General features: G+C 42.7%; 2 protein-coding genes and 1 long non-coding RNA gene across 12 annotated transcripts in view; all 3 read left to right on the top strand.

Annotated features, from left to right (window-relative positions):
* The window catches only part of LOC102950067 (ATP-binding cassette sub-family C member 11), a 36946-nt gene extending 14904 nt beyond the window's left edge, over positions 1–22042 (top strand). Inside the window, exons 8-18 of the mRNA XM_042970102.1 lie at positions 495–692; positions 2948–3174; positions 3295–3432; positions 4896–5082; positions 9560–9649; positions 13116–13305; positions 14686–14845; positions 17649–17727; positions 18400–18513; positions 21405–21569; positions 21697–22042. Of these exons, the coding sequence (XP_042826036.1) occupies positions 495–692; positions 2948–3174; positions 3295–3432; positions 4896–5082; positions 9560–9649; positions 13116–13305; positions 14686–14845; positions 17649–17727; positions 18400–18513; positions 21405–21569; positions 21697–21789 (1641 nt within the window). The 3' untranslated portion in view covers positions 21790–22042. The remainder of the gene's footprint in view (positions 1–494; positions 693–2947; positions 3175–3294; positions 3433–4895; positions 5083–9559; positions 9650–13115; positions 13306–14685; positions 14846–17648; positions 17728–18399; positions 18514–21404; positions 21570–21696) is intronic.
* Positions 22043–30754: 8712 nt separating this feature from the next.
* Positions 30755–126289, top strand: LOC102959837 (ATP-binding cassette sub-family C member 12). Of its 10 annotated transcripts, none has more exons than XM_042969681.1 (31): positions 30755–30918; positions 49779–49947; positions 59793–59948; positions 63912–64059; positions 64349–64582; positions 65843–66016; positions 66472–66619; positions 69807–69955; positions 72373–72480; positions 74484–74759; positions 78895–78966; positions 81402–81526; positions 93370–93442; positions 95156–95359; positions 98788–98922; positions 99032–99107; positions 99191–99262; positions 102063–102152; positions 102561–102674; positions 102855–102958; positions 104909–105106; positions 105882–106108; positions 109918–110055; positions 114215–114401; positions 118705–118794; positions 120660–120849; positions 121284–121443; positions 122469–122547; positions 123547–123660; positions 125246–125410; positions 125515–126289. In XM_042969681.1, exons 2-31 carry the CDS (start codon positions 49829–49831, stop codon positions 125605–125607), a joined length of 4218 nt encoding a protein of 1405 aa, XP_042825615.1. In that variant the 5' UTR covers positions 30755–30918; positions 49779–49828; the 3' UTR covers positions 125608–126289. The 10 variants fall into 10 exon arrangements, with proteins under 10 accessions (XP_042825615.1, XP_042825614.1, XP_042825618.1 ...); XM_042969680.1 differs by having other exon boundaries at positions 123547–123732; XM_042969684.1 differs by lacking the exon at positions 59793–59948 and having other exon boundaries at positions 123547–123732.
* Positions 126290–135844: 9555 nt separating this feature from the next.
* Positions 135845–144179, top strand: part of LOC122234336 — a 14613-nt gene continuing 6278 nt past the window's right edge. The window contains exon 1 of the long non-coding RNA XR_006212103.1: positions 135845–135922. This is a non-coding gene — a long non-coding RNA (uncharacterized LOC122234336). The remainder of the gene's footprint in view (positions 135923–144179) is intronic.

Raw genomic sequence — 144179 nt, 5'->3', positions numbered from 1 at the left:
ACAACCCTCATGTCATGTGAATGTATTCACCAACCCAGAAGCTCTCTAGACCCTGTACTTTAGGGATTTTTATGGTGGCTTCATCTTATAGGCATGATCAATTATTAATTCAACCTCCAGCTCCTCTCCCCAGCCAGACGGAGGGTGGGGTGGGGTGGGGTTGAAAGTTCTAAACTTCTAGTAATGGCTTGGTCTTTCTGGTGACCAGTTCTCCATCCTGACGCTATCTAGCCCCCTCCTCACACCAGACATCTCACTGGCTACGAAAAGACACACTAGCTACAAAAAGCAATTAGAGATTGCTCCAGAGACTCCAAGGGTCTTAGAAGATTTTATGTCAGGAATCAGAGTCAACGTCCAAATATTAGAACAAAGGATGCTCCCAGCACCCCTATCACTTAGGGAATTACAGGGATTTTAGGAGCTCTGTGCCAGGAACTGGGCACAAGACCAACTATATGTCTTATCAAACCACACTCTGTTCTCTCTTGAAGACCAATAGCAGCCAAGAGAGCAATGGAACAACAGCAGACCCAGGTGACATACTGGACAACCCTCAGCTGCCAATTTACCAACTGGTGTATGGCCTCAGTGTGCTGTTGCTAATCTGCATGGGCCTCTGCTTCTCGAAGGCCTTCACCAAACTCACGAGGAAAGCATCCACCGCCCTGCACAGCAAACTCCTTAGCAAGGTATGGGCTTGGGTATTGGCTGCTGTTGCAGGCTGAGCCCTAGCCTTTCCTGCTTTTCTTTCTTTTTTTAATTACTAGACTTCATTTTTTGGAGCAGCTTTTGGTTTAAGAAAAATTAAGTGGAAAGTACAGAGTTCTCATATGCTCCTTACTAATCTCCCAGTTTCTTCTGTTATTAACATCTTGCATTAGAGCGGAATGTTTGTTACAATTGATGAGCTACTATCAATACATCATCATCATCATCGTCATCATCATCAGTCCATGGTTTATCTAAAGTCTTCTTTATTCTGTACATTCTATGGACTTGGACAAATATATACTGACATGTATCTGCCATGAAGTATCATACAGAACAGTTTCATGCTGTAAAAATCTTCTGTGCTGTACCACTCATCCCTCCTTTCCCCTCAAATCCTAACAACCACTGATCTTTTTTACTGTCTCCATAGTTTTTCCCTTTGCAGAATATAGTTGCAAGTGCACGCTGGGCCACTGGGTGGGTGGGAGCAAGCCACAGAATGAGCTGGGTGCCTGGAAACTATCCTGCTGTCAGCAGTGTGATTCTAAAAGCTTAGTGTCCCTTGCTGGAGGGCCGGGCACACCAATGTGGGCCTCTGTTGGCCGAATACTGTCACATATAGTGTTGCTTATAATTGTCCCAAGTTCCTTTTCAAGTGGTACTATTATCCTTATTTTACATACAAGAAGTCTGATATCCTTGTGTGTCCTGATGAGAATGTATTATGGTTAAAATACCAAACTGCCTAACCAAACTGCCTCTTGGAAATATCATTGCTCTCCCCCTCACCAGATGTTACTATGTGCAGGTTCTATGGTGGGCATTGGGCTTACAGTGGTGAATGAACAATTCAGGTATGGTTCAGACCATCATGGCCTTATAGTCTACTGAGGGAGACTGATGAGAAAATAGGCTTGTTGTAACATAGTATGTAAAATTACCTACTGGGTGGGAGCCCATGGAATCATAAGAACCTAACCTCAGCATGTAGGTGATGGAGGGAAGGATGGAGTCCAAGCAGCCTTCTTGGAGGAAGGGACCTCTCTGCTGTGACCTGAAGGGTGAGTCACATTCAGCCAGCTTAAATTAGGGGTTGAAGAGAAGCAGAGCATTTCTGGGAAATTTTATGATGCAAATAATTATTATTTATTAATAGTCAAAATGCACTTTCCTTCTCCCTCCCTCCTCCTTTTATTCCTTCCTTAACTTTTGGCCTTAATAGATAGGATTAACTTCTATTTATGTTTTGTTCTTGTGTTACAGCTTGAGAAATACATGGGGAAATGAAGTGGTCAGTTGGTCAGTTGCTCAGTGCCACAAACCTTTAAGAAATGCCTTCTGTAAAGAGTGTGGCTGTGCTGGGGCAGGGTGGTTGGGGAGCCTTGGGAGGTCTGGTCATGGTTTTGCCATTAACTACTTGGGTGACCTTGAGCAAATTGCTGTGCAACCTTCCCTTCTCTGGGCTTCAGTTTTCTCATCCGTAAAATGAGGACATGAACTAGACGCTTTTGCTAGAGCCCTTCCAGTACGAAATGTTCTTTGATCTCCAAAGGCCCTCATGTCCACTGCTTTTAGAGACCAAGTTAGGACACCATCTTCAAGAAAGGGCAGTCACGCTTAAATTCTACCCAAGACACCAAGTCATGTGCAATCGCAGTAGTATTGCTGCTACTAATCTCCGGTAATCCTGATGAAAATGGTCCCATTTGTAGAAAATAATAAGTGCTGGTATTAATGGAATTCTAATTAGGATGCAGGAACTGTTCTGAGACTTTCAGTGTGTTACTTCTTCCTCCCTCTCCCTCCCTCCTCCCTTCCTTCAATCCTATCCTTCCTTTCATAACAGGTTTATTAATATATAATTCATGTAATCATAAAGCTCACCCTTTTAAGCTGCATATCTCAGAGGTTTTTAGTCTATTTGCAGACTTGTGCAATCTTCACCATAACTCAATAAAGTGTTGTTATCATCCCCATTTTACAAATGAGGACATTGAGACTCAGAGGGGTTAAGTAACTTGCCCAAAGTCACACAGCAGTAGGTGGAGGAGTTTGCTAACACTGGAACCCAGGAAGATTGACTATGGAGCTTATGCTTTTAGCCATTGCTCTAAACTGCCTCCCTTGCACACCCTTTAGGCTGTATCCTGCATCTCTTCAGGGCTGAGTGTAACTGACATCTTCATCAAGTTCCAGAACTATCTCTTGATCTGGGTTGTTTTTGTCACTACAGGTTTTCTGCTGCCCCATGAGCTTCTTTGACACAACCCCAACAGGCCAACTCCTGAACTGCTTTGCAGGGGACTTGGATCAGCTGGACCAGTTATTGCCCGTTGTTGCTGAAGAATTCTTAGTCCTGTTTTTGATGGTGGTCGCCATCTTGTTGGTTATCAGTGTGCTGTCTCCATATATCCTGCTGATGGGAATCATATTAGTTACTGTTTGCCTTATTTATTATATGTAAGTGGGTTCTTTGTGCTTGTGAGCTGGGTCTGTGACTTGGGATACCAGGCTGGTATGTAGAACTGGTTGGTCCCTGAGGAGGACTGCCCAGGTCACTCACTCTCATTCTTGATGTAGGAAGTTTAAGATGGCCATCAACGTGTTCAAGAGACTGGAGAACTATAGCCGTTCCCCTCTGCTCTCCCATATCCTCACTGCTCTGCAGGGCCTGAGCTCCATCCATGTCTATGGAAAAACTGAAGACTTCATCAGCAAGTGAGTCCTGTGCTGTCATCTGAGGATGATGGGGCAGTGGGGACTGTGGGAAGCAGGAAGGTGGCGAACAGAGGATCTGGAAATAGTGTTCTCTTCACATTATTTTATTCATTTATTTCTGAGCTTCCAGGACCTCATCTATAAGATGATGCATATAGGAATAAGAAATATAAGTGATGCAGGAAATATTTGTAAACCTTAAAGACCTGTAGATATTGCATACACATATTAATATAATTAATAGTAAGAAGTGTTGCTGGGTCAGCACTTCTTGCATTGTTCTTTTTCTTTGACTTCCAAACAGGTATCTAATTTTAATTAAATACACGAAGCAATAGCTTTCTAAATAACAGAATTTCCTTCACTATTCATAACTATAGGTTTGTATTCTAAATGCTTGTTGATACAAACAAAAACACCCTATGATTGATGTTGAGCCTTAATTGTATCATATGAACTTACCCATTTGTAAAGATCAATCACACATGATCTGCCTTGAACTATAAGAGGCTCACGGTCTGGTGGAAGACAGGAGACACATACACACATTTTTGTAATAATACAGGGTTAAAAATGACTAATAACATAGGAGAAAAGCAGATAAAAGGCCATAAGGGTTCAGGGGGAACTTTAAAAAAAGGGGGAATGTCTGGGTGGTTCAGTCGGTTAAGCTTCTGACTCTTGATCTCAACTCAGGTCATGATCTCATGTCTGTGGGACTGAGCCCCACGTCAGTCTCTGCACTGACAGTGTGGAGCCTGCTTGGGATTCTCTCTCTCCCTCTCTCTCTCTCTGCCTCTCTCTCTCAAAATAAATAAATAAACTTAGAAAAAAAAAAGAGTTCAAGGGGGAAAGAGGTGGCATTGAGCCATCTGAAATGGGTTTGAAGCCTGGTAAGATTTGAGTGTGGGAGACAGTGTATATCTGGTTAATTGGAATAATGGATGAACCATGGAACCAAGTCTCTCAGTGGGACTAGAGAGCACTCAAGGACTGTGCAGGTGCTGGGATTGAGGGCATCTTCAAATGATGCATTCATTCACCTACTGGGTGCTCAGAGCCACAGGGAAGATGGTAGTGAATAAGACAGACACAGCCCCTTCTCCAAGGTGGATAGATACTTGGAAGGATAGATACTTGGAAGGATAGATACTTCCCCTCACTCATGAGTTGATCCTGACATTTATTCACTCTTATTGGCCTGGGTAGGGAACTTCCCCTAACTGATGATCAAGGCCTAGGGAAGAGCCTGGGCTGATAAGTCAGTCAGAGCTTACTCCTAGATCTGGGGTCAGGTCAACTCCATGACCAAGAAAGGGGCAGGGAGAAGGCCCCCAAAGATAATTCAGGTTCCTTGGGTGGAGTGGGGAGCCGGATGCTGGAGGAAGCAACCAGTGTCCACTCCCAGGAAACTTTGGGTTAGACAAACACATGTTGTTTTCAGGTTGTCCTTTCTTTCTCAGGTTTAAGAGGCTGAGTGATATACAGAATAACTACATGCTGATGTTCCTGTCTTCCTCGAGATGGATAGCACTGAGGCTGGAGACCATGACCAACCTGCTGACCTTGACTGTGGCCTTGTTTGTGGCTTTTGGCATTTCCTCTGCCCCATATTCCTATAAAGCTATGGCTATCAGCCTCATCCTGCAGGTGAGGGAGGGACTCTCAGACAGTGGGGTTTTGGCTTGTGGCCTGTGGACAGACTTAGGGGTTCATGGGACTTTGATAACACCTTGGGTTTTGGCCATTTGTGGCTTTATGAGTTGTGTGCTTGGCCTTCTGAGTCGTCTGCTTTCCTGTTTTCCTGTCACCTCTGAACTGGGAAGTCTATATTTAAAGCTATTTAATAGAATCTTAGAGTATTGGGATTGAATGGAGCCCGCAGGCAGTCCAGTCCAACCCTCTTATTGTGCAGATGGGGACATTGAAGCCCAGAAAGGGAAATATTTGTCTGAATGTATAGAGCACTAGAAGTAGAGCCAGAATGGGGCACCTGGATGGCTCAGGGAGTTGAACATCTGACTTTGGCTCAGTTCATGATCTCATGGTTCCTGTGTTCAAGCCCTGCGTCGGGCTCTGTGCTGACAGCTCAAAGCCTGGAGCCTGCTTCAGATTCTGTGTCTCCCTCTCTCTCTTTCTGCCCCTCCCCTGCTTGTGTTCTGTCTCTGTCTCTCTGTCTCTCTGTTTCTCTTTCTCTCTCTCAAAAATAAATAAACATTAAAAAATAAAGAAGTAGAGCCAGGGTAAGAACCAAGACCTGTTATTTGCTGTCTGGTATGTTTTCACTTTACTGTCATTTGTTGAGTCAGCTATCAGGCTTCCTTGAGTTATCTAAGGAGTCATCCAGTCCCTCCCCTGAAACAGATCTTCTCAGACTTTAAAGTGCACAGGACTTGAAGCAGAACACTTTGTCCCAGCCTTGCAGGAATGTTCGGCCTGGGCACTGGTACAACTGACAGGAGGACCATGCTCTAGAGCACAGCCTTGGGTTTTCAGAGTCAGGTCCTGGGTGGGTGGGGTCTCGGAATCTAATTTTAAAAGCAGATTCTCTAGGGGATTCTGATGTAGCATCCTGCAAAGCTCCTGGCCTGAGTTCCTCCACGTCCACTACACTGGGGCATGAGAGGGTCTAGCTGGCCAAGTTCATGTCTGCAGGGTCAGTCCAGTGGAAGGGCTAGCCACAAGGGCTGTGAGGCCAGAGGCTGGCTTTGCAGCCGCCTGGGGGAACACTGGTTACACAGTTCCAGCTCCCTGAGGGGAGCTCATTAACTGCCTTCTCTATGGTCATGTGGCTTTCTTTCTAACTGGCTTTGGGTCTCATGTGTCCCAATGGTGAGGCATCTTTTGAGTATGCCAAGGGGCTCCATCTTGCTCCTTGTTGAGCCCCTGCAGCAGGTATATATTTGCATAAATATGCAGTCCTGTACATGCACAGCCATGCCTGTGTGTGTGGAGCCTTCTGCAGGCACCCAGGCCATGCAGGTGGCTGTGCTGTGCTCACACTTGCAGACAGCTTACCAGTGCAACAACATGGAATGTACTGGACACTTGCACTGAGCTAGCACTTTGCTAGGTGCTTGTTGTACTTTCTTGCATTGAATTCTTACTACATTCCACGAGCTATAGCAAAATGGTTAAGATTGTGTGCTTTGGAATGTGGGTTCAAGCCAGGCTCTGCCCATTATTAGCTGTGTGACTTTGGGGAAGCCTCTTGCCCTCCTTGTACCTGGGGTTCTTCATTTTGTAAAAAGGAGATAATACAAGTTCCAAAATTACAGATTTGTGAGACATGTATAAACATGAGGATTAATGCATGTTGAACACCTAGAACAGTGCTTGGCCCAGAATAAATGCTCAGTAAATGTTAGCTGTTATTGTTCCTCACTTACAGGTAGGAAGTCAGAACTTCAGAGTTCTGTAACTTGCCCTGGTTCCCACAGCTGGTGAGAGATAGGTTTGTCCCTAGTGGGTCACACTCCTCTCCTCTCTGTCTTCCTCTCTCTGACAAACATACATATGCGCATGTGCACACACACACACACACACACACACATGCATGTGCCAGTGCAGAGTTGCCCCCAAACCTTCCAAAACTTAGGGAGAGGTACCACACTGGTGTCAAAGGGGATCTGGAGTCACCAAGGCCAGATATCCCTCCTGGTTCCTATATGACATGGGCCAGGGGGGCAAAGCTTGGGGCAATGTTATCGTGTGCTGGCCCAGGCAAGAGGGGCAGGGTCTCATCTCTCCCAGGGTGCACTGTGCACATGAGGCACCTCTCAAAGGTCTCCCCAGCTTGTTCCATCACAGGAAACTAGTTAGGAGTTCTGCTGGAGGCCTGACTGCTTCAAAATGGCCCTGGATTTATTTTTTCTTCTCCATGTCTGCTGTCCTGTTCAAGTGTCTCATCTCTATCCTAGGTAGCAACCTCGAAGCCTCCTCTCCTCCCCTTGAAGCCCCTCCTGTCTACCTCCTACATCTCACCAGAGTGACCTTTAGTTACAGTTTTCCTGATGTCACTGTCTTGTTTAGAGCCCTCAGAGATTCCCCGTCTCCTTATGCTAACCCTAAGCTATGGGCCGTGCCCTCAGGCCCCTCAAATCTGGCCCTGTGACCCCAGCATACATCTTTCCTCTGGCCACACTGGTGCCTTGCTGACATCTGCATGTACTCTCGATGAAATTATGTTCAAGCTTTGGGTAGCAGGAATCACACACCATGTTGCTTTGCAACCTTAAGAACTGTAAATAATTGAGATGCTCCTGGCCTCCAGCCAGCAAATGCTAGAACCAGTTCAAAATGGCCTTGGCAGTTTGGAGGCTTATTATGTGATGTATCCAGAAGGCTGGGGTAAGCTCTTCTTTGTTAATTTAGTGACCTAGCATGAATCCATGAGCATTCTATCTTTTTGCCCTGGCATCCACATCCTGGCTTCATCCTCAGGATTGTCTATTCAAGGTCACAAAATGGCTGCTGCAGCCCCAAGCAACATATCCTCACCAAATAACCACCAAAAGTTAGAAAGGAGAGAACTTTTTTCATGTGCTCTGTTTTAAGAACAAGGAGCAGCTTCCCAGAATACTCCCATCTGACTCTTCCTCATGCTTCATTGGCCAGAATTGTAGCATGGCTCACACCTTAAACCTATCAATGACAAGAGGAATGGAGTTAACCAAGTCTCCCTGGAGCACCAGGGTGCCAGATGCCTGAGCATAATGGAGGTTGTGCTAGCAAGAAAGAAAAAAGCGACCGGCTACTAACAAGGCAACCAGCCATGTCTGATACACTGACTGGAGGAAAGGCAGTCTCCTTGGGCTCCTTTCCAACTGTCAGTGTCATTTCATTATGGCATCCACCTTCTCTGACTTCTAAAGGGCTTTCCTTCCCCTTCCCATACTCTTTGTTCCAGTCATAGCTGAATGGCATGCAAGGCCTTGAATATATCCTGCTACTTACTATTTTCAGGGCTTTGTCCCCTCTCTATGGAGTGCCCTTCTCCACCCATTTTTAACCTGCTAAATCCCACCTCTCCTTAAAATGAAACTCCTGTGCCAACTGCTGCAGGAAGACTTCCCTGTGGCCCTTGTCTGGGGGCACCTTGTCTGGGGGGTCCTTAATGGCTCTCCATAGTGCCTCCCAGGGTGAAGTACATCCCCTTGTGCTGGCATTCTCTGTTGACCTATCTGTCTCCCCACCTGACTGGGAGCTCCTTGAGGGCAAGGCCTGGGTCTGTTGCAGTTTAGGGCACAGATCCTGGCTTGGCACATGGCATAGAGCCCTCAGGGAGTGTGCTGAATGAATTCATAGTGAACTTATTGTCCAGAACTTTCTTCATGGCCTGTTAGCCCACATCTTGGACCAGGGGGATGGGGAGTATGAAGATTGGGTTCCCCATCTCAGCTCTACCTCCAGGTTCCAGGTGATTCTGTGTATGTTATTTCCCCTTTTGGGCCTCAGTTGTCCTCATCTCTGGTGCCTCCAATTCCTGAGAATCCCTGAGACTCCTTAAAGGCAAGGCCAGAAACAAGGACTTGGGTGTAGGCAGATTATTTGAGATGTGCTCCTAAGAAACATGACTGAGGGAGCAGGAGAGAGAGAGGCAGGGAAGGAGAAACTCTGTTATGGGCAAGTGTCATTGAGATTGCTGTTTCTGGGTCACCACCTCTCAACTCTACTGGCACCTTCTGAGAAGCATATAGGATGCTCCCTGGATTGTCCCCAGAGACTGAGGGACAGGAGCCTTCATTTACTGGCTCCTTTCCCCATTAGTTGAGGGTTTGCCCACAGCACTTTCACTCCCCTGTGTTTTGGGGCTGCAACTGTGCATGGACAGAAGGGGCTCCTGTGGTGTGAGTGAAGGTTTTGAGCAGAAAGCAGAAATACACACAAAGGGTACTTGAGGTGGGATAGTGTCAGTGGTGTCTTGCCCAGAACTGCATGCCATCACGCAGCTAACCTCAGAAGTGGGCTTGGGGGGCACCAAAGGTATCTGCTCCACTCTTGTAAGGAAATTGTCTTAGTTTGAGAAGTCACTCAGGAGGGGTGGTGATGAGTGTTTTTTAGGGGCATTGAAATCCTAAGCACACCCCTGTCAGTCTCTTGATCTGATGCTTCTCCTTCACTCCAGCTGGCATCCAACTTCCAGGCCACTGCCCGGGTTGGTTCAGAGACAGAGGCGTACTTCACTTCCGCAGAGAGGATGCTGCAGTACATGAAGGTGGGATGCAGGTCTGGGTTCGGTGTGGGGAGCTCAGGAAGTTTTCACACCCATGTCTGGGGCTCAGCTTCCATGGCCTCTGCAAGCTCCAGCACCCCAGGGGTCCTAAGATTTTTTCAAGAGGCAATTGCAGCCCCTCCCCATCTTCCCTGGACCTGTGGATGTCATTTCTTAGAAACCCTTCCATACTCTATGGCCCATTTTCATCACATCCCCCACAGCTTTCCTGGATGTAGAGAGAATAATCTGCCCTTTTTAGAAATGAGAGTTTTGCCCAAGTATAAAAACAATAATAATGTCAATAATAATAGGTATTATTAATATTATTGCTTCTATTTGTGTTAGAGTAGTTAAGAACACAGGTTTTAGAAGTTCTAGCATCAGCAATCAGACAACAAAAGGAAATCAAAGGCATCCAAATTGGCAAAGATGAAGTCAAGCTTTCGCTTTTTGCAGATGACATGATATTATACATGGAAAATCCGATAGACTCCACCAAAAGTCTGCTAGAACTGATACATGAATTCAGCAAAGTTGCAGGATACAAAATCAATGTACAGAAATCAGTTGCATTCTTATACACTAACAATGAAGCAACAGAAAGACAAATAAAGAAACTGATCCCATTCACAATTGCACCAAGAAGCATAAAATACCTAGGGATAAATCTAACCAAAGATGTAAAAGATCTGTATGCTGAAAACTATAGAAAGCTTATGAAGGTAATTGAAGAAGATATAAAGAAATGGAAAGACATTCCCTGCTCATGGATTGGACGAATAAATATTGTCAAAATGTCAATACTACCCAAAGCTATCTACCCATTCAATGCAATCCCAATCAAAATTGCACCAGCATTCTTCTCAAAACTAGAACAAGCAATTCTAAAATTCATATGGAACCACAAAAGGCCCAAATAGCCAAAGTAATTTTGAAGAAGAAGACCAAAGCAGGAGGCATCACAATCCCAGACTTTAGCCTCTACTACAAAGCTGTCATCATCAAGACAGCATGGTATTGGCACAAAAACAGACACATAGACCAATGGAATAGAATAGAAACCCCAGAACTAGACCCACAAACGTATGGCCAACTCATCTTTGACAAAGCAGGAAAGAACATCCAATGGAAAAAAGACAGTCTCTTTAACAAATGGTGCTGGGAGAACTGGACAGCAACATGCAGAAGGTTGAAACTAGACCACTTTCTCACACTATTCACAAAAATAAACTCAAAATGGATAAAGGACCTGAATGTGAGACAGGAAACCATCAAAACCCTAGAGGAGAAAGCAGGAAAAGACCTCTCTGACCTCAGCCGTAGCAATCTCTTACTTGACACATCCCCAAAGGCAAGGGAATTAAAAGCAAAAATGAATTACTGGGACCTTATGAAGATAAAAAGCTTCTGCACAGCAAAGAAAACAACCAACAAAACTAACAGGCAACCAACGGAATGGGAAAAGATATTTGCAAATGACATATCGGACAAAGGGCTAGTATCCAAAATCTATAAAGAGCTCACCAAACTCCACACCCAAAAAACAAATAACCCAGTGAAGAAATGGGCAGAAAACATGAATAGACACTTCTCTAAAGAAGACATCCGGATGGCCAACAGGCACATGAAAAGATGCTCAACGTCGCTCCTCATCAGGGAAATACAAATCAAAACCACACTCAGATATCACCTCACGCCAGTCAGAGTGGCCAAAATGAACAAATCAGGAGACTATAGATGCTGGCGAGGATGTGGAGAAACGGGAACCCTCTTGCACTGTTGGTGGGAATGCAAATTGGTGCAGCCGCTCTGGAAAGCAGTGTGGAGGTTCCTCAGAAAATTAAAAATAGACCTACTCTATGACCCAGCAATAGCACTGCTAGGAATTTACCCAAGGGATACAGGAGTACTGATGCATAGGAGCACTTGTACCCCAATGTTTATAGCAGCACTCTCAACAATAGCCAAATTATGGAAAGAGCCTAAATGTCCATCAACTGATGAATGGATAAAGACAGTGTGGTTTATATACACAATGGAGTACTACATGGCAATGAGAAAGAACGAAATATGGCCCTTTGTAGCAATGTGGATGGAACTGGAGAGTGTGATGCTAAGTGAAATAAGCCATACAGAGAAAGACAGATACCATATGTTTTCACTCTTATGTGGATCCTGAGAAACTTAACAGAAACCCATGGAGGAGGGGAAGGAAAAAAAAAAAAAGAGGTTAGAGTGGGAGAGAACCAAAGCATAAGAGACTGTTAAAAACTGAGAACAAACTGAGGGTTGATGGGGGGTGGGAGGGAGGGGAGGGTGGGTGATGGGTATTGAGGAGGACACCTTTTAGGATGAGCACTGGGTGTTGTATGGAAACCAATTTGACAATAAATTTCATATATTGAAAAAAAATAATAAAACCTAAAATGTTACATAAAAAAAAAAAGAACACAGGTTTTAGAGCCAGATCACCTGGGTTCAAGTCCAAGCTTTGCCACTTGAGTCAGCCGTGTAAACTGGGACAGGTCACTGTATCTACTTCATTGGGTTATTACAAAGATTAAATAACACAATATGTAAAGCACTTAGTACAGTGCCTGGCTCACAGTAAAGGCTCAATATTTTTATATATAGATTATCTCATGGAACCACAAAACACTTTTATAAGGTTGATTGAATTATCATCCCCCTGGAAGAGGAAACTGAGGCTTGGCCAGGCTCAGCATCTTGCTTAAGATTGCACAGCCGGGGACTGGCAGAGCCTTTAAAACCAGTTTTCCAGCCCCTGTTAATAGGAGCATAATTTGTGAATCATAGAACTTTGATTTAACATGAAGGGATGCTATTGTACATAGCACCTGTGGTGAAGGGCTGTGAATTGTGGATTGTGCTTCTTTTCCATCATTCAGGCCTCAGGACATACCCAGCTGTGCTTGATTCAGTTATGAGCTTGAAGTCAGGCAGTCCTGGTCTGAGTTCATAAGCTCTATGATCTTAAATAAGTCATTTAACCCATTTGAGCCTCTATTTCCTTGTGTGTGAAATGCATTTAAAATTACCTACCTCATTGATAAGGATAGAGGGAGCATAAGTCTGCACAAGGCCGCTGTGCTATAAAACATGCCCCAAAGGGGTCAGTTAGCTCTGCTGCCTTTATTGTCACTGTTCTGGATTCTATTTCTTTAGAGCCTCACATAATAAATTAGAAGAAGTTCTCTATGTTAATAACAGGGGGCTAGCCAAATAATCTCTCACTCTTTGGGGATAAAATTATGTGCACATCAGGTAAGTGGAGCAGGATGTTCCTCTTGGGGTGCTCCTGCGATTACACAGCTGGTGGCTTGAGCCCAGTGTGAGACAGGCTGGGGTGGGTTATACACCCAACAGCTGGAAGCCAGTGGGTCAGCAGGAGATAGGCAGAGATTAATGATAACTATTTATTTCTTTTTCTTTCTTCAAAAATGAGATGTGTGTCCCTGAGGCTCCTTTGCACATAGAAGGCATGAGCTGTCCCCCTGGGTGGCCACAGCATGGAGAAATCACATTCCAGGATTATCAGATGAAATACAGAGACAACACACCCATTATCCTTAATGGCATCAACCTGACAATTCATGGCCAAGAAGTGGTGGGCATCGTGGGAAGGACAGGCTCTGGTGAGTGGCATGTCCTGGGGCACCCCCTGTCCTCAACTTTGACCTGTGGGTGTTGGACCTATTTCCAGGCATGTGTTTACTCAGTGACCCCACAGATGTTTATTGGGCCCTCACTTTATACTGTGCACTAGTAAACAGAACCCAGGGTCCTGCTATCATGGAAAAAGTCCTGCTTTTCCACTGGAAAAGATAGGTGTTAAGTCATCAAATTAGGAAATAAATAAGGTAATTACAGATTGTGACGAATGTCATGGAGGAAGTAAAAGGGTGCCATTAACAGAGTAATGGGGCTGAGCTCTGGCGAGCTACAGTGGCCTGGGCTCTGAGGCCAGCATTTGAGCTGAGCCAGGAAGGATGGATAGGGTGCAGGGGAGGAGTGTTTCAAGCAAGGGGCATTATAGGGCTCTGCTAGGGTGAAGAGCAGGTCCAGGAGTGAAGTCCGGGTCCTGCTTCTCCTTCCTTCTTACCATTCCTAGACCTCTCTTATCAGCCTCCTTCTTTGTCCTCTCCGTTATGACTTCTTTCCCTCCCTTCCTCTCTTATTACTTTTGGGAGGTCTGGTCTAAGTGTAGCTCCCTCCTTTTTTACATTGTTCAAAGACGATCCTCAGACTTGATTCTTGCCCCATCTTGTGTGCCTAGGAGCTGCTTCCTCCAGGTAGACCTCTAGGAAGACAAGAACCTTCATGGGTCTCCACTTCCTCAGGCCCCCTGCAGGCCTTGCACTCCTGCTAGGTGAAGAGTTTCTACCTGTGTTCTTTAGTGTGTCCTTCCCTTTCTACTTCTTGCCTGCAATTGGCCTGAGAGGGCTACAGTCTGACGTAGAGAAGCTACTATGGGTCTAGGATGTGATGAAGAAAGGTGAGGAGGGCAGAATGTTGAACTGGAGAGCACTGTTCTCTCTCAAGGAAGCAGCCGCACTCAGCTCCTGCTGCTTGTTATGTGGGAGGATGTGGGACTAGTGTTGCCAGTTCTAGGATTCAAGAAAAGCATGCTATTTGAAATTTTGTATATAGGAAAAAAAAAAAAGAAATTTTGTACATAGGATCTTTGGATTTTTTAAATGCTGGCAAAAATTTAGAAAATAACAGTAGCACTGTGTGTGTGAAATATATGTGAAACAGAAATATATGAATGGCCGGATATACCCAGGGGCTCCAGTTGTGCCCTCTGATCTAGGCTGTAAGAAATCTGCTCATGGTTTGGGGCACTAGTTGGAGCAGAGACTCCACTCCTCTTCTGCTCTCTCAGGGCTCAGGATGACAAAGGATGGACCACGGAGGGAAGCAGGTCAGGTGTGAACTCCAGGTGTGGCCTGTGCTGCTTCTAGTGCAGATCAGGAAACTGCCTTTAGTGCCCCTGCATATTTCTTGCCCAACAGGGAAGTCCTCCTTGGGAGTGGCTCTCTTCCGCCTGGTGGAGCCTGCAGCAGGCCGGATTCTCATAGATGGTGTGGACATCAGCAGTATTGCCCTGGAGGACCTGCGGTCCAGGTTCTCAGTTGTCCCTCAAGATCCTGTCCTGCTTTCAGGAACCATCAGGTAAAGCAGAGGATGGGGTCCTGGGAGGGGTGGCAGGACCAGGATGCCAGGGCTGGGCTGTCTTTGGTTAGCTGGTGCCCAGGGCTCCAGTTTTGGGGCCTCTGATCTCTTGGCAAGCTGGGCCACTCACTGGGACTCACTGAAATGTCCCTGAAGATTGAATGAAGCCCTGATATACACAAGAGCACTTTGTAAACTATAATGTGGTAAACAAAAGAAAGGCATAATTTTTAGTTTTTTAAAACCTGATGGGATTGGTCAGATTTTAGTTCACCCTTAAGCATTTGCATTTTGGCTGCCACTTTATTCTTTTATGTCTAGATGTGGTTTATTCTCTTCTCTCCTCCCACTGGATAAAGCTGAAGGAGGCATTTAGGCTAGATGTTAGGGAACATTTCTTCACAGGATGCACATTCCAGGCAGAGGAGAAGTGAACAAGAATCCAGGCAGTTCAGTCAGCAAAGCAGATGGAACTGGATCTTTCAGCCTCTTCACCTTTCTATTTCCTCAGATGTCAACTCTGGGACTAAACTTTATCCAGATTCATACTCCTACTTAACAGTGCACATTAAAGCTATGTTGGAACATTAAGGCATGGAGATTGAGGAAGTCTAATGCATTAAAAATGAAGCTAGATTCCTCATGTTTTAGGGATGTTTAAGGGGCATTATCGGAGGCAAGAGGATAAACTGACCCCTAGAGCTCCGTTCAATCGTTTATTCATTTACTCATTATTACTTCCTCCCTTCCTTCCCCTGCTTGCTTTCTTCCTCCCTTCTGCCTCCTTCCTTCTCTCCCTCCCTTTCATTTCTTCCTTCTCTCCCTCCCTCCCCTTCCTTCCTCTGTCCCCTTCCTTCCTTCCTTCCTTCCTTCCTTCCTTCCTTCCTCCCTCCCATTCCTTTCTTTCTTCCCTCTCCTTCCTTTCCTCCCTCCCTTTCCTGCTTCCTTCCTTCCTCTCTCCCTCTCTCCCCCCTCCCTTCTTTCATTCATTTAATTTACCTTTTCTGAGGCTTTCCTAGGTCCAGACATTGTACTAAGGCCTGAGGACACTTGGATGAATGATCACTGCCTGTACTCCTCCTGAGAAGTTCAGAATGTAGTCATGGGGTGGGTGGGTGGGTATAGAGACATAAGAACCAACAGATTATAATACAAGGGGATATTTACCAGATCAGAGATATGAACAAAGTGTGAAAGGAGCCCAGAAGTAGGTCAAATAGCCATACTTGGGTGAATCCAGAAAGGCTCCATAGAGGAAAAGATATTTGAGCAGAGCCTTGAAGGATAAGTAGGAGCTTGTCTGGAAGAAAAAGGGGAGAAAGACTTTTTAGGAAGAGTGCATAGTATGTGCACAAACAGGGGACTTTAAAATGGTTGTGTTAGGGGAATGAGATAATATTTTAGTGATAGATCTCTGTGTTAAGCTAGAACCAAGGACAAATGCCTTGGTATAGGCATAATAAAAATATGAATTAACATTTTTTGAGCATTTATGTGTGCTAGCCCATGCTTTAATGTTCTGTCTCATTTAACTGTCACCCCAACCCTATGAGGTAGGCACTACTGTTACCTTACTTTATAGGGGAAGACACTGAACTTAGACAGGAAAAGTGACTTGTTTCAGGAAACACACAAGTAAATGGTAAAGATGAGGTATAACTCCAGGTAGTCTCATGCCTTAGCCAGTGCTATTCCCCCCTTGCAGCAGGGAGAAGTGTGAACTAGAATACAGGAGACCTGGGTTCTCTATTCATTGCAGTTTCATCTATCTCTGAGTGTCTCTGATTCTAGCCTATCTCTCAGACTGACTTGTGGTGTGACCTTGAACAAGCATTTAACACTGATAAGCCATAATTTCCCCATCAACCAAAGGGGTATACCCATCCCTTGAGGGGAAAGGGTGTCAATGAGTCTGTCTATGAAAATGTTTTGGAGACTATCAAATATCATGCAGATAAGACATTCTACCTCCTGCTTTAATACAATCTAGCCCTACACACAAAATGTGTGTGTCTGCCAAAACTGGGGACAGATAAAGCAGAGATTAAGAATAGGTTTTAATCAGAGGTGCCTGGCTGGCTCAGTTGGTAAGCATCTGACTTCAGCTCATGTCATGATCTTGCAGTTTGAGAGTTTATGAGTTTGAACCCTGCATCAGGCTGACAGTTCAGAGCCTGGAGCCTGCTTCAGATTCTCTCTCTGTCTCTCTCTCTCTCCCTCTCTCTGCCCCTCACCTACTTGTGCTCTCTCTCTCTCTCAAAAATAAATAAAACATTAAAAAATATTTTGGAGAAAAAGAATAGGTTTTAATCAGGACTGAGTGGTTGCATAACGCAGGAGAATTAATAATGTTGCCTATGCCAAATGAAAGTGAGAACCTTAATGGGTATAAAGTCCAGATAGATCCCAACCTGATGTTGCTTGGATGATCGATTAGGATTTTTTTCACTGCAAACGACAGAAAAATCAACCCCACCACAGTGAGATACCACTTCACTCCTACTGGGATGGCTATAATGAAAAAAGAAAAAGGAACATAATGAGTGTTGGCAAGGATGTTGAGAAACTGGAACTCACGTTCACTGCTTGTGGGAATATAAAATGGTATAGCCTCTGTGGAAAACAATTTGGCATTTCCTCAAAAGTTAAAAATAAAATTACCATATGATCCAGCAATTCTTCTTCTAGGTAGATACTTAAAAGAGGTAAAAGTGGTACTTGAGCAAATATTTGTATATCAGTGTTATACAGACTGTTCAATGGTTGCATGTGGTTATGGAACACTTCTCTTCTTATATGGCAGATTCAACCTAGACCCCTTTGACCGCTACACAGATGAGCAGATCTGGGATGTCTTGGAGAAGACATTCCTGAGCATGACAGTAAGTAGCTCCAAGACCCGATTTTTAGTTTTAGCCTGCCTCTTCAACAGCGGTGCCTGTTGGTCCTTTGGGGCTCATCTCACATGATATTCCAGATGCTGCCATTTTGGGGCATAGATAAAATAATCTCATGGAGATGAGATGATTTTGGATTCCTAAATAAAGTCTGATGGCACTCAGACACTAACAGTGAACCAGGCATGTTCTAGGCTCAGGGAACACAGCAAAGGGAAGGTAGGTAAGGTGTTTGCCCTCCTGGTGCTTACATTCAATGGGAGATAAATGCAACAAATAAATGGACACATGAGATACTTTCAGGTAGTAACAATAGTTACTTCAGTCAGGGAGCAGCTCTTTTATGTGGAATGGCCAAGCTAGGCCCCTTTAAAGATGGGGCATTTGACCTGAGATCAAATGTTGAGGGGGCAGTAGGATGCAGATCTTCAAGAGAACATTCCAGCACAGGAACTAGCATATACAAAGATCCTGAGATGGGAGTGAGAGAAGCACAGATAAGGAAGAGAAATATCAGTGATTGGAGTATAGAGAGATGAGGAGTGTTACAAAGTGTGATAGGGGAGGTCTGATGGGGTCAAGTTAGGTCTCACCCCACAGTGGCCTGCATGCCCACATGCCTATGTAGTCTATATCTCATTTTCCCTGATATTACAGATCTCAAAGTTACCCCAAGGACTGCAAGCAGAAGTTGTGGAAAGTGGCAGAAACTTCTCTGTGGGGGAGAGGCAGCTGCTCTGCATTGCAAGAGCACTCCTTCGCAACTCCAAGGTGAGACCACAGATGGCGCCCAGTTTGGGTAACCACACTGGCTATTTCTCCCTCCATCTCCATGGGACAGTGGGTGCTATGCTATACATTTTCCCACAAATACACAACAGGCTTCTTCATGTCACCGATTGCTAATCTGCCCATATCTTGAGTGTGGGGGGCACTCACGCTGGGCTCTCTCAAAACTCTGATACCCTGCAGCTAAGCTGAATGATCCACCACTGGAACTAAATCATGATGCATTTCCCTTAAAAAAGTTAAAGTTGAGAAGCTTATTAACTTAACAGTTTTCTATCATATATTCTTTTTAAAACTGGGGTATAAGACATTCCCTTGTCTTTTTTTTTTTTTTTTTTTGAGAGAGAGAGAGGGCACAAGTAAGCAAGGGGCAGAGAGAGAGAGAGAGAGAGAGAGAGAGAGAGAGAGAAGTGGGGCCCACACTCACCTAAAGTGGGGCTTGAGCTCACTTGATGCAGACTTGAACTCATGAACCGTGAGATCATGACCTGAGTCAAAGATGCTTAACCAACAGAGCCACCCAGACGCCCTCCCTTGTCTTTATTAGAGCTGGAAATCAGATGATAGCTGTTCCAGAGTTAATTAATTAATTAAAGTTTCAGATGTAGAATTTAGTGATTCGTCACTTACATACAACACCCAGTTCTCACCACAAGTGACAAGTGCCCTCCTTAATACCCATCACCCATTTAACCCATCCTCTTACCAACGTCCCCTCCAGCAACCCTCAAGTTTGCTCTCTATAGTTGAGATTCTATTTTCTGGTTTGCCTCTCTTTCTTTTTTTCTCCCTATGTTCACCTGTTTCTTAAATTCCACATATGAATGAAATTATATGGTATTTGTCTTTTTCTGATTGATTTATTTCACTTAGCATAATACTCTGTAGCTCCATCCATATCACTATAAATGCAAGATTTCATTCTTTTTGATGACTAATATTTATGTAAATATAAATATATATAAATATATAATATAAATATATATATATATATATATATATATATATATATACACATATATATATATGCCAAATCTTTTTTTATCCATTCATTGGTTGATGGATATCTGAGCTCTTTCCATAGTTTGGCTATTGATGATAGCACTGCTATAAACATTGGGGTACATGTGCCCCTTCAAATCAGCACTTCTGTATCCTTTGGATAAATACCTAGTAGTGCAATTGCTGGATCATAAGGTAGTTCTATTTTTAACTTTTTGAGGAACCTACCTGTGCTAGTCAGGAGCAAATTTTCTCAAATTATGTCACACACAGGTACTCATATGTACACATATATCCAAAGGATACAAAAATATAGATTTGAAAGCGTAAATGTATCCCATGTTTATAGCAGCTTTATCAACACTAGCCACACTATGAAAAGAGCCCAGACATCCATCAACTGATGAATGGATAAAGATTTGGTATATATATATATATATATATATATATATATATATATATATATACACATACATACACACACACATTGGAGTATTACTCAGCAATCGAAAAGAATGAAATCTTGCTATTTATAATGATGTAGATGGAGCTAGAGTGTATTACGCTAAGCGAAGTAAGTCAGTCAGAGAAATACAAATACCACATGACCTCACTCATGTGGAATTTAAGAAACAAAACAGATGAACACATGGGAAGGGGAGGGGTAAAGAGAGAGGGAAACAAACAATAAGAGACTCTTAATGATGGAGAACAAACTGAGGGCTGATGGAGGGATGTGGATGGGGGATGGGCTAGATGGGGCATAAGGTATTAAGGAGGGCACTTGTGATGAGCATTGAGTGTTGTATGTAAGTGATGAATCACTAAATTCTCCTGAAATCAATATTGCACTTTATGTTAACTAACTAGAACTTAAATAACAATTAAGAAGAAAAGCAGGCAGAGCTCAGTGGGGTTGGAAGCTTGGGGGAAGGTTTCACAGGAAGAACTATTCCCCTCTTTCTAGCAGAGATGAGAGACAGAATTTGCAATATGCATGTAGCAATTTCTTAACCACTTAGTTTCTAATTTTATGGTTACTAGGCTACTGGTGCCAAAGTTGCTTTCTCTATATTGTTTCCCAAATTTGAGTCATCACTTTATGACTTTTGTCATATCTACATACAGTCTCTCCTTTGACTTATCTGCGATGCTTCCCCCCCCCATTTTTTTTTAAAACAGCCTTATTCTAGGGGCTCCTGGGTGGCTCAATCAGTTGTGTCCCAACTCTTGATTTAAACTCAGGTCATGATCTGAGGGTTGTGAGATCAAGCCCTGTGTCCAGCTCTGTGATGAGTGGGAGCCTGCTTAGGATTCTCTCTTTCTGTCTCTCTCTCTGCCTCTCTTGCCCACTTGCATGTGCTCTCTCTCTAAAAAAAATAATAAAACCAAAAAAGCCTCATTCTATACAGTAACAGTTGTTAAATCATATTTCTGTGCTAGTTATATTTTTCTAATGCATATGGTTAATAAAATAAAATAAAAATGTTACAGTAAAGAGAATGTTTATCCATATACTAGCCACACCATCTCATGTGCCATCCAAGGATGTGCATATGGCTCACATTGGGAAATGCTGGTCTGTGTTAATTCAGGCAAATAGGAAGGCAGTTCATAAAACAAGAAGTTGTGACTGGGACATTTTCATTTTCAAGAACTTAATTCTCTGGTTACAAAAAAAAAAAAAGCTCTTGGTCAAGACCTAACATTCTCTTCAACATAATGGACAGAGCTCAGAGTAGGTTTTAAACTCAATCCAAATCTCTCCATCTTTCAGCTAAGGAACTCAGTGGATTAGTGGTAGACCCAGGTCTAGATCCAGGGCTCAGGGCCAGAGGAAGCTGCCTTCACCCCTGTTTTGTGTCTACCAGATCATCCTTATTGATGAAGCCACAGCCTCCATTGATGTGGAAACCGATACCCTGATCCAGCACACAATCCGGGAAGCCTTCCAGGGCTGCACAGTGCTGGTCATTGCACACCGCATCACCACTGTGCTCAATTGTGACCGCATCCTGGTCATGAGCAACGGGAAGGTGAGACTTGAGTCCCTGGGGCAGTGGGAGGATGGGTGCTCAGGCTAGCACCCCAAGGAGGCCTTTGGATCCTTCAAGGCTGAGCTCAGTGGTGTCCCTCCCCTCTCCTCCTTTCTCACTCTCCCAGGTTGTAGAGTTTGACAGGCCTGAGGTCCTGCAGCAGAAGCCTGGGTCTGTGTTTGCTTCCCTGTTGGCAACAGCCAATTCTTCACTGAGCTAAAGGGGACCGGTGACTGCATGGAGGCTGATGGCACAGCCAAGTGCAGCTGTGAGGCCTGCTGTCTATGACCTTCTTGTGTAGAGATGGCTACTTCTCTTGAAAGCAGGGCTGAAACATGCTCAGGGGTGCTGGTAATGGGACAGAAAAGAAGATTGAGGGGAGCAAAACCTGGAATAGGCCACTCTGTGGCTCCCCAGACCTGAGAACCCCCATACACCATTTGAGACCATGTGGACAAATCATCATGTGCCTCTTTTTAACTGATATGTTGAGTAATTTCATAGTAATGTGAAACTTTATTATGGTTTCTGGATCTGTGTGAAAAGTATTGCAAATGCTGTATTGATTTTGTAAAAAAAAAAAAGAAAAAAAAAGAAAAAGTTACATTGTCTATTCTGCTTTTTTGTTAAGCTAGTACTCCATTCAGCTGCAGGGAAGAGAGATTCCCTCAAACTGACTTCTGGAAAAGGGACTTCATTGGTTAATGTAATGGAAAGGTCCAGAGAAAGTTCTAGGTTGGGAGCCAGTACCTAAAAGACATCTGCCCTGTGAACTCTGCCTCTTCTTCTCTCAGCGATACTCTCCTTTTATGGCCTTACTCTTTGACCTTCTCTCTCCTCACGGTGGTAGCAAGGCTGCCAACAGCGCTAGCCTCACGTCCTACCAGCTTAGCACCCTGGAAAGAAGTTTCCCCAGATGATACCAGGAAAAGTTTCACGGCTAAATTTCATTGGGCCGACTTGGGCCATGTGCTCATCCTGAACAAGTCACATGCTAGGCTGCTAGATACAGTGACTGCTCAGGCCCAAGTCACATGTCCACACCTGGACCTGGGGATGGGGTCAGCTGCCCTGAATCATATGGACTGAGAATGGAGGGGGTTATTTCTCCAAAATAAATTTGGGGTGTTCTTACTACATGAAGGAGAAATGGATATAGAAGCTGGGCAGGCCCCAAATAGTATTTGTCTACCATGTTTATTTACTGATTAGAGCATAAATGGGTGGAAAAAGGGTTAGTTTATAATATGTGCCAACTGGAAAAAAGATTACTTATCTCCCCACTCCTCCAATAGCAAAGGTAATTATTTTCAACTTACCTCTAAGAGGAGCTCATTGGTGGGAGCAAAATGTTTCAAAGTATTTCCTTTTTGTTTTCAGATTATAGTGTTTGATTTTGTCAAAAGAAAAATTGACTCAGTAGGGGCACCTGGGTGGCTCAGTAGGTTAAATGTCCAACTTTGGCTCAGGTCATCATCTTGCAGTTCATGGGTTTGAGCACCGCATTGGGCTCTGTGTTGACAACTTAGAGCCTGGAGCCTGCTTCAGATTCTGTGTCTACCTCTCTCTCTCTGCCCCTCCCCTGCTCACACTCTGTCTCTCTATCAAAAATAAATAAACATTAAAAAAGAAAAAGAAAGGTTGACTCAGTAAGCAATTATATCCTGCTCTGTTTCTTGCCCTGGGGTAGGTAGTGCGGGTGTAATGATGTCCCTTTGCTCATGGAATTTGGAATCTTATGAGAGTGAACAGTAAACAGATGGTTCCAGAACTGAGTGGCAGGAGGCGAGGACAAGGTTCAGGAGATGTGCAGAATTAGAGCAGGCTTTCGGGTAGAAGCAAGATTGTGGTTTGCTGAGACCTGAAAACTGAACAAACATTTGCTGGGGCAAGAAACAGTGTTCTAGGCGGAGAGGACAGCAAACAAATCCCCATGAGAAAGAACTGTGACAAGGTGATGCAATCTTTGGACCAGAGGACAAAGCTTGAGTCCCAGAGTTAGTGACACATACGCATCACCTTCTATTCCCTTCCTGGGGTTTTTAGGTAGCCCCTGCTTCTCTTTTTAAGGCCATTCCCAGGTGAGTGTCTTTTCTCTCTTAAAAATCCCTTTGCCCAGTTTATCCCTTTCGTCTCTGCCCTTGCCTTTATCTTCTTAGGCTCTGAAGAGTGCCTGGGAGCCCCTCCTGTTCCCCTCCATTGCAGTGCTGGGGTCACAGAGCTGCTCATCTGCAAGTTGAAAGTGACTCTATTCACCCTGCTCTGCCCCCTCCCAGAACTGCTATGGGACAACTGCATGCACCACTTGTGAGAGGGAACTCCATAACCTGAGTGCCACTCTGCCATGCTACTTCCCTAACGCCAGATTTAGCAACCATATTTTCCTCAAGTTGGCCAGCAGATGGCAGACTCTTCCCAAAAATGAGAGGAGAGACTGCAGGTTTCAGATCTAGATCTACTGAAGTCCACCAGGGGAAGTGTGGACCCCTGAGGTAGAGCACAGAAGCAAGAGCCCATTTCCACTCTGTCTTCAGGGCCCCATCTTACCTTCCCCTGAAACAGCCTCTCTTCCTGGAATGGTTCTCAACCTTGGCTGAACATTGGAATGACCTAAGGAATCTTTAAAACACATGGGGCACCTGGGTGGCTCAGTCGGTTAAGCGTCCGACTTCAGCTCAGGTCACGATCTCGCGGTCCGTGAGTTCAAGCCCGGCGTCGGGCTCTGGGCTGATGGCTTAGAGCCTGGAGCCTGCTTCCGATTCTGTGTCTCCCTCTCTCTCTGCCCCTCCCCCGTTCATGCTCTGTTTCTCTCTGTCTCAAAAATAAATAAACATTAAAAAAAAATTTTAAAACACTGATGTCCACTTGAGGTTTTGATTCATTGATTTAGAATGGAGACTGAGACTGGGGATTTGTAAAGCTTTAGGAATTTAACGTGCCACAAAACTTGAGAACCACTGGCTCAAAGCAGCAGTAAAACAGAGCTTTTTGAAAAATTATATGTGTATTTTAACAATATTGGTAATATTTTATTTTCTAAGCTGAGTGGTTAAGTATATGACTTTGTTACTGCTAGAACTGATACATGAATTCAGCAAAGTCAGGGTACAAAATCAATGTACAGAAATTCGTTGCATTTTTATACACCAATAATGATGCAACAGAAAGAGAAATGAAGAAACTGATCCCATTTACAATTGCACCAAGAACCATAAAATACCTAAGAACAAACCTAACCAAAGATGTAAAAGATCTGTATGCTGAAAATTATAGAAAACTTATGAAGGAAATTGTAGAAGACACAAAGAAATGGAAAAACATTCCATGCTTATGGATTGGAAGAATAAATATTGTCAAAATGTCAATACTACCCAAAGCAATCTACACATTCAATGCAATCCCAATCAAAATTGTACTGGCATTCTTCTCAAAACTAGAACAAACAATCCTAAAATTTGTATGGAACCACAAAGACCCCAAAAAGCCAAAGAAATATTGAAGAAGAAAACCAAAGCAGGAGACATCATAATCCCAGACATTAGCCTCTACTGCAAAGCTGTAATCATTAAGACAGTATGGTACTGGCACAAAACAGACACATAGACCAATGGAATAGTATAGAGAACTCAGAATTGGACCCACAAATGTATGGCTAACTAATCTTTGACAAAACAGGAAAGAGTATCCAATGGAAAAAAGTCTCTTTAGCAAATAGTGCTGGGAGAACTGGACAGCAATATGCAGAAGAATGAAACTAGACCACTTCCTTACACCATACACAACAATAAACTCAAAATAGTTGAAAGACCTAAATGTGAGATGGGAAACCATCAAAACCCTAGAGGAGAAATTGGGCAACAACCTGTTTGACCTCAGCTGCAGCAATTTCTTGCTCAACACATCTCCAAAGGCAAGGTAATTAAAAGCAAAAATGAACTATTGGGACCTCATCAAGATAAAAACTTCTGTACTGCAAAGGAAACAATCAACAAGACTGAAAGGCAACCAACAGAATGGGGACAGATATTTGCAAATGACATATTGGATAAAGTGTTAGTATCCAACATTTATAAAGAACTTACTAACCTCAACATCCAAAACACAAATAATCCAGTGAAGAAATAGGCAAAATACATGAATAGACCCTTTTCCAAAGAAGACATCCAGACAGCTAAAAGACACATGAAAAGATGCCCAACGTCACTCATCATCAGGGAAGTACAAATCAAAGCCACACTGAGATACCACCTCACACTGGTCAGAGTGGCTAAAATGAACAACTCAGGAAACTACAGATGCTGGCAAGGATGTGGAGAAACGGGAACCCTCCTCCACTGTTGGTGGGAATGCAAACTGGTGCAGCTGCTGTGAAAAACAGTGTGGAGCTCCCCCAAAAATTAAAAATAGAACTATCTTACAACCCAGCAATAGCGCTACTAGGAATTTACCCAAGGGATACAGGAGTGCTGATGCATAGGGGCACATGTACCCCAATGTTTATAGCAGCCAAATCATGGAGAGAGCCTAAATGCCCATCGACTCATGAATGGGTAAAGAAGATGCGGCTTATATATACAGTGGAATAGTACTTGGCAATGAGAAAGAATGAAATCCTGCCATTTGCAACAACATAGATGGAACTGGAAGGTATTATGCTCAGTGAAATAAGTCAACCAGAGAAAGACAGATATCATATGTTTTCACTCATATGTGGATCTTGAGAAACTTAGCAGAAGTCCATGGGGGAAGGGAGGGGGAAAAATAGATACAAACAGAGAGGGAGGGAAGCAAACCACAAGAGATTCTTAAAAACAGAGAACAAACTGAAGGTGGATGGGGGTGGGGGAGAGGGAAAATAGGTGATGGGCATTGAGGAGGGCACTTGTTGGGATGAGCACTGGGTAAGCCAATTTGATAATAAATTATATTTAAAAAAGTATATGACTTTGTTTTCTTTAATTCTTAAATACATATTTTTGGGCATCTGAGCTATTTTGTAATAAAATTTTAATAAATTTTATAAATATATATTTATTTATATATATATATAAATTTAATAAAATTTTAGAAATTGCTATTTGATATTTCAGAAACAATGCAAAAATAATTGTCATGAGAGAATGTAGAACTTGGTTCCACTTCCTTATATTTATTTAATGGTTTGCTGTTATATGTATTTTCAATTACATCCCGGTGGAGAGGAGACCAGAGTATTTTTGGTGCCCAGGTTTTTTTTTCTTTAAATTTGAGTCCCTAATTAAATTAATTTATTGTTGTTGTTTTAAGTTTTTATTTTAATTCCAGTTAGCATACAGTGTAATATTAGTTTTAGGTGTATAATATAGTGATGCAACACTCTCATACATTACCCCGTGTTCATCATGACAAGTGTACTCCTTGATCCCCATCACCTATTTCCCCCGTACCCTCACCCACCTCCCCTTTGGTAACCATCAGTTTGTTCTCTGTAGTTAAGAGATAATAGCGTGGGCAGAGGATGGATGCACTGGTCCCTTTGCAGAAGTCCTAGTTCTGATAGCTGGTCTACCCTTGCCGAGTTCTGGCCACCATTGCAGCAAGTGTGTGCAGTATCATGGCAAAACCATTTCTCATTACAGAGAAGAAAAGTACAATTTTCTGTTTCAAATGTTTATTTATTTTTGAGAGAGAGACAGAGCATGAGTAGGGGAGGGGCAGAGAGTGAGGGAGACACGGAATCTGAAGCAGGCTCCAGGCTCTGAGCTGTCAGCACAGAGCCTGACGCGGGGCTTGAACTCACAGACTGTGAGATCATGACCTGAGCGGAAGTCAGATGCTCAACTGACTGAGCCACCCAGGCGCCCCAATTTTCTGTCTTAATAATGATATTTCTTGCCAGATCCTTGGTTCCTGAGAGCTTTGTAATCTGAGCTGAATTCTAGCAATGATTGTACCGATCCAGAAGCTTCTGTTCCAATATGAGGGCCCCAGTCCCATTTGGCACTCATTGAAATGCTCCCCACCTCTTCACCTCATGATCCTGGGGTTGTGCCTGGTTCATGATTTAGAGGTTACAGAGCATTACAGAGCATTCCACGGACATCATTTCCCACTAATGCATGCCATAAAGCTGTATACCATTAGAGATAGCTGAAAGTTTTCACTCTGATCTCCTTAATGGTTAGTGAGAGGAAGGAAAGATGTAGTACAAGATCTTCACAATTCAATCATTTAAAGAAAAAAAATTAAGTTGTTCACAATAAAGCCAAGTTTTCCTGGTCCGGAGAAGGAAGGGCCACCTTTCCCGTGTGTGGGCTTTTGTGTTCACAGGCTCAGCTCTGAGCCAAGGGGCTTGCTCAGGGCTTTAAGATCTAAGTGATGAAGCGGAGGCCAGAACTCCCGTTTTCTGCCCAAGAGCATGTTTCATCCTTTCTTGGGGAGCCTGTTCATGAGTTTCTGCTTCACTAACCTATGTTTGTTTGAAATGTCCATTCAAATTCTAAATTACTTCCCAGATTCATTTGACATCAACCTTGTCTGGTCTTCCTCCTATAACTCTTTCCTTAGTTCATAAGGCAAACAAACAAAAATAAAAAACCCAAACCCCTTCCTTTGTTGTGTACTTCCACTGGACAGATTCCAACAGTGACCCAGAAGATAGGATGCTTATTTCTCCTGAGATCCTGCTAACTAAAAAAAATTATTATTCACAAATAATAGTTACCATGTATTGAGTGTTTACAATGGGTAAGACACTGTATTCAGCACTTTCCTTACATTACCTAATCCTCAATTAACTTACAATGCTTTGAAGTTAGTGTTCTCATTTTGTAGTTGGAGAAATTGAAATTTAGAGGTTTGAACTCAGATCTGATTCCAGAGTTTCTATTCTTAACCACTCTACTGACTATATAACACTATAACACTATACTGACTCTGTAACACCATGCATTGATTTCTGTGTGTATATCTATCAATCTATCAATCATCTATCATCTATCTATTATCTACCTATATCTGTATATACACCTATATGTATGTATATATTGTAAAAAATTATTTACAAAAATGTTTTTGAGGTTGATTGAGCTTATGTCTTTTATTGTTTATTGAAGACATGTTGATAAAGGTAGAATAGGGAGAATTTCAGACAGAGATTTGCTTTGGAATAAAGAGCTGCGGAAATTCTCAAGAGGAGTGTTTCTGAAGTTTTCCATCCAGCACCACCATTGGTATTTGGGCACACAGACTCCTGATACATGCATATACATTTATTTATAAATGATGTGCAGCATATGCGTGTATATCACTGTCCCATTATATTCATACACAAAAGTACCATTTTAATAATGACGCAGGGAGCCACCTGGGTAGCTCAGTAGGTTAAGCATCTGACTTCAGCTCAGGTCATGATTTCACGGCTTATGGGTTCAAGCCCCACTGAGCTGTCAGCACAGAGCCTGGAAACTGCTTCAGATTCTGTGTCTCCCTCTTTCTCTGCCCCTCCCCTCCCCTGGTCTCTCTCTCTAAGATGAATAAACACTAAAAATAAAAATGTATAATGATGCAGAAAAATATAGAAAGGATTTCTAATATTTCCTTCCTGTACTTCAAAGGGTTCTCCTGCCCCCCTCATCCCTGGGCGGGGGTGTCTATGCCCTGCTCAGTGGCTGGCCTTCTAGGGTGTATGCACTGCCTGGCACAGGGGCTTGTCTGTTCGTTTCTTCAGGCCCCCTTGGGCAGAGACTGCACACCCCCCTCCATCATTTCACTCTGTTGCCTGACAGGCCAAACAATCGTCTTTATGTAGTACCAAAATGCTGTGTCCCAGTAGAGATCCATCTCTGCCAGACCTTCTACGAACTTGGAGAAAAACCACTCATCAATCTGCAATGAACTTGACAGCATTCAAATCTGTTTGGAAATTGTGAAAGTAAGTCTAGGCTGTGTTTCGGAGACCTCCCGGGGTGGTTGTGAAGATCAAGTGATAAAAAGGAAGAAGAACTTCATGACACACAAAGGGCTCTACAAATGTCAAGTGATATTATTAGCAGTGATTTGCATTTATGGAGGAAGGAATGGAGACAAACAAAAGGGAACATAGACCTGCACAAAGGGAGCCTCTGCAAGGCAGCCCAACCCCGAGGCCAGGGAACCTTCCTTGGGGATCTATTTTTCTACAGGGCAACCTGTGTACAGACCCTCCCCACCTCCCACCTCCCTTTTGGGCACGAAGTGAAGTACCCTGTTGGGGGGCGGCAGCCTCCTCTGAGAACTATATCCCAGGAGGTGGAGGAGCCAGAAACAGCCAGCAGGGGGAGGGATTGACCAGGATAAGAGTAGGAAGAGGCTTCTGGCAGGGTTGGAATACTATAGTAGAATGTGACATAAAATCCGTGGGAGTTAGGTGGAGGAAGTCTTCTAAGGTGTCTAAATGATTCTTAAAAACGAATCAAGATTTGTTATTTCTGAATTCAGAGATTTGCCTGCTCCCAGCCATTCCCTGGCCACCATGGAATCCTTCAGCCAGCTCTGAGCAAGGCCCCATGGCCAGGCACTTGAAGGATCTCAAGATGCTGGAAAAGACCTGCACTCCAGAGTTTGCAAAGCCACGAGTGAGATAAACAGGAAATTTCATATGTAAGAATCAGCAGTCAGTGTCAGTTTCTGACTTACTTTTCTTGTAATTCAAGAAAAAAAAAAAGAGGTAAAAACACCTTTTATGTTTGGTTAACTGAATGGAGAATACATGAATGAGATTTTCTTTGTTTTGAAGGTCAGATCCACGCCCCCCGCACCCCCCCATCTCTTGACCTCAGAGTTGCTTCACCTTTGCAGGAGCTCAGAGAGGGAAATGCATGCCTTTTGGGAGAGAGGTCCTGACTAGGAGTCAGGAGACTTGGTCTCTGGTCTCATCCTTGCTCTAGGCCAGTCATGGAAGGCCTCTATTCCTTATTCTCCTCACTTGTAGAATGGGGCTGGTGGGGGGCATTTTTTCTTTTATTGATACAAAGCTGTGATATGACAGGCTTGGAAGGGTGGCCTTGCAAGCACACTGCATGAACTTGGCCATCAGTGAAAGAGTAGGATGGGGCTACAAGTCCATCTGGGGAGGGGGCAGTGTCCTTTAACGTGACAGAGGGAATGTTGGCCCCTCAGAGTTCCCTCCATAGGCATGGTGGGAGCGACAGTTGAATGGGGCAGTTGGAGAGGAGGGCTCCAGACAGGTGGGACAGGGAAGCCAAATCTAAAGTCTGTGGAAAGAAGAAGACTCAGACAACAGGCAGCAGGCAGTACCTGCTGAGCCTCATGACTTTGGACCCTTCCTCCTCATCCATTCCTCCTCAGGACGCTAGTGTTTCCTGCCCAGGTAAAACTTCTCTCTCTAGCAATCAGCCCTGGGTGCCCTTGTCTCCATCCCCAGGACTGGCTGTGGTGAGTGACACCACATCAAACTGTGGCTGCCCACGCAAGAATAAGCAGGGACCGAGGGCATCCCAGAGCAGAGGGGAGGCCAAGCCAGGGTATCCAAATCTGTGATACACAAGAGCCTACACTGAATAAATGAAGTCTTTTAACACACCCATATACACACTGTATAGTGTGTAGTATTCACAATTTTATTACAGAATTTATTGTTTTAAGGAAACTTAAATTCATGGTGCATTCCTGTGTGGTTCAAACAGATCCAAAATGGGAGTTATCATTGCCCTTCCATGTTGTCAGAATATCTCTGTGACTGAATGGGAGACCTCACTTGGAAACATCATCACAGGCCACTGTATGGGGCTTTCTGGAAATGAGAAGCCTTGGGCAAAGCCCCTGCCCTCATTTCTGCACCCCAGGCTTTGCATCCTCTCACCCTTGTGTGCTTTCTTCTGCTCCCTCTCAATTTCCTTCCTCCTTCTCCCAATAGCGGTCCCTTCTCGGGGGTTTGGCTACCCACTTGGGTGCTGGGACAACTGGACAGAGTTTCTCCTCTGAGCTGGAGGCTGGTCAGGGCCTGGAGGAAGGGGCTATGGGAGCTGGGGAGAGGGCATGGGACCATTGGATCTTGGTAATTTTGGTGGCTTGAAATTAAGAATGGATTTATCAAGAAAGCCACAGGGGGCACAATCTCTTATCTTGGAAGGATTTTATGATTAACAGGGTATCTGCATTTGATTGATGCAGGGAGTCCTAAGGAAAGACTTCCATTATGGGCACCAAGGAAAACAGAATCCAGTTCTCAAACAAGAATAATTACTTGTTAATTTTCTGGGTTAGAGAGGCAGAAATGGAATTTAATTGAGCAAAGTGAGTAGGTGTGGAAAATATTGCTACTTGAAATGCCCTGTAGCTATCTTTCGCTCTCCCCCTTTGGAGAGCAAGGATAAGGAAAAATGAATCCACTATAAGGAAATTGCAGTGCCAATGTGAGGATAAAGGCAAAGTTCCCCAGATCCCTGGAGTCAGGGAGGCAATAAGGAGAGGTAGGGATTGCAGCAAACTAGAGCATGTCTGCCCTGCCAGAAAATGGTTGCTGCTGCTCAGTGTGAGGTGATTGTGGCCACACAAGCATACAGAGCTCTCTGATATTTTGTCAAAAGCCAGGGCCTTTTTTTTTTTTATAATGGTACCTGCTAATTCAAATTCAGAAAAATTAAACTGTGCAGACCAAATAAAGCGGACCTGAAGTCGTATGTGGTCCATAACCCACCAGTTTGTGTCCCCTGCTCTAAATGGAGACCTCCCTGCTTCTGCCTTGTCAGGCCCATTGAGGTCAGGTTGGGGATGTCCTGCCAGAAAGCAGAGGGATGCACCAGGGACCTTTTCCCATCCCCTGCCAACCCTCAGATGCTCTGAGTGGAGAAAAGCTGCCAGGAACAGAGTCATGGTGGCTGCAGGGGCCCTGGCTCGGCCCGGTCTCTGCTCCTGTCAGCTCCTATCAGGGCCCACCCCCACCTTCTGGCTGCCAGCAAGCAGATTTGCCACTCCAGGCAGCTCCTCGCTCCTGGCAGAGGATAGCATGACAGACGGGGATAGAGACGTTAGCCAAAGCAGACTTCCTGATTTAAAAAGTCTCATTTTCCCTCTGGGGCTGCCAAATTTAGCAAGGTGCCATTCTTGCTGCAATGCTTCCAAGCCGTCTTAGGTAATCATAACTCCACATTCCCTGTGGAGTGCTCAAGGAAATTACCTCCCAGCACCAGTTTCCTACGCACTCTGATTACTTGAACAAGGCCAGGGAGGCCTGGTCTCCTGTGTTCGGCATCTTGGAGTCCGGAACCCTTAAGACAAGCTGATGACAGCTTGCTGTCAGGATTCTTTGCCTTTAGGAAAGTGAGAAAAATTATAAAGGTCATAGTAAGCATTCTCCATGGATGGTGAAGCCCACACTCTTAGGGAGAGGATCCTGATCATAGGGACTGGGGCCATTTAGTTTGGACAAGAGAGAAATTGCAGATGGGTTTCTGGGGGTGAGCAGAGAGAAACAGTGATTGTCCTCACGCATCTGAGGGCGCATAAAGAGACATAAATGTAGCCTGTGCGGCACCTGAGTGCAGAGCGACTGTTGGCAGGAAAATCACGTTCAGTTCCACAGAAAGAAAACAATTCATTCCCTTTAGGGCTATTTCTTTAAAAAAGGTTTAACTTTTTGTTTTGAAATGATTTTAAACTACATAAAAATAACAATAATAACACTAAGAAATTCTAAATACCCTTCACTCCGAATTGCAAATTAACATTTTGCCACATTTGCTTTAACATTCTCTGTGCATAATTATTATTTTTCTGACACATTTGAGAGTAAATTGCAGACATTTTGCTCCATTATCTCTAAGTGCTTTAGTATATACTTCCTAAGAATAAGGATGTTCTCTTGCATAACCATAATTATCACAATTATTAATTGTCAAATTGTACAATTATCAACATCAGAAAATTTTACTTTGATATAATACTGCTATGTACCCTACAGTCCATATTCTACTTTCCCAAATTGTCCCAAAATAGTGTCCTTAATTTTTTCTTTTTGGTCCAGGATCCAATGCAGGGTTGTGTATTGCTTTTAGCTGTCATGTCTCTTCAGTTGCCATTAGTCTGGAATGTTTCCTCGCCTGTCTTTGTCTTTGATAATATGAACAGTTTTAAAGAGTGCAGGCCAGGGGTTTTGTAGAATGTTCCTTTGGGTTTGTCTGATAATTTCCTCATGACTAGATTCAGGCTGTTTGCTGAACTACACACGAGGGCCTTCTTGAGAAGTGAGTAGGGTCTGTTGCCAAAGCTTGCTGAGTCATGGTCTGGTTGGCTGGAAGGAAATTCTCACTCAAGACACTGAGTTTTCTACAGCTAATGTCTTCTCGGATTCTTTTAATTCTTGGATTCTATGATTCTCTCTCCCCCAAATAATTTCAATTGGGTTTCAGAACTTGTAGTGGGCTCTTTCTTCTCTATCAGCTACTCTGCTTTCTACCTCTGCTTTGCTCAGACTAACCTTCTGTGCAGCCCTCAGGGGACTACAGGCAGGGGAAGTGGCCCAGAGGCAGTGGGAAGCCACATACAACTGGTCAGTGACCCAGCTTAGCTGTCATGCCCATATTGTGACAGCAACAGGAAGGATAGGAAGGCGCTAGAAAGACTCTGCATGCAAGACTATGCCCATGACCAGATTTCCCTCCTCCTGTCTCTCTGGCCAGAGCTGGATTACATTTATTCAAGGAGCCAAGGGCCTATCCAAGGATGAGAGGCCAGTTTTCTTTACTTTTCTCAGTTTGATCATCCCTGAGCATCCCCTTCCATTGTCTTCCTGAAGCAAATCTGGAAAAGCTGAGGGGTGGGGGCGGGGCATGATGCTTTGGGTAGAGGAAGCTGTGAAAGACTTTCCAGTACACTGACAAAGGGAAGGCCCTTAGGGTGGGAGGGGGGACTTTGCCCTGGGTTGGGTCTATGCAGGGGCCAGGAGACTGATGTCTAGGAAGAGATCTAGAGCACTTCACTGCTGTTCCCACCCTTGTCTCTCTTGACTCTTGCCAGAGCCCTTGCCCAATGGTGCCCTTAAGAGCCCTACTGTGCAGGTGCCACACACCCCATATCAGCTGGATGCCTCACCTGGGCTTTCTCTCAAACTCTCTTCCTTGCCTCTCCTCTCTTGTCTAGCCACCAAGCTCCAGTGTCACCTCCTGTAAGAGGTTCTCCCTAACTTCAGCCTCCTCCCACACTGTACTGATCTCTCCTTCCTCAGAACTTGGGTAGCACAGGTGGTCTGCATTACTCAGTGACACTGAACACAGCCTGATTCCAGGGTTTACATTCTTTTTTTAATAATGTTTATTTATTTATTTTGAGAGACAGAGAAAGAGAGCATGGGGGAGGGGCTGGGGGAGAGAGAGAGAGAGAGAGAATCCCAAGCTGAGTGTAGAGCTTGATGTGGGGATCAATCTCATGACTGTGAGATCATGACCTGAAACAAAATCAAGAGTTGGGCCTCTTAATCAACTGAGTCACCCAGGTGACCCTCCAGGGTTTACACTCTTAAATATACAATTAAATATTACAATGTCATAGGGCAATCCCTGTATAACTTCCAGATCTCATTGCCACCAGATGTAGCCAACATCTTGAAATTGGTGTATATTTTCTCACTAATTTTAAAAAAGTAAACTATTTTTTAAGGACAACTTTAGGTTACAGAAAAGTTGTGGAAATAATATGGAGCATTCCCCTGTTTTTGCATCTTACATTAATGTTAATACCTTACATATGTGTTAAGATTAATGAACAAATATTGACATACCATTATTGACTAATATCCATACTTTATGTAGCTTTCCTTAGTTTTTTCCTAACGTTCCTTCCCCCCCCCCCCCATGATCCTAGTTATCACATTTTCTTAGGCTCTTGGCTATGACATTGTCTCAGGTTTTCCTTGTTTTTTGATGAGCTTGACCGTTTTAAGTAGTACTGGTCAGGTATTTTGTAAAATGTCCCTCAGTTAGGATTTGTCTAATATTTTTCCTATGATTAGACTGGAATTATGGGTTTTGGGGAGGAAGACAACAGAGGTAAAGTGCCCTCCTCATCCCATCATATCAACATCCCAGTAGCAAAGAATACACCTAGTACCTGTATCTGAGTTTCTAATACTATTCTCCAATAAATGCAATCAGAGTTACTTGGAAGAGTGGAATTTTCCTACATATATAATTATCAGTAAATGAATATATTGTTTTGCAAGTATGTGAACTTTTCACAAATGGTTATCAGAAGTATGTATTTTATTGCAATGCTTTTTCCCCTTTCAATTTATCACATGGAATATTCACATGGACTGATGTGTGGATTGACATTCATTTTTATTTTTTAATAGTAATATACAGTATTCATATTAAACAACACACCCATTTTCCTATTGATGAATATTCAAAATACTACAGAGATGCTACAAATATTTCTATAGAGGGGCCACTGAGATATTTTTGCATGAGGTTCTGTCTTCTGTGGATTGTTTGCTTGTGTTTTTCTAGATTGAAATTCAATGTTGACATTAGTGAATATGACTGAAAAGAGGCTAGCAGAGGTAGGAGAATTTGTAAGTACAATAAAAAGAAGCATACAAAGTTTGTGGCTACTCTGTATGGGATTCCTTGAATAGACAGAATTGGTTCTGACCATTTATATACCTAAGGAGGAGAATTGCTGGCTGTGTTAGTAAAATAATCTTGAACTTGATCAGATAATGCCAAATTGCTCTGCAAATTAATTATACAGTTTATACTCCTGTCAGCAGGGTTTAAGAGCTACTGTGATCCATATATATGCCAAGAGTTAAAATTTTCAGACTTTTAAATATTACTTATCTGAAGAATGAGAAGTAGCTTTTATTGTGATTGTGGCTTCAATACATACCTCCCTGATACTCAGAGATTGAGCATTTCTGTGCCTGTTTATTTGGCTCATTTGTGAATTGCTTATTTATGTCTTTATACTTAAAAACCATCTCTTGTAGGGAGCATATCATTGGGTCTTGCTTTTACCTCCAGTTTGACAATCTCTAGTTTTTAACTGAAGTGTTTACTCCATTTATATTTAATGTAAATATTGATGTGATTGGATTTAAGTCTATCAGCTTGCTATTTGTCTTCCACTTATCCCTCTGTTTTATATTCTTCCGTTTCTCTTTGCCTATCTTTTTGGGTTAATCTACTATTCAATGCTCCATTTTATTTCTTTGATTGAATTCTTAGCTTTAAGTCTTGGTTTTCTTTTTGTGTGTGTATGTTTTTCCCTATGGCTGACACTATGCTGTGGTTTACATTTTATGTGTGTTATTGTGTGCTTATTTCTCCCTTTCTGGGGAGAGGAGTTGTACCTCAGGCTTCTTTCATTCTTATCATTATTCATGCATTTATTCATTTCATTTTTCATTCCATAAATTTGTGTTAAACACCTACTATATACCAGGGACTGTCTAAGTGTTAGAAATGCAGCTGTAAACAAGACAAATGTGAAGCCCACAGTCTATTTGGGGAAATAGATAAGTAAGTAGGGGAGTTTTCCCAGAGGAGAAAATATCTGAATTGAGCCTTGAAGGCTGAGCAGGAATTGGTCAAGTTAAGGAAGGGATATTAGATTGTTCCAGGTTGTGGCAGTGGTGTATGCAAAGACCCAGAGGCAAAAGTAATTGGCAATTTGTTCAGACAGCAGTAAGACATGCAACATTGCTGGAATGTAGTGTTAGGTGGTGCAAATGGAAGGTGGACTGTGGAGTACAGTGCAGATTGACAAACATTCAGGGAGTTCCTATTTGAATTAGGAATTTAGAGTTGGATACATTGTTTTCATGTCATCAATATTCATTAATTGAATGATAGAAGAGATTTTGAGCAGAATTACTGGCTCCAAGACATCTACCCCCTCCGGTTGTTTATAATTCTTGTTTCCACTTTGGAAGATTGTCTTCTTGAGGTGAAGGCACTTTAATTTTCAAATTCTATTGTAAGAAAGAATATATTATTCCAGAGGAGGGATTTTTGTAATATAAGCAAGGGTTTTCTAGGCTTATTGGAAAAAAAAAGGCGTGTTAGTTTCTCTGTATCCAGAGTGCCCCAGATGAGACAGTGCCACTCATTTTAACCTTACTTTCCCCATGGCTTTGTTGAGATATAACTGACATATAATACTACTTGCTGTATTATACATGTAGATGTGTACAACACGTGGATTTGATAGACTTTATTGTGAAATGACCACCACAGTAGCATTAGTTAACACCTCCATCACATCACATACTTACCATTTCTCTTTTGAAGTGAAAATGTTTAAAATGTACTCTCTTAGCAATTTTCAAGTATATAATACAGTATTGTTAACTATAATCACCATGCTGTACATTATATCCCCAGAATTTACTCATAACTAGAAATTTTTACCCTTTGAATGACATGTCTCTATTTCCTCTACCACCCAACCCCTAGCAACCACCATTCTACTCTCTATTACTATGAGTTCATCTTTTCTAGATTCTTCATATAAGTGGATATCATACAGTATTTTTCTTTCTCTGTCTGACTTCCTTCACTTAGCGTAATTCCTTCCAGGTCCATCTTTGTTGTCCCAGTTGGCAGGATGTCCTTCTTCCTCAAAGCTGAATAATGTTCCACTGTATATGTACACTACATCTTCTTAATCCATTCATCCATAAATGGACACTTGGGTTGTTTCCATATCTTGACTATTGAGAATGATGTTGCAATGGATGTGAAGGTACAGATATCTTTTCAGGATCTTGATTTCATTTCCTTTGGATATCTACTCAGAAGTGGGATTGCTGAATCATATGTCAATTTTATTGTACATTTTTTTTTGAGGAGCCTCCATACTGTATTCCACAGTGGCTATACCAATTTACATTCTCACCAACAGTGTGGAAGAATTTTCTTTTCTCTATGTTTTTGCCAATACTTGTTATCTCTCGTCTTTTTCTTTTCTCTATGTTTTTGCCAACACTTGTTATCTCTAGTCTTTTTGTTTTTTTATTTTTATTTTTATTTTATTTTTATTTTTTTTCAGTATATGAAGTTTATTGTCAAATTGGTTTCCATACAACACCCAGTGCTCATCCTAAAAGGTGCCCTCCTCAATACCCATCACCCACCCTCCCCTCCCTCTCACCCCCCATCAACCCTCAGTTTGTTCTCAGTTTTTAAGAGTCTCTTATGCTTTGGTTCTCTTCCACTCTAACCTCTTTTTTTTTTCCTTCCCCTCCCCCATGGGTTTCTGTTAAGTTTCTCAGGATCCACATAAGAGTGAAACCATATGGTATCTGTCTTTCTCTGTATGGCTTATTTCACTTAGCATCACACTCTCCAGTTCCATCCATGTTGCTACAAAGGGCCATATTTCATTCTTTCTCATTGCCATGTAGTATTCCATTGTGAATATAAACCACAATTTCTTTATCCATTCATCAGTTGATGGACATTTAGGCTCTTTCCATAATTTGGCTATTGTTGAGAGTGCTGCTATAAACATTGGAGTACAAGTGCTCCTATGCATCAGTACTCCTGTATCCCTTGGGTAAATTCTTAGCAGTGCTATTGCTGGGTCATAGGGTAGGTCTATTTTTAATTTTTTGAGGAACCTCCACACTGTTTTCCAGAGTGGCTGCACCAATTTGCATTCCCACCAACAGTGCAAGAGGGTTCCCGTTTCTCCACATCCTCTCCAGCATCTATAGTCTCCTGATTTGTTCATTTTGGCCACTCTGACTGGCGTGAGGTGATATCTGAGTGTGGTTTTGATTTGTATTTCCCTGATGAGGAGCGACGTTGAGCATCTTTTCATGTGCCTGTTGGCCATCCGGATGTCTTCTTTAGAGAAGTGTCTATTCATGTTTTCTGCCCATTTCTTCACTGGGTTATTTGTTTTTTGGGTGTGGAGTTTGGTGAGCTCTTTATAGATTTTGGATACTAGCCCTTTGTCCGATATGTCATTTGCAAATATCTTTTCCCATTCCGTTGGTTGCCTTTTAGTTTTGTTGGTTGTTTCCTTTGCTGTGCAGAAGCTTTTTATCTTCATAAAGTCCCAGTAGTTCATTTTTGCTTTTAATTCCCTTGCCTTTGGGGATGTGTCAAGTAAGAAATTGCTACGGCTGAGGTCAGAGAGGTCTTTTCCTGCTTTCTCCTCTAGGGTTTTGATGGTTTCCTGTCTCATATTTAGGTCCTTTATCCATTTTGAGTTTATTTTTGTGAATGGTGTGAGAAAGTGGTCTAGTTTCAACCTTCTGCATGTTGCTGTCCAGTTCTCCCAGCACCATTTGTTAAAGAGACTATCTGTTTTCCATTGGATGTTCTTTCCTGCTTTGTCAAAGATGAGTTGGCCATACGTTTGTGGGTCTAGTTCTGGGGTTTCTATTCTTTTCCATTGGTCTATGTGTCTGTTTTTGTGCCAATACCATGCTGTCTTGATGATGACAGCTTTGTAGTAGAGGCTAAAGTCTGGGATTGTGATGCCTCCTGCTTTGGTCTTCTTCTTCAAAATTACTTTGGCTATTTGGGCCTTTTGTGGTTCCATATGAATTTTAAGACTGCTTGTTCTAGTTTCGAGAAGAATGCTGGTGCAATTTTGATTGGGATTGCATTGAATGGGTAGATAGCTTTGGGTAGTATTGACATTTTGACAATATTTATTCTTCCAATCCATGAGCAGGGAATGTTTTTCCATTTCTTTATATCTTCTTCAATTACCTTCATAAGCTTTCTATAGTTTTCAGCATACAGATCTTTTACATCTTTGGTTAGGTTTATTCCTAGGTATTTTATGCTTCTTGGTGCAATTGTGAATGGGATCAGTTTCTTTATTGGTCTTTCTGTTGCTTCATTGTTAGTGTATAAGAATGCAACTGATTTCTGTACATTGATTTTGTATCCTGCAACTTTGCTAAATACATGTATCAGTTCTAGCAGACTTCTGGTGGAGTCTATCGGATTTTCCATGTATAATATCATGTCATTTGCAAAAAGCGAAAGCTTAACTTCATCTTTGCCAATTTTGATGCCTTTGATTTCCTTTTGTTGTCTGATTGCTGATGCTAGAACTTCCAACACTATGTTAAACAACAGCTGTGAGAGTGGACATCCCTGTCATGTTCCTGATCTCAGGGAGAAAGCTCTCAGTTTTTCCCCATTGAGGATGATGTTAGCTGTGGGCTTTTAATAAATGGCTTTTATGATGTTTAAGTATGTTCCTTCTATCCCAACTTTCTCGAGGGTGTTTATTAAGAAAGGATGCTGAATTTTGTCAAAGACCTTTTCTGCATCGATTGACAGGGTCATATGGTTCTTATCTTTTCTTTTATTAATGTGATGTATCACGTTGATAGATTTGTGAATGTTGAACCAGCCCTGCATCCCAGGAATGAATCCCACTTGATCATGGTGAATAATTCTTTTTATATGAAAAACTGTTGAATTCGATTTGCTAGTATCTTATTGAGAATTTTTGCATCCATATTCATCAGGGATATTGGCTTGTAGTTCTCTTTTTTTAATGGGTCTCTGTTTGGATTAGGAATCAAAGTAATACTGGCTTCATAGAATGAGTCTGGAACTTTTCCTTCCCTTTCTATTTTTTGGAATAGCTTGAGAAGGATAGGTATTATCTCTGCTTTAAACGTCTGGTAGAACTCCCCTGGGAAGCCATCTGGTCCTGGACTCTTATTTGTCGGGAGATTTTTGATGACTGATTCAATTTCTTCGCTGGTTATGGGTCTGTTCAAGCTTTCTATTTCCTCCTGATTGAGTTTTGGAAGCTTGTGGGTGTTTAGGAATTTGTCCATTTCTTCCAGGTTGTCCCGTTTGTTGGCATATAATTTTTCATAGTATTCCCTGATAATTGCTTGTATCTCTGAGGGATTGGTTGTAATAATTCCATTGTCATTCATAATTTTATCTATTTGGGTCATCTCCCTTTTCTTTTTGAGAAGCCTGGCTAGAGGTTTGTCAATTTTGTTTATTTTTTCAAGATACCAACTCTTGGTTTCGTTGATCTGCTCTACAGGTTTTTAGATTCTGTATTATTTATTTCTGCTCTGATCTTTATTATTTCTCTTCTTCTGCTGGGTTTAGGCTGTCTTTCTGTTCTGCTTCTATTTCCTTTAGGTGTGCTGTTAGATTTTGTATTTGGGATTTTTCTTGTTTCTTGAGATAGGCCTGGATTGCAATGTGTTTTCCTCTCAGGACTGCCTTCGCTGCATCCCAAAGGGTTTGGATTGTTGTATTTTCATTTTCATTTGTTTCCATATATTTTTCAATTTCTTCTCTAATTGCCTGGTTGACCCATTCATTCTTTAGTAGGGTGTTCTTTAACCTCCATGCTTTTGGAGGCTTTCCAGACTTTTTCCTGTGGTTGATTTCAAGCTTCATAGCATTGTGGTCTGAAAGTATGCATGGTATGATTTCAATTCTTGTATACTTATGAAGGGCTGTTTTGTGACCCAGTATGTGATCTATCTTGGAGAATATTCCATGTGCACTCGAGAAGAAAGTATATTCTGTTGCTTTGGGATGCAGAGTTCTAAATATATCTGTCAGGTCCATCTGATCCAATGTATCATTCAGAGCCCTTGTTTCTTTATTGACCATGTGTCTAGATGATCTATCCATTTCTGCAAGTTGAGTGCTAAAGTCCTCATCTTTTTGTTTTAAAAAAATTTTTTTTGACATTTATTCATTTTTGAAAAGCAGAGAGAGACAGAGTGTGTATGGGAAAGGGGCCCAGAGAGAGGGAGACACAGAAACACAAGCAGGCTCCAGGCTATCAGTACAGAGCCAGATGCGGGGCTCGAACTCACAGACCGTGAGATCATGACCTGAGCCAAAGGCAGCCGCTTAACCGACTGAGCCACCCAGTCATCTTTTTTATAATAGCCGTTCTAACAGGTATGAAGTAATATCTTTTTGTGGTTTTGACCTGCATTTCCCTAATGATTAGTGATATTGAGCACCTTTTCATGTACTTTTAGGCCATTTGTATATCTTCTTTGCAGAAGTTTCTATTCAGTTCCTTTTCTCATTTTTAATCAGATTTTTCTGTTTGGGTTATTTTGATTTTGAGTTGTATGACTTCCTTATATGTTTTGTATATTAACTCTTTATCAAGGGGTGCCTGGCTGGCTCAGTCAGAAGAGAATGAGAGTCTTGATCTTGGGGTTGTGAGTTCAAGCCTCACATTAGATGTAGAGATTACTGAAAAAAAAATAAACTTAAAAAAAGGGACTGAAGTTAACCCTTTATCAGATATGATTTGCAAATATTTTTCCCATTCTGTAGGTTGTATTTTCATTTTGTTGATTGTTTATTTTGCTGTATAGAATATTTTTAGTTTTATGTAGTTCCACTTATTTTTGCTTTTTATTTTGCTTGTGCTTCTGGTGTCACATCCAAAAGATAATTGCCAAGAGAAGGAAATTATCCCCCTGTTTACTTATAGGGACTTTATATTTTTAGTTCTTATGTTAAAGTCTTTAATCCATTTCAGGTTAATTTTTGTGAGTGGCATTAAGACAGGAGTCCAATTTTATTCTTTTGCATGTGATTATCCAGTTTTCCCAACACCATTTATTAAAGAGAATATCCTTTTCCCGTTGAGTATTCTTGGATCCATTGTCAAATATTAGTTGACTGTATTTTCAAGGGTTTATTTGTAATCTCTCAATTTTGTTCTATTGGTTTATGTGTCTATTTTTATGCCAGCACCATTGATTACTGTAGCTTTGTAGTATAGTTTGAAATCAGGAACTGTCATGCCACCAGCTCTGTTCTTCTTTCTTAGGATTGCTTTGACTATTCAAGGTCTTTTGTGATTTCATACAAATTTTAGAATTGTTTTTTCTATTTCTGTAAAATAATATCATTAGAATTTTGATGGGAATTGTGCCAAATCTATAGATAGCTTTAAGTAGTATGGACATTTTAATGATATTAATTTTTCTGATCCATGAACACAGGGTATCTTTCCATTTGTTTTTCTCTTCAATTTCTTTCCTCAAAGTGTTGTAGTTTTCAGTGTACAGTTCTTTCACTTCCTTTGTTAAGTTTAGCCATGAGTATTTTATTTTTTTTTGAAGCTGTTGTGAATGAGATTGTTTTCTTTATTTCTTTTCAGGTATTTTATTTTAGTATATAGAAACACAATTGATTTCTATATATTGATTTTGTATCCTGAAACTTTACTGAATTTGTTTAGTTCTAAGTTTTCCATTTAGTCTTTAGGATTTTCTATATATAAGATAATACCATCTGCAAGCAAAGACAGTTTTACACCTTTCTTTCCAATTTGTATATCCTTTATTTCCTTTTCTTACCTAATTGCTACGGCTAGGACTTGCAGTACTATGTTGAATAAAAGTGGTAAGAGTGAACATCTTTGTTTTGGTCCTGATTCTAGATGAAAACTTTTCAAACTTTCATCATTGAGTATGTTAGGTGTAGGCTTGTCATATATGCCCTTTATTATGTGACAGTATATTCTTTCTATATCCAATTGGTTGAGAGTGTTTTTTAATCATGAACACATGTTGTATTTTATCAACTGATTTTTCTGTATCTCTTAAGATGTATCTTAATGTATTAGATGCATTATTTCTCTGTATTTATTGAGATGATCATATGATTTTTATCTTTTATTCTATTAATGAAGTGTATCATATTTGTTGATTTGCATATGTTGAAGCATCCTTGCATCTCAGGGATAAATTCTACTTGATCATGGTATATGATTTCTTAATGTGTTGTTGGATTTAGTTTGCTAATATTTTGTTGACAATACTTGCATCTATATTCATTAGGGTATTGGCCTGTAGTTTTCTTGTTATGTCTTTATCTGGCTTTGCTATCAGGATTATGCTTGTCTCATAAAATGAGTTTGGGGATGTTTCTTCCTCTTCAATTTTTTTGGAAGAGTTTGAGAAGCTTTGGCATTAATTCTTCTGTAAATGTTTTGTAGAATTCGCTGGGGAAACAATTTGGTCTGGGATTTTCTTTTTTGGGGATAGTTTTGATTACTAGTTCAATCTTCTTATTGTATTGGTCTGTTCAGATTTTCTATTTCTTCATTATTAAGTCTTGGTAAGTTGTGTGTTTCTAGGAATTTATCAATTTCTTCTAGGTTATCCAATTTGTCGATGTACATTTGTTCTAATAGTCTCTTATGATCATTTATATCTCTGTGGTATCCGTTGCAATGTCTACTCTTTCTAATTTTATGAGTCTTCTCTTTTTTCTCTTAGTCTAGCTAAAGATTTGCCAGTTGTTTATTTTTTCAAAAAAAACCAGTTGTAGTTTCATTGATCTTTTCTACTGTTTTTCTAGTCTCTAGTTCATTTATTTCTGTTCTTTGTTTTATTTCCCTCTGCTAACTTTGGGCTTAGTTTGTTCTTCATTTTTTGGTTCACTGAAGTGTAAATTTAGGTTATTTATTTGAAACCTTTTATTTTTCTTAATGTAGGCATTTATCATTATAAACTTCCATTTGAGGACTACTTTTACTGCATCCCACAAATTTGGTATGTCATGTTTCCACTTTTATTTATTTCAAGATATTTTTAAAATTTTCCTTTTGATTTCTTCTTTGACTCATTGTCTGGTCAGAAATATGTTGTGTAATACACACATATTTGTGAACTTTCCATCTTTTTTTGTTATTGATTTCTAGTTTCATACCATTGTGGTCAGAAAAAATACTTGGTATGATTTCAATATTCTTAAATTTGCTAAGATTTGTTTTGTAACTTATCATGGTCTATCCTGGGGAATGTTGCACGTGTTCTTGAGAAGAAGAACACATGTTCTACTGTTGCTGGATAGAATTTTCTGTATATTTTTGTTAGGCCCACTTGGTCTAAAGTGTAGCTCAACTCTAGTGTTTCCTTATTGATTTTATGCCTGGATGATATAGCTAATGTTGAAAATGGAGTATTAAAGTCACCTACTAATATTTTATTATTAGTGTTTATTTAATATATTTAGGTTCTCCACCATTAAAAGATGTCTATAATTTATCAATCTATTTATCTATCATCTATGATTGTTATATATTCTTGATTACTTGATCCTTTTATCATTGTGTAGTGATTTTGTCTCTTGTTATGGTTTCTTTTTCTTAGAATCCATTTTGTTTGATATAAGTATAGCTACCCCTGCTGTCTTTTGGTTTCCACTTGCATGTTTCCATCCCTTCACTTTGAGCCTATGTGTATCTTTAAAGCTGAAGTGAGTCTGTTGTAGGCAGCATGTAGTTGGGTCTTATTTTTTTCATTCAGCCAGCCACTCTATGCCTTTTTATTGAAGGATTTAATCCCTTTGCATTTCACATGTTTATTGATACTTAAGGATTTATTAATGCCATCTTATTGTTTTCTGGCTGTTTTGTAGGTCCCCCATTCCTTTCTTCTTCTTTTGCTGCTTTCCATTGTGAATTGACGATTTTCATAGTGGTATGCTTTGATTCCCTTCTCTTTATTGAATCTGCTGTAGGTTTTGTGGTTACCTTAAGGCTTACATAAAGAAATTTATAGATATGATGGTCTATTTTAGGTTGGCAACAACTTAATTTTGATTGCATACAAAAACTCTACCCTTTTACTCTCCCCCTTTTATGCTTCTGGTGTTACAACTTGTCTTTTTATATTGTTTACTTATTAAAAATTATTGTCTTTTAACCTTTATATTAGAATTGTTAACACACTACCATAATACAGTATTAGAGTATTCTGAATTTGACTGTATACTTACATTGTTGCATATTTTCATGTTACTAATTAGTGTCAGTGTGTTACATATTTTAATGTTACTAATTAGTGTCCTTTAACTTCAGCTTGAAGAATTTCTTTCAGTATTTCTTGTTAAGGCAGGTCTAGTGGTGATAAACTCCCTCAGCTTTTGTTTGCCTGGGAAAGTCTTTATCTCACTTTCATTTCTGAATGATAGTTTGCTGGTTAGAATATTCTTAGTTGGTAGTTTTATGTTTTTGTTTTTGTTTTTTTTCCCCCGGAACTTTGAATACATCATCCCACTCTCTTGGCCTGTAAGGTTTCTGCTGAGAAATCACTAATAGCCTTCATGGGATTCCCTCGTAAGTTAGAAGTTTCTTTTCTCTTGCTGCTGTTTGATCTGTGAAAATTTTATTCTAATGTGTGTTAGAAATTATCTTTTTGAGTTTGAGTTTCTTTGGTGACCTATGAGCTTCATGAACTTGGCTATTCAAATCTCTACCTAGATTTGGGAAGTTCTAAGCCATTATTTCTTTAAATAAGTCTTCTGCCTCATTCTCCCTCTTTTTTTCCTGAAACTCCAACAACTTGAAATTATTTCTTTCGATGGTATTCCATAGATCACATAAGCTTTCTTCACTCTTTTTAAATTCTTCTTTCTTTGTTCTCCTCTGACTGGAAAATTTCAAAGTTCTTGTCTTCTAACTTATAGATTCTTTCTGTTGTTGATACTCTCTATTACACTTTTCATTTTATTTACTGTATTCACTTTCATAATTTCTGTTTGGTTCTTTTAATAATTTCTGTCTCTTTTTGGGGTGCCTTTGTGGCTCAGTCAGTTAAGCATCTGACTTTGGCTCAGGTCATGATCTCAGGGTTTGTGAGTTTGAGCCCCATGTCAGACTCTGTGCTGACAGCTTGGAGCCTGGAGCCTGCTTCAGATTCTGTGTCTCCCTCTCTCTGTCCCTCCCCAGCTTGCACTCCGTCTGTCTCTCTTTCAAAAATAAACATGAAAAAAATAATTTCCCTCTTTTTTTTAAACTTCCCATTTTGTTCATGTATTGTTTTCCTGATTCATCTCAATTGTTTTTCTGTGTTTTCTTATAACTCATTGAAATTCCTTAAAACAGCTGTTGTCAATTCTTTATTGGGTTAATTGCAGATATACATCTCTTTGGGATCAGTTACTGAAAGATTATTGTTGTCCTTTAGTGGTGTCATGTTTCCGTGATTTTTTTATGTTCCTTGAAGTTTTGCATTGCTGTTTTCACATTTGAAATATCAATTACCTCCTCCAATCTTTACTTACTGCCGTTGGGAGATAATTACCTTCCATGATCCTTGCTAGGGAATCTAGGGCTTTCTCAGACCTTCTGTGGGCACACCTGATCCATCTTCTTGCTCTTTCTTGTGGCAGAATTCTTAAGCCTATATGCTTTCTTTCAATCTTGCAAAGCATCAGGTTGGGTGCTGACAGCCTCCCCTTTTGTTTTCCCAAAAGCGCAAGTTTGTGGTCTCTCCCTAGCCCATAAATTTGGTGTGGTTTTCTGTGCATGCTCACTAGTTGTCTGTCAAAGCTTCCTTTCACTGCTGCCATTGGCAGCATGCACAGGGACCTGGCCACAGGATGGGTGTGTGTGTAGGTGAGGCATGTAGAATGCTGAGGGTGCCTGTGAACCAGTTGGAGGCATGTGTGAGTGATGTATCCCCAGCAACTCATGACAGGCTTCTTAATTTAGTCTCTAATGCAGTTAATAGGATACATGTTCCTTTAATTCCCTCCAAGAGTCCTACTTGCCTCTCTCCTAGCCTTTTCTTGCCCTTATCATGTAGATCAAAATTTAGTCCTCTGAATGCGGTCAGAGAGAAATGGGGTTCTTTGTCAGTATCCTGCACAGCTGGATGCCAGCTTTGGAAGCCAGCTCTCACTTTACCATGCGAGAGAAATCATGGGCTGAAAAGATGTCTTTTGGCCCTAAGCTGTGCTGCCTTGGGGATGGGTGATGTGAATAAAGTCAAACTATTCCTCTTCCCCTCTCCAATTCATCCAAACTATTTGCTCCGATAGTATGTTGGAAATTCTCCACTGGGAACCTGAACTTCCCCAAAGGTTCTCTTGTCAATAGTGATTGTCTCAAGTGATATCTTCCAGGGACTCCTGGACCATGGCCAAGAGGGTTTGGAGCCAGGTCAGGGGACACTTCAGAGCACACAGCCAGGACCAAGGTCTGTACTTCCATTATCTGATACATGGCAGGGCAAGACTCCTGTGTTTCTTGGCATATGGTGCTGGATCCCACAGCTCCCAGAAGGGCACTTTTGCTTGTAGATAGACACCAAATTGTTGTTAGGAGCAGGGGAGACACGAACAAAGGATATCTTATTCAGCCATGATACTAGTGTCACTACTACATATACTCCTGAGGAAGTCCCTTCCCTTCTTTGGGCCTCTGTTTCTTCTTCTGTACAATGAAAAGTTTGTAAAAGATTGAATCCAAGAACACTTCCAACTTTGTCATTGGTTTATCAGCCATTAAAACCTTGATGGGAATTGGTTTATTTGATGTTTCTAGCGATGAAAACTTCCCGAGAAAGTTCATGGGACTAGGACCCCCATGTATATATAATAGTGAGGCCTCTGGTTGCAAGTGACAGAAACCAACTCAAGATAGTTTGGGTAAAAAGGGAGAATTCATCCCCAACATATAGGGAGGGAGAAGTTATGGAACCCTAGGGAAAGAATAGAGCTGGGTCTCAGGAAAGAACTGAAACTAGGAATAGGAAAACCTTCAGGGATTGTTCTCTACCCATTAGGTTTAGGTGATTGGTAAATAGGGTGGTTGGTTTATGGCCTGGGCAGACACTCCAAAAGGTGTTCTCTCCACCTACATTGTTGGGTTTTTTAGAGGCAGTGTTTCCAGAAGTGGGGGGAATGTGGGCTTATCCAGATGTGCCTGGTCCTGAGGGGTGATCTCATTGAAAGTCTCTAGCCCTTGGGTATGCGGCAATGTGGATACATAAGCTCCTAGGTATCTGAGAGAAGCAGGAAGAAAAAGAGGTGTGTGTGACAAACTTTAGTTTGTGTGAAACAAAATTTGTGTGACAGCAAAACCACCTTCCTGGAGCTTTTTTGCTGGTCTGGGATTCAAGGTTGGCCACAGACTGGCTCCCAACAGACAATCCACAATAGGCTTTCTGCTCCCAGTCAATCTAAAATGGGAAAGAAGAGGCAATGAATGTCCTTGCTAATAAGGAAATCTCAGAGTGGAGTTGAGGGATGTGGCAGGGTTTCTGGCCACACGTTAATACCCCCCACCCTCATCTACCCCATAAATATAGAAATCTAACTGGTGAAAATAAGTCTGAGGGTTTAGAGCAAAGAAGCTTTTCTGGGTAGAGTATGAGTGGCACAGGGACTGCCTAGTCCCATTCCAAAGTGTTCTCATTTCTCAGTGACTTTCCTCATCTCTTTGTTGCAGAGTGAAAGTGTCCCTAGGCCAACATCTCAGGGCTCCAGGCTTCCATCAGGATGGTGGGTGAAGGCCCCTACTTTATCTCAGATCTGGATCGGCGAGGCCAGCGAAGATCCTTTATAGAAAGATATGATCCCAGCCTAAAGACCATGATCCCAGTGAGACCCTATGCAAGGTAAGCCAGGAGAAGGTTTGGAGGGAGGGCCAGGGTATTTTCTAGCCCATCAGGAAAGTAGGCACTGGTCCTGTTCCCCCATGCTGCTGCTCTATATGCTTGTCCTTTTGTTATCCATCCACGCATCCACGCATCCACGCATCCATGCATCCATGCATCCATGTATCCATGCATCCATGCATCCATCCATCCATCCACTACTTCTTTACTCCTTTTGTCCTTTGATGAGAGGGAGACAATAGCCAATGTTTAAGGAGAGCTTTCAATGTGCTGGGACATGTTCAAGTACTTTATAAACATGGCCTCTTTCACTCTTCAAAACCACCATGGACGTATTATTTTATCTGATTGGTGAAAAGTGAGGCACAGAGAAGTTAAGTAATTTGCAGAAAGTTCATCAGTTAGCTTTTTCTTTGTAACACACAAACTTTCTGACTGCTAACACTTAGAAGTCTAAAACAATTGCCATTTAATTAGCTTACAATTTTATGGGTGGGCCAGCAACCTAGGCTGAGCTTGGCTGGGTGATTCATCTTGTTTTGATTAAACTTACTTATAAATATCCTGAACTGCAAGGTGGGTGTGCTTCACAGGGTCAGTTGGCTGACAATGGGGCAATTGGGGCAAGTGGGTCACATGGGCTATCAACCCCCAGCAGGGTAACCTGGGCTTGATCACTTAATAGTACAGTAGCCTGCCAAAAGGATGAGTTGAAAAGTATAGGATTTCTTGGGACTCAGGCTCAGAATTGGCATACCATTTTTTTCATAGCATTCTATTGGCCAAATTAAGTCACAAGTCGCTCAGATTCAAGGTGTGGATAAATAGACTAAACTTACTGGTGGAAGCAGCTGCAAGTTCACATTACAAGGGGCTGTTATACAGATGGGGAGAGAGAATTGGGTCCATTTTGAACTGCAGGATAGTAACATATGCAGGCTGACTTTTAAGCTCACACTCATAACTATAACATTATATGATATGATATGCTATTATTATATTAATCATAATATTTTAAATGCTGCCTCTTCTACATAGAAAGGGCCCCGTGTCCTGTTCTCTGAACAGTAGAAGGCCAAGTGGCATCTCTATAGTGAGGTGACACAGCACTGCTCTCTCCTAGAATCTCTGGACCAAGGAATCACCTAGAGCCATCTAAAAGGAGAGGTAAATGTTGAAAGCTGAGGGAATAGGTTACCATAATTAGTCCCAGGCAGGAAAGTGCTAACTACCCACTGTTCTGGTTAAGTTTATAATTGCTTTGTGAACAGGCAATGTGGGCTGCTGCTTAAGAGAGTGATAGGACCTTGGAGTTAGCAAGCAGTGGGTTTGAATTCATGCTGTACCATTGTAAAAGTTTGGATGAGCACTTTAACTTTTTTTTAATTTTATTTTTTTTAATTTGCATCCAAATTCGTTAATATAGTGCAACAATGATTTCAGGAGTAGATTCCCTAATGTCCCCTACCCATTTAGCCCATCCCCCCTCCCACATCCCCTCCAGCAACCCTCTGTTTGTTCTCCATATTTAAGGGTCTCTTATGTTTTGTCTCCCTCCCTGTTTTTATATTATTTTTGCTTCCCTTCCCTTATGTTCATCTGTTCTGTGTCTTAAAGTCATCATGTGAGTGAAGACTTTCTCTTGTCTGACTAATTTTGCTTAGCATAATACCCTGTAGTTCCATTTACGTAGTTGTAAATGGCAAGGTTTCATTCTTTTTGATTGCTGAGTAATACTCCATTGTATATATGTACCACATCTTCTTTATCCATTAATCCATCGATGGACATTTGGGCTCTTTCCATACTTTGGCTATTGTTGATAGTGCTGCTATAAACATTGGGGTGCATGGGCCCCTTCAAAACAGCACACCTGTATCCCTTGGATAAATACCTAGTAGTGCAATTGCTGGGTCATAGGGTAGTTCTATTTTTAACTTTTTGAGGAACACTCCATACTGTTTTCCAGAATGGCTACACCAGCTTGCATTCCCACCAGCAATGCAAAAGAGATCCTCTTTCTCTGCATCCTCGCCAACATCTGTTGTTGCCTGAGTTGTTAATGTTAGCCATTCTGATAGGTGTAAGGTGGTATCTCATTGTGGTTTGGATTTGTATTTCCCTGATGATGAGTGATGTGGAGCATTTTTTCATGTGTCGGTTGGTCATCTGGATGTCTTCTTTGGAGAAGTGTCTATTCATGTCTTTTGCCCATTGCTTCACTGGATTATTTTTTTTGGGGGGGGTGTTGAGTTTGGCAAGTTCTTTATAGATTTTGGATACTAACCCTTTATCTGATATGTCATTTGCAAATATCTTCTCTCATTCCATCAGTTGCCTTTTAGTTTTGCTGATTGTTTCCTTCCGTGTGGAAGCTTTTTATTTTGATGAGGTCCCAATAGTTCATTTTTGCTTTTGTTTCCCTTGCCCCCAGAGATGTGTTGAGTAAGAAGTTGCTGCGGCCAAGATCGAAGAGGTTTTAGCCTGCTTTCTCCTCGAGAATTTTGATGGCTTCCTGTCTTACATTGAGGTCTTTCATCCATTTGAGTTTATTTCTGTGTATGGTGTAAGAAAGTGGTCCAGGTTTGTTCTTCTGCATGTCACTGTTCAGTTTTCCCAGCACCACTTGCTGAAGAGATTGTGTTTATTCCATTGGATATTTCCTGCTTTGTCAAAGATTAGTTGGCCATATGTTTGTGGGTCCATTTCTGGGTTCTCTATTCTGTTCTATTGATCTGAGTGTCTGTTCTTGTGCCAGTACCATACTGTCTTGATGATTACAGCTTTGTAGTATAGCCTGAAGTCCAGGATTGTGATGCCTCCTGCTTTGGTTTTCTTTTTCAAGATTGCTTTGGCTATTCAGGGTCTTTTCTGGTTCCATACAAATTTTAGGATTATTTGTTCTAGCTCCGTGAAGAAGGCTGGTGTTATTTTGATAGGGATTGCATTGAATATGTAGATTGCTTTGGGTAGTGTCAACATTTTAACAATATTTGCTCTTCCTATCCAGGAACATGGAATCTTTTTCCATTTTTGTGTGTCTTCTTCAATTTCTTTCATAACCTTGTATAGTTTTCAGTGTACAGATTTTTCACCTCTTTGGTTAGATTTATCCCTAGGTATTTCATGGTTTTTGGTGCCATTGTAAATGGGATTGATTCCTTTATTTTTCTTTCTGTTGCTTCTTTGTTGGTGTATAGGAATGCAACCGATTTCTGTGCATTGATTTTATATCCTGCCACCTTGCTGAATTCATGAATCAGTTCTTGCAGTTTTTTGGTGGAATCTTTTGGGTTTTCTATGTAGATTATCATGTCATCTATGAAGAGTGAAAGTTTGACCTCCTCCTGGCCGATCTGGATCCCTTTTATTTCTTTGTGTTGACTGATTGCAGAGGCTAAGACTTCCAATAATATGTTGAATAACAGTGGTGAGAGTGGACATCTCTGTCTTTTCCTGACCTTAAGGGGAAAGCTGTCAGTTTTTCCCCTTTGAGGATGATATTAGCGGTGGGTCTTTCATATATGGCTTTTATGATCTTGAAGTATGCTCCTTCTATCCCTACATTCTTGAGGGTTTTTATCAAGGAAGGATGTTATATTTTGTCAAATGCTTTCTCTGCATCTATTGAGAGGATCATATGGTTCTTGTCCTTTCTTTTATTGATGTGATGAATCACATTGGTTGTTTTGTGGATATTGAACAAGCCCTGCATCCCAGGTATAAATCCTACTTGGTCGTGGTGAATAATTTTTTTAATGTAATGTTAGATCTGGTTGGCTAATATCTTGTTGAGGATTTTTGCATCCATGTTCATCAGGGAAATTGGTCTATAGTTCTCCCTTTTAGTGGGGTCTGTGTCTGGTTTTGGAATCAAGGTAATGCTGGCTTCATAGAAAGTTTGGAAGTTTCCTTCCATTTCTATTTTAGGAACAGCTTCAAGAGAATAGGTGTTAACTCTTCCTTAAATGTTTGGTAGAATTCCCCTGGAAAGCCATCTGGCCCTGGACTCTTGTTTTGGGGGAGATTGTTTATTACTAATTCGATTTCTTTACTGGTTATGGGACTGTTCAAAATTTCTATTTCTTCCTGTTTCAGTTTTAGTAGGGTATATGTTTCTAGGAATTTGTCCATTTCTTCCAGATTGCCCATTTTATTGGTGTATAATTGCTCATAATATTCTCTTATTATTGTTTTTATTTCTGCTGTGTTGGTTGTGATCTCTCCTGTTTCATTCTTGATTTTATTTATTTGGGTCCTTTTCTTTTTCTTTTTGATAAAACTGGCTAGTAGTTTATCAATTTTGTTAATTCTTTCAAAGAACAAGCTTCTGGTTTCATTGATCTGTTTTACCGTTTTTTTTGGTTTTGATAGCATAAATTTCTTCTCTAATCTTTATTATTTCCTGTCTTTTTCTGGTTTTGGGTTTTATTTGCTGCTGTTTCCAGCTCCTTAAGGCATAAGGTTAGGTTGTGTATCTGAGACCTTTCTTCCTTCTTTAGGAAGGCCTGGATTGCTATATACTTTCCTCTTACGACTGCCTTTGCTGCATCCCAGAGGTTTTGGCTTGTGGTGTTATCATTTTCATTGGCTTCCATGTACTTTATAATTTCCTCTTTAGCTTCTTGGTTAGCCCATTCATTCTTGAGTAGGATGTTCTTTAGTCTCCCAAGTATTTGTTATCTTTCTAAACTTTTTCTTGTGGTTGATTTTGCGTTTTATAGCATTGTGGTCTGAAAATATGCATGGTATGATCTCGATCTTTTTGTACTTGAGGGCTATTTATGTCCCAGTATGTGGTCTATTCTGAAGAATGTTCCATGTGCACTGGAGAAGAATGTATATTCTGCTGCTTTAGGATGAAATGTTCTGAATGTATCTGTTAAGTCCATTTGGTCCAGTGTGTCATTCAAAGCCATTGTTTCCTTGTTGATTTTTTGATTAGATGATCTGTCCATTGCTGTGAGTGGGGTGTTGAAGTCCTCTACTATTATGGTGTTACTATCAATGAGTTTCTTTATGTTTGTGATTAATTGATTTATATATTTGGGTGCTTTCACATTTGGTGCATAAATGTTTACAGCTGTTAGGTCTTCTTGGTGGATAGACCCCTTAATTATGATATAATGCCCTTCTTCATCTCTTGATGCAGTCTTTATTTTAATGTCTAGATTGTCTGATATAAGTATGGCTACTCCAGCTTTCTTTTGTTGACCATTAGCATGATAGATGGTTCTCCATCTCCTTACTGTCAATCTGAAGGTGACTTTAGGTCTAAAGTGGGTCTCTTGCAAACAGCATATAGATGGATCTTGTTTTCTTATCCATTCCGTTACCCTATGTCTTTTGCTTGGAGCATTTAATCCATTGACATTTAGAGTGAGTACTGAAAGATATGAATTTATTGCCATTATGTTGCTTGTAGAGTTGGAGTTTCTGGCAGTGTTCTCTGGTCCTTGCTAGTCTTTGTTGCTTTTGGTCTTTATTTACTTGTTGTATTTTTTTTCTACTTTTCTCCTTTCAGAGAGTCCCCCTTAAAATTTCTTGCAGGGCTGGTTAAGTGGTCACAAACTCCTTTAATTTTTGTTTGGGAAATTTTATCTCTCCTTCTATTTTGAATGACAGCCTTTCTGGATAAAGAATTCTTGGCTGCATATTTTTCTGAGTCAGCACATTGAATATATCCTGCCACTCCTTTCTGGCCTGCCAGGTTTCTGTGGATAGGTCTGCTGCAAACCTGATCTGTCTTCCCTTGTAGGTTAAGGACTTTTTGTCCCTTGATGCTTTCATGATTCTCTCCTTGCCTGAGTATTTTGTGAATTTGACTATGATATGGCTTGTTCATGGTCGGCTTTTGTTGAATCTAATGGAAGTCCTCTGTGCTTCCTGGATTTTGATGTCTGTGTCTTTTCCCAGGTTAGGAAAATTTTCTGCCATGATTTTTCTCACACAACCCTTCTACCCCTGTTTCTCTCTCTTCTTCTTCTGGGGCCTCTATGATTCTGATGTTCCTTTTTAATGAGTCACTGATTTCTCTAACTCTTAAATCATGCTCTTGCCTTAATCTCTCTCTTTTTTCCTGCTTTATTATTCTCCATAAGTTTGTCTTCTATATCGCTGATTCTCTGTTCTGCCTCATCCATCCTTGCCATCGTGGCATCCATTTGAGATTGTAGCTCAGTTATAGCATTTTTAATTTAATTCTGGCTATTTTTTACTTCTTTTATCTCTGCAGAAAGGGATTCTAATCTACTTTTGACTCCAGCTAGTATTCTTATTATCATGATTCTAAATTCTGGTTCAGACATCTTGCTTGTATCTGTGTTGGTTAAGTCCCTAGGTGTCATTTCTTTGTGCTCTTTCTTTTGGGGTGAATACCTTCGTTTCATCATTTTGAAGGGACAAAAGGAATTAATGAGGTAAAAAAATTAAAATTTAAAAAATATTAAAATTAAAAAAATTAAAAACAAATAAACAAACTCACACACACACAAATCGAATAAATGATGCTAGATACTAGGTGTGTTTTGGTCTGAGTGTTCAAAGTGGCTTGATAGATTAGAGAAAAAAGGGGAAAGATAGAACAAAAAGGAAATCATTTGAAAATCTGAAAAAAATGAATACACGGAAGTAGACTAAAATGAAATGATGGAAGTAAAATAGAATTTGAAAAAAATCACACAAAAGTAAAAAAATAGTAAAAAAGTTGAAAAGTATTTTTAATAAAAATTGAAAATAAAAATGAGTTTTTCTCTCTCTGTATTCAAGAAAAAGAAAAGAGACAAAAAAAGAGAAAAAAGGAAAAAAAAAGAAAGAAAATTGAATAGATGTACCAGTGAACAAACTGAAATGTGACTGAAATTACTTCATTTTCCCCTGGAAGTCAAACTATGAAGCGCTTTATAGTCCATAAACTAAGCGTGTGGAGAGACTTGTGTTCCTGAAGAGCAAGGTTGGCCCAGTTGGGCGGGGCTTGGTGTAACGGCTCCATTCTCCACCAGACAGTGCTGTTTAGCTTACTGGGGTGGATTGTTGTGGCACTTGTAGGTGTGTATGCACATGCACGGGAGTGGTGAAAATGGCATCACCCAGCTACCCAGTCTCTCGTATCAGAACTCTGTTCTCCCCGATCAGCAATCATGCACCTGTCCTTTGTCTTTGGCTTCCATCCACTCCCTGCTTTTACACAGTCTGTGACCAAGCCCCAGGAAGTACCTCCCTCCTGAGTTTTGTCTCAGATGTGGCTGTTTTTCCAGACCCCTTACTTCTGAGGGACTGCAGATTTGACCCGTTCTGCCCCTCTGTGGAAGGGTCTCACCGAGCAATGGCCAGGTGCTGGCCACACCCAGGAATGTTTGTGGGACCGTGCTGCTGCTGATGCCCAGAGACTGTGGCCGGTTGCCAGACTGCCCCAGAAAATCACGAGATAGTTTAGCAGCAGCGTTTCAGGGATTATGGAAAATCACAACACACATCTGGCACCAGCCTTCACCCTTAACGACCTTGTTCCAGCACCAGCAAATGTGGTTGTTCTCCCAGGTTCACTGGGACCTTGCCTTTGGGGGACCAACACAGCCTCTACCAGGTGTCCTCTCAGCAGGGGAACCAACTATCCCCGTGTGGCCCTAAGACCTCTGGACTCCACTCTGTTCCTGGAGATTCACCCTTCCCACCAGAGCACTGCCAGTTATTGAGCTGTGGAGTTTCAGACTCTGTGCTCCCCCTGTTTATAGAGTCTTAATGGAATTTAAACCCTCTCCTTTCTCCTTTCTCCCTTTTTGGTTCAGTCCCTGCGGATGTTTACACTTTTTCACTTTCTCTCCAGCTGCTTTGGGGGGGGGGTTGCTTTTCCTATACTCTCCCCCATCTCCATCCTCTCTCTGCATGCAAAAGTGGCTCCCTGCCCTCCACAGCTTCTCTCTCCCCTAGTTTACCTCTCTGCATGAGTACCTACTGAGTTCTGTGGTTCAGGTTGCGCAGATTGTTGTGTTAATCTTCAGATCAGTTTTCTAGGTGTGCAGGAGGTTTAGTGTTGGTTTGGCTGTATTTCATGGATGCAAGATGCACAAAAAACTTCCAGCTGTTCTGCCATCTTGACTCCTCTCCTCCAAGCACTTTAACTTCTTTATGCCATGATGTTCTTGTCTATGAAATGGGATCGTTATACTAACCTTCTGCACTCCCACTTATTTGTTGTAAAATTATACAAGGTAATGCAAGACTAAAAGCCATATTTTAGGAAATTTAACTACATGCTGGGTACATATTACCTTGTTAATAATATCTTAGCTTGGGTTCTCCAAAAGCAGAGCCTGAGTCAAGAATTTGGATGCAGGTAGCTCATTTAGGAGGTGATCCTGGGAACAGGAGGGAATATTTAGGGGAAGTGAGGCAGGGAATGACAACAGGTGTCATCAGTATCACTGCTGTAGGAATGGAGACTGGATTCTACTACGTCCTCCTGAGAAAGTGCACAATTTTCCACCCGAAGGATGAGGGAGTGCATTTATCCAGGGGTTCCTATACTCCATTAGTTAAGATTTGTCCCTGGGGGCATCAACCCCTGCAATTTTGAGCTGCACGTATGCTTCTGAGAAGGCACTGAAACAGGTGGTGAAAAGAGACACAGCTTGCATTTGAGATGGGACACTGTCAGCTTGAGCCTTAGCTTGCATGACATTGTCCCCTATAGCTGAGATCAGGGGTACATGTGACAAGAGGCTGTGACCCAGGGCATCCTGACAGCATCTGCTACAAATATAAAGCTGTTGCAAGGTCCAGAATATACTAAACATTCAGTAACCAGTAGATATTACTCTATGTCTCTGACTTTGTTCTGTCTTAGATGGCTAACTTCTCAAGGGCAAACACGAGTTTTTTCCTCCTTTATTTCCTCTTCCTCTTCTTTCTTTTCTTTTCTTTTCCTCTAATGTTTGCTCTTTCTCCTCCTTCTCTTTCTTTTTCTTTGCTCTCCTTTTCCTCCTGTTCCTTTCCATTTCTTTTTTCTCCTCCTCTCTTTCCTCTCTCTCATCCTTTTTTACCTACTAGCTAATATTTATGTAGCCATAACATTTTAAATGTATTAATTCATTCCATCATCACAATAAATCATGAGTTTGCATCCAGCATTTTCCTGTTTAGGTAGCCTCCCCCCGACATGGTGGCATGTCCTGCTCTGCACCTTCCCCATCTTCCTGAGAGCACAAGACATGCACCTGACTTCTAATAATCAGCTTATAGGCCTTAATTTCCTCATGACAAATGGATCAGGTACCCTCTTTCCCATGGTCATGAGGCTCTTGAAAATTGGTAAATGTTCAACACTGGCTCACTAAAAAAATTCCCTGGGTTTGTAGCATTTATTGATTTTTATGGTGTGAATACTCCTACCATTGGCAATTTCAAGCCAATGTGATGCCACTGAATGCAAAGTTGGAAAGGGATGTGCAGTATCACCCTGTTATATGGTGTTTCTACCATACAGATAAAATAGATTTACATGATCTAAACAGCATAGATACTAGTAAAATCTAATAAAATAATTAGGAAATTATGAGTTTCAAATAGTTATTACCTTTGTCCTTAAGATAATTTATTTAAAATTATGTGATTTTTAATATTGGCTGTGTTTAGCAACTAACTTGCAAAACTCCTGGAAGTCTTACAATCAACTCTCACAGGTGCTATGAGCTGGTTCCAGTATATACCACTGCTCAAAGGGATAATGGGTGGTAATCATGGATTCTAAGTGTGGCTGTGGTTATTACTATAGTTAAGAACTCAAGTCAGGGACTCGGGAAAATGGCAACTATGTCCTGGAATGCAGAGTGTCTCATTTGTCTTAGGCTGGCACCCAACCCTGTGGATGATGCAGGACTGCTCTCCTTCGCTACATTTTCCTGGCTTACACCAGTGATGGTTAGGGGCTATAAGCATACACTGACTGTGGACACCCTGCCCCCGATGTCACCATATGACTCATCGGACACCAATGCCAAAAGGTATGAGGATTCACTTGGGTCACCTCAGGAGAGGAGCTCACCCTATGAAGAGCCCTTTGTGTGCACCCATTTCCTGGGTGTGGAAATGGACACCTCCAGGTCACTGGTGGCCCTCCTTAGTGGCTGCTCTGTAAAGCAGGATTGGGCTGACTCAACTTATTTGGGGAGGCAAGAATTGGGGAGATTTGGTGTGTAAAAAGGATTGATTGAGAGTTACAGCCTGAGGCTCAGGACCATGCTGGCTGGGTTGTTGATGAATTGTAGGAGCACTACATCAGGATGAGGGTGACCAGAATTTCACTTCACACTAGGCTGGCCAGACCCACCTGGGCTGCTGCTGCAGGCAGCTCTAGGCATTGCATTTTGCTTTAAAAATCATTTTTGGGATTTTGGGGCACTTGGGTGTCTCAGTCAGTTGAGCGTCCAATTTCAGCTCAGGTCATGATCTCACAGTTTGTGAGTTCAAGCCCTACATCAGGCTCTGTGCTGACATTGTAGCCTGGAGCCTGCTTTGGAGTCTGTCTCCCTCACTCTTTGCTCCTCCCCTGCTCATGCTCTGTCTCTCTCTATCTCAAAAATAAATAAACATTAAAAAATCATTATTGAGCTTTTATATTGCAAAATATGTTTAGGTTGAACCAAATGAAGCCACCAATATTTGACAGTTTTGACTTGCAAAAAATGTAACTTTCACTGATTCTACCTAATTAATATTCATTCTAAAAATGTTAAAGCAACAAACTTTTAAGAAGTGGGAGTATCCTCACCATATTCCAACTCTGCTCCCCAGAGGTCAGCATTGTTAAATGTTGGTGTTGATGTATCCAGAATTTTTTCTACTCTGATTAAACACACTCTGTGCGCTGATCTGCTGATCAGTACCTCTTCTTATTCCCCCTACTTACATGTCATGGGTTTTTTCTTTAAACACAGTGAAGCACACTATATAATATTTAACAGTTTTGCTGTTTTTAGTAAGCATTTACAAACACTTTTCTATGTCAGCATAAGTATAAAGACATTAATTCTTTCTACCATCTGCATTGACCTTTAATGTTGCTATGAATCATAATGTCTTAGTGGAAAAATTCTCAAAGCCTTCTTCTGCACTTGTTTCTTCTGGGAGTCTTCTTATCTTTGGCCACATGGGGTGAAGTGCAAGGCATTGCCTGAAGTGTGTGCTCAAAGGGATAGGAGCTTTAATCATGGTCTTGCAATTGTTTCTACAATTGTGCTTTCCCTCATCTGTGTGCTGTATACATTTAATTCAATGGAAGTTTCCCAAAATCTACAGTCCAGAGCAAGTTGCTAGTGAGCTCAGAGAGAAGGGGCTGGACTGGACCAGTGCCTGTGTAGTATTGGATTTTCCTTCTATTTCTCTGGCCAGTACTTCCTGTCTGTTTTTAATGTTTCCTTCCATCTACCCAGCATCAGTTTGGATCCTCTTCTCTTCCATTCTATGCCTGTTCCTAGGTGAACTTACCCACTTCAAAGACAACACCATATGCAACCTTAACAACAGGCTACTTCAATCCATGCATCGCTTCCAGACTCTGAATTCATATGCCCTGCATCCAATTGGACAGCTGCACTTGGATGACTCACAAGCATCTTATATCTAAAGCTGTGTTCTTTTTTAAAATTTATTTTTATTTTTTTTAATTTTGTTTTTTAATTTACATCCAAATTCGTTAGCATATAGTGCAACAATGATTTCAGGAGTAGATTTCTTAATGCTCTTACCCATTTAGCCCATCGCCCCTCCCATCTCCCCCCCCAATAACCCTCAGCTTGTTCTCCATATTTAAGGGTCTCTTATGTTTTGTCCCCCTCCCTGTTTTTATATTATTTTTGCTTCCCTTCCCTTATGTTCATCTGTTCTGTGTCTTAAAGTCATCATGTGAGTGAAGTCTTTCTCTTGTCTGACTAATTTTGCTTAGCATAATACCCTGTAGTTCCATTTATGTAGTTGTAAATGGCAAGGTTTCATTCTTTTTGATTGCTGAGTAATACTCCATTGTATATATGTACCACATCTTCTTTATCCATTAATCCATCGATGGACATTTGGGCTCTTTCCATACTTTGGCTATTGTTGATAGTGCTGCTATAAACATTGGGGTGCATGGGCCCCTTCAAAACAGCACACCTGTATCCCTTGGATAAATACCTAGTAGTGCAATTGCTGGGTCATAGGGTAGTTCTATTTTTAACTTTTTGAGGAACACTCCATACTGTTTTCCAGAATGGCTACACCAGCTTGCATTCCCACCAGCAATGCAAAAGAGATCCTCTTTCTCTGCATCCTCGCCAACATCTGTTGTTGCCTGAGTTGTTAATGTTAGCCATTCTGATAGGTGTAAGGTGGTATCTCATTGTGGTTTGGATTTGTATTTCCCTGATGATGAGTGATGTGGAGCATTTTTTCATGTGTCGGTTGGTCATCTGGATGTCTTCTTTGGAGAAGTGTCTATTCATGTCTTTTGCCCATTGCTTCACTGGATTATTTTTTTTGGGGGGGGTGTTGAGTTTGGCAAGTTCTTTATAGATTTTGGATACTAACCCTTTATCTGATATGTCATTTGCAAATATCTTCTCTCATTCCATCAGTTGCCTTTTAGTTTTGCTGATTGTTTCCTTCCGTGTGGAAGCTTTTTATTTTGATGAGGTCCCAATAGTTCATTTTTGCTTTTGTTTCCCTTGCCCCCAGAGATGTGTTGAGTAAGAAGTTGCTGCGGCCAAGATCGAAGAGGTTTTAGCCTGCTTTCTCCTCGAGAATTTTGATGGCTTCCTGTCTTACATTGAGGTCTTTCATCCATTTGAGTTTATTTCTGTGTATGGTGTAAGAAAGTGGTCCAGGTTTGTTCTTCTGCATGTCGCTGTTCAGTTTTCCCAGCACCACTTGCTGAAGAGATTGTGTTTATTCCATTGGATATTTCCTGCTTTGTCAAAGATTAGTTGGCCATATGTTTGTGGGTCCATTTCTGGGTTCTCTATTCTGTTCTATTGATCTGAGTGTCTGTTCTTGTGCCAGTACCATACTGTCTTGATGATTACAGTCTAAAGCTGTGTTCTTGATCCAGGGCCCCAACCTGATGATGCTCTTCTCTTCTTCCTCTTTTCCTCTTCTCAACAAACTCCATTCACACAGTTGATCAAGTCAGAAAGTTGGGATCCTTAATCCTCCTTCCCTTTTCTTCCACATCTGGTTCATCAGTGCATTATGTTGTCTCTGTTCATCTTTCCCAAAATTCACTTTCTTAAATCCAGGCCACTTCTCCCAGATGTCACAGTCTCCTGCTGTGGTCCCCTGCTTTAGCCTTTGTTCCTCCCTATAATAATCCACTAGTCTCACAGCTACCAGAATGCTCTTTTAGATATGTAAAATATCTTATCACTAGGGCTTAAAAACCTGCAAAGCCTTCCTTTGCTCTTGAAAAGAAACCTAAACTCCTTTCTCAGAACTACGGGTCCCATGGGGTTTTGTTCTGCCTCACCTCCCAGTATCATGTCAGTCCTTCTCCTTCAGCACACTCCTGTCTCATTGCCCTTCTTTCAGATCTCTGAGATGGACAAACTCCTCCCTGTCCTAGGGAAGATTATTCTGGTCCTTCCTCTGTGCCTCTTTCTTTCTTTCTTTCTTTCTTTCTTTCTTTCTTTCTTTCTTTTATTGGAACTGGTGTTGTGCCAGAGATGGGCACTAGGAGCAGGAAATGAAGGTCTGGAAAGTGCCCAAGTGTTAGATACCAGCCTGTGCTTGTGCCAAGGCTTTGCCCCCTGCCCCTCCTGTATCCCATCTGCCCTGGAAAAGAAGAAAGGAGAGTCACTGTTGCTTGTGTGGAGCCACCACTGCCAGGGATGAGGGTTGTGCTGAGCACCTTTGCGAGGTTTGTCCATTGAAGTAGCTTCAAACAGCAAGTGGAAATGTAAGTCCCTTTCCTTCTTCCTGTTCTTTCATCACAGATTTCGAATCCTTTGGGATGAAGAGGTGGAAAGGGTGGGTCCTGAGAAAGCCTCTCTGGGCCGAGTGGTCTGGAAATTCCAGAGGACGCGTGTTTTGATGGATATTGTGGCCAACATCCTGTGCATTATCATGGCAGCCATAGGGCCGGTGAGTGAGGGTGGCCCTTCTTCTGCCTTGTCAAACAGGTCCCCAGACTGACAAAGAATGTCATTAGCTACTTTCTCTACGAGCTGGTGGGTTTAGCACATTGTCATTATCTTTGAGCTCCTTGGGGGCAAATTTTCATAAAGCTAATCCTTGTCAAGCACAGCAGCAACCACTGAAATTAATTAAAAAGTTTGCCTCATAAAATCAGTTTGCTGACATTATCTGAGGCTTCCTATACCAACCTCAACCTCCAGCGGCCCTCTCCTCTCTCCATTGTGCTGTTTTACAGACGGTTCTCATTCACCAAATCCTCCAACAGACTGAGAGCATTTCTAGGAATGTCTGGGTTGGCATTGGCCTGTGCATAGCCCTTTTTGCTACTGAGTTTACCAAAGTGCTCTTTTGGGCCCTTGCCTGGGCCATAAATTACCGCACAGCAATCCGGTTGAAGGTGGCCGTCTCCACCCTGGTTTTTGAAAACCTGGTGTCCTTCAAGACGCTGGCACACATCTCTGTTGGAGAGGTAAGCTGGTCCAGAGTTTAATTTTAGAAAACGAAATCCTAAATCCTGACTCTGAGTGAGATGTACTTCCTGGATAATGCATATGACTTCCTTCTATTTTTCCAATGTCCTGCCCATTATATCCCATCTCCCTGCTAAGTGAAGTGAGGAAGACTCAAAACATGAGAGGAATTCAATGAAGGGAGGGCTCTATTCAAGCTGGAGAATTTGGAAATTTTTCCCTGTTCGAGTTGAGGTAGGGTTTTGGGATGACCTTATCCAATCCCTTTGATTGTTAGTGAGGACACTGAGGCAGTAAGGAACACATCACAGGCATTTAAAGAAAATGAATGAACAATGGATCCAATAATTCTGATTTTATAGTATTTAGGGTGCCAAAGCCATAATAAAGACTACACTTACTGGATTTCAGAACTTATATATTCTTAAGCCCTTGAATCTTAGTAATAAGATTCTTAGCATTTACACAATAAAATTTTCTTAGTCAAGGGAATCCCAGGTGGCATGAGGTAAGGGACTTGCTTCTTTCTTACAGTTGCTCTTTCAGTATGCCTAAAGCATCTTATGATGAACTCAGCTGCATAGAAAAAGAAATTCCAAAATAACAGTAGATTAAGCAAGATGAATTTATTTCACTCTCAAAAGGAGTCTGGACCAGACCAATTCAGGGCTGGTATGGGGACTTCTGTATCTTCCTATCTTTCTTTGTCACTATTCTAGCACATGGCTCTCATAATGGTTCAGGATGGATTTTGGAGATCCAGTCATCCCAACCATGTTTCAGACAGCTGGTAAGAGGAGGGAGAGAAGAGCAAAGATATATGTCCTCTAAGTTGAATTGCTTCCCTTTAAGAATTAATTCCCAAACTCCCGTTTGACATGTGTTACACAGTCACATGGCCACATTCTTTCCACAAAAGAAGCTGAAAAATGTAGTCTTTTAGCTGGGCATGCTACAGCTCTGAATAAAGCAGGAAGAAGGAGAGATAGATAAAGGTTAGGCAGGTAGCCATCTCTCCAGTATGCTTTTAGAAGGCAATATTACTCTTCACTGGGACTCTCTGTCCTAAAGATCAGCCTCTCCAAGATCAGATCAGAATGGAACCACAAAACTTATCATGTTGGTCCCCAGGCCGCACCCCTCTCCATTTAAGGCAGTTTTTCTTCTCTACTCAGACCCCTCAACCATTCTGAAAGCCTTCAGTTGAGGAAATGTTTGGGTGACACTTCCAAAGCTGAACCTTTGTGCTTTCTTTCCAGGTGCTCAATATACTATCAAGTGATAGTTATTCCTTGTTTGAAGCTGCCTTCTTTTGTCCCTTGCCAGCCACCATCCCGATCCTAATGGCTGTTTGTGCAGTGTATGCCTTTTTCATTCTGGGGCCCACAGCTCTCATCGGGATATCTGTGTACATCATATTCATCCCCATCCAGGTAATGGCAGGTCTTTGCAACTATAAACTGTTGTATGCTTGTATTGTGCACACATGTTCTCACTCAATTGGATAGAAGGCTTTATTTCCAGGGTGTGGACCTGAAGCCTGTGTCCCCACTTTGTGCCTACAGATGTGCTTTCTTTTGTTGGCATATTGTATTTTTTTTAAGAACTTGAATTTGAATGTGCTGGGGGAGGGAGGCATGGCTTTCAGTTTGTCACAGTCTCCAGCACTCTCTTTGCATACTAGCAATTCCTGTGTTTATATCACTTTCCTGATCCCCAGTGGTGTCCCCTGGTCCATATCAGCTACCACAATTCAAGGCAAGGATGACTGAGAATCTCAGTCCAGTTTCCCTTAGAACTTTCCCTGGCACTTATACTCCAATCTCTGGATTTTTAGGCCAACTGCAACTCAGCAATTCTCTCTGAACACTTTGTACCTTGGTTTCAGATGTTTATGGCTAAGCTCAATTCAGCTTTTCGAAGATCAGCAATTTCAGTGACAGACAAGCGAGTTCAGACAATGAATGAATTTCTGACTTGCATCAAGCTGATTAAAATGTATGCCTGGGAGAAATCTTTTACCAATACCATTCAAGGTAGGATGCACAGGTCTTGAAGAACCACTTACCCTGTAGAATGTACTCTTCTAAGGGGTTCTTAAGGTTCTGGGGGCCAGGAATTCCAGAAGGGGGGATGTGGGGCCCCTCTAAGCTCCTTTTCAGGCTTTTTAAGGGATTACAAAGATTTTAATAGACCCAGGCATCTGTTCTGGTGAGCCCAAGGACGTAGCAGGTGAATGACATATGGTTTAGCCTTTAAAAAGGCATGTGGATGCTGATACTGACCCGTTACCTTTTACAAAAATAATACACTAAAACATTATGAAGAGAGGAAGAGCTGCCTCAAGCTATTTCCTCAACTTAGAAGATGTCTACACACACACACACATATACTCACACTTACATATATAGCTCCTTGCTTGCAGCAACTTCATCATGATTGAATGACCTCCTGACTCGATATTCTTTGCACAGATAAGAGGATACATATATAGCTTTTTTTAAAAAGATGATATTAAAACCATTTCAATCAACTATAAATGCAAATCTAATTGCAGGGACATTTACATAATTGCTGACATAGACTCAGGTGGTTGGCCGGTTAATGATCTGAACCACTGTTACAATTGACTCTCTGGATCTACAATTACACTTTTAGACCAGCATGTAATTGGGCCTGAAGCTGTATATCCGTGTTTTAAGGAGTGGCTTTAGAAAACTTGCTTCTGAGCTTGCCAAAGGAAGTGTCGCAGGTTGGGATGCTGGCAGCCCTATGCGACCTTCCTTGAAGACCCAGACACACTTCCTCACACATTAAACTCACTTTAGTACAATGATTTGATTCCATTTGATTCCATTTGACTTCGTTCAATTTAATTTGACTCAATTTAACCTGAGTCCGTTTAATTCAATAAATATTCACGAACTTCCTACTATGTACAAGGTCATGGGAGATGCACAAAAGGATTAGAAAGAGTCCCTGCTTTTAAGATTATGGGAGTTTGAGCTAACTAAGCTCAATAATAGCTATAAGTTTGTTGGCTCTACCTTTAGACTATATCTGGAATCTGTCTGCTTCTCTTCATTCCACTGTCACTCTAGTGCAAACCAATATTCTCTCCCTTCTGGACTATGGACAGAAGTTTTAGATGCAACACTTTCTTTTCTCCTTCCCCCTGAAATCCATTATGTTCTCAGAAGCCAGTGTGACCTTTTAAAAATGTCAATCAGATCCTGCCCTTCCCTGCTAAAAATATTTAGTGGCTTCTTATTACACTTAGATTATTCCAATTTAGGACTTTTGATTTAAATCAAATTCCTTTAAATGGCCTATTAGATCCAATGTGATCTGGCCCCTGATGACCTCTATGAGCTCATCACATCTTATCCTAACCCTTGATAACTCGTGTGAGCCCTGTGAACCTCCTGTCTATCTTCATTCATGCCTCATGATCTTTGCAGTTACTGTTTCCTCTGCCTGAAATGCTCTCTTGATGGATGTTCATGTTGACTTTGTCCCTTCTCTCGATGTAACTGATCAAAGATACCTTCTTGACCACAGTCCTAAGCAAGTCCATTCCCTACCAGTTCCTTTAATTCACTTTACCCTGTTCATTTATTTCATATCACCCAACAAATTTGTAATGATAGAATTTGTTTATTTCTTTATTGTCTGTCTCCCTACTGAAAGAGAGCTAAAACCCTGTTTACTCCTATACTTTCCAACACCAAGCACAGCACCTGTCCTACAGTAGACATCAGGTTAAAATTTGTTGAATTAGCATGGATTAACTATAGGTTAAAATCGGGAAAATGCCATAAGGGAAATGGAGAGAAGCTCCAGGGGGTGAAGGGGTGAGCATATCAGGTTGGAGAGATCAGGAAAAGTGTCATGGTGGAAGTGGCATTTTAGAAAGGCCTTGAAGAATAGCAAGGATTCAGACACAAACAGAGCTGGGGAAGACCCCCAGTAGGAGCAAAGGCCTAGAGAAGGATATGCAAGGGTGTGCTTGGGGAAAAGGAGGTGGCTGTGTATTCTAGAGGCAAAGGGCATATGGACACCAGAGTTTTGGATTGCAGTAGAACTGGTTTCCAACTCTGCCTTGACTACTTAAAAGGCAAGTTACTTAACCTGCTATGACTTTCCTGTCCTGCCAGAGAGCATAATAATAGCCTCTTTTTTTCACATGGTGATGAGCGTGATCTATGAGAACACTGTGCAGTGTTCAGAAGAGCACTCAGCAAGAATGGCAATGGTGCCATGTTGCTAGTGTGAAAGGGTTTTTGCAGAAGAGTCTGGAATTAGAGTAAAGAACTTTAAACACCAGGAGAAGGAGGCTCGAATTTAATTTGTGAGCAGTGCAGAGGCATGGACCCCAACTGGACTTCTGAAAGGGAGAAATGCTCTTGGGCTTTTGTAGATGTTCCTGGGATACAGGACAGGAGCCCCAATCTGGCAGCCTTCAGGCTGGCACATGTGCTTTTTATTTAAAACTTTCAATTAGTTCCCAACATTTATAGGTGGAAACGTGTCCCACAAAATTCCAGATCCCAGACTTGAGAACAGTTGAAGATCTGGTGACCCTGGATGCTCTGCACTGAGAGGTGGCTGCCCCTTTCACTGAGGCATGTGGTCCCCATTTTGCCACATTCCACACCCTCCTTCTGGTCTTTCTGTCCACTCCCTTCATTTACATTACTTGCCTGGCATCTGTAGGCATCCAAGTGTATGAATCCTGACACAGATTCAGGACTGCAAGAGACCTCAGAAACCATCCAATATGGCAGCTGACAGACACTAAGCTTCCAGTTTGTTCCCAGAGCTTTCTGTGCTTACTCTAATTAACTTCACTACCAGAGTCCTTAACACTCACTTGCAGGAGGATCAGGCAAAGGTAAATACATTTCTTCTCCTTCTTTTTTTTAAAGTTTATTTATTTATTTGAGAGAGAGAGAGAGAGAGAGAGAGAAGAGAGAAGGAGAAGAGAAAGAGATAGCACTAGTAGGGAGGGGCAAAGAGAGAAGGAGAGAGAGAATCCCAAGCAGGCTCCACGCTGTCAGCAGAGTTTGACATAGGACTCAAGCCCACAAACCGTGAGATCATGTTTTGAGCCCAAATCAAGAGTCGGATGCTTAACTGACTGAGCCACCCAGGTGCCCCAAGGATAGATGCATTTCTTAGTGCCGCAAAATAAGTCCATCATGGACCATTTTCTATTTACAGATATAAGGAAGAGGGAAAGGAAATTACTGGAAAAAGCTGGATTTGTTCAAAGTGGAAACTCAGCCCTGGCCTCCATTGCATCTACCATAGCCATTGTATTGACATTCACCTGCCACATCCTCTTGAGACGCAGGCTCACCGCCCCAGTGGTAAGAACCATTTCTAGAGCTGGCCTCCTTCACATTCCAACACTGGACAGTGCCAGCTGGGAAGCTCCTCCTTGCCTTTGTCCAGCACTGGCATCAGAATACTCAATCACAGAAGGGCCAGAATTCTACCATGACTTTTAAAAACAAGTGCTTGGACTGACAAGGAGCCCAGGAGAGCCTAACAGTGACTCTCATCCAGTCTAAGTGCAGGGGCAGTAGTTAATATTGGAACACAATTTTACATTTGGAAAACAAAACTGAAATCAAATGATCACTGGGCTATTTTATTCATAATTATTCATACATATTACAATAAGGAAACTTTGTGGGAATTTTCTGGGTGGGAGCAGTCATAGGTACTGGGAGACATAGTGTGGTGTTAGGGTCAGAATTCCCCTTGTTTAAATCCCAACTCTGCTACTATGACAGAGGGCAATTCATTCAACCTCTCTTGCTTGGTTTTATTATCTGTAAATGGGGTTATAATAGTCCCTGTGGTTGTGAGGACTGAAGGAGCTCTTTTATGTAAGGCACGTGGAACAGCGCCTGGTACATTGTAAATGCCATGTAAGTGTTTGTTGTTCTTATTAGCCTGATGCTCACCCAGCCCAGGATAATTTGGGCTGAAAGCCTCAGAGGGAGAGTTAGGATAAATGTGAGATACTCAGGTTTTTTATAAGGGGGTCTGTGCATTCAAAGGTAAAGAAACTGGGCTAGATGGGAAACAGCCCCTGGCTGAAATAAACAAACAGCTGAGATATTAAATCCAGTGTCTGAAGGGTAAGTGAATGGATGAAAGTCAATAAAAACAAGACAAAAAAAGAACAAAACCCAGAGAGAATGAAATAAGCAAGTGTGCTCACAGAGCAATAGTTGCACCAAAAATCATGGATCTTGAGGGGAAGGGGGATGTTTGAGAAGGCAAATGCTTTTGCTAGGGCATCTGTTGTGAGGCTGTCAGTCCTGTTACTGCCCTGTTTTTCTTTGTGAGGTGCTTTTATTTTTTCAGGTTCTTTACACAGAGTTTAATCACACACTCCGGGGCTTGAATTCAGTCATGAACCCAAAGCTAGAATAAATGGCAATGACATAACAAAGTCTCAACAGAATGCTTCTCAATTATTGTGACTATGTTCTATGATCCCAAACAGAAACAATTCTTTCCTCAGGAATGCACCGAAGAAAATTTAAAACCAAACTGATTGCACATGGTTAATATTTTCAAAAATTATGATTTAGAAGAAATCTAGAGGAGGAACAAGATTCCCCTGAATGCAAGGCTCATACTTCTTCAAATTCAGAATCCCTCACCTCCTCTGTCAGGGCCACATCAGTAGGAGGTCAGCCCCCCAGGTGCTGGCTCACATCAGGCAACCTGAGTGTTCTGTCGACCAAGGCCTGGGTTTTCTGAGCCAAGATAGTACTCTGGGACTTGGGGGAGCTGAGTTCTCTTTGGGGATGGGTTTGGGACCAGATGTGATGAAGGGAGCATTATTCATTGTCCCCTTACAGAACTAATGAGGATTAGTTGAAGCCCAGGGCTCTGTCCATGGGGCCCATTCAGCAGCAGGCAGGATCACTCTGTATTTGTTGATGGAAGTTGTGTTATTAATTTCTTAAATGGGTGGTTAGGGAGAAGCTGCTAATTATAAGTCAGGCAGATGAGAAGATGAAATCTTGGAGATGAGATCATGCACCCCTGGGGCACCAATGGAGCGAGGAAACTTGTCTTCATTGAGGCTGTATGATGTTAACCACCTACCAGGCAGGACTCAGTGAGAAAGGCCCCAGTGAAGAGGGAAGATGGTTTTTGGGAATACCAGTTGAACAGAGATTTTTACACTTGTCCCAAGTGTGTGGGGAAGCAGGGTGTTGAGGCCAGACCTCGGGGGTGGGAGAGTCAGAGGTCACTCTCCAGTAGCTAGCATGGACCAAGCAGGTCCTTCCAAGAAATTTCTTCCTTCATTCCTGGGGCTAAATATGGTATGGAAAAGGAGGCTCTAGCTCTGAAGGGTCAGAGGACCCTGAAGCAACTGGGGAAAGAGGATAATTTAGAACAATCCATGGGGTTTTGAGTGAAAAGTCTAGGCCAAGTAAGGACGTGGATGGAAAATTCTAGACATTCAGTTAGAGACCTTACTCAGACATTATCACGTTATATTCTCTGGACTTACAGAGGCAAGGGTATAAATCTCCCACCGTTTTGATGAAATTCCAAAGCAAAATAGATTAAGATGTTGCTATCCCTACTTTTCTAGACCATGATTTGGGAGTCATGAAATGAAAAAAATGTTCCAGTCAGAATTCCAATTATGCCACCGTTTCTCATCTCAGCAATTATAATTCCCATGGATAGAATGGTTCAGAGCCAAGGCAACACCTCATCCTAAACCTTCTACCTCTCTTTTGTTCTTTAGGCATTTAGTGTGATTGCCATGTTTAATGTAATGAAGTTTTCAATTGCAATCTTGCCTTTCTCGGTCAAAGCAATGGCCGAAGCCAATGTCTCTCTGAGGAGAATGAAGGTATAACTAATGCTGGGTGAGTAGGGAAGAGAGATCTTGTTTTTTGGGTGGGAAAATTCTCAGATATGGGAAAGCTGTGTCAACCCTTTGGAGGGCTGGGTCATTGGTTTGGAGAACATTGGGATAAGGCCCTGCATTCAGAGTTGGATCAATAAATGTGCATCAAGGAGGTACAAGCAAAACTTTATAAGGTGGTCTGCTCTTTTATTAAAAATGAAACAGAGTCTCCATGCATGGAGATGATGTTCCTGATCCCCTACTCTTTTTCCAAGTCATAAATCTTAAGTTGTTCCAGGAGTAGGGTTGAGTTTGCAATGAGCTATTCCCCACCCCTTTACCTACCTGGTTTGCCCTATGATGCATGTGGTGATGGTAATGATGAAGAGGGTAGTGGGACACCACAGTTATGCACTCAGTTGCTTTATTCATTCATTCATCAGAGATGTACTGTGTGCTTCCTATATTTAAGGTATTGTAGGAAATGCAAATAAAAGGAAGAGAGAGTTTTTACTCTCAAGAGCCTCCAGTCTCGTGTAGGACCAGGTATCCCAGTCATTGCTATACACAGTAAGGAAATGTAACATGCAAGAAGGCATAAAGTGGTTTTGAAGTTCAGGCAAGGGAAGGAAAAGGAGGAGGGTGTTTCAGAGAAGAGAACAGCATGTTTAGACATGTGTGAATTAATTGAATGATTTTATTCACTCAGGCCAGCATCCTGGAAGTCACCTTAGGCATCAGAGATGCTTGTATCCCTTACTATTCACATTCAACTAATCAAGGGCCCTTTTGAGTCACCTCCTGCTCACTGTGTTTCCTCAATTTTAAGAGGCACTGTTTGTAAGATTGAGTTGTAAAGTGGTATTATCAAGTCATCACTTTCTGAACAAAACACAAGAATGAACACCATCATATTAGCTGTATATATTATGATATCAGAAAACTTAGACTAGAGAAACAATGCTATTTCTTGACTCCTCAACTTCTTTGTCCCTGCTGCCATCACTGAATTATCACGGTGACTTATGAACCAATTTCCCTTTTCTGTTGTTGTTCTTCTTAAATCCTCATTGCACTCAGCCCCCAGAGAGCTGTTGAAATTTTGGCCTGACCACTGATATTCACCTGCTTGAAACCCTTGAGTCCTTGTTCCCTCCAGGACTGAACCTGAGCCTTCCATCAGCAGGTCCTCAGTTATGTCTCCACCTGATTTCCTATCCCCTTCCTACCTTGAGCTCTATGGTAATCCTGAATTGCTTGTTTCATGTCCTCACCCTAATAAACCATGCTGTTGAATGTTTCCTTGCCTTTGCTAATGCCATACCTTTTGTTATAAGGCTCTCATCTCCTCTTCTTTTCCTCATTTTTTCCTGTCAGCACCTGTACAGACTCAGCTCAGGCACCAATACATAGACTTCAGGATGGGGAGCCAAGTGTCCCTTCTTTGGCAGTTACAGTGTTTTGTTCTTGTCACATTTCACTGAAATTATTGTGTATGTTCCCATCTTCCCCTAGGCTGTAATGTATTTAAGGACAAGAATCATGCCTTATTCATAATTTCATTTCTTATGTTTACCACAGAATTTGGCACAGGGTAGACACTTGGCAAATGTTTTGTTGAACTGAGCTGAGTGGTTACTAAGAAGAAGGCATGGCAGAGGATGAGCATGTGACCTTGGTTTAATAAGCATTAATGCCAGGCAATGAAGCCACCACCCAAAGACTAGAAAAAGCTGATTACCTTGGGCATGAGGAAAAAATGTAGCTGAGATCAGCATTCTCCAATGTGGGTGACCCACATAGACTTTGTGGATAAAGAGGCATCTGTCCTAGATAGCATGAGCTAGTACACTATTTCTGCTGCAGCTTATCCTAGGGGAATATCTTCCCTAAATATCCTAAGTAGAATTGCCAAGATTATGGTTTTGGGTCATTAGAAGATATATTGGGATGATTCTTGTAAATGCATAATGTCTGCCCAGTTAATTTTGTCTCTTTAATCTTAGAAAATTCTCATAGATAAAAACCCCCCATCTTACATCACCCAACCAGAAGACCCAGATACTGTCTTGCTTTTAGCAAATGCCACCTTGACATGGGATCAAGAAACCAGCAGAAAAAGTGATCCAAAGAAAGTGCAGAACCAGAAAAAGTGTTTTCTTAAGAAACAGAGGCTAGAGACATACAGTGTGAGATCATCAGCCCAGGAAGTTGCTGGCCCAGAGGAGCAAAGTGGTAGCCCCACATCGGTTCTGCACAATATAAGCTTTGTGGTGAGAAAGGTGGGTATGTGTTCTATAGGTATGCCTTCTATCTTTCCTCCTTGTATCACACAACTATACTTTATCAAGACCTAACATGATTTGTTTGAGCTGGAGGTGGTGTGGGGATGTCTCTAGACTGTTTTCTTTCCCCAATTTTAAACTTAAAAATTTTTTTAAATGTTTATTTATATTTGAGAGAGAGAGCGAGCAGGGGAGGGGCAGAGAGAGATGGAGACAGAATCTGAAGCAGGCTTCAGTCTCTGAGCTGTCAGCACATAGCCCAGTGCAGAGCTCAAATTCATAAGCTGTGAGATCATGACCTGAGCCAAAGTTGGATGCGTAACCAACTGAGCCTCCCAGGCACCCCTCCCAATTTTAAAACTATGTACATGGGTAATGGAGACATTCTCTTCAAGCTGACAAAACATGGTAGTTGTAACAGTACTGATATTTAAACTCCAAAGGAGCCAGTTGCAATTTTGAATGGACAATCTATTTCAGGTGGCTAGGCTCAAATTGACTATCTTTTGTAAATCTTTTTGGATTTGTTCTTAATTTCACATTGGAGTACTATGATAGATAATAACTGACAATTATGAATACTTATTATTTACCAGGTATACAACTAACTCATTTAACCACCCCAATAACCCTAAGAGGTAGGTACTATATCTATTCCCACTTTATGATTGAGAAAACTGACACAAAGGGAGGTTAAATAAATCACCCAAGTTCATACTGCTAGCAAGTGGCAGAAGACAGCTTCACATTCAGGGCACCTGGCCCCAGAGTCTGTGCTCTTAAGCACCATGCTTGTTAAAAGCAAATAAGATCAACAAGCAACCCAGCAAAGGAAGCCAGCCAGAGTCCGTTGGCTGCTCCCCTCAAGAATGGGGAATAGAGTCTTTAGACAAAGCTCTACATTTAGGGAATGTTTGGCTTCTCCTGCATGTGATTCTCTTGCACTGGGAACTCAGCAGCAGTGCTCCTGGGATGGCAGTGTTTGCCGATTTTGCTGCCGAGGGCTCAGCATTAATTCTGTGCCTAGTATTTTAATTTCCCATCTTGTTGACTCACCCTTTCTGGTGTGAGCACTATGGAAGGAGAGGTTCCTACTTATGCAACGCTAAGCTCAATAGCTGGTGTAGAGTAGTATTCAGTTGGCTAGGTGTAATTGATCTAGGTTCTCTGTTAAGTCCTACTGGGTGCAGCCCACTTTGCTTTCTCATGCCCTTCCCCCTGCTTATGATGTGCAGCACCTGGATTGTTCCAACCAGGCCTTTGGAATTGCTCCAGAGTGGCTTCAGTGAACTACTCTTGTGTTTTAAAGAAGCTGCCTTTTAGCCCCCTAGTGGCATTCCTTCTCATTATGTCAATGACTCTTGCTTGGGCTTGTGCATCAAGGACATGGTCAATGTTTTCTGAAACAAGTTGAAGACAGTGGGAGCAACACAGTGTTGTGTGGATTAAGGTTATGCCTCCAGAACCTGATGTACCTGGGGTCCAGTCCCAGCCACTTGCCAGCTGTGTGACCTTGAGTATATTGCCTAACCTCTTGGAGCCTCTCTTCCTTTATGGGCTCAATGGATATTTTAAAAATAGCACCACTTCACAAGGTCAGTGTGAGGACTGAAAGAGATACTGTACAAAAATGCTAAGCCCATAGTAAGTCTCAACTTATGTTAGCTATTGTTGCCTTTTTCCTCTCACAGCCAAAAATCCAGCTTAAGTGTTGCCCTTAAATATTCTAAATTCAGAGCACCCATGTTTTTTCCAAATTTAGTTCTAGGATTCCATTGGGCTATAGCCTCCTTGAGGTCAGGGTGTGTATCTGTCTTGTTCACAGGTTGTGACCTTATACCAAGGCAAGTGCCTGGCATGCATTAGGCACCCAAAGGTGTTTTCTGAATGGACAGATGAATAATCAGAAACCCAGGGGCTGCAAGTCTCATGGGTTTTCTCCTGAAGACAAGGTTGAATCTAGAAGGCTAGAGACCTGGCCCCAGGTGGTGGATAGAATTCAAAAGAGAGTCAAATGCCTAGAATCTGGATCCAGACCCATGATCTCTTTGTCCCAAACTCTTTGTAATGCACCAATTCCTTAAAGACCTTTTAGTGGAATTAAAATGGATCAGCTTTGGGACACTTGGGACACTTGGTTGGCTCAGTCAGCTGAGCATCCAACTTTGGCTCAGGTCATGATCTTGCGGTTTGTGAGTTCAAGCCCCAAGCCCCACATCGGGCTTGCTGCTGTCAGCCTGTCAGCGGAAAGCCCACTTGGGATCCTCTGTCCCCCTCTCTCTGCCCTTTCCTTGCTTGTGCTCTCCCAAAGATAAATATAAATGGATCAGCTTCACTTATCTGCAGCATCAATGATAATGTGGACTGCATAAGGCAGGGATCACATCTGTCTTGATCACTACTTTATCCTCAGTGCCTAGCATGATGCCTGCTGTTCCATAAAGTCTTGTCAAAGAAATTCATGATGACAGGAAGCTATCTCATGTGCTGAAGGTGGCAGACAGGCGATGGGAAAGGAGCTGTATCTGGCTCCATCATGGGCATCTTTGCTCTAAGAGATCACGGAGAGCAGGTCTTAATGAGAATGTTCTTAGTTGTTCCATCTGCAGCACTGCAGTATTTGCTTGAACACAAGAGTGGGCACATGTCCGCCAAAAGTCTCCACATGGATTCTTGCTCTGCCTGCCCTGGTTTCCCTCCAGAGATCTACATGGTTTACTACTTCACCTCCTTCAGGTCTACTAAAATGTCACCTGTAGCAAATACTGTAAGTGACCCATCTGTGTGTCCTGGCCACCTTCCAACTGCCAAATCTGTATCTATGCCAGAGAGCCCTCCCCATCATCCAAAAAGCACCAGGACATTGACAGCCAGGGGAGCAGCTCTCAAACACTGTTGGCTATTTATACTTTACTCCCTCAGCCGTTGGAGTGGGAGGGATAGAACCACTCTAAGTTTCCCAGAATTTGTTAGCAGGATTGAACTTCATTTGCCTCCCATGGGAGCTAACATAATTGTACACCCTTGATGGGTCACCTTCCCCCTCCCATGACACCTCGCAAACGAACTACCTTAATTCAAATCTTTGATTCAGGGTCTGTTTCTGGGAGAACTCAAGCTAAGACATTTACCTTTCTAGTAACGTTCCCCCCATCCTCATCTCCTCCCTACCTCCTCCCTACTTTATGAGTTTCCATGGCAGGTACCTGACATACTCCATATTTTACTTACTTATTTGGTTGACTACTGGTCCCCTCAACTAAAACATAAGCTTCATGAGGGCAGACCGAAATGGTTGTCTGTCATATTCATTACTCTGTTGTGCTGTTGCTACTGTCCAGAACAGCACCTGGCACTTACAATGATTTGTGGCAGAATTAATAAATCTGCAGCTGTAGAGTAATCCATGAACCCAAAGTGTTGGAATAGAATAACTGCTTAGCAATTTCAGGTTATGCTTCAGTGTGGTGGAAGGATACTTTAAATTATTTTTTAATGTTTATTCTTGAGAGACAGAGACAGAGACACAGAGAGTAGGCTGGGGGAGGAGCAGAGAGAGAAAGGGAGACACAGAATCCAAAGTAGGCTCCAGGCTCTAAGCTGTCAGCACAGAGCCTGACGCAGGGCTCGAACTCACAAACCACAAGATCATGACCTTAGCTGAAGTTGGATGCTCAACCTACTGAGCCACCCAAGTGGAGGATACTTTAAAAATTACTTTTGAAAAGCACTCAACTCTCTGTACTTCAAAGGCTACCAATGTCCCTCCGGGTTGTGCAGCCTTTAAGTTCTATTAGATTTGCTTTCCTGGAGTGTAAGCACGGGACAATACTCCTGTAAAGTCCTGTGTGTCCCAGACCAGCACAAGGCTGTTTTGCATCAGTGCTTGTATGTGATTTCTAGAAGTCCTCTGGGCACTCTGCTGTGCTGTGCCAAGGAGAACACTTAAGACGTAGGTTCCTGTATTGTCCAGGCTGTATATTGGGTTTGGGGTGTGAGACTGTAACTGCCACCTTTTAGAGCCAACAGTGACCCTTTGGCCAGCAGAGTTTGGGGGCAACACTTTCATACCAAGACCCTCTAAAAACTGGGGAAATGACTGTGTCTTTTTTTTTTTCTGTTTCTCTGATAGGGGAAGATCTTGGGAATATGTGGGAATGTTGGAAGTGGAAAGAGCTCCCTCATTTCAGCTCTCCTAGGACAGGTAAACTGTGAAGACAGAACATTGACATGACACTGAAATGTCAGGTTCCCTACCTGCCGTGTTTGGGATCCTCTGAGAACAGTGGACCCAGTGGCTGGGCTCAGCTGCACTGGACACTGTGAAGACAGTTGATAGTGATTTTCAGGGGGTTAATGTTCTCATTGGCTCCATGCCTCTTGTCCATGTATGGCTGAGCTTTTCATACATTCTTGGGTTTGTCTCCTAAGGACCTGTGTTAAACACTGACTGCTTCCTTGCCTAGAACACCACCTTTGTCAAAGGAAGAGGAAAGTCATTAAATCCATGTTTTTTCCCATGACTTGGGCCATCCTGATTAGAAAGGCCAGTAAGTCAACTTGGTAGGGAAGGACCAAGAAACCTAAGACTCACCATGACTCTAGGTCTGTTTTTCCCTTTGTCCATATCCATATCCCCAGTGTCTGCCCACAGCAGCAGCTCAGTCAAGCCTTCTTTGATGGAGTGGCTGAATGCATGCATCAACTAACACAGCAATGTGCCCTCAACTTCTCTGCAGACCTCATGGTAGGAACAGGGAGGAGCCCAGGGGTCTTGTCCTTTGTCTGCTACTTCTAGCTGTGTGACCCCAGCAAAATGCCAGGCCAATTATTGTATTCACAAGGCTCTAAATTGATATAGTTTCTCATCCCAAATGAATGAATATTAAGTCCTCTTTCTTCCCACCCTGCTGTTCCCAGAGAGAAGCTTGGGTGCCTGTAGTTGGGAGAGGAGGAACCTCTGAAGAAATGAGGACACCAGGCTCAGAAGAATCTGCTAGAATAGGGTGACTTCTTTTGGCCTCAGCTGACTCATTTCCAGAAAGAGTGACAACTCCTTCCCTGTCCGAAGGAGGAAGTTGGGGCAGAATCCCATGAGCTCCTAAGGTTACTTATGCCCTGGGATTCTGTTGTGTGTGCCTGTCATAAATAGCCCTAGAGTCAGCAGGTGTGTTACAGGTGACCCATCCCGATTGTCTATCGAATAACATGAGGCTCTCCACAGAATCCCATAAAAGATGAGCCAACTTCTGCTCAGATATCTCCAGCAATGGAGAACTAATTATTTCACAGCCAGTTCCCTCTTTGGAGAGTTTTGATATATGGAAGTGGAGTTTGCCTCCTTTTAACTTCTACCCTTTGTTCCGCTCCTTTGGAATCTCTCAGAGAAAAGAGAATCTATCTCCCATGTAACAGTGGTGAGATTAGATGCCTCACCATAGTCACTGGGATAGGGGGTGGCAGGGTGGCTGATGAGTGGACTCTAGACTGCCTATGTTCAACACCTGCCTCAGCCTCATGCTCATTATTTAATCTTGGGTAAGTAACTGAGGCTCTCTGAACCTCAGTTTCCTTGTCCGTAAAATGGGGCTTAGGAGGGTTGTGGTGAGGATTAAATAAGATAATGTATATAATAGTTATAGGATAATTCCCAGGGCCAATCATGGTGACCAGCATTTTGTATGCACTTAACCCAGTGCCTGGCATAGCCCCTATTTATTTTGCCTATTATTATTACCATTATTGTCGTTATCTTTTTCTCTTCTCCAAGTCTAATGTTCTCTGTCTCTTGGGACATTCCTGAGGTGAAATTGTGTCCCATCCCTTGACCTTGGCTATCTTCCTTTCCTGTCCACAATACACAGCTGCTGCTGCATCAGCCCTGAGCACCTTTTAGAGCCATCTCTTGCATATGTCCTCTCTTGCATATGTCCTCTCCTGACAGCTTTGAACATGGTTTCACCACCAGCTGTCAGATGCCCACAGTGTGGTATCATCTTAAGTGCACTTATGTACTTGGGGTCACAAACTAGAGCACATGCAAGTTTTTAATTGGATTGTTCAATGTGCTACATGAAATTGGATTTCCACTCCTCTTGAAGAATGAGAAATTCTGGCTGCACCAGGCCTGCATCCTTGGTACCAGGCCCTGCACCAAATGTGCAGGCTGAATTGAGGCTGCTTCCTTGAGACAGAACACACCAGGACCACCATCCATAGCCATGTAGGCTATGCCCTGCCCCTGGGGCCTGGCTGAGGGGGGCGGGATATAGCCAGTGTACCTGCAAAAGGAAGCCTTTGTGATGTTGAGTCCTTTCAGAAGGCATCTTATTCTGGCTGCACCAAGGTGCCATGTGGCCTCTCTGGCCTACAGCAGGACTCACCACTGCCTCTTCTGTGACATTCCTCCCTGGCCCCTTGTAGGTTTTTGACTTTGAGACCATCATTCTACACATCTGGGCTTTGCAGTATGTGGACAAGACATCTTGTTGACCCTCTTGCACCATCTTGCACTTGTGATGCACTTGTGACCCTCTTGCACTTATTCATAGAATAAGTGGGTGGCAAGTGTGCAGTGGGTCCCTGAAGAGAAGTCTGTGAGGTTTGGCTTCTGAAGGCATTCTGGTCTTGTTACTCCAGATGCAGTTACAGCAAGGGATCGTGGCACTCAATGGGACTGTGGCCTATGTTTCCCAGCAAGCATGGATCTTTCATGGAAATGTGAGAGAAAACATACTATTTGGAGAAAAGTATGATCACCAAAGGTAATATTAACTTTGAAAGCATGAGGCCCTTCAGTATTTGATTCCTTCTGCTACAGATGCCTATGCCATTGGTAATGATTGCTAATTCCTTTAATGAATTCTGATTAAACACTCATCAGAGCCAAGTGAGTGTTGGTTTTTCTCTTCCTAACCCAAGAGTTCAGGAGAGGTGCCTTCTGCAGACTTGTGATCACACTCTAAGAAATGGATGGAATCGGCACTTCGTTCCCAGCACACAGTAGCATATGTTCTGAGGTTCTCTGTGAGAGTGCATATGTTGTCTGACTGGAGAAAGATATATCTGGAAATTTGCTTTAGGCCAAGTAACCAAAACTGCTCAAAATTGTGAGCAGCAAGTACACAATTAATCAGCTCTGAAATTATTAATTGACATCAGTCAACCACAAGAATATATTGTTGTTAATGTCCTCAAAATTATCTAATGGAATAAAAACAAAGTTCATGTCATAATTTTTGTATACACTTTGTGCCATTATCTTTAAGCTCTGGAAAATAATAGCTTTCTATGGTTCTCTGCTGGGTTTGGTATGCTGCTGTGTACATTCTCTCTCTAATGAGAATTCTACAAACACCCATTTAGGGAGATCCTGGCATCATATCCCCATTTTACAGATGACGAAGCTGAAGCTTAGAAGGAGAGTTGACCTGCCCAAGGTCAAGGCTATTAAATGGCAGTGATTGAGTCCTGAATGCCAGGGTAACATCATTTATTCTCACTGGTGTTTCCTGACATCTGGGTCCCCCTGAAACCTCCCTAAGCTCCATGATGCTGAAGTAAAGACTAGTGGAGTTGGCTTTCAAAATCTGCTGTCAGCTTTCCAGTTATGGTCTGGACTTTCATATCTTATTTTTTGAATGCACAAACTGTCCTTGCTGACTGACATTGGCCAGCATGTGTGAGTTCCCAGCAAGAGGTCTATTACTTCCTCTCATCTTCCCTGGCCATGGCATCCTGCTGCCAGGAGGCTCAAGAGTGGCAGGAAGTTCTGATCAGTGCAGGAGTCCTTGGCACCAGTTGCACTGCTCTGCTCAGCATTTCCTGGCCTGACTTTACCTGTGCCTCTTCCCTGCCCCACCTGGAATTGCTTTTCTTTCTTCAGTAGCAGGCTAGTAGGAGGTATTCCTATCCTTATCACTTAGAATGTCAGGGCAAATATTTACAAAATACCTGCAATATGCAGGGCCATGAAGGATTATGGGGGACAGAAGGGTGGCTCAGATGCGTCATTACCCCTCAGATGTTCAAGTCCGGGAAGGGGCTGTAAGAGATGTATAGAAATAACAGTGCACCAAGAAGGAATGTGCCAAGTGGCAGGAGGCTGTGCTGGATTGTTCAGTGACAGCAGAAATCATGAGAGGGAAGAGAGGGTAGTGCTTGAATTGGGCCTGGTAGGGTGGATTAAGCATCCTTTGTATGTGGCATCTCTAGCAGAGGCTTTGCTCCTAGGGCAAACATAGTGGCTCTCAGGCCCCAGGAAGGAAGGAAGGTGAAGGGAAGCTTAAGATGGGGGTGGGGGTGTCAAAGGGATGAAGATGTGCTGAGCACTCTGAATCTCATAGTTAAAGATTGGCAAGGGTAATAATATTAATAGTAACCATCAATGATGGAGAATTTGCTATGCACCAGAAATTGTGTTAATGGATTTACATATGTGTTCTTGTTTCCTTCTTACAACACAATCAGAATTATTAGCACAATTTTATAGAGTGGAGAGTGAAGATCAGGGAGGTACAGTCACTTCTCCAAGGTTACCCAGCTGGATTCAAATGCAGATTGTTCTGGGGGTGCCTGGGTGGCTCAGTCTGTTAAGTGTCGGACTTTGGCTCAGGTAATGATCTCATGGCTTGTGAGTTCGAGCTCTGCATTGGGCTCTGTGCTGACAGCTCAGAGCCTGAAGCCCACTTCGGATTCTGTGTCTCCCTCTCTCTCTGCCCCTCCCCCTGCTTACTTTCTGTCTCTCTCTCTCTCCTTCAAAAATAAATAAAACATTAAACAACAAACAAAAAACAAAAAACCCACCAAATGCAGATTGTTCTGATTTTAAAGCCCCTGGTTTTTCAAAAAAAAATTTTGTGAGTATAGTTGACACACAATGTTACATTCATTTCAGGTGTACAACATAGTGATTCAACTTCTCTGTATGTTATGCTATGCTCACCTGAGGTGTAGCTACCATCAGATACCATGTAACTCTATTACAATATCATTGAGTAGATACCCTGTGCTGCACCTTTCATCCCCATGGCTTATTTATTCTGTAACTGGAAGGCTGTATCTCCCACTCTCCCTTCAGCCATTTTGCCCATTCCCTCCCCCTCCAGCAACCATTAATTTGTTCTCTGTAGTTATGTGTCAGATTCTGCTTTTTGTTTGTTTATTCAGTTGATTTATTTATTTATTTATTTATTTATTATTGTCTTTGTCTATTCATGCACCAACACCAGTCTGTTTCTTTCTTTCTTTCTTTCTTTCTTTCTTTCTTTTTCTTTCTTCTTTCTTTTTAAATATAAATTATTGTCAAATTGGCTAACATACAGTGTGTAAAGTGTGCTCTTCGTTTTTGGGGTAGATTCCCGTGGTTCATCGCTTACATACAACACCCAGTGCTCATCCCAACAAGTGCCCTACTCAAAGCTGATCACTCATTTTCCCCTCTTCCCTACCCACCCCCCATCCACCCTCAGTTTGTTCTCTGTTCTAGGAGTCTCTTATGGTTTGCCTCCCTCCCTCTCTGTAACTATTTTTTCCCCCTTCCCTTCCCACATGGTCTTCTGTTAAGTTTCTCAAGATCCACATATGAGTGAAAACATATGATTTCTGATTGACTTATTTCACTCAGCGTAATACTTTCCAGTTCCATCCACACTGTTGCAAGTGGCACGATTTCATTCTTTCTCATTGCCAAGAACTATTCCATTGTATATATAAACCACATCTTCTGTATCCATTCATCACCTAATGAGCATTTAGGCTTTTTCCATAAATTCGCTATTGAAGGTGCTGATATAAACATTGGGGTACATGTGCTCCCATAAATCAGCACTCCTGTATTCCTTGTAGTATCTACTTGTAATTAGTATCTACTTGTAATTCCTACCAGTGCTATTGCTGGGTCATAGGGTAGTTCTATTTTTTTTGTTTTTGTTTTTTTGTTTTTTTTCAATATATGAAGTTTATTGTCAAATTGGTTTCCATACAACACCCAGTGCTCATCCCAAAAGGTGCCCTCCTCAATACCCATCACCCACCCTCCCTTGCCTCTCACCCCCCATCAACCCTCAGCTTGTTCTCAGTTTTTAAGAGTCTCTTATGCTTTGGCTCTCTTCCACTCTAACCTCTTTTTTTTCCTTCCCCTCCCCCATGGGTTTCTGTTAAGTTTCTCAGGATCCACATAAGAGTGAAACCATATGGTATCTGTCTTTCTCTGTATGGCTTATTTCACTTAGCATAACACTCTCCAGTTCCATCCCAGAACTAGACTCACAAACGTATGGCTAACTAATCTTTGACAAAGCAGGAAAGAATATCCAATGGAAAAAAGACAGTCTCTTTAACAAAGGGTGCTAGTAGAACTGGGCAGCACCATGCAGAAGATTGAAACTAGACCACTTTCCCACACCATTCACAAAAATAAACTCAAAATGGATAAAGGACCTGAATGTGAGACGGGAAACCATCAAAACCCTAGAGGAGAAAGCAGGAAAAGACCTCTCTGACCTCAGCTGTAGCAATTTCTTATTTGACACATCCCCAAAGGCAAAGGAATTAAAAGCAAAAATGAACTACTGGGACCTTATGAAGATAAAAAGCTTCTGCACAGTAAGGGAAACAACCAACAAAACTAAAAGGCAACCAACGGATGGGAAAAGATATTTGCAAATGGCATATCGGACAAAGGGCTAGTATCCAAAGTCTATAAAGAGCTCACCAAACTCCACACCCAAAAAACAAATAACCCAGTGAAGAAATGGGCAGAAAACATGAATAGACACTTCTCTGAAGATGACATCCGGATGGCCAACAGGCACATGAAAAGATGCTCAACGTCGCTCCTCATCAGGGAAATACAAATCAAAACCACACTCAGATATCACCTCACGCCAGTCAGAGTGGCCAAAATGAACAAATCAGGAGACTATAGATGCTGGAGAGGATGTGGAGAAACGGGAACCCTCTTGCATTGTTGGTGGGAATGCAAATTGGTGCAGCCACTCTGGAAAACAGTGTGGAGGTTCCTCAAAAAATTAAAAATAGACCTACTCTATGATCCAGCAATAGCACTGCTAGGAATTTACCCAAGGGATACAGGAGTACTGATGCATAGGGTCACTTGTACCCCAATGTTTATAGCAGCACTCTCAACAATAGCCAAATTATGGAAAGAGCCTAAATGTCCATCAACTGATGAATGGATAAAGAAATTGTGGTTTATATACACAATGGAGTACTATGTGGCAATGAGAAAGAATGAAATATGGCCCTTTGTAGCAACATGGATGGAACTGGAGAGTGTGATGCTAAGTGAGATAAGCTATACAGAGAAAGACAGATACCATATGGTTTCACTCATATGTGGATCCTGAGAAACTTAACAGAAACCCATGGGGGAGGGGAAGGAAAAAAAAAAGAGATTAGAGTGGAAGAGAGCCAAAGCATAAGAGACTCTTAAAAACTGAGAACAAGCTGAGGGTTGATGGGGGGTGAGAGGCAAGGGAGGGTGGGTGATGGGTATTGAGGAGGGCATCTTCTGGGATGAGCACTGGGTGTTGTATGGAAACCAATTTGACAATAAACTTCATATATTGAAAAAAAAGGAACTAGAAGCAAAACAATAAAGAAATCCCAAAGCCAGAATAAGAAGTGAAATCATAAAGATCAGAGTGGAAATAAATAATATAGAATAAAAAAACCCCAGTAGAACAAATCAATGAAACTAAGAGTTGGTTTTGTGAAAAAATAAACAAAATTGGTAAACCCATAGCCAGACTTCTCAAAAAGAAAAGAGAGAGGACCCAAATAGATAAAATCACGAATGAAAATGGATTTATCACAACCAATCCCTCAGAAATATAAGCAATTTTCAGATAATACTATGAAAAATTATATGCTAACAAACTGGACAACCTGGAAGAAATGGACAAATTCGTAGACACCTACACACTTAAAACTCAAATGGGAAGAAATAGAAAATTTGAACAGACCCATAAGAAGTGAAGAAATTGAATCAGTTATCAAAAATCTCCCAACAAATAAGAGTCCTGGGCCAGATGGCTTCCCTGGGGAATTCTACCAGACATTTAAGGCAGAGTTAATACCTATCCTTCTCTAGCTGTTCCAAAAAAATAGAAATGGAAGGAAAACTTCTGGACTTATTCTATGAAGCCAGCATTACCTTGAATCCCAAACCAGACAGAGAGCCCACAAAAAAGGAGAATTACAGGCCAATATCACTGATGAACATGGATGCAAAAATTCTCAACAAGATACTAGCAAATCGAATTCAACAGTGTATTAAAAGAATTATTCACTATGATCAAGTGGGATTCATTCCTGGGCTGCAGGGCTGTTCAATATTCACAAATCAATCAATGTGATACATCACATTAATAAAAGAAAGGATAAGATCCATATGATCTTGTCAATAGATGCAGAAAAAGTATTTGACATAACAGATGAACATAAGGGAAGGGAAACAAAAATAAAAACAAGGAGGAGGGCAAAACAGAAGAGACTCATAAATATGGAGAACAAAACAAGGGTTACTGGAGGGGTTGTGGGAGGGGGTATGCGCTAAATGGGTAAGGGGCACTAAGGAATCTACTCCTGAAATCATTGTTGCACTATATGCTAACTAATTTGGATGTAAATTAAAAAAAAAATTAAATTAAAAAAAAGCATTTGACAAAACACAGCATCCTTTCTTAATAAAAACCTTAAAGAAAGTTGGGATAGAAAGAACATACTTAAACATCATAAAAGCCATATATGAAAAGCTCACAGCTAATACAATCCTCAATGGGGAAAAACTGAGAGCTTCTCTCCTGAGATCAGGAACATGACAGGGATGTCCACTCTCAGCACTGTTGTTTAACATAGTGTTGGAAGTCCTAGTATCAGCAATCAGACAACACAATGAAATAAAAGGCATCAGAATTGGCAAAGAAGTCAAACTTTCACTTTTCGCAGACGACATGATACTCTACATGGAAAATCCGAAAGACTCCACCAAAAGACTGCTAGAACTGATACCTTAATTCATCAAAGTCACAGGGTACAAAATCAATGTACATAAATCGGTTGCAGTTTTATACACCAGTAATGAAGCAACAGAAAGAGAAATAAAGAAACTGCACCATTTACAATTGCACCAAGAACCATAAAATACCTAGGAATAAACCTAATCATTTGTGTTTTTTTTTAATTGCACATGTGAGTGAAATCATATGGTGTTTGTCTTTCTCAGTCTGACTTATTTAATGGACCTAGAGGTCCAACCTAGAGGATGGACCTCTAGGTCCATCCATGTTGTTGCAAATGGCATGATGTCATCCTTTTTAAAGACTGTGTAATATTTCATCACACACACACACACACCCATCACACCCATCACATCTTCCTTTTCCATTCATCTATCAATGGATACGTATGTTGCTTTGATATTTTGGCTACTTTAAATAATGATGCAATAAAAATAGGTGTGCATATATCTTTCAAATTAGTGTACTTGTTTTCTATGGGTAAATACCCAGTAGTGGAATCCCTGGATCATATGGTAATTCTATCTTTAATGTTTGAGAGGCCTCCACATTATTTTTCACAGTGACTGTACCAATTTAAATTCCGAACAACAGTGTATGAGGGTTCCTTTTTCTTCACATCCTTTCCAACACTTGTTACTTCTTGCCTTTTTGATTTTAGCCATTCTGACAGGTTTAAGGTGATATCTCAGTGGTTTTGATTTGCCTGATGAATAATGATGTTGAGCATCTTTTCATGTGTCTTTTGGTCATCTGTATGTCTTTTCTGGAAAAATGTCTACTCAGGTCCTTTGCCTCTTTTTTAAAATCAGATTGGTCTTTTTGGTGTTGAGTTGTAGAAGTTCTTTTATATATTTTGGATATCAATGCCTTATTGGGTATATCATTTGCAAGTACTTTCTCCCATTCATAAGGCTGCATTTTTTGTTTTGTTGATGGTTTCCTTTACTGTGCAAAAGCCTTTTATTTTGATGGAGTCCCAATAATTTATTTTTTCTTTTGTTTCCCTTGCCTTAGGAGACATACCTAGAAAAATATTGCTACAGCCAATGTCAGAGAAATTATGGCCTGCGTTCTTTTCTAGGATTTTTATGGTTTCAGGTCTCAGGTTTAGGTCTTTAATCCTTTTGGAGTTTATTTTTGTGTATGGTGTTATAAAGTCCAGTTTCATTCTTTTACATGTTGCTGTCCAGTTTATTCAGCACCATTTATTGAAGAGACAGTCTTTTACCTGTTGAATATTCTTGTCTCCTTTGTCATTAATTAATGACCATGTAAGCAAGTGTTTATTTCTGGGCTCTCTATTTTCTTCCTTTGATCTATCTATGTGTCTACTGTTATGCCAATACCATACTGTTTTGATTACTACAGCTTTGTATTATATCTTAAAATCTGGAATTGTGATACCTCCAGCTTTTTTTTTTCTTTCTCAAGGTTGCTTTAGCTACTTGGGGTCTTTTGTGGTCCCATATAAATTTTAGTATTATTTGTTCTAGTTCTGTGAAAAATGCTATTGGTATTTTGATAGGGATTGCATTGAATCTCTAGATTGGTTTGGATAGTGTGGACATTTCAAATTCTTCCAATCCATGAGCACAGTGTATATTTCCATTTATTTGTGTCATCTTCAATTTCTTTCATCAGAATTTTATAATTTTCAGAGTACAGAACTTTCATTTCCTTGGTTAAGTTTATTCTTAGGTAGTTTATTATTTTTTCATACAATTGTAAATGGAATTATTTTCTTAATTTCTCTTTCTGCTACTTCATTATTAGCTTATAGAAATGCTACTGATTTCTGGGTATTAATTTTGTATCCTGTAACTTTATGGAATTCATTTGTTACTTGTAGTTTTTTGGTGGGGTCTTTAGGATTTTCTATGTATAGTTTCTTTTTTAAATATAAAATTTATTGTCAGACTGGTTTCCATACAACACCCAGTGCTCATCCCAACAGGTGCCCTCCTCAATACCCATCACCCACCCTCCCTTCCCTCCCAGCCCCCATCAACCCTCAGTTTTTAAGAGTCTCTTATGGTTTGTCTCCCTCCCTCTCTAACTTTTTTGTTTCCTTCCCCTCCCCCATGGTCTCCTGTTAAGTTTCTCAGGTATAGTTTCATGTCATCTGCAAATAGTGACAGTTTAACTTCTTTGCCAATATGAATGCCTCTTATTTCTTTTCCTTGTTTGATTGCTATGGCTAGAACTTCCAGTACCATGTAAAATAAAAGTGGCAAAAGTAAATATCCTGGTCTTGTTCCTGATTTTAGAGCAAAAGCTCTCAGTTTTTCACCATTGAGTATGATATTTGGTGTGTGACTTTTTCATATATGGCCTTTATTATGTTGATATATATTTCCTCTAAACCCACTTTTTTTGGGAGTTTTTATCTGAAGGATGCTGGATTTTGTCAAATGCTTTTTCTGCATCTATTGAGATGATCATATGATTTTCAGCCTTCATTTTGTTGAGGTGGTGTATTATGTTTATTGATTTGCAAATAATGAACCATTCTTGTGTCCCCAGAATAAAACCCACTTGATTGTGGTGAATGATCGTTTTAATGTATTGTTAAATGGGGTTTGCTAATATTTTGAGGATTTTTGCATCTATGTTCATCAGGGATATTGGCCTTTCTTCTTTCTTTCTTTCTTTCTTTCTCCTTCCTTCCTTCCTTCCTTCCTTCCTTCCTTCCTTCCTTCCCCCCTCTCTCCCCCTCCATACCTCCCTCCTTCCTTCCCTCCCTCTCTTTTTTGTGTTCTTTGTATGGTCTTGGTATCAGGGTAATGCTAGCTTCATAGAATGTATTTGGAAGCTTTCCTTCATCTTCTATTTTTTGGAATAATTTGAGGAGAATAGGTATCAACTCTTCTTTAAATATTTGGTAGAATTCACCTGTGAATCCATGTGGCCCTGGACTTTAAGTTTTGGTAGTTTTTAAAAAATATATTATTACTGATTTAATTTTATTACTAGTAATTGGTCTGTCAAAAATTTCTATTTCTCCCTGATTCAGGTTTGGAAGATTGTGTAATTAATTCTAGGAATTTATCCATTTCTTCTAGGTTGCCCAATTTGTTGTCATATAATTTTTTATAGTATTCTCTTAGAATCTTTTGTATTTCTGTGGTGTCCATTTTTACTTCTCGTCTTTCATTTCTGATTTTAATTATTTGGGTCATTTCTTTTTCTTGATGAGTGTTTATCAATTTTGTTTATCTCTTCAAAGAATCAGCTTTTGGTTTAATTGATATTTTTTCCTGGTTTGTTTTAGTCTTTACATCATTTATTTCTCCTCTGAGCTTTATTATTTTCTTCCTTCTACTCATCTTGGGCTTTGTTCTTCTTTTTCTAATTCCTTTAATTATAAGTTTAGATCATTTGAGTTTTTATTGCTTTTTAGGAAGGCCTGTATCACTATATACTTCTCTGTTAGAACTACTTTTGCTGTGTCCCAAGGATTTTGAACCATTGTGTTTTCATTTTCATTCGTCTCCATGGCTTTTTTTATTTCTTCTTTGATTGCTTCATTGACCCATTGATTGTTAAGTATCATGTTGTTTAGACTCCACGGATTTGTGTTTTTCCAGAATTTTTTCTTGTGATTGGTAGTTTTATACCTGCTGTAATTAGAAAAGATGTGTGCTATGATTTCAGTCTTCTAAAATTTATTGAGGCTTGTTTTGTGGCCTAATATGTGATCTATTCTGGAGAATGTTTCATGTGCACTCAAAAAGAATGTATATTCTGTTGTTTTTGGATAGAATGTTCTTTATATATCTCTGAGGGTCATCTGGTTTAATGTGCCATTCAAAGACACTGTTTTCTTACTCATTTTCAGCCTGAATGGTCTATCCACTGATGTACATGGGATATTAAAGTCTTCTACTATTATTGTATTACCATCAATTTGTCTCTTTATATTCATTAATATTTGCTTTATGTATTTAGGTGCTCCAATGTTGGATACATAGATATTTACAATTGTTATATCCTCTAGTTAGATTGATCCCTTTATCATTATGTAATATTTTGCCATTATAATACTGACATAATTTATCATTATGTAATACTTTGTCTCTTACTACAGTATTTGCTTTAAAGTCTATTTTGTCTAATGTAAATATTACTACCTTGCCAAAGCCCCTGATATTAACCACCATGTATACCACTCCTAAAGGTGGCATGTGGGCATGATGCTCAGGGCTATGCCCAGCTTCTGCTCCAGGGTATTGAGTGCTGCCAGGGGCCAGTGTGCCAGCTGAAGGGTAACTACTCATGATCTGCCTGCTCACTCTCTTGCTGGTAACCTTTATTGGGAAGGTGTGTCTTGCAAAGTCTGAGTTGTGAGACTTTCCCATTGTCATGCATTGAGAAAGAGGATCCCAATGATGGTGATGATGGTAATGATATCAATTAACCAATAAATCAATTAGTCAACTAATTAACCTTTGTGGAGGCAGGAGGCCTTTCAAGTGGTACAGAAACCTAGGGTCCAGTGGCTGGAACTGGCTGCTCCTTGGATAGGGCATGAGCTTGAACTCCATGGAATTCAGAGCAGGAACCAGTTCCTGAAGAAGCTATGTGGTGTACTCTGGTTCCCTGGGAGAGATTCTATCTAGAGTGGGGGCAGTCTGAGTGGGAATGAGGTACAGAGAAAACCCAGGGAGGAGGGTGTGAAATTTTCTCATAGCTTGGGATCTGGACATCTCTGAGTTCCTGCCTACTAACTTATTGACTTTCCTGGATCCCTTGCTCTCAGTCCCCCAAGGAGAGGGACTGGGGTCATGCCCAGTAGGTCATGGGATCCCCAGCATGATGGGGGATCCTGTCCTTTGCAGGATGAGTGGCTGATCTGAGCATCATGGCTACTGAGAGTTGGTTAGGGTCTTGCCCATTAGAGTCCCTACAGGCTGGACCAGGGCTAGAAAGTGCACAATGCTGAAGGATATTCCAAAGGGCTGGGAGGTCTAAGGAACTGAGATCTTATTCCTGCTTGGCCTCTCTGCTCCTCAAGCAGCATTCTCTGTGCCCAATGTCCAAAAGTGTCTCAGGTGGAGAAAGGTTGCTTTCTCCAACCTTGTAGGAGTTACTGGTGGATAGAGGACCATCTTGGCGCAGATGTCAGAATCATCATTAGTAATCACCCCAACATCCTGCTATTATACCCTCCACCAACACACATCTCTTCCATTCACGGTCTTGTATCCTTTGGGAAGCCTCCCACAGTGACCTTAGCCCACACTTGTCACTCCCTTCTCTGACTCCCAAGAGCAGTGCTAGCAGTTGGTGCCCCCAGTTTTGTTTTTCAGAGGTTCCATGTGCATTGATGTCATCTTCCCCTCAAGGCAGGAAGCCTGTGAGGGGAGGGGCCATCCCTGACTCAACTCCACATAAGGAGTGTGGGGATGCCTATGAATCAAGGGGAAACTGTCCTTGGGACATCAAAGATGAAGCAACTGGCCACCTCCCTGCCTTACCCCATTGACAACAGCAATGCCTTTCCAGGCAACCCAGGGAAGAAATTGTGTCTTTTGTTATCACACTGAAATTTCTGTCCACAGGTATCAGCACACGGTTCGTGTCTGTGCCCTCCAGAAGGACCTGAGCAACCTTCCTTATGGAGACCTGACTGAGGTGAGCAGAGCTGGGAGCTCAGCTCCACTGCAGTGGCATGGCAGCATGGCTGCCCAGGTGGAAAGGGGGAGGCTGACAGGCCCCAGTTCCATCCACATTTAGATGCCCTGGAGGACAGAAAGGTCCCAAGAAATGTGAGACCAGCCAGGTTCTACCATCCTGAATTCTCCATCTTGTTTTATTCTTGGGGGATTATTACAATGGATGTGGTACCAACTCCACCTGTGTTGGGTTCAGCATTGTAACTCCTGGGGCCATTCCCAGTCTGCCTATTATCTTAGAAAATGTTTCTGTTGGAAGCTGCTTCCTTATCTCATGGGCTGGCTCTGTCCTCTAAAGACAGAGGTCCAGGGGTGCTGCATTGTGGCTGGAGTCTCAAGGGCCCCTTCTTGCCTCATTTTCTCTGCCCTCCAAACATTACTCCCAGCTGCTTGTCCCAAGAGCTGCCTGGGTCCTTGGTGGAGTCTGCCAACTCGGGTGACTTGGGTGGGGAGAAGTCACTGTGCCATCTTCCTGTCTCCCGATCCCAGTGTGTCCTCTGCTTAGTCTCCACACTTTGCCAACCCCCTAAAGGATACCAGAGAGCTAAAGCATCTTGAAGAAAGACCAGTTTGGAACACATTGCCTTTCTCTGCTGGTGCCCTTAATGTGCCTGTGTCAAGGAAATGGTCACCACAGCCATCCTGGCCTGGCATTCAGGACCTCTCTTGCTGCAGTCCTGGCCCACCTTCCCAGGGTTTGCTTCTACTCATCCCTACCTGCCCACCTAAGTGTGCACTTGCCTTCTAGCTTTCAGACCTCTGTTTTTGCTATTGTTACCACCCTTTGAGTTCTAACCCCAAATCCACCCCCTGGAGGGGGAGACTTCCCTTTCTTGAATCTTGTGGACTGATGTAATTTGCCCCAGAATACTTGGCTTATGCTTCTCAGTTGGCATTTGTTAAATCCTGCTTTGCACCATTATTATGTGTGTAACTGACCAGGCCTCCACTTTCTGCTAATATGTGAGCTCACAGTAGATGGGAGACTTTTTTGGTCCAGCTTCATATGTCTTTCCCCAGTGCTCAACCCAATGCCTGGCTGAATATAATGGGGGTTCACTTTGGGGTCAGTTGGACAGAATAACCTATAGTAGGCTATCTACCTTTTCATCTCTTCTACAAATACTCAATGAGTGCCTGCTCTGGGTCAGGTGTGGTGCCAGGCCTTACAGATATAGTGATGAACAAGGTAGACATGCCTTCTGCCTTTGTAGAGCTTAGAAATCCTAGTGGGGGTTGGGAGTTGATCCACAAGCAAGCAAATAGAGACCCCCCTTGTCCATCTGCTCCCAACCTCTTCTCCCTCCTGTTCACCTGTCCACTCTCCCAGATCTTTCTGCTCAACAGTTCCCTTTGGTGTTAGTGGTCAAGACATAGCCCCTCCCTATGGTATATGCACCAGAATGGGGCTGTTGTAAGCTAGGTCCCCCCCACTCAACATTGGAACGAGTTTTTCCCCTAGTTGCCACCGTCCACCAGGCTTTCTGCAGAAGCAAATATTCTACTTCCCAAGGCATATGATGCAGTCCAGGGTCCTTATAAGGGGTGGATGAGCTGGGACATAGTAATGATCAGAAGAGTCTTGCGAAGCTTCAAGAAGTTCTTGCTCCCTGAGGACTGCAGGGTGGGGTTGGAGCCTAGAGATGGGCAGTAGTATTGCTCCTGTCTACAGATTGGGGAGCGGGGCCTCAACCTCTCTGGGGGACAGAGGCAGAGGATCAGTCTGGCCCGTGCTGTCTACTCGAACCATGAAATCTACTTGCTGGATGACCCCCTGTCAGCAGTGGATGCCCACGTGGGGAAGTATGTCTTTGAGGAGTGCATCAAGAAGACGCTCAGCGGGAAGACCATCGTTCTGGTGACCCACCAGCTGCAGGTGACTGGGACTGGCAGGATCCATGAGGCCATAGGATGGGTGTGGCACCTAATGCTCACAGAGTCTTCTCTTCTGCCTAAACCTGCCTCTCCCATCCGAGGTTGTCTTCACCTGGACAGGGTCAGGGAGGGAGCAAGGTGTGTAGGTTACATTCATGATTCTCCCAAGCCATCCCATCTTTCATATAGCCCTGCCTGATCCTCTCTGTGCATGGCTCCTATTGGTCCTAACTTTGGATTCAGTGGGGCTGAGACCTTTCTTTACTAGAAGGTAGATTCTCCAGGAGCAGTGGACCCCTATATATGGGGTGGACATAGGGCACCTCTTCCAGCTCTGGACTACTGATGGTAGGGAGATGGAAAGCCAGGTGGAAACAATTCAGACTCACCCTTCCTCCAGCAAGGACTGGGTGGGCCAGAGGCCAGGAGGTCCTGGGAGTGGGATAGGGGGCCCAGATGTCCCTGGTATCACTAACCAGGGGGAAAGGCTGGAGACCAGGACTTTCGGGCTAAGGCAAGACTCTTCTCCTTGCTCAGAGCCACTCTCTCAGGCTTAGGAACATGAATCTTGCTGAGGGGTTACTGAGCTTGCCTTGAATGGCTTGGCAGGTTGGGGAAAGTTCTCACAATGTCAACTTCATCGAGGGTTATGAATGCCTTGATGAATCAAAGGAATCCAAAACTCCCCTCCACTCTGAGACAAACCAGATTTCCCCCTGACTCTTCCTCTCCACAGTGAGCCCCTAGAGGTGTGTGGTATGTTCGTGTATATCTGTGTGTATATACATGTGTACATCTCCTGCTGGAGGAGAGATCCCACAGGAGTGACCTACATTGAGAGGACTGTTGGAGCAGAAATCCTGTTCTTTCCTCTCCTACCACCTATGGGGAAAATGTTCAACAGGGGCCTGGTCTGGGGGTAAGAAGCAGACCTCATGGCCTTTGCATGGGTAAGTCAACCTAGGGAAGGGGGAGGCAAATGAGGTTTCCATGGCTACAGGATGTTCTGGCCAAATTTTCTAAGATCTTCTATCAGTGTCTAGAAGGGCCAGCTTGAGAAGAGGGAAATTTTTTAAAGACCTAGGAAAACTGTTTCTTCCCATTGCTGTAGCTCTGCTTCCAGCCTCTTTGCTGAGGATTGGAGTTCTCAGAATAAACTCCAAGCATCTGAATTTTGGGTTCCCTCTGAGTGGGCTCAATCACCTCTGGGAAGCATCCAGTGGAGCTGGTACAGACAAGTTCCTCAGCTGGCCAGTCATCAGAGTGGAGGAGAAGGTTGGATTTCTTCTGGACCCCCATGAGGCCAGTGGAAATGGGGTCTCACCCAGCCAGGGTGCTAAATGTTGTAACCACAGCTCTGCACTGTGAAGGTCCAATTCTTGGAGACCACCTGTAGTGGGGAAGGCTGTCTTCCTGAGGGGTTCTGGGTATCTGGAGGGGGACTTGTGGCCCCTGACAAATGTGGGCCATGGCTGTCCTTGTAGGAGTTCTGACTGGGGAGTCATCACATCAGACTGTTGGAGTCTTTGAACCTTGATGACTAATAGCATGACCCCAGGCAAGAAATATCTTTTCCCCAGGCCTTAGTCTCCTCAAAGAGTCTACCTTTCTCCAAGGTCATTGTCCCTCACTTTTTGAGTGTTGAAAAATGCAAGCATCCACAAGATGGCACTGGAGTCTCAGTCCAGCTGTCCATTGTTAGGGAAGAGGGGGCTCAGAGCCCCTGAACCAGAGCCCCTGGGTTTTCTAGAACATTTCTCTGCTGCTTTTACTTTTGGGCCCATAGCCAATCTGGACGCTTCCCAGGGCTTGGGCTGGACAATTGTTCTTCTACTTGAGGAAACAAATGAAATAAGAGCTGCGGTTGCCACTGAAATCTAACCCAGGGTCCGATTTTGTGAGTTTGCAGAACAAAGCTGCTCAAATCATGCAGGATCTCACTGGTGTGAACTGGGGAGGGAGGGTGCTCACTAGCCAGAGGACCTTCACCAGGAGCTCCCTTGGCTGCAATGTGGGCCCTCACAGGTAGAAAAGGCTTTGGGGCTGTTGCAGGCCCCATACCAATGTCTCAATTTCCATATCTGGAGAATGGACTGGTAACAAACCTGCCACTTCCTTACTGGCTTGTGGGAGATTGAGAGATAAGAGACAAAACAAGATCAGGCTTTGAAAGGTAAGAAGATGCTGTATAAAGGCTAGATGTTATTTTCAGGAAAAAGAACCTCTCAGAGAGAGTCTCAACTGGACATTAAAAGCCAGTCTGTTCCTGCTTTGGCTGTCTGGGAAAGTGGACAAGAAGCTGAGTCATTAGTCCAAGGGAGGCAGAAAGGCTGGAGCTGTGCAAGCTGTCAGAATGGCTGTCATTTGGCCTTTTGAGCACCTTCCCCATTTCCCCAACACCCAATGGGGAGAGCAATGACCAAATGTAGCCACTTCTCTCAAGCTTCTAATCAAGTACATGAAAAGCTGATTTGACCATGGGTAGATCCTGGGTACAGGGAAAGACTTCTGGCCTGTATTGCAAAGGCTTCTTTGGGCAAAACTGTCTTAAATCTCATAGCATCTTGCCCCTGTATGAGGGACTTTCTGAACTTAGATGGGTTGACCTGACCCTCACTCCAAATGGGAGGAAACCCCTTTTAGCAGAACTCTTTGATTTCAAGAGTGATATGCAAATGAAGGGAACTCAAACCAGGAAAATAGAAGTGCTTTGGGCAAAAAATGTGGGATGCCATATTAAATGTAGTTATATTTTTATTGTACAGATAAATCTGGTGTAAATTCCTGAGGCCAGGGGGTATGGCTTGGTGGCCGGGAACTGTTCCATGTTCTGCTTCTCGTGGGCTAGATGAGGATGATGAGGTGGGCTTGTAACTTTATAGCAGCAGAGTAAGGCTGTTGCTGGGGTCACATTTCCCCTTTCCACCAAACTTCGTCTTGCAGTAACTTGTCAATTTTATATTCCAAATTCCCCTGCTCCCCGATCTGATTTCTTAGCAAGGCAGCTCATTTAGGGAACAGTAGGAAAGGAAGAGTCAATGTGCATCATAGTGACAACCAGAGGCTCCCTTTGTACTTGTGACACCAGTGTTCACTAGATCAGTGCTTCTCAACTGGGGGCCATTTTGCCATTTAGAGGGCATTTGTCAATATCTGGAAACATTTTTGCTTGTCACAACTGGGATGGGGGTGCTATTGGCATCTAGTGGGTTAGAGAGCAGGGAGGCTGCTAAATATCTTACTATGCACAAGACAGCCCCCCCGTTCTGCCCCAACAACAAAGAATCATCTGGCCCTCAGTGCCAATAGTGCCAAGGTTGATAACCTCTGCACTAGAGGAACTTGGAACACCACTGGATGGGAGTTTGGCACCACACTCTTCTCTTACCAGGCAGAAGTTCACTATAGGTCACTTTAATATCTCTGCAGTTCTTGGAGTCTTGTGATGAAGTCATTTTGTTAGAAGATGGAGAGATTTGTGAAAAGGGAACCCACAAGGAGTTAATGGAGGAGAGAGGGTGCTATGCAAAGCTGATTCACAACCTCCGAGGGTTGCAATTCAAGGTAACTCTTTGTACTGGGGTGCAAGAGATGGGGGTCCCTCCTTTGCAGTCTCCAGCCTGGGAGAAGTCCTGTCATTTAGCTTTCAGAAGGTATGTCATTTTGTCTCCAGGATCCTGAGCACATTTACAATACAGCCATGGTGGAAGCCCTTAAGGAGAGCCCCACTGAGAGAGATGGAGATGCTGGTACAATCTGAGTTCGAAACGCTCTTCTCTTATTGCCCGTGGCTCATGAGCAGACACAGATCTCTCTTTATTTCTCACCCTAGTTTTGGATCCAGGAGATGGGAAAGATGAAGAAAAAGAACCTGAAACGGACTCAGAATTTGTAGACATAAAAGGTATTTGCTATTCGTTCCCTCAGTTACATAGTCGTAAATATTGGGTGAGCATCCACCATTCCTGATAGAGAAATGTGGGCACAGTGTATGTCCTTTTGGGCAGCTAGGATTATACAGTTTACCATCACGTGAGCCTAGGGGTTCAACTGCCTGAGTCCAAACTCTGACTCAACCAATTACTAGTTTTATGAGTTTGTGCAAGACACTTGGCCACTCTGAACCTTAGTTTCTTAATCCATAGAATGGGAAAATAATACTACCAACTCCTGGTTCTTACAAAGATTACATGAGAAACTGCAGATAAAATGATTAGCCCAGTGCCTGGCATACAGTAACCCTCAAGAGTAGTTATTACTGTTATTAGTTAGAAAGGTCAAAGCACAGCACATAGATTGATTAAAGGCAAAACACACATAGGAGCTGTTTCACACTGTTTATGGGAAGCGTTGAGAAAGGATTTTGCAGCCGTGAAAAGATTAGGACTAAGTATTCTTCTCTGTGCTGGGCACCATGTTAGTCTGTGTGGACAAAAATATGCCCCTTGTCTCAAGACCTTATGGTCTGGTGGGGGTCACAGGAAAGGGGATAATCAGAGGAACTGGACTCAGGGTAATGGGGATTTGGGGTGGACATAACAAGTCAGGGAGGGCCTTACAGAGGGGAAAACCTGGGGACTGGTCCCCAGAGTTTTCCGGGGTCACTGTCATAAGAAGGTGGGGGCTGGGGGGATTTGGAGTTGAGGGCAGGATGGAATTCTGGGAAGGAAGAGAGGAGAGATGTGGGAGATAAGCATGGTGAGGGTATCGTCAGGCTGCCTCTTCTCATCCCCACCCTGCATCCATTCAACACTTGTTGAGCATCTACCGGGTGCGCTGCCCAGGGCTGGGCACCAAGCAGACAGGGGTCTAGATCCACCACTTCTTTCCTCAAAGTGCCCATAATGAGGTGGCTTTCCAAGTTAGAGCTCTGTTCCTCAATAATGTGTAGCTGGAAAAAAAACCCTCAGTGTATTTAATCAAGTTTAAGATACCATCCATTTTAAGATCACCATCGTTTTATGTACCACTTAGAAAGAAAAATCTTTGCCAATTAGATGATATGGCATACTACAGAATGGAAGGCACATCCTGATTTCAGAGATGTTAAAATGTGAAAAAAAATGTGAGTCTTTGAATTGAAATTTGGCACCATTAATGGTGCTTGTGACAAATGCATGCATGTTTGGAAAGACAGCATATTTTTATCGCTCTGGAGGCTGCCAAGGCTGAAGTGAGGTACTTGCCATCTCTTTCGTGCCTTCTCAGGAAAGCTCCAGGCTGCCCAGGATGTGAGCTCCTGTGACCAGAGTAAATCCTGCTCCTCTTTTCTTTCTCATCCCCCTTCTCTGGAGGGGAAATCGAACATGTGAAATGCTCTGAAAGTTATAGGAAAGGAGCCAGTTAAAGGTGGCAGTGCCCAGCATGCCTGGCATCAGGGCATTTTTTAAAGCACAGCAAGGTGAACAGAGAATCAGCAACATTCCAGGCTGGGCTGGCAGGCTGCAAGGGGATTTGACCAGTTCCTTTTGTGCTCCAGGATGCTGTTCGTTATGCTCTGCCAACCCACCTGGGCATCTCATTTTACAGGCCCGGGGAGAAACACAACGAAAGTCAGGCTGAACATTTCAAAGAAGCACAAAGGTTCCCAGGCAGAGGGTACAATAGTAGCTTTATTCATGGAGGCACATTTGAGGTGTGACAGCTATCCCTCTCAGAACAAGATGCAGTGGGTCTGTGTGCAGGGGCAGCCTCGGGTCTAGCTCTATTTATCTCTGTTTATAAAAGCTACGTATGGTGTAGGATTCTGCTTTGGAGCTGGCATTTTCATGCTTCTCTATGAAGAAGAAGAATGGGATGAGTACTCGGTTCTGACTGCTGGATGTTTAGCCAAACATCCCTATACCTCTGGTTTCCATGAGAATTTGATGGTCATTTTCCTTTCCCTTTGGAAAGTGGAGAGGACTTGGGGCAGCCACATGGATGGAATCAGGAGCCCATGCAGTGGCTGACCAAGGAGATGCCCTGGGTTTCTTCTTTGAGGCGTGAGCTTTGAGAAGACAAGAGCCACCTGGTTCCTGGTCACCCTGCAGTAACTGCTGTGGGTGCCTTTAGCACTTCAGCGCATGTAGCCTGACTCCCAGCTGTATTCCTTTGCCCAGGGGCTCTCTCTGGAAACTGCCAGCCTCAGGTCAAGCTAGAAGTGCTGGCAAATTAACCCCCCTGCAGGGAGGAGCCCTGCAGTGGCCAATGGGAGTTGTAGAAATATCCCAGATCCCTCTGGTCAGGTGAAAAGCCTGCTCCACACTGGCTCTGACATTTCTCTACATGAGATTAAGCTCCAGTTGTCCACAGGGATCTCTGACTTGGTGATCCCTTGGTGAGATGCCTTTTTGTTGCTGCCTTTCCTTCCCTTTCCTACTCCCTCAAGCTCCTGAATAAGCTGCATGCACTCATACCCTCTTCTTAGAAACAGCTTCTGGAGAACTAGACCACAGCAATCCATATCCCAAGGCTGAGCACATAGTAGGTGCTTAATAAACATTTCTTGAAAGATTGAAAGCCACTTGTCTTACAGGGCTGTGATGAGAAAATAACACAAGAAAAAGTGTGTTGGGAATTTCAAAGCATAGGATAAATGGAAGGAGGGGGTGGAACTGCCGCCCCTTCTGATGGTGGTGTGGGGTATGCAGGAGAGGTGTGCCTGCCCCTCTGGGCTCCTGCCCTACCAGCAGGTGACACAGGACTTGTGTCTGTCTCTGTAGTTCCTCTGCACCAGCTCGTCCAGACTGAATCCCCTCAGGAAGGAACCGTGACCTGGAAAACGTATCACACGTACATTAAGGCTTCTGGAGGTTTGATATAAAACAACGGGTTTCTTGATTTAATTTGCATTAAAAAAATCCGTCCTCAAACTGTTGGGTTCACATTTTATAATTTCCTTGACAATTACTCCTTTTATGCTGGACCCATTTGTCAATGCTTTTATTCCACACTTCCCCCCATCTCCTCCTCCCCGGGCCTAAAAATCTGAAGTCTGATAATACAGCCTTTTAAATGGAATCACCCTTTATCTCCATTAAAGCTGCCAGATGCTATTTATTGAAACTGAATGAACAGCAGCATGAACCAGCCATGGTTCTTCCGCACCTCGCTGCCTCATGACTGAGTACAGCAGCCATCCGCTCATAGCCTGCCTTCGGTGCAAGATTCCCATCTCAGTGTGCAAATACCTTAAACTTTTATTTCTTGTCTCTCCCCAGCAAGACGGTTTTTTTATTTGTTTGTTTGTTTGAAGAATATCAAGTTGCTTCTATTAAGGTGCATTTGGTGGTTTTTGTCAATATATTGGCAATTTGGACCCATTTTCCAACCAGGTAGAACACACGTCCCCATTGGGGTTCAGGGTCTCAACACCCAGACTTGTGGTAGTAGCCTGGAAGGTGGTTCCCAGGGGCGGGGACCCTGTTCCTGCAGGCTTTGAATTTCCCATCAGGGTTGGACCCACAGCAGACTCCTCCTCTGTAACTCTCTGGACCTCTCCCCTCCTCTTGTAGGGTACCTTCTCTCTCTCTTTGTGGTGTCCCTCTTCCTCCTGATGATCGGTAGCTCTGTCTTCAGCAATTGGTGGCTGGGTCTCTGGCTAGACAAGGGCTCACAGGTGAGTTTCCCTTTGGCCTTGGGGAATGTTGAGTCAGTTGATGGATAGTAGGAACACACACAATGAGCCTGCCACTGCCCCTTTCCATGAAGTTGAGATCAGCTGCCTACACAATTCAAGTCCTGAAATCCCCTTTGATTTTTTAAGACAAGCAGGGCATCTGGATTTCTCTGTGCCACCTTCAGATTTTAAAGGATTAGCTAAGAAGATTGTGGTTGTGCCAGGCAAACTCAGCATGTCTGTGGAGTCATGCCTGTGTAGGACAGAGTCAGTCTTGCAGCCTCCACTGTGAGGCACCTCTCAGGAGGCCCTGGAGGGGCCCAGGGAAACCTAACATGGACTTTAACCTTCCTGCCTCTGAACATATACTGGCATCTTATTGTTGACACTGTGGGTGTCTGAGTGTTCCTTCTCTTTCTGCTCTCCAAAGTCCCTCTACAGGAATGGGATATGCAAAAGCCAGATTTAGTCCCTGGCTGTGCTGCAGAAGCACCGTGTATCTTTCTGAGACACTGGGTATCTGCCACCCAAGGCTCTTCTCTAGACCGCAGCCCCACCTGGGAAGGACTGATAAGTCTGCTCTTGCTGGAGCTTGCTAAAAACTCTCCTAGCTTTTGGCCGATGGCTTCTAAGCTTTCCTGGAGCCCCTGGGAATGCTGTGGGTGCATCCTCCAAGTTTACATTTTGGTATAGTGCTGTTGCTATGACAACCAAAGTGAGAAGGCATTGGGGAGACATAGGCAGGGGAGAAGTCACTACAGCTCTCCCGGAGGTTGGCACAGCTTCCTGGGGTCATTCCCAAGGGGAGAAGCCAGTGGGTGCCCTGCACTGTGCAGGAAGAGAGCCATCTCTGGAATATTCCCCCAGATCCTCACTGGCTCATGAAGAGCTCAAGGTTTCTGGTCTGGATGGAAACTCCTCCTAGGTGTGGTGCTTCCTCAGTGAGCCAGCGCCATTGGCTAATTGAGCATGCAGCAGTGATGGCAGACCCAGGTGTTTGCCTGGCCCCCCCAGACACTGTGGGCACAACCTGATGCATAGTGAAGTCTCCTCAGTTCAAGCTGGGCCTTTCATCAATTAGCTCCCTAGGGATGCTTTTGCTTTTATGGGTGTTCATCCATCAGCTGTCACCTCTGGTTTACATTTCCGCTATTGCTGTAATCAGCAAAATGGCATTTAGAAGAAAGATGCTTGTTTGCTCCCCAAAGGCAGTCTTGACTTTCAGCACATGGCTCAGAGAAAAATGGAACTGCCAATTTCTCGGGAGGAAGAGATGGCTTCTCCCCAGAAATGTTAGCAAAAATGTGTGTTCTATGCCCCCCACCCCCAGCAGGATGGAGCTGCATGTGGTCTTCTTGAATTTTCCTAGAGTCCTGTGGTTCACCAGTCTCCCTCCTCCCCACCAGAGACTTCAGGGCAGTGGACCAATGCCTTCCAAGGTGCCCCTTAAGGAAAGGAAAGGGAGGGGGTTGTGGAGCTGGTCCACCCTACAGAGAGACCCCCCACAAATCCCTAAAGGTCTGGTGGCTTCTGCCAGGCAGGTTCCTGATACCCTGTCCTGTATGGGCTGCCTGAGGGCTGTTCAGCTAGCCTCTTGGCATCCAGAGTTCCTGTGCTTCTGTAATCTTCCTGGCCCAATATCACCTCTTGTCTCCTGAGGTGTAGCTAGCTTCTGGGACAGAAACTATCTGTCTGCTGTGCCTGCCTGGTTTGTCTGTTTTGCTTTTCCCACTGACTGTGCTGAGACTTATAAATCAGGTACCCCTTGGGGGCTGACCACCCAACAGGAGGACCCATGCAAAGTTCCGAGGCCCTCAGAGGGAAGTGACCTGATTTCTTAGCAATTATGTACCCCTTTTTAATTTCTTCTCTCTGGAAGGATCCTCTGGGAAATTCCCATTTTCCTGACAGTTTACCAATTCTTGGTGCTTCTTCTGTTTTTCTCCAAAGATGACCTGTGGACCCCAGGGCAACAAGAGTGCATGTGAGATTGGCGCAGTCCTGGCAGACACTGGGCAGCATGTGTACCAGTGGGTATACGCAGGGAGTATGGTGTCTGTACTGATGTTTAGTATCATCAAAGGCTTCACCTTAACCAAGACCACACTGATGGCATCCTGCTCATTACACGACCAAGTGTTTGACAAGGTACTGCTCTCAGGGCCTGCAAACGAATCCAGTTTTTCAGTCAATAGCTTTTATTGAGCACCTATGATACATCAGGTACTGAGCTGGGCTCTGGGGACAGACATGATGCTCAAGATGCTTACAGTGATGTCTGGGAAGCTTCCTAATATGTACTATCAACTGTGAAGGCAACTCCAGGGACTGAGGGAATGTGTCATGAGCCCTCAGGCTAAACTAGGGGTGGAGGCAAATGTGGTCAGGAAGGTTTTCCTGAGAGCACTGCATTGGAACAGACATGTACAGGCCAACAGGACATCTCTAGCTCCAAAGACCCCTGAGTACACTGAGGGCCTTAAGAAGTCCTTCTGGCTGCCTTCTCATTCCACTGCAGCAGTAGGCATCAGCCACTATTGCCAGGGCCCTGGACAGAGCCCAGAGGTGTGGCTCATAATTTGAGGGCAGACAGACACAGGGGCACTTGACTTTTTATTGCTCCAGAGCACAAAATCCCACCCTCCTCCAGAGGTACCCCAGGCTGCATCCCAGGCTTGGAGGGAGGCCCAATCTTCAGGGGCTTTCCCTGGGGTTCCACACCGAGGCTGAATCTTTCCCACAATCCCTCTCATTCATGGGGGCCACAAGAATGGGGAGCATCCTCACCTTCCCAGGATGGCCTGGTACACTGGGTTGGGCCCTGGAAAAATGCTCAGGCTGCTCAAAATATCCCAGCCCCAGCAGAGTGGCCAGGCTTTACTAAACTCACACCTCAATGTGGACTCTCTGACTTTATCCACAGATCTTAAAGAGCCCAATGAGCTTCTTTGACACGACTCCCACTGGCAGGCTAATGAACCGTTTTTCCAAGGATATGGATGAGCTGGATGTGAGACTTCCATTTCACGCGGAGAACTTTCTGCAGCAATTTTTTATGGTGCTGTTTATTCTTGTGATATTGGCTGCTGTGTTTCCTGCTGTCCTTTTAGTCCTGGCTGGCCTTGCTGTTGGCTTCTTCATTCTTTTATGGTAGGTCAATGCACTATTTAAAAAGGAGCACATGAAATCTTGACATATTTGGTTAACTCTGCACAATGACTGGGTAGTGTCAGGTGATGCTGAGTCCCTGCTATCTTCTCTGAATGGGGAGGATCATATTGATTTTTAGTGGTGATGAAATGCCAGGTGCTATGCTCAGTGGTCTTGCATACATCTGACATTTTAGTCTCAGAGCAACTCTGAGAGGTGGGCATGAATGGGGAGGTTAAGTCTGTGGTCCTAGGCGAGGAAACTAGTAACCATGCTTGTTGTCTGCTGTTATGCTGTTGACCATGGGGCTCTCTCTGGCGTCCTGCTGCTGGAGAAGAGAGGTAAGACCAGTCCTTAGTCACTCTGAGCTTTGGGAACTAGCCCCCACCCTAATCACTGATATGGATAGAGAAAGGCCTCAGGCAGCTAGGCACTGGGGAGTCCTACTGAGGCTGTGCCTCATTTCCACTTCCTCACCCACGTTGGAGGGAAGCAGGAGGGTGGATTGACCCCAGCCTTCAAGGAACCCAGCTCCTCCCTGTTCCTGGAGAGAGTTGGAGTTCTCAGCAGGCAGCGTGGTGGGTATTGTGTAAGGCCAAAGGCTTGGAAATCAGAGAAATTTGCCAGAGCCCCAGCCCTCCTGCAAAACTAGCTGGAAGACCCTGGGGAAGCCAGAGAAATACTGCAAGCTTGTGTCTTCATCCCTAAAGGTAACCATTAAAATATACATCTCACCTGTGCCAGGGGAGTCTTGTGAGGATCAAATGAGACTGTAGAGCTATAAGTGGCTTACAAATTAGAAAGGGAATACAGTTGACCCTTGAACAACATGGGTTTGAACCACACAGGTCCACTTATATGTGGATTCTTTATATATATATATATATATATATATATATATATATATATATATATATACAGTACCTTATTATAAATGTATTTTCTCTTCCTAATGATTTTTTAAATAACCCTTTCTCTTCTTTATCTTACTTTATAGTAAGAATATAGTATATAATACATATAAAATATGTGTTAATCAACTGTTTATGTTATCAGTAAGGCATCTAGTCAACAGTAGACTATTAGTAGTTAAGTTTTGGGGGAGTCAAAATTGTTATAAGCAGATTTTCAATTGCACGGGGTGGGGTGGGGGTTGATGCCCCATCCCTTGCATTGTTCAAGAGTCAACTACACAGTGTTATAGAAATGTTTCCATAAAATTCAGCAATATGTTTATTCCACTCCTAGATGCACAAAGTCTTGGGTTGGATGCTGAGGGTCTTAAAGAGGGTCCCCTAGTTGTAAGGGATTCAGCTCCCAAATCCTAGACCTGCCTCTACCCATAAGCAAGGTTGTTTTCATCCAGGGACACCATGCTCAGAGCTGAGTTTTTAGAAATATCATTTTGGCCAGTGTGGAGGATGGATGGAGCTATGGAAAGATCAGGACAGGGCTATGGGATGAGAGACTCTTGAAATGTAGGGTCTGAATGAGAGTTGAGACAAGTGGCAGCAGTGGGGACAGAAAAGATTTATGAATCATTTCTGAGATGGTCTTTGGGGTTGGGGAATGGGAAATGCCAAGGATGGGTCCAAGATGGGGAGCGATGTGAAGAGCGATGTGAAGGTGATCTGGGAAGGGAGTGATTTGGGTAATCAAGATTGTGGGCTCACTGTTGGATATTTCAAGTTCGTGGGTCAAGTCCATAGATGGTGCCAACAGATAGTGGGAAAGGAGGGTACAGGGGTGCATCGGGGCTGGAGAGGTGGATTCTGCATCCTTGGCTTCTGTGCAGGAGCTGGTGTGACCTTGGGAACTGGAGCCCTGGGCTCTCTCTTTGGTCTCCCACTGTCCCCTTGGTGACTCCAGGAAAGGTCACATGGCCTCACTGTCCAGCCTCAAGGATTTATTGTGGTGACCAAGTAAAATACTTTCTGCAAGTCCTTTGCAAAGATAAAGCATGTCTTGGGCACCGCTTCTTAAAATGGACTCCTTGACTTGGCGTTCATTTTTGTAATCCCTGTGTTTGTCTGACCGTTGTTCCTGTCTGTTCTCCTGTTTTATACTGTTGTTTTACTTAGCAAAAGGTTTTTCTCTGCTTTGCACCCCTACTTCTTGCTACAAAGATAGGCCAGACCAGGGCTGGCTGTGACTGAATCACCCAAATATTTCCAACTAACTCACTTGAACTTTGAGCTAATGAAGTTTTCTTTCCTCTTCCCTGGGTTTTAGATGAGAGTCTGGAGGGCAGATTAGACTCACTGTCATGGGCCAGCCTGCCAATGTGCATGCCTGTGGGCAGTAGTCTGGAACTCTTCAGGGTCCTGGAGCTTCAACACCCAGGAGAGGATCACCCTGTGGAAGAGTTTGGTTCTAAAGTCAGCTCCTGAGGCTATGATTCAAAATTACCTTTGAAAATGCCTTCAGAAGACCATGCATTGGAGTTGACACACCAGATTTTCCACCAGAATTGGAACAGATCATTTTTTTCTTTGGTTGGGTCCCAGAAAGTGGTTGGCTTGTATTAGAAGCTACACTGTATGAAAATTCCTTGTCTTCAAAGACTGGACCCACATCTCCTGCAGCAAGACACTCATGCTACAAGATGCACTCAAAACTGAGACCATAGCAAGGAATGGCTTACATTTCTGAGAGACATTTTTCTTTTTCTTACTTTTTTTTGTAGTTTCAAGTTTTTATTTAATTTTTTAAGTTTTTATTTCAAGTTTTTATTTAAATTATTTTATGTATTTAGTTAACGTATAGTGTAATATTAGTTTCAGGAATAGGGAAACTACTATGTAAGTGTGAAATATGTAAGTGATTCATCACTTACATACAATGCCCAGTGCTCATTACAACAAGTGCACTTCTTAGTACCCATCACCCATTTAACCAATCCCCCACCTACCTCCCCTCCGACAACCCTCAGTTTGTTCTCCATAGTTAACAGTCAGCTTTATGGTTTGACTCCTTTTTTTTACCCCTCTATATTCATCTGCCTTGCTTCCTAAATTCCACATGAGTGAAATCATATGGTATTTGTCTTTCTCTGACTGACTCATTTTGCTTAGCATTATACTGTCTAGCTCCATCCATGTCATTGCAAATGGCAAAATCTCATTCTTTTTTATGGCTGAGTAATTATCCTTTGTATATATATATATATATATATATATATATATACCACATCTTTATCCATTCATCAGTTGATGGACACTTGAGCTGTTTCCACAGTTTGGCTATTGTAGATAATGCTACTATAAACATTGAGGTGCATATATCCCTTTGATTTAGTATTTTTGTATTCTTTGGGTAAATACCTAGTAGTTCGATTGATGGATCATAGGGTAGTTCTACTTTTAACTTTTTGAGGAACCTCCATACTGTTTTCCAGAGTGGCTGCACCAGTTTGCAGTCTAAGAGGGTTCCCCTTTCTCCGAAACCTTGCCAACATCTGTTTCCTGTGTTGTTAATTTTAGCCATTATGACAGGTGTGAGGTGATATCTCATTGTAGTTTTGATTTGTATTTCCCTGATGATGACTGATGAGCATTTTTTCATGCGTCTGTTGGCCATCTGTATGTCTTTTTGGGGAAAATTTCTATTCATGTCTGAGACACATTTCTGAGACCCCATCTGTCCCTAGGATGGTTTCTCCTAGGGGAGAGTGGCAGGCCAACCCCTTCATCTTAGTTAGATGGCACCCGTCTGACTTAAACTTTGTCTTGAGTGCATAGTCGGACCTGCAAGTGCTAAGGGCAAGCCCTCAGAGACCCCACTTTGTAGTCTTCTTGATTTCCCTACAGCATTTTCCATGGAGGAGCCCAGGAGCTCAAGAAGCTGGAGAATATCAGCCGGACTCCCTGGTTCTCCCATATCACTTCATCCATGCAGGGCCTGGGCATCATCCATGCCTATGACAAGAAAGAGGACTGCATTAGCAAGTAAGTACTGCACTGGGCCCCTGCTCCAGGTCTCCCCACTTCACATCTAACCCTGAATGGGAGGTCCTAGGAACAGATGGCCTCTTTGACTCTGAGAAGGGAAGTCTGGGCTGCTGGGGACTCACCATAAGTGAATTGCTGTCAGAATCCAAAAGGAGTACTTTAGGGTACTAAGCCTTTCTTCCTAGTATCTGGGGCCCCAAAAGTGGTGAGTTCATTCAATGACAACCTCAATGTGTGATTTTACATGTTTTACTTTATGCAGTAGAAGTAAAATTTGCACAATTCAGGAAAGTAGGAGAAAGCAGAAAAAAAAAAGAAAAAAGAAAAAAGAAAAAAAATCACTCAAAGGTCCCTAACTACATCCTATTAATATTTTTATATATTTCCTTCCAGTCTTTTTTTAAAATTTCTTAAGTATTTATAATCATGTTTGTTTCATTTTATTTTTAAATAACATTTTAAACATTATATATCTTATAAAATTTTTTTATTTTTATTTTTTTTTCTATTTTTGAGACACAGAGAGAGAGAGACAGAGAGCAGGGAGAAAGGCAGAAGGAGAGAGAGAGAATCCTAAGCAGACTTCACACTCAGTGTGGAGGCTGACGTGGGGCTTGACTCTGGGATTCCATGACTCTGGGATCATGACCTGAGCTGAAATCAAGAGGTGGACACTCAACCAACTGAGGCATCCAAGCACCCAGTAAAAATAAAATTTAAAGGCCATATTATATTTCACTTAATGGATACACACCTCTTTTCTTCTTTTTAAAGTGTGGGGACTAGATGAGTAAATTTCTCTGGAGTCTTCCAGCTCCAAAGTTCTAAAACACAGTATAAATTGTATCGACCATGTAGGCTCACTGTAGTAGCAAAGACTTCCAAGTTTTAGGGACTTAACACAATACATATTTATTCTTCTTCAAGTCACAATTTAAAGAGCATCCATAGGGTAGGGGAAAGGGATTTTGTTCCACCTAGGGCTTTTCCATCCTGAGGGCTGTGGGGGGGGGGGTCTTCTCTATGATCCTCTGTGTCTAACTGGAGGATAAGGTAGGAGAGGTGGGTGCAGGATCCCATGGGAAATTTTTATGGGTTAATTCCAATGAAGATACTTATCATTTCTGCACATTCATTGACCAGATTTCATTCACATGTACTCACCAAACTGCAAGGGAGGCTGAGAAATGTAGTCCAGTTGTGTCCATAGGAGGGAAAAAAATGGAGTTTGGTGAATCTATAGCAGTGTATGACACATAGGTGTTCCACTTTGTTTTGTTTTATTTTTTTCCATATTTTTCTGCCTTAAAAACCTAACACAAACTTCAAGTTTGGGTCTAATTCTTTTTCTCTCTCTTTTCCCACACTTTGCCACCCAGGGTCTCAGTGTAAACTTGGCATCTCAACTTGCCTTTAGTTCAATCAGTGGCTGTGCTCTTCCTAGTTTAACCTATGTGTCATCTGTAGAGAGTCCTGCATCACACATTGACACTTCCAGTGTCCTGATCATGAGGAAAGGCTCCTGTCCATAGAATTACTCATCAACTTACTCATGACAAACAAAACAGATACAAGGTTTGTCTTCTTGCAGATTTTTGTCCAAGGTTTCCAAGGGAATCCTACAGGGCAGCTGAGTCCTACATGATTGATGGGGTCCGCTTCTTTTTAATACTTTCTTTCCTGTCATGGACTTTCCAGAGGGCTTGGGCTTCTGACATGTATTGCTTAAAAAAATTTTTTTTAAATGTTTTATTTATTTTTGAGAGACAGAGAGACAGGGTACAAGTGGGGGAGGGGCAGAGAGAGAGGGAGACACAGAATCCAAAGCAGGCTCCAGGCTCTGAGCTGTCAGCACAGAGCCCAATGCAGGGCTCAAACCCATGAACTGCGAGATCATGACCTAAGCCAAAGTCGGACGCTTAACCAACTGAGCCACCCAGGCACCCCTGACATGTATTGCTTTTTAAACAAAGCCTTGGGGTCAAATTCCAATTTGATCCCGGCCTTCTGTTTCTTTCGTTCCTGTGCAATCTGACCAACCACACAGATAAGACCTCAGATGACTTCTAAGTCACTTAAACCATCATCTGAATTTGTAAGCTTTATAGCTGTAGGATAGAAACACCATGGTATTTGGAAGAATATTTTAACTAAGCTCTGGGGAAAATAACTTTGAAAGAAACAGAAGGGGGAGGGTGCTACAGGCCCAGCATGGTTGGTCAGAGGTGCTTCTAGACAGAGTCTTTGGAGGATCATTGGAACAGGATGAAGCAGCAATGACCAGAGATGTTCATGACTGTGCCAGTGAGGGGTTTAAACATTGAAACCCCTTTCCCAATAGGTCAAGGGAACCTTCAGTGGCAGTTGAATCTGATATCTCTCATGGTTAGTTGTTAGTTCAGCCCACTCAAAATTTCAGTCTGGGTCAAGTTGACCCTTGAGCCATGCAGGTTTAGTGGCATCAACCCCCCCACACAGTTGAAAATATGCATATAACTTTTGACTCCCCTCATACTTAACTACTAATAGCTTACTATACCAATGATATAAACAGTTGGTTAACACATATTTTGTATGTCATATGTATTATATACTATATCTTTACAATAAAGAACACTAGAGAAAGAAAATGTTATTAATAAAATCATAAGGAAGAGAAAATACATTTACAATATTGCATTGTATTTATTGAAAAACATCCATGTGTAAGTAGACCTGTGTAGTTCAAACCCACGTTATTCAAGGGCCAACTGTATTCCCTCCCTACACACCCAGAGGCTTGGAGTAGTAATACTGTGCTGTGTGTATGTGTCAGGTGGAGAGGGAGGGCAGGTGTGCTACTGGGAAGCCTTTGGTCTATTCTTTTAAACATTTTCTCCTTTTTCTCTGAGCCTGGTTCCCTGAGGCTGGTGCAGAGGAATGAAGTGAGGGAGGACACATTATCAGGTTATTCTCTCCTTCCTGATGCTCATTTCTGCCATTCCAGCAAATTGTGCAGATGTGGTGTGGCAAGGTGGAGGCTCCAACAGGACCAAGTCCATGGCAGTTCTGCTAGGCATTGCTCATGGGCAAGATCTGCGTGGGTCTTCCAGAGAGCTCTTCCTGTGAAGCCTTCCACTGCATTCCCCTGATCTGGGGCCTCTCTGCCTCATGCTGATGGATACTGCATTAAGACTACAGCACCGAAAGTCATCTTCTCTCTGTACCCTCAACTCTAGGAACTGCAGGATTGGGCAGGATCTGCCTTCCATGCATCTAGGGAATGAGCAACTCCAGGGGGGTCTTGCCCTCATCCTTAGCAGTGTCATTTCTCCATCCCTCTGCCCAGTGTCCTTTTTCTTTTTGGCTCAGTGGATACACAACAGGGGTTACAAGTTGTCAGTTTTTTTCTTCTGGAGGAGACCCCCAGCAACGGCCTTGAATCTTCTCTCTCTGATTTGATGAGGGGAACCAAGCATCCTTCTTTCCCTTCTCAACCATCACACACACTGATTCTCCCTAAAGGCATCCTCTGCCAAAATCAGCCCTTACCCTTTTATAGATCAAGGGGCTAACTGTCAATTCCACATGGCCTTTAAGGGAGTGGCTGAATCCAAAATAGAAGTCTTTTGAAGGTAGAGCATGAGATACTGAGCACCTTTTTTTCTCAGCTGTGGGTTCTAGTTGTCAGTTCTGGGAAAGAGAGAAAAAGCCCACTCAGCACAATGCTGCTACATAGGATTTCTCAAAAAATGTGCATATCAAAGATGCCTATGGTGGCAGATTTTAAAGAGTATTGATGGACATATGCGTGTCTTTGTAAGGGTCTTATGTAAGAGTGCATTAGCTCTTGATTAAAAATTCCTCTTTGTGGAGCCTGGGTGGCTCAGTCAGTTGAGCATTTGACTCTTGATTCTGGCTCAGATCATGATCCCAGTGTTATGGGATTGAGCCCCATGTCAGTCTCTGTGCTCAGCATGCATCCCACTTAAGATTCTCCCTCTCTCTCCCTCTGCCCTTCTCCCCCACTTGCATATGCACACTCTCTCTCACTCTTTCTAAAATAAAGAAAAAGAAAAAGAAAAAAAAATCCCCTTGTCTTAATTTTCTGGTAACCCTAACCCTAGCTCTGTGGAAGTACAACTGACTCCTGTTTTGTATTATTTTTTAATTTTAGGTTTAAGATGCTAAATGATGAAAATTCCAGCCACCTCCTGTACTTTAACTGTGCTCTCAGGTGGTTTGCTCTAAGAATGGATGTCCTCATGAACATTGTCACCTTCATCGTGGCCTTGTTGGTGACTCTGAGCTTCTCCTCAATTAGTGCTTCATCCAAAGGCTTGTCTTTGTCTTACATCATCCAGGTAACACCTCGTATAAAGTTAGGTTTGGCCTGGAGGCTCTGGCATAGGGTATTACTAGGGAGGATGGATGTAAGAGAAGATCCAACTCAAATGGGTGCAACAAACAGAGAGAGCTTACTGGTTCACATCACTAAAAGGCATGACAGTTGTGTGGGCTTCAGGAATAGTTGGATCATAGCCCCTGGCTTTGTCCTTGTTCTGTGATGACTTCCTTCATGGTTGTACAATGGTGACTGGCATTCTCTGAGAGCTGCAACAGGAAGGAAGGAGGAAGAAAGCTTTTTGTACCCTAGTCACGGAGCAAAAGCCCTGAGCTTTATTCTTACTGGATTAGTTTAGGCATCCCGGAACAAATTAGTGCCTGGATAGAATTGGGATGATTGGCTTAGGTCAAGGGATGGAGTCACACACCATCCTATCCCCAAGTCACAGAACTGTCCCATAAAAGAGATCAGGAAAAGGATGCTGGAGAGGCAGCCATGATGTCTATGACAAATAATACTGACTTCTCTTTTTGTTTGCTTTGGTATTTTTCTTTTGAAGAAAATAACAGTAATAGGAAAATAATAGTAATACAGAATAATAATAATAATAATAATCAGGAAATACATGCCATTTGGGGTACTATTGTAAGTCATGTATGTGAATTAATTCATTTATTCCCACAACAATTGGTGAGATAGTTTCTGCCATAGTCCTCACCTTATACATGATAAAACTTGGGCTTAGAGAGATTTGTCCAACATCACACACTTGTCATGTGTTAGAGGTAGGGTTTGAACCTAGGTCATCTGGGTCTGATACCTATCTGAGTGTGAATCTTGAGTGTGTGTGTGTGCATGTGTGTGTATGTGTTGGCCTAAGGATAAAGTGTCCAGCTACATCTGGTTGGGAGAAAGATGAGGACTGGTAAACAGATGGGTCTATAGACAGACTACTGATCAGTATTTCTGTGGCTCCTTCTCACACCTGGAGCCTGTCTGAGTTCTGCTAGATAGAAATCTCTGTAAGCCCTGACAACACATTCTGCCTCCTTTCTATTAAAAGGCTCTTCTTCCCCTTTCCATCTTCCATAAATCTGTGACTTCTTCGTTCAGTGCTATCCCTTCCCAACCCTCTTGCCCTTAAAGTTCTATTCCTTTTTTAAAATCTCTCTGATATCATTTTAATGGCATTTTAGGAAGGGGGAAGAACAAAAATATATTCTCAGATCTTTATCTTAAGTGGGAAAAAATGAATTTTTCTTGGGTAGCCAGTTTCCCTCATTGATGGATGTTTTTATTTGTTGTTGCCTAGTAAGATATAAAGCAGATGATATTGAATAGATTCCCTTACTTGGTCCAAGTGAAACAGCTTTCCTCAACTGAGGGCATGCTTTTGGGGGATATCATCAGCTTTCCGTGAGATTGTTTTCAAATATTCCTGTAAGACTGGAGAATTTGCACACACTAGATCTAAGGGTACACTTCTCTAGCTGACTTTGGGGTTTTGCTGAACATTAGCCCCCTTTGGAGAACACAGAATCCGAATGACAGAGCTTCCATTGAGAACAGAGGAGACTCCCTAGATGGATGAGAAATTGGTGTAAAGTCCCACAGAGCAGAAAGTGAATGTAAATTGACATCACATAACATCATGGAGGAGAATGAGCACTTACTGGGCCAGCACTGTGCTGCGGGGGAGTTCTTAACTTCTGGAGGACTTCCCAGGGACTTAAAGGGATGATAACCTTGAATTTAATAAAATGCACATAAGCCCTTTTTAAGGGCAAGGTTCATTCATTCATTCACCAGATAGCCACTGAGAATCTACTGTGAGCCAGGAATTCTGCTAGGTGCTGTGGATTCAGCAGCAAACAATCTGGACAGGTCTTGTTCTCATAGAGTTTATGGGATAAAAAGAGATATAACATGGGATGGAATAAATAAGTGCACAAGCAAATAAGTGAGAAGGTTTCAGAAATTGTTTGTTATGAAGATAATAAAACAGGGTAATGTGACTGTCAATGGGGAAGCAACATGAGATTCTATAGTCAGAGGAGAACTCTGCTAGGAGGTGACTTCCAAGCTGGTCCATGAATGACAAAGAACCAGCCAAATAAGATGGAAGGGAGGATGCTTCAGGCTGAGAGGCCAGAGCAAGGCTTGGGGTAGGTAGGAGCTGGGTGCATTTGAGGCATTCAGAAGGTCATGTAGCTTGAGCAGAGTAGAAAATAAGGTCTGAGGTGTTGGCGGGGAGAGACTATGTAAGGCTTTGTCAGCCATGGAATATAAGGTTGCTTTTATATAAGGGCTGGATGATCCTCTTTGTGAGAGGCTGTGCTATATGTTATAGGATGTTAGCCTCCATGATCTCTAACTAGGAAATCCCAGTAGAACCTCCCTCCTCTAAGGTTGTGACAACCACAAGTTTCTTTAGACATTGCTAAATGTCTCCTGAAGGGCATAATCACCCAGGTCAAGAGCCACTGCTCTAAGAGAAATAGAAAGCCAGTGGTGTGTGTTAAGCAGGCAGGCAACAAGGGAGCCATGCAAAGGGTGTGGACCTACACCACTGCCCCCTGCCATTTACCTGCTTGGGCCACACTGCCTCCTTGTTAAGGTCACTTGCTGCTACTCAGAGCTATCCAAATCCTGAGTTAGCCTGGCGGACTTCTTTTTATAAATGCCTCTGCTCACACAGTTCCTTAACTGCCCTAACAGAGGCAAACCTCTCCCCCCCACCTCCATTCCGACCATTCTTTCACATCCTGTTTTATTGGCATCTTACCTTTTCTTGAAATGACATGTGTCTTATCCTGCCAGCCTGCTAGAACATAAGCCATGTGACTGTAGGGGTTTTGTCCATCACATTCAGCCCTGGAAAACCAGCCCTTCTGTGACAGGGCCTGGCCCACAGTCACTGCTCACCCAGTGAAAGAAGACCTGGTCCTGCCTTGAGCCCACAAGCCCACCTTGTGACTGAAGCAGGTGCTGTTGGTGCACCAACCCTCCAGGGCAGCCTTGGCCTCCTGCTGTTACGGGAAGGTGCCCAGTCCAAGCCCAGGGCAGCCTGCAAGTGTGGGGAATTCCCTAAGCCAGAAGTGGCCCCAAAAATTGTTGAAGGGCATCAGTGGGGATGTAGCCCAGCTTCCTCAGGACAACTCAAGTGTGTTCCATGCAGTGTCCCAGAGCTTCCAGTAGGATCAAATTTTGGGTATTTACAAGTGAACCTCTCATGACTTACTTTCTGTTCTGTATGTCACTTCTCCCAGCTCCCACTGGTACTTTTGCGGTCCACCTCCTGGATTAATTTCCTAGGGCTGCTGTAACCAGTCACCATAAGCTAGTGGCTTAAAATCAGAGAAATTTATTCTCTTACAGTTTTGGAGGTCAGAAGTCCCAAATCAAGGTGTAGGCAGGACCTTGTTCCCTCTGCATGCTCTAGGGGACACGCCATTCCTTGTCTCTTCCAGCTTCTGGTGGCTGCTGGCATTCTTTGGCATTTCTTGTATTGTAGCAGCATCACTCCAACTTTTGCCTCTGTCTTCACATCTTCTTCTCTTTTGTGTCTTCTCTTCCTCTGTCTCTTATAAGGATACTTGTCATTGGATTTAAGGTCCATCCAGGTAATACAGGATGATCTCAAGATCCTTACTTACACCTAAAGGTCTTTTTCTTTCAAATGAGGTAACATTCACAGGTCTCAGGGATTTGGATGCATACATTATCTTTTTGGGGGAGCTCCATTCAACCTGCTTACACTCAAATTTCAGGGTTGGCTTCTGGGGGATTCTGGCCTAAGATAGGTGACCTTAGCAAGCCACATTCCCCACTCTGAGCCTAGATATTCTCATGTCTGAAGCAAACAGATGGGCTAAATGATTTCCTTCTACCCATGATGGTCTGTGACAATGGGATTTCAGTGGCTGCTTGGCTGCCTGTTGGGTAAATCAGGGAGGGCATGGAAGTGCAGGACCATGCCACATGGCAGCAAGGGGTGGATACCCAGCAGCTCTGTGGCCCTGGGAGATTCCAGCTTAGACCAAGAGTGATCAAGTGGTACTGTGGTGGGATGGTTCATGCCATCTGGAGTGTCAGGGAAAATGTCATTACCCATTTGGTTCCGAATGCAGAGGAATATTTAAAGGCAAAACACTGCAGTGTCTTTACTTCTGGGCACTTGGCTGGGAATGCAGGCATATTTTTGTGTGGCTCTGAGTGAGGCTGGTGAGGGGTAATTCACAAGGGCTGCCCCTGAGGGTGGGGCAGCAGAACCCAAGGGAGGAAAGGGATCTAACTCAGCTTTTGCTTCTCTACAATAGCTAAGCGGACTACTCCAAGTATGTGTGCGAACAGGGACAGAGACCCAGGCCAAATTCACCCCCGTGGAGCTGCTCAGGGAGTATATTTTGGTAAGAAATTAGTGCATGCCAGAGGAAGGGCTAGTTAACTCTGGCGGAATTTATGCAGGCATTGATTTTTTGACATGTGAAAGGGGTCTTTTTAAAAACTGAAATTTGTTGGGGTGCCTGGGTGGTTCAGTCGGTTAGGTGGTAGACTGTTGATTTTGGCTCAAGTCATGAACTCACAGTTGTGAGACTGAGACTTGCATTGGGCTTCAAGCTGAATGTGGAGCATGCTTGGGGTTCTCTCTCTCCCTCCCTGTGCCCCTCGTTGTGTCATGCACACACATGCTTTCTCTAATAAAAACAAACAAGCAAACAAACAAACAAATAAAATAAAAACTGAAAATGAACCACAACCCTCTTCTTAAAGCCCATATTTACCATACAGTCTAAAGTACTTTAAGTTGAGGAAGAGATTCTTTTTTTAAAAAAAAATTTTCTCAAAGGCAGTTTCTGCATACAAAAATAGAAATCAGTGGCTAACTTTAGTTTCTAAAGATTACTATTTGATTGACTAAAATTGTAAATTGAAAAAAAACAATGGCCGAACTCTTCTTTAAAAGCTTTTATGTTCAACTTACAAATCCTGCTATTCTTTGAAAAGTCTAGACAAGTCAAGCAATCACTTTTAAGGGCCTTTGAATAGCATTTGGCCTCATTTACAAACTTAATTAAACTCTTTAAAACATTAAACTGCATTTTAAAATTTAGCACATTCCATTTCCTTCTTAAGTATCTCGATTATCTGATTTAACAAACAAACCTTCCAGAGGTTATATAAATCTAATAAATTGCACTTATAAATATAGTAAGCTTTAAATTTGCATAACCATCCCAATGCTGTGGATGAACAGTAAGCTTTTAACTTAAAATCATGTCTAAATAAATTATTCAATTATACATTTTAAATTAGAATCACAGGCCCTTATGTTACTAATATTATACTTGAAACACAAAATATGCAGATTCCTTCAACTGAAAATACTGTTACAATTTTGCTTCTCTTAAATATTCTCGTTATTAATTCTAGATCTCCCGGGGGTTACAAATATTCACTGTGTAGGAATACAGATATTTTATCAGTTAATTGTAGTTGCTTATCACAGATTTGGACTCGCCAGCCACCCCCAGGGCACATGGGGGCCTTACTTCTCATGGCTCACAGGGACTTCAAAACTTTAGAGGAGGTGGTGTTCTAACACAGCCAAGTTGAATAGAGCAACTTGGCTTAGACTTTGCATTTCTTAGACACTTGCAGATATTGAAATTGTATCTGACTGAACTCTGCAAATCTCAAGATTTGGTCTGGATTTGCCACACAGCTTCAAGGTCACAATGCTGACGCCCAGGCCCACATGGCCCCGTATGAGCTGTCCCTTATAGTTGTCCATCTCTCTATTCACTAAGCTCCAGACACCTAACTTTACTTTCTATTCCTCAAAGTGCCCAAGCTTGTTCTGGCCCCAGGGCCTTTGCACTAGCTGTCTACTCTGCCTGGAAGGTTCTGAACTCAAACTTTCTTATATCAGCATTCTACGTCTCAGCTTGAATCGCACATCCTCATAGATGCCTTCTTAAACCCTTAAGTTACTTTTACTCTGCCTACCCCTTTCACTACACACATTGTCTTCATTTTTATTTTTTTTAATGTTTTATGTTTATGTTATTTTATGATTTATTGTCTTTATTTCTGATTTTGTTTCTTATTTATTATCTGACTTCCCCATTGGAATGTGACTTCTTTAGTGGGTTTCTTGATCTAGCACACCACCACGAACACTAGTACCTAGAATTGTGGGAATGCGTGAATTAATTAAATGAATGGAAAAGTGAATGATTGTTAACCTGTCATTGGTTATTCTGTTTTCCAGACCTGTGTTCCTGAATGCGCTCACCCCCTCAAAGTGGAGACTTGTCCCCGTGACTGGCCCAGGCATGGGGAGATAACATTCAGAGACTATCAGATGAGATACAGAGACAACACTCCCCTTGTTCTTGATGGGCTGAACTTGAGTATTCAAAGCGGGCAGACAGTTGGGATTGTTGGAAGAACAGGTTCTGGTGAGGACAGGGTTGTCTTCTTTGCATTTCCACCGGGGATGCTGGTTGAGCCACACCAGAGGGCTGTGTGTATGTGTGGTGGGTTGGCTGTTTTTTTCTCCCTCTAATCTCTTTACTGTAAATTGGGATTTCAGGTTGAATGGGTGTGTGGAGTTGGAAACAAACACACACCAGTTTTTGAATTAATTAAATGAGAATCATTCTGGTGAAACGAGGCCCAGAGGATGAGTCGTGTGTTAACAGCCCCTGCAGGAACGGGCAGGTTAACCATGTCAGGGCAGCTGATTGCCTCCACAGAGTGAGGCCTTTCTGTCTGCACAGTCATCTGCACTGAGCCATTTAACTGCATTACAAATTCCCCTGATTAGATACTTGGATATGATAGAAGTACAAACTGATGTTTGATTTGCTGTTCTTGCTTTTATTATTCCCAGGAAAGTCATCCTTGGGAATGGCCTTGTTTCGTCTGGTGGAGCCAGCTGGCGGTACGATTTTCATTGATGAGGTGGATATCTGCACTATAGGTTTGGAAGACCTCAGAACCAAGCTGACTGTGATCCCCCAGGATCCTGTCCTGTTTGTAGGTACAGTAAGGTAGCTGTTTTTGATCATCGTCCATTCCTATTTTTTAGGTAGTAAAATCAGACCAGCCAGGAACTTTGTGAAGTGCCCACAGTGGGCCTAAAGGAAGCAGCCATCCTGAGGTGCTCAGAAGCACTTCTAGTACCTGTTCCTGCTGAAGCCTTAGGAAGAACCAAGGACTAGAGCCCTGAACATTGTCTGTATTTTATGTGCCACATCACAAATAAGCAAGATGCTTACACATAGGGTGAGCATATAGCCCAGTTGGCCCTGGAGAGCCCTGGTTTATGCCTGTGTCTCAGCATCCTATAAGGTTTAACACTGGCCACCCTCAAAAGTACCCAGTTAGCGAAATAAAATAAGTGGTTACCCTATGTATGTAGCATTCCATAGGGAAGTGCACCAATTTATTCCCATTGAAGAATGAACAGAAGTTGTTCAAGTACAAGAACAGTAGGGTTGCAACTTCCATGGGGCTCAAGATCTGATGTCAAGGGATAAGGAGAAAACCATTTTCTCATTTAGTCCAGGGCAATGGTTCCTCCTCCAATGAGAAGGACATTTCTCATATTAAGTGCCATTTAGAATTATAAGAAAAATGCATTCCATGTCTTGAGATACCAGACCTATATGGGGCACCCTGGGTGAAGTCCTGGGAGCCACAGCTGTACCTCTTGCTTCTGAAGGCAAAGTGAATCCCCCCACCACACCCTCTCTGCCTATAATTTGCATAGGGTCAAAGGTCTTCTGCTGTCCATGGCCACTGTAAGGACCAAATGTGTCTTCCTGGGTGCCTTGTTCAGTGCTGTCTCTCCTGCCTTGGTAGTCTCTGCCCCATCACAGAGCTGTGGGGCTTTGCTCACTTGGCCTGAGATTGGTAATTTTATGGGCCATTGTCCTGGGCTAAGCACTGCTTTTGGGGCCATGAAAGTCATCACACGCACCACCCCTTGCTCTCTCCCACATGCTGCAGAAAACATACTCCCCCATCCTGTCCTCCTGAGAAATCTGGCTCCCTGCTCTTTCCTTTATTGCAGGTACAACTTGGATCCATTTGAGAGTCACTCAGATGAGATGCTCTGGCAGGTTCTGGAGAGGACATTCATGAGAGACACAGTAGGTCTCTGGGGTTGACCAGGATGAGTCCGTTTCCCAGCACCAGGGCCCAGATTTGGATTTGACAAGACCCGGGCCATCATTTGGTCCGGCTTATTTGCTGATGTCACATGTGTCAGGAGAATGTGATCTTTTTTTACTCTTTGTTAAAAGCAACAATAGATAATATTTTTAGGCCTCTGAAATGATCTGGACAAGAGCTCTGCATGTATGATCTCACCTCACCTGGTCCTGTCTTGACTGCAGCCTTCTGAGTTTGGAACTCCTATCCTGATTTTTAGAGGTGTAGCAATTAAGACTCAGGGAAGAAACATGTGAAGCTAGTAAGTGGCAGAATGGAGACTTGAACCCAAATGCATCTGACTCTAGAGCAGATGGGGCATCCTGTTGCTCTGCCAATAGCCTCCTTTGCTTATGGGTACATATAAGGCACAGGAAGGTGAGAGGGGGTATGGCAGGCTCGAGGAATGGCCAGTATGGCCAGTTTCTGTGAGACAGGGTCCTGTCCTAGAAGAGCTGTGGGTGAGTATGGCCACCTCGGCAGCATGGAGGGGATTTTCTCCCCCAAGACTTGGTACCAAGGTGAGCATGTCCCAATATCACTGTGACTGGATAAATCAGATGCTGTTGTACCTTTCCTTGATGACTAGAAAACTCCCATCCCATGTGTATTTTGTCCACAGAAATAGGAACCCTGGAAGCCATTTACACTTCATTTGTGTTTCTCTGGACCCACATGTGTACCATTTGTCCTATTTTCATGAGGTGTCTACAGGGTTCTATGAATCATACTGTGATTTTAAATTATTGATGTCCGCCTACTCCCTGGTCCTTCCCTGGTGCCTGTTTGCAATGTTGAAATGATTGTTGTTTTGTACTTTCTCTTCCTCAGTAAAATAAAGCCAGCTGATGAATGCATGAGTGGGGCAATCAATAGAGATGATGCAGGACAATTTTATAGATCATCAGCATAAATGTGGCATTTTCTGTGTTTTATAGATAATGAAACTCCCAGAAAAATTACAGGCAGAAGTCACAGAAAATGGAGAAAACTTCTCAGTAGGGGAACGTCAGCTGCTTTGTATGGCCCGAGCACTTCTCCGTAATTCAAAAGTAAGGAAACAGCACGGAAAAATGGATTGGTCAGATTTTGGATATTTCCCGCAGCGCCACTCAATCCAGGAGGTAGAGCTATGCGTTTGTCTTTCAGCAAAGAGAGAACAATTGAGCCATTTAAAAACCGATCAGTTTCTTTTAAGACAAAGTTGTAAGGGGTAAAAATTGAAAAATAACAGTCATTTACAGCAAGAGCACCTGCCTCCTCTGGGCCTCCCCCTGGGAAGACTTGCTTAGGTATTCTCTTTGTCTCCTAAGTGCTCTGAGTATGAGAAATCTTTCTCTTGACTTTTTTTTTTTTTTTTGCCTTGTCCCTGAACAATTCTGAAGCCTGATAAACAATGCCCAGGATGCTAAAGAAGGCCTTCAGAATGCTAAGATATGAGAATTGTAATGTTTATATTCATTTTTCTTAGTGACTTAGTCATCCTTGGTTACTGATTTCAAGGAAGGGATTGCTGTTGCTTTAGAAATCCCATTCTCTGAACCCTGACCAAAGTGTAACCTAGCCTGTGTGTTGTGTAGACATGCTAATGGTAGGAGAGGGAGCTGGCACCATGATGCATTCCGTGCTGACTGAGGCACTATACGCTGCTAAGTACTTTGTGGGTTATCTTTGCATTTCATGCTCATAAGAAAGTATAACCTCCCTTTATAGAGGAGGGCACAGAACCTTTGAGGGCAGGGGTCAAGTAATTTAGTCAAGGTGAAGCAGAGGCGAGCTTAAGCCCTCTTATTTCCAAACCAGTATGGTGGTAGGCAGAATAATGCTCTCCCCCTCCAAAGATGTCTGAGTCCTGATAGCTGGAACAGGAGAATATACCACCATACCTACGGAAAAGGGGCTTTGCAGATGTGATTATGTCAAGGATTTTGAGATGGGGAGATTATCCTGGATTACCTGTGTGGGCCTAGTGTAATCATGCAAGTCTGTATAAGAGGGAGGCAGGAGAGTCAGAAATAGGAGAAGCAATGTGACAATGGGAGTAGGTATTAGAGCAATACCAGGAAGGAGGCACAAGCCAAGGAACACAGGCAGCCCCGAACAGCTGCAACAGGCAAGGGAACAGTTTCTCCCTCGAGCTGGCAAAAGGGATACAGCCCTGGCAATACCTTGACTTTAGGACTTCTGGCTTCCAGAACAGCAAAGGCAATAAATTTTTGTTGTTTTAAGCCTCTGAGTTTGTGCTGATTTGTTAATAGCAGTGATGGCAAACTAGTACGATCACTGTTATTATAGCTCACACTGACTCTGGTTAGCACAGTAGAGAAAGCCTCCTACCACTTTGCAAGATTAGAATAAACCACTTAGAAAACAGAAATAAAGAACATACCACCTTATTCTTCCAGCCAGTCCCTCAGAAGGAGATGGAGGTGGTGTGAACTTTTATTTTGCTGTTGTTGTTCTGATCTTTTGAGACGGGCCCTTAGCTCATGACTTTTCAGCCCTTCTCCTCCTCCTTCTTCTTCCTCTTCTTCTTCTTCTCCTTCTTCTTTTGTAATAAATAGAGCTAAGATTGTGAGTTTCCCTCAGGTGCAGCTTTGGTCTAGTATGGCTTTTACCATGTGCCTTCCTCAACAGATCATTCTCCTTGATGAAGCCACCGCCTCCATGGACTCCAAGACTGACAGCCTTGTTCAGAGCACCATCAAAGATGCCTTCAAAGGCTGTACGGTATTGACCATCGCCCACCGCCTCAACACAGTTCTCAACTGTGACCTCGTCCTGGTCATGGAAAATGGGAAGGTGCAGAAAGTTGTTGGCATCCCCTCCACAGAGGCTTCAACGGTTTGGGCTCTAGGTGAGTGGCTATTTTCTGCCAATTTCAGCTCTTTTTCTCTGACTTTCAGGTGGTCGAGTTTGACAAGCCTGAAGTCCTTGCCGAGAAGCCAGATTCTGCATTTGCAATGTTACTAGCAGCAGAAAACAAAGTCCGATTGTAAAGGTCTCACATCAGCTGATTTTAAAGGAGGAGGAGGATGCTTCAGATGAGTTGGATGAGCCTGCAAGAGGAGGGCCAGCTATCTCTGCAGGCATCATAATCCGTCCCACCCCTGACACACAGGCTGAGCTGGGGCGGAGGGTGGTTTCCTGCCTTACCCAACCCATGCCTCCCAACCTCACTGGTTGGCTTGGAGCTGGTTCTGGGTGGTAAACAGAGGCAGAAGAAGCTAATGGATTAAAAAACTGCCCCCACCTCCTAAAACTCCAAGGTGCCCATCAATGAATGTGTCCCCATCAATACCACCTCAGTGCCGGAGAATGGAAACTTTCAGTGTAAGTGTAACTTTCAGTTAAATCTAATCAAACAGAATGGGAAAATGCCTAAAGATGGAATTTGTAAAAGGTTTCCTGCCTTCTCATCAAAAAGGAAAAGTGCAGAGTTTTCTCCCCATTGAACTCCTCTTCACATCTATTTTGTGTGTGTGATAAGCAGTAACTACAAGGTCTGTAGCATGCAAGATTGATTACATTGTTTGGTGAAAAAAAATTTTTTTTAAATCATATTATATGTTCTATTTGATCTATTAGAATAACAAGGGAAACAAAAGGTTGGAGTTTCTCTGTAAATGACATTTTTATATCTTCTATATTGGTCATTAAAATGCAATAGGAGATTAAACTACCCTGAAATGTTGCCTTGTAATTATTATACTGAAGATCTTCCATTTTCTGTACTGTTTCCTCTCACAGACCCTCTTTGCTTTCTCCATTGACTCAGTGATAAAGCCTCATGGCATCTCCCAAATAAAAGGCTTGCTTTCCAACCTCAGGTTTGCTATGTCAGAGGCAGGAAAGATATGTTCCCAGTAGCCCAGGAGACTGAGTACTGTTAATTCACAGCAAGACTGAAAGGAAAAAAAAAAAGAAATTCCAAAGGGCTCTTCTTTGCCAAGGGCACACTCACAGTCTGTTTCTCTTCCCTTAGGACTGAAGGCCCCAATGATGTTTTGGTGAGGTTTTCTGGACTCACCTCCCAACTCCTAGGCTGAACTCTAAATGTGGCACAGGGCAGCAGTGGCCAGCAAAGTTCCTATTTGACATCTCCCAATTGCCTCCCCTTCTTAGTCTTGGTCACATACCTTTCCCCATCTTTACAAACATGGAAGAAGGCAGTGCCTGGCATATATGAGCACTCAAGAATGAGTGGCATGACTGGGGCGCCTGGGTGGCTCAGTTGGTTAAGCGTCCGACTTCAGCTCAGGTCACGATCTCACGGTCCGTGAATTCAAGCCCCACGTCGGGCTCTGGGCTGATGGCTCAGAGCCTGGAGCCTGCTTCCGATTCTGTGTCTCCCTCTCTCTCTCTGCCCCTCCCCCGTTCATGCTCTGTCTCTCTCTGTCTCAAAAATAAATAAACGTTAAAAAAAATTTTTTTAAAAAAAGAATGAGTGGCATGAGTACATGAAGTTAATTACTTAGCTACAAAAAGGAGGAACAGAGATTGTATTTGAACCCTAGCCAGGCTGACCCCAGGGGCACTGTTCCTAACCCCCCTGCAAGAGGGACCTATAACAGGGACAGTGATGATTTTCAGCATTACACACAGGGGAGACTGACTCTTGGAAAAATGGCTGTTGTTTGCATGTGTAATGACATGGAATAGTCTTAGTGAGCACCCCCACCACCACCACCCACACCTTACTGTTACCGAACTGTCACCAGGGAAAGACTATGTTGAATAATAGTTACCAACATTTAGCCAGTAGTCCTCAAAACACAGGCTTAGTTACTGAATCCTTGCTGTATCCCTGTGGGGTACATACTAGTGTTATATTACTGATGAGGAAACTGAGGCTCTGAGAGAGTAGAATGACCAACTCAACCCAGGCAGGCTGACTCTAAAATGTGGGTTCTTCAGTTCTACATAATACTGTTGGAAACCTGAGGTTCTCCAGGTGAGAAGGAACCCAGTATTTAGTGTTGTAAAACCTCAGCATTGGTCAGCATAGACTCAGTTATGTTGTGTAACAAAGAGCCCCAGATCTCAGTGGTTTATTTCCTATTCATTTACATACCCATCATGTGTCAGCTGTGTCTTTGCTTTTTATCCTCTTTACTCTGTGGCCCAGGCTGGTAGAGCAGTCTCTGCCTAGCACCTACTTCTGCTGGTAGAGGGCAGAGAGACATGACAATCAGAAGTGACACATGCCACTTCACCCATGTTCCATAAACAAATCACATGGCCACTTCTGAGTTCAGTGGTAAGGAGGGTATATAGTCTGCCTGCAAGGAGGGGCACGATAAGCACATGGGGAACTTGTCCCTGCAGGAAGTTGTATAATCTATCTCTTGGGAGAGGTAGCAGATATTCTGAATAACACTATAACCTACCACAGCCTGAGTATGGGTCTTGGTTTTGCTCCTAAGTGGCTATGTGATCTGGAGAAAGTAGCTTGCCCTCTCTGAGACTCCATTCTCTCATCTGTTAAATTTGGGGTTTAGACTGGGTGTTAAGGTTCTTTTCAGTCTTGACTTTAACTACAGGAGGGGGAAAAAAGGTGGATATGAAAACACTTCCTAAAGAGTAGAATTTAGACTTTCAGGGGAATTATAGTGAACCCTAGCTGTAAATATTTTTGGGAAAGGTTATATTTGTAAGTTGAACAAAGTTTAACCAAGTTCTGAGTCTTCCTTAGTGCCTCCTTTGATGCTCTTTGGACATAAGAACTTCTTTGAAATGTCATTCTTGTATTATTTTGGTGGCCCAGTTCTATCTGCCTGCCTATTTAGTGATCTTCTATGAATTAGAAGCCCTTGAATATTTTTTATTAGATGCCAGCAGAGAATAAAATCACTTACAAACATTATTATAAATTAATAACAAATTGCCTGTGACATGTTTCACAGTCAGTTGTGTCCTGAAGCCAATTGTGAAATGGCTGATCTGGAACAGTGGTGGACAAACAATAGCCCATAGGCCAATCCCAGCCTGCCACCTGTCTTTATAAATAAAGTTTTATTGGAACATGGACATTCTCATTTGTTAATGCATTACCAAGACTGCTTTCACATTCCAGTGGTAGAGCTGAGTATTTGCAACCAAACACATGTCTCCCAAGCCAGAAATATTTACTAAACTTGGCCCTTTACAGAAAAATTTTGATCTTTCTTGTTTAGGCATTTGTGTGTGATACAATTCAGGTTAATGAGATGTGAGAGGAAGTCAGCTGGAGGTTGGGGGAGCAGGTTCTGGAAAGCATTCTTTCCCATTGCCTGGTGTGTATGTGGTGTCTGAAGCTGTGGCAGCTGTGTTATGACCATGGAGGAAGAGGAGAGATGGACAAAGCATAGACATATCCTTGCTTACAACATTAATCTGCTGATTTACCAACCCCAACCTCACTCTACCTCTTGTCATGCCAGAGAATGCATTTTACTTATTGTTCAAGCCAACTTGAGTTGGCTTGCTGTTAGTTGCAACCAAAAACATAAACAATGCAGGAGACAGAGATGTCTTTTTTCCAAGGACATTGTTGATTCTGACCAGAAAGAGAATCCGGATCCCTGATTCTCACCTGTCTTCTCCTACTTTAAGATGTGGCCCAAAGGAGCATTAGGTCACATCCAAGCAAGGAGGAGTTTGCAATTCGCATCTCTCCCAGAAGATTCATGCCGTATATGAATATTTCCCTCAACTTTCCTCCCTGCTGCTTAAGATCAGAAGGACTCAGAACTCACAGATTTTGTTCTTGCTATTCGAGTGAACAGATCTGAAAATGGCCCAGAATTGTCGGTAAAAATGTGAAATATTCTCTGGTAAGAATTGGAATCTCTTTAGCAAGAACAGCATGATTTAAAATGAATTGAAAAGCTCAGGAGGTCAGTTTAGGGTGAAATGGACGATCAAAGAAATCACTTTTCTTTTGGCCCTGTGTAGAAGGTCACCTCTGGGTGAGGCTAAATCGGGCACTAAAGCCTTCAAATAAATACTGATTTCCATAGAGAAGGTCTGCCTGGCTTTACAATGTGCAAGTTCATGGTTCCTGCTGAAAAGCTTTCCCTCTAGTGGGACCAGCATTAAAGGGCCAGGCTGAGTCTGTTTCCAGGGTTTTTGCATGAAGCATGGTGGTAAACAGGCTGATCTTTACCCCCAGGAGCCCGTGGAACTCTAGGCTCCCTTCACCTAGCAAAAATTACACCCAAAGAAACCTGAATTTGGTTTTACATTTCTTTAAAACATTTTTAAATGATGTCAAAATACATATAAAGTTTACCATTCTAACTATTTTCAAGTGTAAGACTCTGTGGCGTTAAGCACACTCACATTGTTTGGTTCTTTTAATGTTTCTTTTTGAGAGAGAGGGAGCACGCGAGCTACCGGGTGAGGGGCAGAGAGAGAGAGGGAGACACAGAATCTGAAGCAGGCTCCAGGCTTTGAGCTGTCAGCACAGAGCAAGATGTGGGGCCCAAACCCAGGAACTGTGAGATTATGACCTGAGCTGAAGTCAGTCGCCTAACTGACTGAGCCATCTAGGCACCCCAGCACACTCACATTGTTGTGCGGACTTCAACACCACCCATCTCCAGGACTTTTTCATCTCCCCAAACTGAAACTCTGCCCATTGAACAATAACCTCCTATTCCACCCTCCCCCAAGCCTCTGGTAACCACCATTTTACTGTCTCTGTGAATTTGACTACTCTAGGCATGTAATATAAGTGGAATCCTATAGTATTTGTCGTCTTTGTCACTGGATGATTTCTTTTATCATAATGTCCTCAAAGGCATATGTCGGATGTTCATTCCTTTTTAAGGCCATCCTAGTAAGTGCCAAGTTGTATCTCTTTTATCTCTTTGTGGTTTTGATTTGTCCCTAATGTTTAGTGACACAGAACATCTTTTCATGTGCTTATTATCTATTATAGTAGCATGTAAAACCCTTAACAGAAGACATAGTATTCTACCACCTTGCAAAGTTCCTTCTCTAATACAGCATCTTGAATGGATATTCAAACTGTGTCAGAATCTGGACAGGAACTTTGAGAATGTAATTATTAACTTTGGGCTAAGCACCTTATGTATATCATATCATTACATCTTTAAAACAGCTCATGAGGTAGAAATGGTTCTTCCTGTTTGCTCAGGGAAATCATGCCACCTGCCCCAGGTTACCCAGATAGTAGGTAGAGGAAAGCCCAGAGCCGACTCTCTCAGTCCAATCCCTTCACTTCACAGATTAGGAAAAACTGAGGCCCACAAAGCCTAAAACTGGTCTAACACCATCCAGAGAGTGGCGAGGAAGGATTAGTATCCTAAATTCCAACTTAGTGCCATGTCTATGGCACCACATTGATTAATGCACAGACTGTTCTCAAAAAGGCCAACAGTGGCCCAGTTCTGTGACCTGAGTCATAAAAAAATAGAAAACGACAGCTCTTTTCTCCAGGAAGCTTATAATATTACTGGGGATATGACTTAAAAGTGCCAAAGAGAATACCATAAAATGCAGCAGCATGGAGTGTAAGGTTAGATGTGAGCTCATTCATTCTTTCTTTCATTCACTCATTCATTTACCTGATTCTTCACTCCTTTGATCCATCCTTCCATCAAAAAAAAAAAAAAGAGGTGAATGAAGGTTGGCAGAAATGAAGATGATTCTGGAAACCACCAACGGCCCTTGTAGGACAAGTATGGGCCATGAAGGTGATGGGGACTGGGGATGGTGTTCCTGGTTGGGGAAATCATCCAGAGACCTGGAGATAAGGATTAGCCTCATTGAGGGAGACAGCAGGCAACTGTCTAACTAGGGCTGACAACTGTTTGGAAAATTGTCAGGTACTTCACTGTCTGAATCTCCAAACACAGTTGGAGACCACCAACGGCTTGGATACAGTTGGTGATGGGAGAACAGTTTGTTGTAGAAACAATTAGGGCAGCACTGGGAAGAGGCCGTTAGCAATCATGGGAGTCTGGCCAAGGAAAAGCAGGGCTTCCACAATCCCAATGCAGCAGAGCCAATAAGCTATGGGGGACAGAAATGGGTTGGTTCTGACACATCACTCCCTTTCCCAGGGCAGGATAGGCATCTCAAGAAGAAATAGCCAGTAGAAGAAATTTGCCAGTTGGTCACATGTACCCTGCCCCCATTAGTAGGACGCTCTCTTCCAGGTACGCAGGGAAAGAGACAGGAAAGCCAAGTTCTTTCTGCTGCCTCCATTTCAACGGCATGCCTCTTTGCTTCTGCAATTGGTAAATCAGAGATCATCTGCATAGCAGGATCATTTAGGAAATGATGAGGCCACTCTGTGCAGAGAGCACATTTGTCTTGGCAACCAAAAGGATTCTTTGGGAAATGGTCATAATGGTGCTACAACACTAATCAAATTCCTCAGTTTTCTCTGATGTGGGGATTTTAGAGCCAAGTGTCTTCAAGCAAAGGCAACATGTTAATATCTAAAATGACAAACTGAGGACAGGGGCTCATGGTACAGAGAAACAAGGCTGGGCTCTAGGGTTCTAGGAAATGCTGTCGGTACTCTGCCCAGGTCCCTCCTCTCACTTGTTTGAGCATGCTTTTGGTTTATACCGTTAACTCTTCTTCTCAAGACTGCCTTGGGCTACTGGAGCCATTCATGAGCAAAACCAGAAAAGCCTGGAAGCGAACCCATCATTTCAAGTTTCCAGGACTCCCAAATCTCTTGGGAGACCATCACCCACTCTATTCTTAGCCCAGGACCTAGGCAGTTCAGATGAGGCTGACACCACAAATTACCTCTAGAGTGAGGCTGGGACCCAGGCCAGGCTGATACGAGTCACATCTCCATGGTGCTCTGAGAGTTTTGGGGTGGGCACATAACCCAAGCTGGGCCAGTCAAGATCAAACCCTGGAAAATGAGGAGTTCTCTTTCTTGGACAACAGATCTCTTTAGCTTCAAGCTTCCAGGTGCCATTTTTGATATCACAAGGAGAGGGCCTGCCTGAGAATGAAGCCAACATAGAAGAAAGCATAGCTGACACATGGAGAAGATGTTACCGTGTGTTCTGGGCATTTCTCATCTCCTGTGAGGTAGCACAGTCCCTCTTGGTGGACTTGCTGCTGATGGTCTGCCTGGGGTGCTGACCCCAGAGCTTCTTAACCCCCAGAGTACCCAAATGTCCTCGCTGTGTCAGGACCATGCTGTGTTGTGCCCTAAATGGGAAGAAGGCCCTCACCAGATGGCCCCACCAAGCCTATGGGGGAAGGCTGGGAACTAGATGCTCTTCCAGACCCAGGCCTCTCCTGGACACACCTCCTCCTGCAGATCAGTCCCTGAATCATGGTCTCACAGAGGGAAGTCCTTCTGCTACCCTATCCTACAAGCATCCTGAAACACATAAATAATAAGGCACTTATTTAGTACTTGCCATGTGCCACTGTTTCACGAGTTTTGCCTGACGACCTCATTTACTTCTCATAAGAGCTCGATGAGCACATGTGCTTATTATCCACATTTTACTGAGTCACAGGAAGGCTTAGTTACTTGCCCAAGGATCTTGCATTTTTTAAGTGCCATTTAAGTCTTTAAAATGATTTTACATCTTTAATCTATTTTTATTACCACAACAGTTTCCTGAATTAGAATTATTATCCCTCATTTAGAATTATTATTATTATTATTTTAGATGTGGGGCTCAATCTCATGACCCTGGGGTCATGATCTGAGCCAAAATCAAGAGTCAGACATTCAACTGACTGAGCCACCCAAACACTCCCAGAATTTTTTTACAAAGCACAAAAAAATTGCAATAAATTGCTGATGGTCAAACTATGAGTCTTAAGTCAGAGTTTATTCACAAAATCCCAGAAGCTCAGAGTTGGCAAAGACTACTAAGGACATCCAATTCTGACTGCTCATCTAATGGAGGGGGGAAGAGGCTCAAAGGAGAGAGAGGTTTGCCTAAACCCAAATTGGGGTCTGGACTCTTAATCTCCCAGTTCTTGTATTATACTCTGTTCCTTGGAGAGTGTGTGACACTCTCTCTCTCTCTCTCTCTCTCTCTCTCTCTCTCTCTTTCTCTCTGCCTTTGTCTCTGTATCTCTCTATATCTCTGTTTCTCTGCCTGTATGTTTCTCTCACACATACACACACACACCGTACCAACTCCCCCTCTCAGAAAATACTCCCTCCTCCCCTCACCCCGCACGCCCTACCCAGGATGTCTTCTCTCTAAATTCAGAAGGAGCAGAGGGTCTGTGCTAGTCCTGGTCCCTCTGATAAGCTAGACAGTATTTCAGCTCAAACCCAAATGGCATTATTTCCCTCAGTATGTGTCCTCAGTGTCCAAGGGACTTCCAAGTTTCCCTCAATTTTTAGGGGAAAATAAGTTGAGGGGGGAGGTAAGTACATAATGAAGGGACCAGCATTGTTTAGTGATGGTAGGGGCTCCCATGCGACATGGCTGCTAAGAAGATTCTGGTCTTCTTCTGCCCCCGCAGACTGAGAATCTGGTCTTGGAGAGCCAAACAGGAGGAGGATGGAAGTGGAGCAGCCACAGCCAGCAGGCCCTGTGTGCTATCACAGCACAGAGAAGACATGAAGGAAACAGTCAAGGGGAGTCCATAGTCAGAAAGAAAAACCCACACAAATGAAAACTATCAACTGCACTTGAGCAATAATGAAGAAAGCAGATCAGCAGAGGCAAAGCAAATTCCCACTGCTAGTCTAGCCTCTTCCCTTTCCCTTCCAAAAAGCTAACATGTGCGGGTTGATGGATATCTCCTAAGTCAAAGTCAGCAGCACAAGTAGAATTAATGAAGGCAATGGCATGGAAATGCATTGTATTAATATACCCAAGCAGAAAACAGATTCAAATGACTTTCATAAATGAATCCAAGCTAGGAACAGAAAGAAGATGCAGAGGACAATAGAAGGTAGGGGAGGGGTCTCAAGAAGGGGTGGGAAGACTTTGAAAATGATTACCAGAATTTATTTATTGGAAGCCCTTGGTGGCAGCAACTCAAGAGATGAACTGTTTGATTAAGCTACAACATGAAAACATGGCAGTATTCAAGGTATTGACACCAAAGAGGAGAATGAGGATGAGCAGAGGAAAATTTGAAAATCAAGAAAGTAATGAGCATGACTCCCCAAAAGTACATCTGCAATTGTATGCAAAGTGGAGTCCATGGGGGCAGAGTTCCACCGGACATTGATGGATGAAGTGACAAAGAAGCACTGTTCATTGAGCCTCTGCCACCTGCATTAGGATGGAGCTCTTCTAATAGGGATGGTGACTGTACTGGAGAAGGTCAGGGATCGGTCAGATCTGAGCAGTGGTTAACATTTCCAAGGAAAGATGGATATAACATGAGCATTTCCTAAGACTTCAGGCCTCATAATTTCCTGTGAATTTATTGTAGCCAAGACGATGGAATCTCAGGCTGGGGAGTGTGGGTTTGTGACTTTCCCTCGAAGATGCCTATTTTCTTCATCTGGTGAAGAAAAAACGATGGTGGGGATTTTAGTTCCTACCTGTAGCAGAGTCAGTGGGCTCACCAACATTCCATCGTGCCTCCCCCCGCCCCCCATTCCTGGCCCCCTTGCTATCTGGGAGAGATTTTTGCAATTCTCTTACAATTTTGGTTAACAGGTTAAATGGAAGTGACACATGTCAACATAAACTAATACATGGAAGAGCAAGTGCAGAAACCCTCTAGATATCTCTTTCACTGTTTTTGCCACATTTAAGATGGTATTCCAGATGGTGAAGCCTCCACTATCTTGGATCCTCGGGTAAGTATGTGAAGAATTTCCCCTTTCTCTTCCTTTCCTACCATAGACCTGAATAGATCAGGTGGTATGAGTGAGAAATAAATTTCTGCAATGTTAAGCAAAAGATAAACCTTTGTTGGCTTGAGATTCTGTTAGAGTATTATGGCCTAGCATACTCTGACTAATACACTGCCTACTGGGCACCAATCGCTATCCAAATTGATACTTGCCAAAGCACTGTGACATTAGTAAGCTGTCATAGGATTCTATTATTTCAATTTGACAAGCATTCATTGAGTACCTACTAAGTTCCAGGCATTGTGGTAGGCCCTGTGACTACTGAGATGTGGAAGACCCAGGGTTTTTCCATTTGCCTGGGGAGACAAACTCATACGCACATAATTATGATGTAGTGGGTGAAGTTTTACTGCATTGTGTTCAAAAGTACTATGAGGAAACCAGCAAGTGAAGTCCCAGAAGCTGAGGTGGGGTCAGGGTGTCAGGAATATCCTACAGAGGTAGTGTCTGAGCTGAACTTTGGAGGAAGCATATGGATGTATCAGGTAAAGAAGGCTCAAAGAACACTCAAGTCAGAGAATTTAGGAAGATTAGAACACTTTCCTTTTGCTTCTCTTTTGGACCAACTTACCTTTAAAATCTTCTCAGGCATTTCTCCTTCTTGACAGCCTTTCTCACCTCTGCTCCCCCTCCCTCATCACCCACCACCACACACAGAACCTCAACCCTAGGCTAGGTTGCATAGCCCTTCTCTCTGTTTCACTAACATTCCAGCTCCTGGAATTACAAAACAGCATTTTGTAATACACCACCATCTTGTATTCTTCTCCAGTGTGTTGGAACCTTGATGTCAGGTTCTGTCACTGTATTCCCAGAGCCCAACAGAGAGCTTACTCATCATACTCAAAAAAGGGTTTTTTTTTTGAAAAGTAAATAAAAACAGGAAAAGTGAACAATCCAATTAGAAACAACTCAAGGTTTCATCACAGGCCTAAGGAAATCTGGCTTCTCTCTGGCTACAAGCTCTAGGTATAATGAGGAGAAGGAGATTGGAAGGGAGAGGCTGCACAAGACAGGAGTCTAGGGACCCAGAGAAAGTATGGTCCAGCTGGGAAAAATCATCTGGGCCAGGAAAGGGCCAACCTTTAAAAGCAAAAGGTGGGGGCAGCACTTCAGTGAGGTGAGGTCATGGAGGTGTCATGAGCTATTGACTTTGTTCAGTCATTAGTGGGCATTGACTGTTGACCAAACAATAGCATCTCTGTTTCCTACAATTTCTAATTTCTACAGGAGCCTCTTTGGCTTTCTGGAGTTTCTGTTAGCACATGTAAGCATCTCAATGGTAAATTCCAAGTGTCACAGATGTTATTGGCAGGCTGAGGTCTAAAGATAATCCTGCATCTGGGAATCAACAGATATTTGATAAGCCCTTGCTCTGGATGAGGTGCAGGGATAGGAGTGGGGAAGACACCATGACACACTGGACCTGAGTTCTGGAGTAGTTACAGTCTTCTGGGGAAAGAGACATGTTCTACCCTGTCAATTGACTCCTCAGGGTGAGGGTGGGGTGCAGAACACCCCCAGCTAACATCAGGTATCATAGTGGTCCAGGGATTAGAGCCAGGCTGGGCTGGTGCTCATGCTGGAGGCTTAGGATAGGAGAGACCAGAAGGGGGAAAAAGCTGTTTCCTATGGATAGCAATAATCAATACCAGGGAAGTCAACTTCTGTGCTCAAGTTCAAGAAAGAAAGGCAGGGCCAAAAATGGAAGAATTATTGAAAGTCAGAAGTCAAGAAAAGATTAAACAGTAAAATACTAGAGGAACAGGATGAGAGGAGAAAGAAGATCCAAGACACTTAGCTGTGAACTAGGCTGAAGATCCCAATGTCCATTTTTATTGGTCTTTAGCCATAACTTTTGTGGGTGGATGGATTTATTTGTAGACTCAGTGTCTGGATGTACATCTATGTAGTGTTTTAAGCCAGGATCTACAAAACCCAGTCCCAGGGTGAGTTAGAGGTCAAGAGAAACCACAATTAAGAGTAATTTTCAGGGACACATGCATGGCTCAGTTGGTTGGGCATCTGAGTCTTGATTTCAGCTCAGGTCATGATTGCAGGGTCATAGGATTGAGCCCCGCATCAGGCTCTGCTCTGAGCTTGGAGCCTGCTTAAGATTTTTTCTCTCTCTCTCTGTCCTTCACCTCCTGTTCAGTCTCTCTCTCTCTCTCTCTCTCTCTCTCTCTCTCTCTCTTTCTCACTCTTTCTTTCTCCCCCCAAAATTAAAATTAAAATAAAAAAGAGCAATTTCAAAGCAAGTACTCCCATCTTTGATTTATATTTTTCAGATGCAAAGGAGGGCATTATTGACCTTTAACACTTTTCTGGTTTTTTTCTCTCATCCACTTTGCTCATGTGCTATAGCACTCCAAAGTTATTATTTTCCAAACCACCCTGAAAATTTTCAGCCTCAGTCCTGGCTCCCCAAGACCTCTTGTATTTCCCTTCTTCTCCCTTTCTACAAATTCTGCACTACTGAGTCTAAAGACCTGGCCTGCTGAGAGGTGCCCTTCTCAGATGATAGAGAGTGGGCTCAGCCAGAATGCTCATTAGTAGGTAGAGGGTCAGGGAAGACTGGGAACATTCATCTTTTAAATGTTATATCCCATCATATATGTAACAGACCGCCAAATACCAAATGTGAAGCAATGCTTGGTGGAGGCCTAAGGATCTATGTGCAGGCTCAGATAGCATTCCTAAGTCTTCTGTGAAACATCGTGGAGATTTCCTGGGAGAGCACTGTGAAGTGTCCCAGGGAGAACATTCCAGTCCTTCTAGGGAAAAATTAGATCTCCCAGTTCATGCTAAAATTTAGAGGAAGTCTCCTTGTGCCTCTGTGATGGTCCAGATTCTAGATGTAGGTTTGACCCAGCATTTCATGCTTGATTTCCCCCCTCATTGCTTCCACATTCTCAACAAACATTATTAAATGCCTGTGCTTTGATGGTAGGGCACACCTTAGATTTTCCAACTATAAAATGATCCTATTTTATAACACTGCAGGCACTGCATTGCTTGAATGCTTCTCAGTCCTGGAATCAATCCTGCTCAAGCCAAGTTGTTGAAAAAAAACTCCCCAGCCATTTTCCATTCATCTCAAACGTTGAATTTCCTGACATAATTGCCCAATCCTGGAGTGTCTCTGCCTCTTCGTCTCACAGCTGGAGGAGATTGGTACCATTTCCTTGTAGATAGAAGCAGAGCGGGAGGGTTAGTTCCCTCACAGACAGTGAAAATATAATTTTTTCATGAATAGTGAATTTTCTAGGAATTAGCCTAATCCACAAAATGCACTTAAAGTATGAGAACAGGAATTCAAAGCAGGTCCTGTAACAACAGATGAACCTGTTTAACGACCACATCAGCCACTTTCCAGCAGACTGGGCCTTTGAGAGGGCTCTGTCCTTGAGGAGTCCTAATCTCAGATATTTCTAGGTAGCCAAATACTATTTCTTAGCCAGCATCTTTCCTGCCTCATGCTTGCATATCAACTTCTCTCCTTGCAACAACACTGTGACAGTTGTGTGTGCTGCCCAGGAATTAGAACAGGGCTTTCCAAAGAGTATTCTCTGGAACCCTGGTCGCTAAGATGAACTGTGCAGAAAGGTTCCTCAATTCAATACATTTGGGAAAGACCTCAGGCTATGGAGATTTACAGTGCAGATTGACTGTGTCTTAGTTTGAGCTCGCCAAGAGCATTTACTAAGATAAAGATTCCCGATTCCTGGAAGATGCAGAACAGAATAGGAAAAGCAGTAAGGGTGAGTTAGAGAGTCAGCTACCACTGTGAACTGAAGTTAAATCCACTGGGGACCTTTGCAGCCAGACAGAACCCGGATCTGTCATCTCACCTGAGGGTGGTGCGGGAGAGCTGCGGTGGCTCCACACCACCTCCATCCCTCTTTATTTGAGGGCTCTTCCTCAGGAGTGTTCGTTCCTTGGCATTTCTTACTTGCTTTGGCTGAGGAAAGTGGGCTCCAAGGATTAAACAAGGGCTTCAGGAACAGAAATGTGTGCACTGACCATGGAAGTAGGGCTGGTAAGCACTGAAGGAGGGAGAGGGAAGGATATGGGCGGATGCTGATGGCGTCTGCCGAAGATTGTCAATCCATACACTGTGACAATTTTTTTATAAACCTAGCTCAAACACTTAGGTAGACATATAAAACTGGAGCTGAATGTGGTGCTTCTGTTATGAGAATAGCAGGCTTTTCAACCAGGGGGAAAGAAGATACTGGAGAGGTGGGGGTAGGTCTATTTTTTTTCCTGACAAGTGCCTCAGCTCTTTTTTATTATTAATCTTGGATTTTTCTTACATGTTCTCCACACATCTTTGGAAGCCCTTCTTTTCTGGAAGCCAGTGGACAGATTTGGCTCAGTGAAAGGAAGAAGTGTAGTGGTTGGACCAGCCACCCAAAGGATGGATGAACAGTGAACTTCCTAGTCCTGGACATAGTCTAACAGTTTAAGGATTCTCTGTGTGTGTGATGGGGAGGAGGGGATATTAAGTGTGGGGATGTTTGTTAGAAGGCCAGACATTCAGACTCTTGAGTTTGTGTTGTTTTAAAGTCTTCATTTTGATTCTTCCTCCAGGATTGAAGGGCAGGGAGAGAGAGAGAGAGAGAGAGAGAGAGAAACCAGGACATTTACCCCCTATATCTTTGCTTACTTGGAATCTCTAGCATTAGCTGTGTCTCTCAGTGTCCCTTAGGCAGCCTCAGCCATTATTTGGTTTTTACTGGAAGGCTCTAACTTCTGAACTTCAGACAAAAGATGGAAGACTCAATTCTGCTCCCCATTACACATTTACCTGCTCCCCATTACACATTGTCTGTGGGGAAATCTTTGCTTTTTACAGAACTAGGGTAGGAGGTGGGTCAGGGAGGGTAATGACCTGAAGTCCTAAAGTCATGGCCTGCTGTGGCAAAGGCCGTTATCTCTCTTCCCTTACCACCATGTTAGAAGTACCACAAGAAACTCAGCCTGTGCTGAGATTCTTAACCACATCTCAAGCTTCCAGATTGCTGAGGAGGTGGGGAACTTTTTGCATTTTTAATTCAGAAAGTTGTGCTTGTCTATTGATAAGAAATAATAGTTGTCTTTTGTTCAAAGAGTCAGAAAAATGGATTAGCCCCTTGGGAATATACAGATTTGGTTTAAATTAATCTTCCAAAGATGTATGGAGAACATGAAAGAAAAATCCCAGATTAATAATAAAAAAGAGCTGAGGCACTTGTCAGAAAAAAAAAAATTAAAGAAAACAAGAAAATCTAATTCCCCAAATCCCAGGAGCGATTGCCTTTCTGCTCTCTGTAGTATTCTGTATTCTAACAGAGCAGTCCTGGGTATACAGTGTGTTTCCAGGACCCTTCTAATTCAGTTTACCCAGTGCCTTCTGATACCTCCCAGGTAAGAGATGCCCTTTTGTATTTTAATTTACCCAATGAAACAAAGTTCTGTGCTGGCCCCAGGGGAAACAAGTGCATTAGGAACTGGGGAAGGAGGCTATGCTTGTCAACTATCTGTTTGCTCCCAGATCCACTTCCTGCATTCTCTATCCCATTTGCTGTCATTGGAAACTACATTTCCCAGACTCCCTTGCTCCCTGTGTGGGGTGAGAGAAAAAGAAAAGCCAGGGTATTTCTTCCCATCTCCCTTTGCTTATTTTGGTGTCTCTGGTAGTGGCTGTGTCACCTCCACTGTTTCAGCTTCCACCAGGCAGTCCCTCCCAGATACTTCCCAGCAGCCCCTGTCAAGGTTTTAATTCCTGCCAGGAGGCCTGGCTTCTGGACTCTGTAGACCCATCTCTTCCCATTGTCCTTCCAGCCCTTAGGTGATGGTGACTTGCCACTGTTGCTAATTTCTGGCTCACCATACTGTCCTCTGCTTGGCATCTTGGTTCTGGCATTATCTGTGCCACAGTTTCCCCAAATCAAATTGCCTCTGGTTTGGAAGACCTGGATTGACTTTTGCTTTTCTGACTAGACCGTCATTATTATAGTGGTCTGTGCTGTGGGTGGGGGACAAAAATTCCCTATTACCCTCCATTGGCCAATGATATGAGAAGATGATTCTCCTAATTGAGGAGTGTGCTAAACAGAAGCTAGGCTACAGAGAACAAGGATGTGGGTCAACATTACTATCACATAATAGTCATAGAGGCCTCTCAATGCTGTATTTCCCACAATTAGTTCCCTCTGCCCTGACCCAGAACATTCTAGGATTGTTACTATTACTTATTATTATTATCCTATTTTACAAGTATGTAAATTGAAGGGTAACATGAAAGGTCAGCATGGGGTTTGAACACAGGAAGTGTGACTCCGGAGCTTGTACTCCTGATCCCTACTCTGATGCCCTGATGTATTCTCCACATGGTCCCCAAAATAAGCACTGCCTAAGGCCCTCTGTTTCTGATCTTCTCAGACCTGTCTTGGTTTCTTTTGGCTTTAAATGGAAGTTGGGCTGAAGAAGAAATAAAAACATGTCTGATTTTTGCACCTTAGCTCTCATTTGACTTCTAACCAAGATAAGTCTTTAATCAACTCTGCTATAAAATGGTAGAAACAGCCCCTAGGTCCTGATGCTAAGGCTGTAACTATGGGAACCACTTCATAGATACCCACACTCTTTCCAATACAGCAGTAACAAACCATCCTCCACACTCTCTTACCATCTATAGGAACATCTGAGGGCATTTTCAAGATGCTGAGTGAAGTTAGGGGTAGGCTCCACTCACAGAATGGACAAAGCTCATTACTCTATGAGGGGGCAGAACCATGACACCAGCCTCATTAGCAAATTTCTCTAAACTGGTGACAACCATTGATGTAAACTTCTTTTTCTTCCAAGAGTGGTTCAGGCCATACACTAAAAGGCTGTGCACCTACCCATTCCCTGGGAGCCAGGCCTCATTAAGAAACGAACTTAGTTGTGTCCAAAAGTTCTTCAGAAAGACAAATTAACTAAGCTTTTTATAAACTGTGGCCTTGGGGAAGAGGAGGAACTGGGTTATTCCCAGAGAGTCTGCTCCACTGATGCAGGAAGCCTGTTGTCTTGCAAAGAGCCCTTGAATGGAGTGACTGTGAAGGAACAAGGCACCTATTAGGGGAGAAAATAATTTTCAGAGACTGAACTGGGGCTGACCTGGTTTCTTGTTGGGGAGCTGTTTGCCTGGTGCTGCAAGTAGAATGCAAGAGGGAATATGTTTCAGGTTTGTGTCATCATCACTATCGTCATTGTCCCCATCAATGACATTATCATCCTCAACCCCAAACATTACTTATTGAGTCAGTTATTACTGCAGCCAAATAAACTTGGGATAATTATGAAATTTGGGTCCACATCTAGTCTCAAGCCACTCAGTCAAATATCTGTCAACCATTTTCCTACTATTTGTGTTGTGCTGGACCACTAGTTCCCCAGCCTGTCTGCACATTAGAATCACCTGAGCCTGGCCCTCCCAATAGACCAATAAAATCTAAATCTCTGGTTGTGGGACCTAGCATTTGTATTTTTTTTAACATTTACTTATTTATTTTGAGAGAGAGAGAGAGAGGGAGAGAAAGAGAGAATCCCAAACTAAAAGTGCAGAGCCTGACGTGGAGCTTGAACTCATGAACCATGAGATCATGACCTGAGCCAAAATTGAGTTGGACGCTTAACCAACTGAGCCACCCAGGCACCCCTGGATTTTTTAAAAAGTGCCCCTGGAGACTCTAACGTGCAACTAAAGTTGAGAAGAATTGTGCTAGGAACTATGAAAAGATAAAACAAAACAAAGAAACAAAACAAAACACCTGACCTCTGGGCACTTACTGCCCAGTTAGGGAAATGTGTGCAGCTAAATAACAATGTATGTGTTAACTAATGAAATAAGACAACAACTCAAAGGGACAAACAAGTTAGGAAGATGTGGAGGGAAGAGTGGTTTTGAGAATTTGTGAGAGCTTTGTGGAAGAATTGGAAATTGAGAAGGGACTTAAGGACAGTCAGATAGCGGTTGGGTTATTCCAAGCTGAAGTGGCCCAATAGTCCTAGAAAAGGAGATTAAATGTGTTATATTCTGGAAGCAGTGGCTAGATCAAGAATACATTAAATGGTGGGTTACTACGAGAGAAGATTAAAAAGGTAGGTCACCAGCTGGATTGAAGTCAGCCTTGACTAAGCTGCACAGCAGATTTCTAGAACTTCTTCATCATGCATAACTGACATTTTGTATGAATTGAACATAGTACCTACAGTTAACAATACTGTTTGTGCACTTAAAAATGTTAAGAAGATAGATCTCATGCTAAACATTTTTACCACACACACACAAAGAACACAAGGAAACAATTAGAAGTGATGGGTACATCTATTACCTTGATTGTGGTGATGATTTCTTGTGTGTATGCATATGTTCAAACTCATCAAATTGTACACATTATATATATGCATTTTTTATATATCAATTATATCACAATAAAGCCGGTTTTTAAAAAGTTTATTTTTGAGAGAGAGAGCATGCAGAAGGAGCAGAGAGAGAGAGAGAGAGAGAGAGAATTCCAAGCAGGCTCTGCATTGTCAGCATAGAGCCTGACACAGGGTTTGAACTCATGAACTGTGAGATTATGACCTGAGCCAAAACCAAGAGTCAGATGTTCAACTGACTGAGCCACCCAGAAGTCCCAATAAAGTTGTTTTTAAAAAGAGAAAGGAAAGAAAATGGCCTTGACTTTAAGCTAAGGTGCTTGGGTAATG

This window comes from Panthera tigris, chromosome E2 (assembly GCF_018350195.1).
Source record: "Panthera tigris isolate Pti1 chromosome E2, P.tigris_Pti1_mat1.1, whole genome shotgun sequence".
Taxonomy (NCBI): domain Eukaryota; kingdom Metazoa; phylum Chordata; class Mammalia; order Carnivora; family Felidae; genus Panthera; species Panthera tigris.
The sequence above is the reverse complement of the archived record's forward strand: the minus strand, read 5'-3'. Positions and strand labels throughout refer to the sequence as shown.

Bases quoted from the DNA above. Each gene is read 5' to 3' on its own strand.
- LOC102959837 (XM_042969680.1), top strand. From the start codon at position 49,829: ATGGTGGGTGAAGGCCCCTACTTTATCTCAGATCTGGATCGGCGAGGC. The intron at 105,107-105,881 runs GTACTGCTCTCA...CTTTATCCACAG, and splicing joins ACGACCAAGTGTTTGACAAG to ATCTTAAAGAGCCCAATGAG. The intron at 122,548-123,546 runs GTAGGTCTCTGG...TGTGTTTTATAG, and splicing joins GGACATTCATGAGAGACACA to ATAATGAAACTCCCAGAAAA.